Source organism: Electrona antarctica (assembly GCF_951216825.1).
Source record: "Electrona antarctica genome assembly, chromosome: 13".
NCBI lineage: Eukaryota > Metazoa > Chordata > Actinopteri > Myctophiformes > Myctophidae > Electrona > Electrona antarctica.
In genome coordinates this window covers 14,305,185-14,439,460 of record NC_136794.1, presented here as the reverse complement: position 1 = coordinate 14,439,460, position 134,276 = coordinate 14,305,185, and the positions used below count along the sequence as shown (strand labels likewise).

At 43.2% G+C, this 134,276-nt stretch overlaps 7 protein-coding genes across 7 annotated transcripts; all 7 read left to right on the top strand.

Annotated features, from left to right (window-relative positions):
* The first annotated feature begins 25,391 nt into the window (after window positions 1-25,391).
* On the top strand, window positions 25,392-121,613 carry col6a3 (collagen, type VI, alpha 3). The gene is made up of 46 exons (XM_079517510.1): window positions 25,392-25,697; window positions 40,153-40,268; window positions 41,402-42,037; window positions 44,252-44,848; window positions 45,560-46,153; window positions 48,647-49,273; window positions 49,397-49,987; window positions 97,921-98,529; window positions 99,253-99,885; window positions 100,020-100,616; window positions 101,669-102,283; window positions 102,515-102,849; window positions 102,971-103,049; window positions 103,170-103,315; window positions 103,436-103,528; window positions 104,466-104,519; window positions 105,084-105,155; window positions 105,272-105,298; window positions 105,410-105,454; window positions 105,763-105,816; window positions 105,930-105,992; window positions 106,285-106,350; window positions 106,856-106,909; window positions 107,008-107,043; window positions 107,847-107,909; window positions 108,197-108,259; window positions 108,767-108,829; window positions 109,280-109,342; window positions 109,988-110,038; window positions 110,433-110,468; window positions 110,594-110,656; window positions 111,728-111,790; window positions 112,213-112,245; window positions 112,376-112,412; window positions 112,547-112,558; window positions 112,884-113,377; window positions 114,210-114,312; window positions 114,717-115,418; window positions 115,598-115,700; window positions 115,779-115,834; window positions 115,923-116,189; window positions 116,800-116,874; window positions 118,322-118,510; window positions 119,179-119,250; window positions 120,209-120,394; window positions 120,798-121,613. The coding sequence occupies exons 2-46, from the start codon at window positions 40,184-40,186 to the stop codon at window positions 120,833-120,835; spliced, it is 9,540 nt and encodes a 3,179-aa protein (XP_079373636.1). The 5' UTR covers window positions 25,392-25,697; window positions 40,153-40,183; the 3' UTR covers window positions 120,836-121,613.
* LOC306935537 (collagen alpha-3(VI) chain-like) lies at window positions 58,171-62,555 on the top strand (the record flags this gene model as incomplete). The annotated part of the gene is made up of 6 exons (XM_079518640.1): window positions 58,171-58,693; window positions 58,860-59,456; window positions 59,605-60,204; window positions 60,422-61,021; window positions 61,188-61,784; window positions 61,933-62,555. The coding sequence occupies 6 exons, from the start codon at window positions 58,171-58,173 to the stop codon at window positions 62,553-62,555; spliced, it is 3,540 nt and encodes a 1,179-aa protein (XP_079374766.1).
* Window positions 62,827-69,539, top strand: LOC306935536 (collagen alpha-3(VI) chain-like; the record flags this gene model as incomplete). Its single annotated transcript, XM_079518639.1, has 9 exons — window positions 62,827-63,349; window positions 63,516-64,112; window positions 64,261-64,860; window positions 65,078-65,677; window positions 65,844-66,440; window positions 66,589-67,188; window positions 67,406-68,005; window positions 68,172-68,768; window positions 68,917-69,539. The coding sequence occupies 9 exons, from the start codon at window positions 62,827-62,829 to the stop codon at window positions 69,537-69,539; spliced, it is 5,337 nt and encodes a 1,778-aa protein (XP_079374765.1).
* Window positions 69,811-78,849, top strand: LOC306935534 (collagen alpha-3(VI) chain-like; the record flags this gene model as incomplete). Its single annotated transcript, XM_079518637.1, has 12 exons — window positions 69,811-70,333; window positions 70,500-71,096; window positions 71,245-71,844; window positions 72,062-72,661; window positions 72,828-73,424; window positions 73,573-74,172; window positions 74,390-74,989; window positions 75,156-75,752; window positions 75,901-76,500; window positions 76,718-77,317; window positions 77,484-78,080; window positions 78,227-78,849. 12 exons carry the CDS (start codon window positions 69,811-69,813, stop codon window positions 78,847-78,849), a joined length of 7,134 nt encoding a protein of 2,377 aa, XP_079374763.1.
* LOC306935533 (collagen alpha-3(VI) chain-like) lies at window positions 79,119-86,662 on the top strand (the record flags this gene model as incomplete). The annotated part of the gene is made up of 10 exons (XM_079518636.1): window positions 79,119-79,613; window positions 80,341-80,404; window positions 80,553-81,152; window positions 81,370-81,969; window positions 82,137-82,733; window positions 82,882-83,474; window positions 83,794-84,298; window positions 84,466-85,062; window positions 85,214-85,810; window positions 86,028-86,662. The coding sequence occupies 10 exons, from the start codon at window positions 79,119-79,121 to the stop codon at window positions 86,660-86,662; spliced, it is 5,283 nt and encodes a 1,760-aa protein (XP_079374762.1).
* On the top strand, window positions 90,763-92,820 carry LOC306935532 (collagen alpha-3(VI) chain-like; the record flags this gene model as incomplete). The annotated part of the gene is made up of 3 exons (XM_079518635.1): window positions 90,763-91,285; window positions 91,453-92,049; window positions 92,198-92,820. 3 exons carry the CDS (start codon window positions 90,763-90,765, stop codon window positions 92,818-92,820), a joined length of 1,743 nt encoding a protein of 580 aa, XP_079374761.1.
* On the top strand, window positions 93,001-95,459 carry LOC306935530 (collagen alpha-3(VI) chain-like; the record flags this gene model as incomplete). The annotated part of the gene is made up of 3 exons (XM_079518631.1): window positions 93,001-93,616; window positions 93,832-94,391; window positions 95,409-95,459. 3 exons carry the CDS (start codon window positions 93,001-93,003, stop codon window positions 95,457-95,459), a joined length of 1,227 nt encoding a protein of 408 aa, XP_079374757.1.
* Window positions 121,614-134,276: the final 12,663 nt, after the last annotated feature.

The window sequence follows — 134,276 nt, the reverse complement described above, 5'->3', positions numbered from 1 at the left end:
TTCGCCACCGTTCTTCACTTACTTCAACAGAGCAAACAGGGTGAAGATATAAATCTTGTGGGATATATCATGTTCTCTGCTTTAATATGTTCAATTTGTCAAGCAAAATTAATTCAGCTCTCAGCAAATTATTGGTGTCTATATGTAGCAGTAGTGGATCAGAGCCTCTGCCTGATGACCAAATCCTAAAATTGCCCGTGGCCGAGAATTCCGCTTTAGGCTAATGATTAGCCCGCAGCTGTCTAGGTTCAGTACATAAAATTATATAACAAGGCAGTTTGATTTAATTTAGGGGCTGATCAAAGCAGAGTGGAGAAATATGTGGCGCTTTTTCAGTTGATTGAATCATAGCCTCGTCAACGCAGGTAACTTTGCGCTAAATGTCCTGTTTACCTCTTGGAACAGAGATTATTATTCATTCATGGTTATATTTCTAAATATGGAGCTGCTCCATGACGCATGCACTCATTTATATAATCTTGTCACTTCAAGTGTACAGTTTTAGGGTTCACATACAGTACATTAAGGCCTATTTAAATGTGTGAACAGGATAACTCCCATTTTAAGTCAAGATACATACTGTATGCATACAGCAGTTATTTAACCTTACATTGAAAATTAAATGTTCAGTATGATTATTCCTGTAGTATTAAAACAGCGAACATGGAACCCTCAGAGGAAGAGAAAGAGAGGCAGGCCCAAAAACACCTGGTGGAGGGATCTCCAGGCAGACACCAAGAGGCTGGGATGCACCTGGTGGCAGATAGAAAAGAACGCCAGTGACCTAGAACTCTGGAGGTCCCTTGTCGACGGCCTATACCCTGGAAAGGGTGTCAGGCATAAGTAAGTAAGTAATTAAAACAGCATTTAAATTGATACTATGGATCTAATGCCGTAGGATCTTATGGGATTGATCAATACATTATAATACTTAATTACTACACAAGCAAGGAAACAAACAAACAAATATATATAGTTATTTTATCATGTAACATAGTATGCATGCATTCAAAATAATGTCAAGATTTGATTTGATGATTTGACTTTGAAGTGACAAGATTCCTGTCACTTCAAAGTTGTTACCAATCCAATGTATTAGTCAGCTGTTTTGAATAGTGAGCTCTTCAAGTTGACTAACACTGTCCATTTCAGTGTTATAATACAGTTAGCCATCTTTAAAAAGTCTGCACTGTACTTAGCTCTGGTCCATAGCCTTCTACTGCTTCTACGATTCTGCCCTGCAGTATAAGGCTATGGGACTTTCTTTTAAATCTCAAATCGAAATCAGACCAGCCTCTCCTCTTTAGCGTATTTTAAAAGAACGTTTTTGCTACTCACCAAAACAAAGGCGGGTTGTGTCATTAGAAAGCCTACTTTCCTTAGTGGACGCACTCTGAGCCCCCCACCACACGTATAAACGGTACTTTTTGGCCAGAAACCGGAGGAAAAATATTCTCTATGAGGCAGTTCTCTGGGCAATATCGGTAGAGGGCGCATTGGAGTAACTAAAAGTATTTTTTTCCCGGTGGAAACAAAATCCCTTTTTGGCCAAAAAGTACCGTTTATACGTGTGGTGGGGGGCTCAGAGTGCGTCCACTAAGGAAAGTAGGCTTTCTATTGACACAACCCGTCTTTGTATTGGTGAGTAGGTCAAACGTTCGTGAGATTTCCACTAAAGAGGATAGGCTGGTCGGATTTCGATTTGAGATTTAAAACCGAAAGTCCCATAGCCTTATACTGCAGGGCAGAATCGTAGAAGCAGTAGAAGGCTATGGACCAGAGCTACACTGTACTGTATGTTCTGCACTGTAAACGCATTAGTATGCAAATGCATTGCTGGCAGATGTAGCTACTGCAAGGGAATTTGTGGGAAATGAGTTGCTTATAGAAAAGAGGATGTACTAACATCCAATGGAAAAGTCTGGGCATTCAATTAGAAACATGCATCGGTATAATGTTTGACTTCATTTTGACTTGTATAAAAGCTTGAATTCATTACATCTGTATTGTTACAACACTATCTACTCACATCATGTATGCATGGATTGAAACACTCTCATATTGGCTGACATCCAGCACAAACAAACATTCATCCATGAAAAACCTTCAGAGCACATGATGACCGTCCTGAAACTGTGTTGCAGAATTGATGTATTTCATGTGGATCCTATCACTCGCTGTGTTTTGGCCTGGATTCAGAATCAGCTCCTGAACTATGTCTCTTATCTTGTCTTGTTTAGCTCCGCTATCTCTAGTAGTCAGCAAGTCCAACACTTGTAGAGCATACTAGCATAGGCTACATTAGCAGTCACATACTGTACATTGTACATTCTGGCCAGTACTGTTTCATTATGCATTTTGTATGCTAGATCAGCTGTGTCAATAGGTCCACCCTCTATTAACACAGAACTGTAAATATGGAGTGAGTTTAGATGAGACTAGTGCACACACTGGATATATTATCTGCAACCTCAAACCCACATCTCCTAGCTCTGCTCCAACAAAGATGAACAAACAATATACGAGCGCAAGAAACAAATGGAACATAACACAATAGGAAAGATACTCAAGTACTCCCAAATAACTATCAATCTTTTGTTTGGCTGCAGAATATTTTATCACGACAATCATTCCCACTTGTTGAACTTCACTTGTAGGCTACAAATACAGGTACTGCTTCTCAATAGAGAAAACATGTACTGTAGCTCTCATTTGTTTGAATCTCCCCCTACTGGTGTGACTGTGAAGCCCACAGTACACGTCACTCACACTATATGGAACTTTTGAAAGCAGCTTTGGATAGGCGCAGATACAAAGTAAACATTGCAGAGAAACGTTTGGGGTGGTTAGATTAGAAATGACAAGATAATATTCATTCCCACGATGCAACTATTAGACAGTAGGCCTACCCCCAGACCACAACAATAGGCCGATTATGAGACAATGTAATGGGAACAGGCTTGTAAAAGGACCCCACAGTCAACTGATTTGTAGCCAATAGCAAAATAACTACCTGTATGTCGTATGACGGTGTAGCGAGTCAAAATAGCTGATCTACAAGCTCTCAATGCATCATGCATGCAAAGCATTATGTGCTGTATGAGAATCTTCATAGTTAAAGTTTAGGCTATTATTTTAGTTTTCAGTAGGCCTTTTCAGGCTCTGATTGACATGAATGATTAAGCCCTTTGCTAAAGAATAAAAAAATCACACCTGTGTGAAGTGAGGGGCGCTCTTATCATCATACATCATCATACATCATCTCATTCCGGCCAATGAGAATGTGCGTCCTCACCCCAGCTACCACCTGTCGTTTTGGATCTGCTGTTTAGGTACGAGGGATTCGGACTTTTCGGAGTCTCTTTGGTTGGGACTGATGAGCTTGATCTCAGTACCTAAAAATCACACCCGTGTGAAGTGAGGGGCGCTAATATATTAAAGTCTAACTCTGGTCATTAGGTGATGTAATGGTGATATAAAACAAACGGTGCAAACACAAACATTAAACGCCATTAACAATAGAGACAAGTTATGAGGTAAATTACACATTATGACATAAATGTTCCCTTCATTGTCAATGCGTTTACAAAACAAACATTGAACTAAAGACAAACCTGTGTATAGGAGGGGCTAGCACCCCTCAAAAAGCAGATCCAATTAATCGCCAAACCAAAATAAATATATTGCTCATTTTATATTCAATAAATATATATTTCATCCATTCTTGAGTTGTCCTGACTGGAACTGGATTACCAAACTGCTTTTGGAAATCCACCCCTGCAGACCATGCACAGAGCCTCAGAATGATCCTTGATATTATTTTTGCTTTAACAGTATCACAATATTTTTTGAAATATTGCAAAACAGGGATTACAGTTTTTCACAATTGTTAACACACAACATTCGAAAACTTGGCACAATTTGCACAACCTTCACTTCATGTACCTAATCGCTCGACACAATTTGCACTACATCACACTCCCTTATCTGCATTAGACTCTGACTTTCCTTCTTTACACTCTGATGTTAATTACACATTACCTTGTTGTCCAAACACTACACACAATTTGTTCAGTTGTTGCACACACTTCTCACATAAAATCTCAAAGCATCAACCTACAACACACAAATAGTCAAATCTCTAAACATTCAGATGTGGTGAGCAATTGCAATCAGGACTGCAGCATAAAAGGGACTTGAGAGCCTTGAACAATGGAGAACCTTGAAGAGATCGACAACCAGAGAAGGAGAGGGGTAAGAGTGAGAGGAGGACGAGGAGGAGGTAGAGGAGTAGGTGGACAGAGAGGAGGAGGAGGGAGAGGAGGACAAGGAGGAGGGAGAGGAAGAGGAAGAGGAGGAAGAGGAAGTTGAGGAAGATGAAGAGGAGAAGGAAGAAGGAGAACGGTCATATCTAATGAGATTCGGGCAACTGTGGTTGACCATGTGCTCAATCATGGTTTGACCATGAGCCAGAGGGTCCAACCCAATCTTAGCCACTACACAGTTGATGGCATCATTAGAACATTTTTCTGTTCTAATTTTCCACCTTATTCTCCTTTCCTGAATCCTATTGAGGAGTTCTTTTCAGCTTGGAGGTAGAAGGTATATGAACGGAACCCACAGAGCCGGCTTTGAGCAGGCTGGTTTACAGTAAAAAAATAAGAAAATGAAATAAAACATTTTTTCTGCTGCATATTTGTGTGCTGTTTTATGTTTGACTATGAAAAAGTAGGCCTACACGGAGTCATTTTACAAAAGGAGAAATGGCCCATTCTCCACAGTCATTGTCATTCATGTGTGTTCCATTTCTATGATTGTGTTTTCAATTTTGCACTTCATTGTGCTGTAAATGCTTGGTAGTGTGTAGCCAATGCTTAGTTGTGTGTACTCAATGAATGGTATGTGTGTGTCATTTGAAAATATGGCGTGTGTACCAAATGAAAACACAAGTTCCATTTTGGGAACAGTGGAGAGTCAGGGTTTAGCATTTTGTATGTGAGGTTTTCAGTTTTGTGTGTGCAGTTTTGAGAATGCCGTTAGGTTGTGAAAAAACGTGTGTTAACAATCGTGAAAAACTGTAAATTATATCCCTTTGTTAAATTAAGTGTTAAATACCTCTATATCATCTGATTGTATATAGTGTATCCTATGTATATTGTATATATTATCCAATCAGGAGAGAGAACTAATGCAGGATAAACAAGTGAAATTGGAAGTGTTCATTAAAAGTGTTAAATAAAAATAGAAATAGAAAGGTGTGCCCTCCTGGGCCCACAAATTCATAGTCAGTCATAGCACCACTACAGCTAAAACATGAAAATTCTTCATCAGCCATAGAAATGTTGGATAATTAATAATATTTATTTGATGTAATCATGAAACAAACAAGAAGTGGAACAGTTTTCAGTGATGTGGACCGATATTCATGTGGTTTGTGATGCCTATCAATTTCCTGCCACAAACATGCAGCAGGAAATGGACACATTCCTTCATGGGTACTAAAACCCATCCACCACCACCCCCGTGCTGTACCCAGTCCCAGGAATAATGATTTGTAAAGTTTGGATGACAGACAGCACAGACGGTCGGCTGTCGGCCAGTTTGAAAGTGTTGGGAGCTTGTCAGCATGTGAGACTCCTACCGACAATAAGCTTCCGTCGCTTGCCGTCGATATCGCCGCGTCGGGAAGGCCGAGAACGGCTGGCCAACGTTGAAGCCGCCGAGCCTACTGGTCAAAGCTGGAAGTTGCAGGGAGTTGCATTGGTGTGACATGTCCTTAAACTGTTTTGTTGCAAGGAGTTGCAAGGAGTTGCGACTATTTGCATTGATGCTGTTTTTGGCCATAGATCGTTCCAATGAACTGCAGTGGCCAATAAGGTATAGAGGTTTTTTAGCCCCTCCTATATTCAGCTATAGTGTAGTCATATAATTTTATTGTCATATCATTTTATTGTCATGTAATTTTATTGTCATATCATTTTATTGTCATGTCATTTTATTGTCATGTAATTTTATTGTCATATAATTGTATTGCCATGTCATTGTATTGTCATGTAATTGTATTGTCATATAATTTTCGTGCAGCTGGACTTTAACGTTGAGCGCTTGTTTGCACTTCCGCATTTTAATTAAAAAAAATTACCGTTCTTCCGGGTGCTTCAAAACGCCACTGAGCAACTTCCACTGAAATGAATAGTCTCTATCCTTTTAATACTCTATGGTCTTAAGACTTAAACTAGAAGGATGAGTTCCAGCTATGCTCTGAGTGCTGCGTTATGCCCCATAGCTGCACAGAAACCCATCTATTGTGTGATTTGTCATGTCTGGATTGGCTTTTCACACTTCAAATCAACTGATCCGGTTCTCATTATGCAGTATTTCATGGTACATAGAGAATAATTTGGTTGTAATGCCATGGTCACATAGACCATTCACAAACTATTGTCCAGTGAAATATAATTGAGAACTGGCACTTGAATAGAGACGTTCATATTTCAATGCTCTTATTGTTAACCCTGGAACTCTAGAATCCCATAGGGGGGGGAGTCAGGCTTCAAAAGGCCTAACAGCTTACAGGAATTCCCATCTGACGCTTTGTGTATAAGGCTTTCCTCTCTCACATCCAGCTGGGCACCACTGGCAGTCAGCAACACATTTTTTCCTAAAGCAATGACAAAGGCTTATTATAGAAACTGCTTAAACACTGTGACAGACACAGGACTGTTTGTGAGAAAAAGAGCGTGAGAGATGATGGAGAGAAATGGGGGGAGAAATGGGGGGAGAGAGAGAGAGAGAGAGAGAGAGAGAGAGAGAGAGAGAGAGCACTAGGGTTAAGGCAAGACATGCAGACAGACAATACATGGTGACTGAAGACCAAGTTAGTGCAGTTCTGGGAAACGGTTGAATTGGTCTATATCTAAAGTGATATAATATTACATGAATTCTGTAGTGACTAAGGCCGTGTCCGCAGGTCAATGTCGGACCACCCTAAAAATGCATCTTTATAGGAAAATGCATTTTTAAATAAAGGGACTTCTCTCTGCACAGGAGAGCATGGGGGTCGTAAATAGCAAACCGGGAGTCCATCTTCCTGTGGGCTAAGTCATTTTATGACCTGTGGAGATAAGCAGATGCCCAAACTTCAGTGGACCACCTCCCAGGTTCTATCTGGCCGGGAGGTGCCTGAAATGTTTGGGAACCCTTGAAATATCCCTAGCAGTCCAACAGTACCGAGATCAAATGTCTGAATGATATATTATCAGCTGGATGCCTGACCAACGGCCAGGACTGAACTCCACAACTGCTATGTGACAAGAAAGAATGTAAGTGACTGATGGTAAAACGTGCTATTCACATCCTTTGAGGAAGATAAATAGCATATTTTTGCTAAATTATTGAAGTGTGCTCCAGTTCCAGTTATCCATTTTTATTACACGCAGTGAAAGCAGGCACACAAACGGGACAGAAGAAAAAGACAAGTAAAAACAATACAAATAAAATAAATTACTTAAGTTATCATATATCAGCTTGCATTCCATTCTCTTGCATATTGTACCTTGGCAGGGCTTTCTGTAGTCGCGTTTGCAGTCTACTCTCTAGACATATGGTATATGGAATGCACTTCCTATTGCTATCAGGACTGCAGACTCACTCCCAATCTTCCACCTCTTCAGACTCCATCTTAGCCTGTAGTACTTACCGTAGCACTTGCCTTATAGCCTCGACGACCTTACAGCCGTATGCAAATAAGGCTCAACTTATGTAACTTAGATAGCATTTTATGTAGACATAGCACTCTATACGCATAGTTTCATTACATAGATATTCCACTGTCAGGTTCTTAGCGTACGTATGATTCTTGATGACTATTTTTAATGTATTTTATTTGATGTATTACCATGTTTTGTTCTTGCTTACTGTAAACTCTTGATTAAGAGCACCTGCTGCTAAATGCCTAAATTGGAAATTGGCCGTGGGGCTTAGTGTCCCATTTGCCGTATGGGACTAGTCTCCCGGCTTAGAGGCCATCAGGCCAGCCAATCATGAAAATCTCGCCACTACATCGCTACTAGACCATGTGACTATAGAAAGTCTGATCACTGATCAGCTCTGCAAACTGATTAAAAAAAAGAGGTGAGCGAGATGGATTCACTAACATATGTGCAATGGCACACTTATAAGCACACCGATTAGGAGGGTAAATACTCTGTGAAGTGTAGGGCATGTGGTTCAGTCCAATTATCCAAATTGGATAATTGGATTTTGCTTGAAGCCCCCCCCACCCCCATTTCTGTTTGTGTAACACACCATTCAGGACGACAGGCCATTCAACCTTGGACCACATCTGTGTAATATACCACAGAGGCGGCCATGGGGGGCAATATTGGAAAGGAGAGGAAAATAAATCTCACTGTGTGTGTGCGTGCGTGCGCGTGCGTGCGTGCGTGCGTGCGTGCGTGCGTGCGTGCGTTCGTGCATAGCCAGAGGCTATTGCTATTTGGGGGTCTATGTCTGAATGATATATTATCAGCTGGCTGCCTGACCAACGGCCAGGACTGAACTCCACAACTGCTATGTGACAAGAAAGAATTTAAGTGACTGATGATAAAACGTGCTATTCACATCCTTTGAGGAAGATAAATAGCATTTTTGCTAAATTATTGAAGTGTGCTCCAGTTCCAGTTATCCATTTTTTACTATTTGGGGGTCCTTTGTAGGTTTGGGAACCCCTGTGATATACCTTTCAGTCGGAGCTAGGGCACCCGCAGCCTCAGATCATTTCACTCCATCACTCACTGTGAAGGGGAGGGGTGGTTGTTGTACACCCACATTGAAGCGTTTGCCGTGCCTCTGCCATTACGTAACAGTTGCTCCCCTATGTGAACCTGTAAAGTTGAACACTCAAGGTCTTAAACAGATCGCTTCCCCCTGTGAGGAACGTGGCTTCGTACACTCAACTACACCGTACATGTCTTTATGTAGCTGTGTGAAAACTTAACTGTGCTGTGTTCTGCAGGAATTAGGTAGATAGATAGATAGATAGATAGATAGATAGATAGATAGATAGATAGATAGATAGATAGATAGATAGATAGATAGATAGACTCTCTTGCTCTGAGTCGTGTATTACTATGAAAACGGGACCGTACCTATATATGTTCCCCAGATTCTATGTTCCCCACTTACCCCCGCAAAAGAGGTTCTGTGTTCCCCGCTTACAACAATAAACCTAACCCTGAACCGTAAACCCTAACCCTAAAACCTCAACCCTAACCCTATAACCCTAAGGTAAACTGGGGAACATAGAACCTGGGGAACACAGGGATGACGTCATGAAAACTGTCCCATTGTAAATGCTTGTTGATGTGGATTCCATGAATTAGAGCAAAAACCAACGACATACTATAAGATCATGCATTCTGTCCTCTTAACAAAACCACATGTGGGTTGAAAGAGTGGAAATGCAGATTTGTATCCTTCTGTCACACTATCAGGCCAATCCAACAAATGAGCCTCTAATCACATACTCTGCAGTGTGTAACTGTACTTACAGTACTGTACTGTACATGAAGAATGGAGCAGAACACACCACGAGCCTGATGAGCAGCAATGGCTTCCAGATGTCCACCACGAACCGAACTCATTTATCCAAATCATGGAAATTATAACTCTAAAAGGTACCACTCACGAACCAAAGGTCTGGAAAAGGCGACAGTATGGTGAGTCAACCTTGAAACATGCACAACTCTGAAGGGCCTTTTTCAACATCTCTCGTACGAAACAAAGTGTGGTCATGTTTCCACGTCGCGTCCCGCTGAAAATATATTTTTAGTCATGAATATGCATGTAGGTAAGTTATTGTGGAGTAGCCATGGCTACCGGGTGTTAATATATTCCATCTGTCAATTAAAGACACCCATTGAGGCTTCAATGGCGGCCATTGTTGGGTTTGATTGGTGAGTCAGAGGAACACCAGAGGCGGGAGACTGTGCGGCAACATTTGGCAGTGTGAGAAGGAGATATATGTGATACTCCAGAAGCCAGTTACAGCAGCACTTAACTGTTGGAAAGACATCCAGTTCCTGGCGCTGACTCTTGTGAGAACCATGAGAAAAAGCACTAACTTTATGAAGATTGGACTCTTACAGAGGGTCTTTTGAAATATTGTTTATTAAAGACTTAAAGAAAAATATGTTTTTCACACTTTTAGAGCATCCCCTTGGGGGGTGCATACTTAGTTTAGACTAGTCATTGGTTAGACATGGGTTAAGGTTAGGTTTAGGTGTGCTGCCCCGTGGGAGGTTAGGTTTAGGGTGAGGGTTTGAGATAGGTTGTAGTTGTAGGACTAATGACTGGTCTAAGTACTGCACCCATATCCTTGGTCATCATAATGGGCATACCTAAAGATGCCAAAACAATGGGAACACCTCAATTTTTGTGTATTTTTATATCAAAAGTCCATAAAAAAGCCAATTTGAATTACCTGTGAACGAAAACGTGCTGTGTGATGACGTACCGCTACTCTTGAATATAAATTAATCTTGATTGTACCTGTTTGATTCCAATAGCTGCATCTTCCTCCAAACACAGCTGATTTTGATTTCAGAACTACTAGTTTTTGATCTAATTCAAGATGACATCCTCCAGACAATGTATTACTCATTTTAAACTTAATCAGCATGCTAAAATATGTATCTGAAAACATTATAGGTTAGAAATAAGCCACGTAGTTAGTAGCAAACATACTTAATTGCTGGCCGTCTGTCTCTCACATAAACAGACTCCAGGCGTTGCGGATGTAGCGGAGCTACGTCCCATAGTCTGAAGGGATGCAACGCTCTGATCGGTTCAGAAACACACAGGCTTCCGTTTCAGACTGAAACTTCAAAATAAAATTACCGAAAAAGCCATTGCACTACAACTTTAAGCAGTTAAACCCTATATACTTTGTTGACCCGGCCAGGTTCCCCATAGGGCTCTATACTTTCCTTATAATGTTTCTCTCTACACCAAATGTATTGAAATGTTTTTGGAAAAAGGTTTAGGAAATTGTCACAGTAACAACACTACCTGGTAGGTATACAGTAGTTTTGTAGGAGAATGGGTGGATTGGTTAAACTACTGTAGGTGTTGTCAGTTCCTCCATGGATGTCATGCAGGAAGGTGGAGCTACATATTGTGACCATGGGAATGCTTTGGGAGGAATATCCCGGAATCCCTCTCCAAACCCAAAACCATGATGGAAATATGTGTGCATGCTGTGCATGATGTGCAATGCATCCCATGTTTGGCTATGTTAGTGAGCTTTGCAGCTTCAAGTGGTTTCTGTAAAATAACACAGTGGAGCCTTCTGAATATCATCAAAGAGAAATAACTAAATAATGACACTTGGAACGGGCTGATAATCCTTGAAATTTGGCTGTTTAGTTTCTGCTGCATTAGTCACACTTTTACCCAAATAAAAGCCTGGACTGGTCAACACACAGTAGTAGCCTACAAGTACAGCCTTGACTTGACTACTGCCTTGATGGTTGAAAATAGTCTGAAGTTTACATTAAAGGTCAGTTTTTCTGATTTTTAGCTGCGTTTTTCCGTCGGTTTTCCGAAAAAACGCGTCCAGTGTGCAACCAACTTAAAGGACCACTTCACCACTTTTCAACTTATCTTCATATTGGTCCTCACTAATGTCCATGATAAAATACCACAATTATTTTCCTACTCAGTCTGTGTCTCATAGGAGGGCTGTGGACAGTTCAGAAACCCGTCCACCAGTGCTATCCAAGCTAATAGAAACTACAGGCTTTCTAGTCCTGAAAAGTTGCCATGCGAAAATGGAAGCCATCGTTCTCACGATAATAAAAATCTTAACATTTTTGTAAAAAATCTTGTTTAAAAAAAAATCTGCCTAACGATGATGTCACTGGTGGACGGGTTTCTGAACTGCCCACAGCTCTCCTATGAGACACTGACTGAGTAGAAAGAAATTGCGCCATTTTATCATGATTATTAGTGAAGTGGTCCTTTAAGACCTCACATGAAACATCTTGAAATGCTTTACAGTACAACAATTTAGGCTTATTAGGTTTTGGAAGTGACTAGCTTTTAGTATTGGGCACACTTGATGCACACAATGACTGTGGCTCAAGACCAAAAGGTGAATGATGTTGACCTTGGGACAAGGTCAGTCTCTTGCTTATAGGGCCACTTCAACCACGTTCCCTCATGTAAATCATCATAAGAATGTAACATTAGGAGACTCAGTAGGAAACTCTCCGAGTCTCCTCCGCCGGTCATCAAATTATTGGCTTAAATGAAAATAAACAAATAAGTAATAAAATAAAAAATCTCCATGAATTCAAGGCTTCATTGGTTGTGTAAAACTGATAGAAAAAAAGTAATCTTTTAGGTGAACTACTCTTTCAGTTAATATTTTTTCTGTTTCATTCATGACCATGTGAGTGTACAACTGTATGTGTGAGCTGAGCTCATCAAAACAGATTGTAACTCCAAGTTTATGCTTTGAAACTGAGGATGTTTTGTAACAGACATTTGGACCTTTGACCCTGAGTCTGGCGAAGATGTCTTGGAGTTTGAGAGGCGATCAGTGACATAACTTTGTTTGGGTTGGGTATGAGTCACGCTGAAAAGAAAGGCATTCTTCTGCTCTGGGACCAAGCCTTTGATGTCTTCATACTGTATGAAAGGCTGATCCAGGTTAATGTGTGGGTGAGACTGCTTATTTTGTTTTATTCCTTTGATGTTGCAATTTAGAACATCAAGAAAGCTGAAATATTATTATAGCTTTGAACAAGTGTATTTACAAAGTACAATTACATGAAAAATAATTGGGCCAATACGGTCTCAAATGAAAACCAATAAAGTATGGACCTATGAAATTCTTTCTTCCTGTAACTCACAGTGATCTGTCATTGACTCATTGTTGTATTCCATGACGTGTTGAGTGTAGGTTTTCATTTAAATCACACGCTACACCTGCTGATTTCACTAAAATAACCCTTCTCTGTGTGACAGTGTGCTAATTTGTTAAATCAGCTGCATGCACTCAGCATTCTATATGGCTCCCTACTGCATAGACACAGATTACAGCACTCTGAGCCCACCTGTGGCTCACCACTGCACAAAGACATAAGGACAATGATTACTCTATATCCGACCATTGCACTGCATAAAGACATAAGGACAATGATTACTCTATAACCGACCATTGCATAAGGAGTCGACACAGATGACGCATGGGCATGGCCCACAACTGCATAAGGACACAATTACCGGTATGTACCATTGTTTAGCACAATGTATTTTGTGTTTCTCCCTTTCAACCTGTTTTAGGTATTTCTACTTTATTTACAGTAGACAGTAGAATAGGTCAGTTTAAAGAGTCATGATTCCAGAGGGCAAGCAGAGGTGGACATGCAATACAGACTATACCTGTGGGATTTGAACCGGGTGACACTACAATTATGTGGTCGATGCACTAATTGGTCAGCTACGGGTGCGGCCAGCCCGGTGCATTCCCTTAACTGCATATTGGGGATTTGCAGCTTGGATTTCCTTGTCTCCAGATTGAACCATTCAGACACTACAGCAGATAAGGAGTCCAGGTATGAGAATGGAGAGCCACGTCACTCCTCTGTTCACCACGACCAATCATCTGGAAGGCCTGGTGTCCTTCCAGAATATCACTGTTTAATCCCTTTAAGAACGAGGGGAATCAAAGGAAATGGGATCACTGAAAGATGGCTTGCAGCTGAGTTCCCATGTGTGTAACACATTGCCATTTTATACCTCCTCCTAGGCCCAAAGCATGTTTTTTTCTTTGCCTTTTTTCTTCCCCCTTGGCCGGCTGTTGCTGATGTCTGCTTCCCATTTAGCCTTTGTCTGTAAAAATTCCTCCCCTCACTCGAGGGCCCCATGGACGATGCCATCAAAAATAGCAAAAATCGTCAGCGACACCTATGTTAAGCTTTGTTGGCTGACATTTCTATTTTCCAAAAGGTGCATTACTCTCTGTGAAAAAGTGTTGGTTGTGTTTTCATCTGTTTATGCATGATCATGGTGGCCTTTTCATCAAATTTACGGGCGCTGGAATTTGAAGGGTTTGGTTTGGGAGTAGGCTATCTAGATCGTAAATCACCAGTAGCTCCAGATAATGGAGCTCAAGCGTTTGTTATGGCAAAATCTGCCTTTCATTTGAGAGTGCTTTAACAAAATTAAGCAAACTGTACAAGCATAATCACCTGTGTCCCTCAGCATGGTGACCATTGTTTGATGCTCAAACAAAACAAAACGTCTAAACAGACAACATTGTAGGGGGGGCTCCCATGGTGCACATCCCATGGTGGGCTATATAAAAGACTGAGTCATACCCACCTCTTACCTCAGTGAATTTAGTTTATCTGATCGTATGGAACTTTGAAATACTGAACTTTGAAGCTGAAGTTTTGATGACAAAGCGGAAAATGTGGTCCAGTAATTAAATTGTAGACCTCCTCGTTATTGCCAGTACTGAACTTTAGAAAGATTATACAATCTGGATAAATTGCAGATGTATGGTGGGATAAGCATTAACGACTGTCAGAGCTTTGAACAGGAAGAGACAAATTATTCTCTTTTTTACACGCACGCACGCACGCACGCACGCACGCACGCACGCACGCACGCACGCACGCACGCACACACACACACACACACACACACACACACACACACACACACACACACACACACACACACACACACACACACACACACACACACACACACACACACACACACACACACACACACACACACACACACACACACACACACACACACACACACACACACACACACACACACACACACACACACACACAGCTATGTATATTCCAGATATAATTGAAGAGGATACCTGTTGGTTGTAGTAATTGTCCAGGCAGGAATCTCCATGTTGGTCCAGTTTTATATCCAGCGCGTCTGATGGAGAAAACAGCCTCTGCAGCAGTGAAGATGCTCTCATCCAGGATGTTTCACTGCATGGTGCTGAGTGTAACATGGAAACTATTACTATTTTTATTTGTGTCCCCTGAAGACAATAGCATATGTTTAAACTTTGGTTTGATGACTCATTGTAAAAGAGGCAAGTTTTATTTACGTCCGAAAACAAACCTCTGCCATCATGATGAGACTAGGTTGTACAGGACATGATCATCATGTTGAGACTAGGTTATACTGGACATGATCATCATGTTGAGACTAGGTTATACTGGACATGATCATCATGTTGAGACTAGTTTGTACAGGACATGATCATCATGTTGAGACTAGTTTGTACAGGACATGATCATCATGTTGAGACTAGTTTGTACAGGACATGATCATCATGTTGAGACTAGTTTGTACAGGACATGATCATCATGTTGAGACTAGTTTGTACAGGACATGGTCATCATGTTGAGACTAGTTTGTACAGGACATGGTCATCATGTTGAGACTAGTTTGTACAGGACATGATCGAGACTAGGTTATACTGGTCATCTCCAGTAAACGCAATGCAAAAAAGCAAACAAACAACCAAACAAAGGTATTTTGTGTGTGTGTGTGTGTGTGTGTGTTTGTGTGCGTGCGTGCGTGCGTGCGTGCGTGCGTGCGTGCTTTCGTGCGTGCGTGCGTGCGTGCGTGCGTGCGTGCGTGTGATTAGGGGCCATTAATGCGACATGTAAAATAAACAAAAAAAGGTTTAAAGTATATTCCTCATATTAGCTCACAATGCAAGCTTGTAGATCGGCTATTTTGTCACCCCAGGAGATCATCAATAAGAGTGACTCTTTGGTTTTTAACCTTTAGAAGAGATTGATTAATGTTAACTGAGAATATTAGCTGAGATCATCTAGACTAAGACTCTGCAATTAATCCCTCTTTCATGTTAAAGAGAGATAAGGGGAAGGGGAAGCAGTGATTTTTCAACCTGAACCCTAGTGCACTATTGTGAGGACTGAGGATGATGTGAAAATCTAAAATAATAATGTGTTGTGTCCTCGAAGATATTGTAAATCTTCCTACCTGCTTAAAACATATCAAAACATGTTGTTTTGTGTAGGTTGCTGGTAATTTTCCATTCAGGTCAGGGTTTATAACATTGTTTTTGGATCACAAATGAAGTGTTTTCACTGTGGGGTTTTCAACCATGGTCGATTTCAGCTATTCAAGTAAACTCAGAATGATTACTCAGTGCTTTCTTTCTCCAGCGTGAAGCCCCTAAATCTGGTTAGTTCTTCAAGTTATGGCCCAAAGGAATTTATATCCTCTGAAGACGAGTTCAAATTCTGACTCAGGCCTTAGCCTGTGTGTCCAGATGTGAGTGACGACTCTATCCGAGCTCAGGAAATGAACAGGAGCTTAGGTTTTTGGATGTGCCCAGTGCAGTACCTGCTGCAAGCACCAAAGAATAGGATCCCACCTGCTGCCAGCGCCAAAACCTTATCCCGCAGCCTTTCTGACAGAGAACACATTTGGGAGAATGATTTGGCTCAAGGGATAGGCAGTCTCACACACACACACACACACACACACACACACACACACACACACACACACACACACACACACACACACACACACACACACACACACACACACACACACACACACACACACACACACACACACACACACACACACACACACACACACACACACACACACACACACACACACACACACACACACACACACACACACTGATATTTAGTCATCTTAAAACCACACTGTCACAAGCATGTTCCAATCCTTTCAATCAACTGATATTCAACATCATATTTAGAAGGAACATGCATGCACACAGCAGCATTCAAGCAGCAGCTGTGTCATGACTATAATGTATGTACATACTACAGATGCCCTCATAGGCTGCACACAGAAGCCTGTGAACATAGACATTTCGTGTATAGATGTGCCACGCAATGGTAGGCCTGAGGCCTGGTATGGTAGGCCTAGTGCCGGTTCTAGGCGTTTAGTGGCCCTAAGCAACATAATATTATGTGCCCCCCCCCCTGCACTGCAACGTCGGGGGGGGGGGGGGGGGAAATTACAGAAAAATCTGTAAATTTGCCATGAAAATGCTTCAATCTGGTGCACTTTGAGATCAAGATTAAGAGGCTAGATCAGGCCGCCAGTTCATATTAACCTGCGGGCCGCATTAGGTGAAGGTGGGGCCACATGTGGCCCTCAGGCCGCCAGTTGATATTAACCTGCGGGCCGCATTAGGTGAAGGTGGGGGCCACATGTGGCCCTCAGGTCGCCAGTTGATATTAACCTGCGGGCCGCATTAGGTGAAGGTGGGGGCCACATGTGGCCCTCAGGCCACCAGTTGATATTAACCTGCGGGCTGCATTAAGTGAAGGTGGGGGCCACATGTGGCCCTCAGGCCACCAGTAGCCCATGCATGGGATAGGGGATACATAAAAAAATAATACAAAAAATCTTCTCCCTGTGATGTGGCCCCCTCAGTGGTTGTGGCCCTAAGCGACCGCTTATATCGCTTATGCCTAGAACCGGCCCTAGGCCTCAGGCCTCAGGTCTACCATTCTGAAATTTAATTTAATAATATTTGGACTGCTGGACAGCTGACAGTAGGCTCTCTTTACTCTTTAAAAAAAAATATATATATATATATATATATTTAAGAGTAAAGAGAGCCTACTCTCTGACTTTTACAGCGTTGTGAGTGTCATGGCCGCCCCAATGCATTTCCAATGGAGGTCACATGGTCACATCCAATGGAGGTCTGTTGTATGGCTTTCAGCTGTGTTTCGACTGCCCCCTCCCCCTCACACAACACAAATGTTGTGTCAAACCATGTGACCTCCATTGGAAATGCATTGGGGCGGCCATGACACTACACAACATTCATCCAACAAGCATACAGCAATGCAGTAAAGGTCTGAGCTCAGCCTTACACCATATGCGTTTGGGAAACCCAGCCAGTTTTATTATTTCTTGTAATTTTCTTTCATCAAAAACCAAAGACCTTTACTTACATTTACTCAAGTACTGTACTTAAATACAATTTTGAGGTGCTTTTACTTTACTAGAATATTTCCAATTTGCAGTACTTTTATTTCTACTCCACTACATCTCAGAGGCAAATATTGTACTTTTACTCAACTACAATTATTTGAAAACTTTAGTTAATAAGTTACTTTGTAGATTTTGAATTTGAATACAAAACCTACATTATACACTCAACCCTATACTGTACTTTGGCTATTTGAAAATAGCCGATCTACAAGCTAACAACAGCTTTGTGACACGCTGTGAACTTTTTGAAGATTTGAAGATTTTTGATGCATATTGAACTTGTGAATGAGTTCTGCATAACAAGTACTTTTACTTTTGGTACTTATTTGGCCTATATTTTGATGCCAATACTTTTGTGCTTTTACTCAAGTCAATTTTGAATTACAGACTTTTACTTGTAACAGAGTATTTCTACATTGCAGTATTTATACTTTTACTTTTAGTACAACATTTTAGTACTTTTTCCACCACTGCTCGTGAATCTTGAATTGTGATGGTTCAAACCAACTATACAGTAAGTCCTCTCCTCATGTAAAATGGTGAAAAGGAGATATTTTCAATGAAACGTGGGCGGGTCCCACAGGCTCATCTGACTCATAGCAGTTTCATTAGGCCAAAGTGGAAAATACAGCACATGCCTCTCACTCACACTGCATGTGCAGGAACATGAAGACCGCAGAAATCATTTTATGATAATGGCCGTATTATTGCTGTGCGTGGCAGCCGTCCATGTTACTGGTTTCACTGTTGAAAAGCTGTCCTATGGTGGTTAGGTTCAGCAGTATTCCCATCGTTGTTTGTCTTCTTCTCATCAGCTCTGCAGCTCATACTGCCTTTTCCTTGAAGCCTGCTCAGTATTTGTGAGTTTTCATTCACATGATTAATCAGAATCACATCGAGAAGCCTACACAGGCCCTTTGTGTCTCATCAGTGTTGCTAAGCAGTTCCAGGGATCACACATCATACAGTATATGCTGCTGGAACGGTTGATACAACCACTGGAAAATGGAAACAGTTCTGTCATTTGGACATAGAGAAACAAATGACTATTGGGAAGGGGAGTGGGAACTGTGTTGGCAAACCAAATACATGTCTTGAATCTGCATTGTTTTAATTCAGAAAACTAGACGGACTCAAAACAGACAGCCTAGATAATGTAAATGGGGATGGATATTCATGAGATTATCTGCATTGTTTTGAGCAGAGAGAGCTTGTAACATGAGCAGAAAGTTGTGCGTACATATATAGTAGAGAGTAGAGGATCCCCCCTCCACAGAAATATGATACTACATCACAGTACTCAGCCCCCTTGTTTCAGGTTCAGCTTCAATCCTCCAGAGCACCCTAAAGGCTGGTTCTGCATTCATTTGAACCTGACCTAAACTCGACTTTTTTTCAAAGCTTGCTGACTCTGGAACCAACATGATCACATCATGCTGTGTCAAGCTGACGCTAACATCAGGACGTCTAGCTAAAGGTTGTAAAATGTATCCTAACAGATGGCGCTGAGACCAGAACCAAATAAATGGCATTTTTGTTAGGAAAGACAGTTTGCTCCAGCAGAAGGTGAACAGTGAATTCTCACTGCTCGACGCCAACATACGTACATCCGTCTGTCAACAGACCGGTTACATGTGACAATGACCTCATATCCTCATTCTCTGACATGGTGCTAGAATTACCCGTGATGTTCACCCTCTACCAAGCCTTTCCCATCTTCTTGTGTGGCTGGGGAGAGGTTGCCTTTGTAGAGGAATTGTAGCTTTGACAGACCAGAATATGAAAGGATGTGTTTTATAATTGCAGCTATTATAGCTGACGTGAAAAGCTTGCACGACAAAAATCCACAGTCTACATCTGGTAGGAATTTATTTCAGCCAACTTCATCTGAGCAGCTGATTGGTCAATATAATGAAGGAAATAAACCCCACTCACCCGCACGCACGCACGCACAAACGTTTTTCTAGATACTTTTTATGGACTTAATTAGAAGTGACCTGTAATTTAACTGTAGTTTATCCATGTGTTCATTATTACTGCATGCAATGAGTCTCTTTACCTGCATCATGTCTTAAGTGTCTTCACACTAATTAGCTGCTCCAGTGTGACATCTCCAGATGTTGAAACTGCTAGAACTTAATGTTTTCCCCAGAATGCTGCAGGCAAGACATGTTCAGCCTGATGCCAGTGAACAACAGACACCTCCACCCTCTCGTTTGTTTGTGCTCAAATGGAAATGAGTATGTTGGTGGGGCTGACACATTTTTCCCACCTTTCCAGTGAACGGTTTGTTCCTAGAGGTAATGTCGTCACTATAAGGGGAAGGCAAGCAAAGGGACCACGTACTGTACAAACCAGGGTGAATACTCCGATTATGTCCAAGACAGTCTTATGCTTTTGCATGAATAGAAAATAAACGCCCAGTGTGTGTTTGTGGTTTTTTTCACTTGGATTAAGGAGACATTTCCTCTGCTTTTTCATAGTTTCCACTAACTGCAGGAGTGAAGAGCAGTGCATTTCAAACCACACCCAGAGCATCGTGTGGATGTTGGTCACAAGGCCAATCCTGATCCAGTTGTTCCTCATATCAGGGGTTCCAAAATCTTTCCATGCCAAGGACCCCTAAATAGCCATAGCCTCTGTCTGGCTGCTACTGCCAAATACCCGACAATAGCAAAAAAGAGCTGTTCAATAAGCTCACAATGGGTCGTATCACAACAATAACATGCCCAAAATAGGGACACTAAATTGAACGTGATTAAACTGGCACAATAATGTAAAAATGTTATTGTGTGCGTCTACAACGCACGCACGCACGCACGCACGCACGCACGCACGCACGCACGCACGCACGCACGCACGCACGCACGCACGCACGCACGCACGCACGCACGCACGCACGCACACACACACACACACACACACACACACACACACACACACACACACACACACACACACACACACACACACACACACACACACACACACACACACACACACACACACACACACACACACACACACACACACACACACACACATACATGTATACAGCATACTGTACATGTGTGTGCTGTGCCTCAGATAATCTGCACAGCCTGTCTGGCCCTGAGTCTCATCTGTCCTGTGTTGCATACCTAACGGGATTCTGTTCCATGTGAGAGCTGTACCTCATTAATGCAGAGCGAAAGGGTCAGGACAGCTTTGAAACCCCTCTGCAGAATGCAGCTGTACTTTCATCCACCCAGATGAGGTCACATAGGTTGTCTACACATCAAACAATGCCCTTGTAACAGATGTCAGCTCAGCTACATCATTACATCTTGGTCAATATAGCTATGAGCGAGACAACAATATAACCATTGGCCCTTGTCACAAGATCACATAAGACCCACAAAAGGTTTGGATTGTTAACGGTCTGTGTTCGGTTTAGTGTACTCTCACAAGGGAATATACGTAATACATGTTTCTGAGGTGAGGAGAGATATTTGGCAATAGTGAAATCTTTCCTTCCTCTTCCACCTTTACCCTTAACAAGCTTAACACTTACAATATGGCTCAGATCATAGCATGCAAGTAATAGAGAAAATAGCTCAAATGCCTAATAGTCCAAGAGGAATTCCATTACCTCCTAAGAAGTGACTGCAGCAATCTATTGGACTTTTGCCATTTCTCATTAAAGCGGAATTTCCATGCATCTTTCAGTCATTTGGACCAGGCTAACTGCTTAGCATACGTTAACACACAGTCATGTGTCAGAACTTTAAACAGCTTGTAACTCAATGGGATATGACAACATTTCCAGGCTACAGTTGCCAAGCAACACCATAACATTGCAATGCAATGCAGGAAATATCCGGGGAAATGGCCTTCAAACAGGCAACAGAACATGTATGTACAGTAGACGCTTGCATCTGTTGAAGAGTTTTCTGCATCGCATGTTTTTGGTATTTGGTCAAAGTTCTCTTAGTGTTCTGTCTAAATAAGTTACACTTACATAATAGTTATTTGCTCGCAGAGACTTTATTCAAAGGGATGTGAGGGACTAAGGTTCATTTCTCTGCACAGCGTTGAATGGGAGAAGGTCTGTTTTATCTCACTGACAAATACAGAGATTCCGCTGCAGAAATCCTCACTCTGGTTGGTCTGGGCCTCCATAATAAAGTTCAGCTCTACGCTGCCGACTGTACTTGCTGGCTGACATTAAGGGCATCTTGTTTGAAAACTATGAATTATCACTATGCTATGTGGAATTTACAGATTTGGCTGAGAAATGGCTCTGTGGAAGTTATACTACTGGCTGCATTCTCACTGCAACCTAAATGTCATTTTACTGAAATAGCTGTGGAGCAATTGGTTTTATGACCGCATTTTGCATCAGTAGTAAAATTGCAGTTTTTTTTCCACTAGTTTGGGAATTTTGGATTTCTTTTTTTTAAACACTTTCTTTTTCTTGGTGCAGCAATGAATAAACATGTACATTTTGCTGTATCCGACAAATATCTCCCCCTCCCCCCAATCAAGGTCAGAACAAGATAAATAAAACAAACAGTACAAGACAGTACAAGTAATTAGTAAGCTAGTATTGAAAGTACTAATTAAAAAAAAAGGAAAGAAAAGTAAAACAGCATTTTCCATCAGGGTATGGTATCTAGGTTACCGGTACATACATTGTATCAACCATTCAGTTAAATAGTAAATTGCTCTATATCCAACTGTCTACTTACTGAGGGCCTCTAACCAGAGGTCACCCAATCTCAGATTTGGTGTGAGGTAACAGATTTTACAAGGGAATAGGAATTTTGGATTTCTAACTGTAACAGAATCAGTTGCAACACAGTTGCAAATGTCACAGTGAAAACAAATCATTATAGGGAGCCGTGCAGCTGGGGCAGTTCATTATATCTATGGCAGCGTGTTGGCGCTTCTCCCAACAGGCACATGTTGGCTCTGCCAAACCAGAACATCTTGCACATTCCTCAACGATACATCTGCAAGGGTGCTCAGTGCTTTTGGAAATGTTTGTGTCTTAAGGCACACCAAAGGGCAAGTCAAAATCTCAAGGCACACCTGTATCCATATCTGTACAAAATAACACTAGTAATAATAACTAATACACTAGTCTGTGTAACCTGATTTTGCTGCACTTAGTAGGTTTAAGAAATATATATTATCATTTGTAATTTGTAATTTGCCCAATAAGCGTCTGGAAATCAGCACAGTCAGAGTGAAATTTTGGTGTGAAGCTCCACCATGTCATATCACTGAACTAACACTCTATAGGGCAGTATTATGCGTGTCTTAAGTACCAGGTCTTATTACTTAACTTAAGACCTGGAGGCGTGGTCAATGCTGTTTGGCCACTCAGAATAGCCAAATGGCATTGATCACGCCTCCAGGTCTTAAGTTAAGTAATAAGACCTGGTACTTAAGACACGCATAATACTGCCCTTTTAAAGTGTGTGCATGCTTCTGGCAGCCTTTTATAGACAGCTGAGTCAATCAGTGTGGACTCTACCACCATGTTCTACAAACATGCAACAAATCTAAACCCCACATAACCCACCTCACATAACACTACCAGTAAGAGTGACCCCCCCCCCCCCAAGGGCACGCATCCGCCTTGTTGATGGCTGCTGGGCGAGCACTGGCGCGTTGGCATGGGGGTTCAGACCAACATGGAATGAATTCTGTACTGGCCATATAAGGAGCATGTCTTGAGGGTACAGGGTTTGATGAGGTCAGATCAACATATGGAATGTCAGGTCAGCTCCATACAGTATATGGAGATCTAAGGGTGGTAGCGGGGACATTCTCTTGAGTGTACAGGGTTTGATGAGGGCCCAGGTAGGGACAGGCCTACATCTAGTTTTCGCCGGCTGCCGGGTGCGGCTGCACTAATAACTTTGGGGCAGGCCCGTCTAGAGTTTGAATGGACTGTTATAAGTCAAAAGGGAGACATCGAAGAGGAAGGATGGATGGGGAAGGATCAATGAATGTCAGAACAGGTTCTGACATAATATATCCATTCATGGAGTATGCCTAATCAGCCTAAATCCCCTCACCTGTGCAATTTCCAGCCTCTGCCTCAGCCAATTGATTGCCATGGCAACCCCACACCTGACAATTGACAATTGATTAGCTTACTTATAGTCCACACAGTCAGTTTGCCCTCTTCACACACAGGCAGATACAGAGATCTCCATGTGGGACACAGACAGACAGTTAAAACGGGTGCTATGACAAGTTGACAACGGGTATTATTAGGTTCCCAAGTTGCATCGTTCTCAAGTATCATCTTTTATTACCAACTTGTTTTATACATACCTAGTTACTTCACTAGTGCTCTTAAACAACTTTCAACCTGGCGTCCCAAATAATACAGTAATATATAATATTTATATATAATTATATAATATATAATTATATATATATAATTAATAATAATTATTAATAATTATTTAATTATTTATGTATATATATATATATATATATATATATATATATATATATATATATAAAGCTCTGTTGTGATGCAACACGTTTTCACAGTGATATTGTGTTATTTGGGCTATTGGCCATAAGACAAAGTATTGCTAATTAATTAGTGATTAATAACAGAGCTGAGACTTCATTACAGTACTTCTTTCACCAGATGATCCAACATGGGTCCTACAGAGATGGAGGGAGAACATCCTTCACCAAATGATCCAACATGGACTCTACAGAGATGGAGGGAGAACATCCTTCACCAAATTATCCAACATGGGCCCTACAGAGATGGAATGGAGAACATCCTTCACCAAATGATCCAACATGGACTCTACAGAGATGGAGGGAGAACATCCTTCACCAAATGATCCAACATGGACTCTACAGAGATGGAGGGAGAACATCCTTCACCAAATGATCCAACATGGACTCTACAGAGATGGAGGGAGAACATCCTTCACCAGATGATCCAACATGGGCCCTACAGAGATGGAGGGAGAAAAGGCGAGAGAGGGAGTGACGAGGAAGGAGAGAATCCCACTCCAGGTTTGTGACATCATCCTCCCCACTGCTCACATCCAGACCAAACAGGGGTATGAGTCTGGTTCTCGTTTAAGTCGTCTTTTCTTTTACTTTTCTTTTTTTTCTTTCTTTCTTCCCTCCTCTCTCCCTTCTGTTTTTTTTCTTCCTTTTTTCCCTCTGTCTTTTTTGGAAGAAAGTGGGAGGAGGGAAAGAGAGGTGGCAGCGCTCCAGGAGTTTGGAAGTTTGTCCCATCCCAGCCTTGGAGTCCGAGCCACAGCTACTCTGGTGAGTGACCGAGAGGGTGTCTGTCTCCTGTCTCTGTCTGTCTCCAAACGTCCCCCCCCTCCTCCTCACCCGGGATTGTTTTCTCTGCACCTCGCTTTACCAGTGACCCCACCAACGTTATTCTTCTCATCTGCATTCTCTCGGGAGGAGCTGGACCGTCCAGCAAGGGAGAAAGTACCCAGGAGGATAATGACCAACAGGCCAACGTGGTGTCGTCATTTAGCATAGCTGTTCTCTTCCCTTTTGTTTTTTCATTCATTCTTTTTTTTGAACGCTAAACCAAATACTGTGGAATACAACTGCTTCAGCTCTTGGTAAGTGGAAGGAGAAGCTTTGGGTGTTTTATTACTTTCCAAAATAGAAAAAGCTTAAAAAAGAGAGACATTCTGTTCACTGCACACTGACACTGACCTTGATTGAAGGCATGTGTGTGAGAGAATGACCACAGATGGCTTTCTAGTCTTAACTTGTGAGCATATGATGGGTGCTATAATCATGGGTTTCTGAGACTTTTTTTGACATACAGTTGGTAAATATCAGACAGCGTGCGTTTAACATGTGAGTGAAGCCTGTATTTTGGTGTGGAGCAGAGTGGAAGGGCTGGAGGTATAAACCACAGTCAGGGCAAAGGAGGAGCCCTCTGCAATGTGTTTGACTCTGGTGATGTGGGGAGCACTGGAAACCAATGGAGAGGGGTGCGCACGTTTGCGCGCGCGCACGTGTGTGTGTGTGTGTGTGTGTCACCATGTGAGATGCTTCTTCTATGTTGCAACTTTCTATTTACTGATTGTATTTAAAATATTTGTCTTTTGCACCCACACTCTGTGTATATTCCAAATAAAGATCCAAGCCGAGATCTATGAACATATAAGGATTCACATGCCACAATGTGCTGCATTCTCCTTCAAAGGTCTGCCGGCGTGCAGTCTAACAATATTATTCTTTTATTGCAATGAAAAGTTAAATTAACCGTTCACTACTTTTCAACCTCCCTGGGGTACATATGTTTTCTTGTTATTTAAGAGTGACAAAATGTAATACCTCTCAGTTGTCTCTTGTGACACATAGGCCTATAGGATAAGCATGATCGTGTTCAGGGATTGTCAGAGTGGGGCCCAGGGAACCTCAGGGTTGCTTTAGGAGGGGGTTCCAAATGGAACATTGGAACCAAATGGGCCATTCCATTTGGTTCCAATTTGTACACTCAGACGTACAATCTCATGAGGGTCCTTGAAATGACTAAATTGAGATTTGAGAACCGCTGGTCTAGTTAGTTCTAAATAAATAAATCCTCCCTATGAACAGTAAGATAACATTTACTGTATTAAACAGGGAAATGTTCTTACAATCAGTGGTTGAATATACTGTACTGTACTGAGATATCCTCAGTACAGCAGTAGATGATCACCACACCCTCTGAAGTAAATGCACGAGTGGAAAGTGTGAAGAAAGTGTTTTCCACACCACTGGCCAGATGGGCTATGGAAACCAGGGGAGTTTGGTCCCTCGGACCAACGAGCAGGGTGAAAAACCAGGTGCGAGCCATTAATCTTCAAACTCTCCTACAAGGTTGTCCAACATGGAGACAGAGGCATTCAAGTGTACTTTCGTGGAAATGTTTTATTGTGTGCAATTTGTGTATTTTGTTTTCCTCCAATACATTACGTTAATTTAATCTGCCAAATTAATTAAACTGGAACAATGAATGCTGAAAATGGCCTTAAATTATGAGAGTCACATAGTTTTTATAGGTTAATAAGTCAAGACTTGATGATGGCAGCCAAATCACAAATCAGGCTCGGCTCCAGGATGAAATTACTGAGGGGGAAATTGAAAATGCGAGGGAAGGGGGAACATCTCATTTTTATAAGACAATATGTACATAAAACCTAAACTGAGGGGACAGAATTTGCAACTGAGGGGCCTGGACGGATAACGCTTGTTTCATGACTCCTCCTTCAGCATAGACATTTGGGAGTTTATGTTTCATGACTCATCATCCATCCTTTGAAAAGGATGGAAGTAGAACTGATGGTTTCTTTTTTTGGTAATTGCCATATAGACATTAGACATATTGGGCTCCATTTTCGTCACCGCTAAACCCCATATCCCTAAACTTCTTTGCCTTTTTTTTACTATTTTGAAAAACGTTTTTGAATAGTTCAACTAGCCAATTTACATTGCCACGTTGTGAGCTAGTAGACTGGCCATTTTAACTATTCAAAAATGTTTTGCAAAATAGTAAAAAAAGGCAAAGAAGTTTAGGGATAAGGGGTTTAGCAGTGACGAAAATGGAGCCCTTAGTCATCAGTTCTGCTGCAACACGTGCATGGTTAATTTGGGGAATATGGGATTTAGTGCAACACAAATGGCTTTTGCCGATTTATTTATTCACCAAGACTCCTCAGATATGTTTGTTTTCATTAGCCGTATCAAAAGCGTTATTAATGTACTGTAGGAAACAACCTTGCATTTCAATTTCGAGCTTTGTATTATATGAAAACAATAGGTCTATTTATTTAAGTTCTGATACTGCATGCATGAATTTATTTATATCTTCCCCCCAAGTAGAGACATCATGGAAGTGGTTAATTAGTGGTTAATTAACTCAAAAGTATGATAGTATCTGTGGCCATCTTTTAGGAATGCACAGTCTGTTGTTGACAGACAAAATATAATTAAAGACAGAGTTCATGACCTCAAATGTGTGACAAAACGTATTGCTCTGGAACAAAAATTGGCCTTTAGGGTGGCTGTAATTATTTTTAAATGACCAACTCATCTCACTCAGCTGTCAACATGGAACATGCATGTTTTTTCCCCTTTTCTATAATAGATTTAAGGTAAACATCTGCATTCCTAATCAATGTTGCAGAAGTGTCAAGTTCAACGTGAAATTCAGCCATAACCTAAGGCCATAGATTGACCTACAGCTGCCGAGGTGCCAGACAGGCTGACAGAGACCAGCTGTGTCGTTCTGGACCTCTGGCCTCCCTGCTGACTCCCTGAAGCTTGAACTTCAGCATCGATCCACCACCTCTCATCTGCACCACATCTGTCATGTGCTGATAGTCGGACGGCTGGACATACTGTAGAGGCCTGTGCTCCAGTGTGTGAACAATAAACCTGGTTTACAGTCTAAAAATGTGAAACATATTATTAACATTGATACGGACACCCTCATTGTGTGCTTTCTTTGCTTCTGATATGGACGGTTTACGACTTTACGGTCACACCCTTGAACCCTAGCGTCACAATTCTAAATTCAGTAAATTCAGAACATTCAGAACAAACACATTCTGCAAAAATGGCAGTTCTACAAGATTGCTAATTACAATTTAGGCATTAACGACTTACAAAAAGCAAGGTAGTGACATAGTGCCTCAGTAAACTAGGATCACAGGTAAATCAAGAATCTACAGTATAGCAGCATCAGCCTAAACAATGAATATACTATCAAAAATATATTTGTACAAACTTGAAACTATACCAGTAAGACACCCTGAGGGTGAGAAGTGACCTCGCCCTTTAGGGCGAGGTCACTGAAACAACAGAGCTTCTTTATACGGCACAGTTGAGAAGCAGGAGTTAAACTATTAATATGGTGTCAGTGAGGTCAGATGTAGAGTTGCTGGCCGGCTTCATGCAGATCTAGTATGTCAAACCATGTATCATGTAATTTGCATACTTAAATGGTTGGCGTTTGGAGGATTCCCTTGATTCCCCTGGAAAACGCTATGAACTGTGGGTAATTCCTTGGCCAAAGTCAGCATCGATGCTGACTTCCGGAAAAGGTGCATAAAGGGGCGGGGCTGAGCCCTCACTGACTTACCAATTTCAAATAGGACAGCCCTCAAGCCCTCGCAGACTTCACATGAACGTGCACCTAAGTCAGTGAGGGTTCAGTGAGTCAGTAAGGGAACGGATTGGAATTGGGCCTTAATCTCCCGGGGGCAATATGCATGGCAAAGGCAGATGAAGGCTGGCTATGCGAGCCTAGTGGTAGATGGCATCTAAGGGCTTAAGGGTGGGAGGGATCTCTGTCGGTCCTTTGCTCTACATGTAAGTGTCTTGAGACAACTTGTTGTGACTTGACACTTTAATAAAATGTAATTGAATTGAATTAAGGGTGGTAGCAGCAGCATTGTTCTATATATGATGATCATATGACCTATAGTTGACCTATAGTCAAAGGCTTAATTTACTCGGTCATTGCGCAGTGGAAATCGCTGATCTACAAGCTCCAAACACGTTTATACAACAAAGTATAAATCAGGCTGTATAAATCACATTTGTGGCGCCCCCTATGAGCAGCACTTAACATCCGATTCCAACTTGGGATATAGATGGGATGTTGCGTTCATGTGTGGTTAGCTGTTAAGGAGCTCCTCATGTGGAGCTAATGTGAGAACGTGATCTAATGATCCCAGTGCAGAACTTGTGGCTTGTTCATGGATTTGTTGTGTTTGATGCCCGTGGGTGTGGACATGCTGGTGTTTATGTAGCAGAGATAAGTGGAAATATCTAGTTTGAAATGGGTGATAAAGTGATGCCCTTGTGGTGGGCGTCCAATCTAACACAGTGGTTGTTTTTCTTTTCAGCCAACAGGGGGATTGTGTTCTTATCGCAGCACTAGTGACACTTACTGGTTGAGAACTGGGGTAGAGTGCGAACCTCTGCACTGCAGGTGTCATACCGTCTCCTGAGCCAAACCAAACCTCTGCTTACTCGTTCACTCCACACTCAGACCTCCAGCTTAACCCAGAAATAATTTTGGTCGAGGCCGGAGAGCGTGTGAGCTCTCCAAACCGCGTTGCAGTGTCAAACTAGCCTGGAAACCAGACAAATATGCCATTGCAAAAAAAAAAAAAAAAAAAAAAGAATAAGGAAAAAAATAAGCCTTAGCAGATTTGGTTTATCACCAAGAGGCATTCTATTTGATCTGCCCCTTGGAAATGCAGAGATTCCAGACTAATATCTACACAGTGATATTAGTCTGGTCATGCCAGGCTAGCGTCAAACAGACAGTGTACTTCGAGTGTTATGCCAAATTCCAATACTCCAGCCACTCCAGCACGGTAAAATTGGTGACCTGCCGAAATGTGACCACGATCTTGTGGATTTCACATAACTTACATCTAACTTACGGTCTTTAAATACGTGGCCTAAATACCGCTAGGTTGAACTCTGCTAATAAACAAACCACAATGATGTGATGTCTATATACATGATTTAATATGTGCTAATAGCACATATTTCGGCAGGTGACCTATATCACCATAACACCGCCATGCTGGAGTGAGCGAGTGGCTAAGATTTTGCATATTGGAATTCCGCTTTAGGCTTCAGCCTGTTCTTGTCCTGTCACCGGAAGTGTTGACTGCGTAACTGTTCTGTTGGATGGATCGTCTCCTCTGGCTATGGGAGGGAAACAATAACTACATTGTCTGGGAGATGGGGTCTTAAGAAAACATGTTGCAGACTTCAGAGCCATAGAGTAAGACAGAGTTACAACATTGAGGGGGCAGAAAACAGCCCGATCACGTGGTTCATGTACTGTAACTCGTTTGTCACTGTAAAGTCTATAGACTCCAATGCACTCTGTAAACGTCCGGTTCAGGCCTTTGTCACTATTCGCCAATAGAAGTCTATGTAGAAGAGCCGCCATTGGTCTGGCCCCATGAAGTGAACAGAGATGCCGTAACTCTGTCTTTCTGTCTTACTCTAAGGCTCTGGCAGACTTCAAAGGGAAACTTTGTTCTGCGTGCGCTGTGCTCATAGAGTTACAACATTGAGGGGGCAGAAAACAGCACACATGGCGTGCCTGCATGCATGTGTTGAATGCATGGGTTGAGAGTGAAAGTCACACTTAAAGTGCATTTATATCATTCTGAATAACAGTAATCAAAGCAACAAATTAAATTATTTATATGCTGTTTGTCAAACAGCCCTGTCAGTCCAGCCGGATTGATTGCTCCTCCTCACTCGGAGGCGGAAGTCGCGGGACTAAAGTGCAAGTGAAAAACGCAAGTGGAGTGATCGTGGGTGGAAGTTGGGTATTGGAATTTGGCCTCTTGTTAAAACCCTCTTGTCAGGTGACAGGAAGTGGCTGGAAGAAATGTGTGGTTGTCTACACCCTCCACAGACCTCCCCTGCTACTGTGTGTGTGTGTGTGTGTGCGTGCGTGCGTGCGTGCGTGCGTGCGTGCGTGCGTGCGTGCGTGCGTGCGTGCGTGCGTGTGTAGTGATGCGCTGCAGGAGTGGGGATTGAACCCCAGTCTCCCACTCGCCAGACTGACACACAACCTGTCGTGCCAATATAGCTGAGCCCGATTGGCAGGGCTGTTGTGGGCCGGGTCTTGGCTGCACATGCATGCATAGAGTATGTCTGTGACAGCATGCGTACTTGAGTGAATGTTTTTTGTGCGTGAGTGCACGTGGGTGAAGTGTGTGCTGGTGACAGCTTGATTTGTGGATCTTTTACCGTCACACTTGGCAAGGGCACTGAGTGTTAGAAATGTCATTTGCTTTCTATTCTGTATGGCTGCTCATTAATGACAGAGACTGAAATTAAGTTAATTCTGTGGAGTAATGTGTGTGTGTGTGTGTGGTCTTTGCCTGCTTAAACGAAGAACGTGTGAGGTCCATCTGTAAAATGTGGTGACAGCGTTCATGTTCTGTAGAGCTGACTGGCAACCACTGACTGTGAAGAGGTTTTGCTGACACCCGTTCATAAGACTTGTAAAAAAAAAAGAAAAAGAAAAGGGAAAAAAAAAAGACTGCTCATCTTGGGTAGTTACTAATGTGTCTTGCTCAAGGGCAGTTCACCCCTCGCCCAGTGGGAGCCAACAATCAAACCGGAAACATTCCAATTCCCAAGTGGCCACTCTCTACCTCCTGAGCCACTGCTGGCCGGAATACAAACGTATTCTCTATTCACATGAATATGATATTGACCTGGAGTGATTACATAGAAATAGTAGCTCTATAAACCTGGTATGACCCAATACACAAGATATCCTAAGGCTACAGTACTTAGATGCAGAACATTCCCATATGGAACATACAGTATACAGTACAACACTGAACCACATAGATTTACATTATAGCACTTTACATGTGACTGAACGTTGCACGCACGCACACACGCACGCACGCACGCACGCACGCACGCACGCACGCACGCACGCACGCACGCACGCACGCACGCACGCACGCACGCACACACACACAGTGGGAAAAAACATGTGCGTATGGCGTATCGAAATACAAACAATCGTTGCATGTTGAAATTTCCCTCTAATTGCATTAGAACGGTTCAATCTATGTGCGTCATACGTCACGTGTCAGGAATTGATTTCAAATTACATGCCCTCATTTTCAAAGATTGCGAGTGGGAGGATGACGTACACATGCATACATGCATGAATGTGCCTGGCTACGTGCACAATAATAGAATTTTAGGTTAAATGCGAATGCTAGGGAGTAGCAGTTACCATCCCCTGGAACCCCCAAATTACATCCCTGAAGCCACTGTTCTTGAATCAGTAAATAATACAATAAGAAGTTTAGTGTGAAATTTCCACTGATGACGTCATCGGTAGGCATAATTTGGAACCATCAACAGTCCACATCTAAGACACAAGCCAAATTCCATGACTCAGATTTCAACCTCCTCGAATCCTCCGTCTTCTGTCCTCCGTGTTATGGAGACATTGGTGACCTGCCAGTATTATGTGGCCATCTTGTGGACTTCACATATATCAGTGTCACTGTTTGTGTATTGTGACCGTAGGTCGCATTTACTGTGTCTTAGTCACGCCTCCATATATGGTCACACCTCGTGACATCACACCTCCATATATGGTCACGCCTCATGACATCACGCCTCGATACACGTCACACCACCATATATGGCCATCTCCATATACTGTATGAAGATCACAACACTGACCTCATCTAACACTAGATAACCATACATGGAGAAGACTGGATCATCACCTAGATCTGCATATATGGAGCCGGCCAGCAACTCTATCAAACCTCAAACCCTTAGATCTCCATATATGGACCTGACCTGTTATGATATTCCATATGCTGATCCCTCCCCACCCGTCCTTCGTGTTCTGACATTCCATATGTTGATCTGACCTCATCAAACCCTGTACACTCAAGACACTCCACACTCCAGTACAGAATTCATTCCATATGTTGATCTGACCCCCCATGCCAAAGCGCCAGCACTCGCCCAGCAGTCTTCCGCCTGCCGTCACCCAGCCGGATGCGTACACACGCTAGGGAGAGGTCGCTTCTCACCCTCAGGGCGTCTTACTGGTTAAAGGAGCATTCAGTGATTTGGGTGATTTGGAAAACCTCCCGGTGTGCCCCGGTAACAAGATGTGCACATGCACGCACTACAGTGGGGGGACACGTGACAGGCCAACAGCACACACACCAATGCCCGCCCCCGGCTCGAACGTGATTGGCGGAAGGCCCCTCTCTATCCTGATTGGATGAAGGCTGGGCCACCTAGCCAAAAACGAAACCTATTGTTTTTTGACCCCCAGGGGTTAACTGGGGACAGGGAGGAAGGAACTCCTTATATGGTCAGCACACTCTATAGTAGGGAGAATTTTCACAAAAAAACAAAAGAATATGTGATATTTGAATTAAGTGAAATCACTGAATATACCTTTAACTAACTTAAACCTATACTCTGTCAATAAACAAACAGCAGAGTTTACGTTCTGACATTGACTTTAATGTGAAATCCACAAAATGGTCACATATTTCGTCAGGTCACTTATTTCTCCCTAACGCTGCCATGCAGGAGGATGGAGAAGGCAGACACTTCAATATACAAATGATTCCCGAGCGCGGTACGGCTGCGGCTCACCGCTCCAAGAGATAGGTCAAAATGTGGAGAACAAATCTCGCATACAGCAATGAATGTATGTGAGAAATAGCAGGACTAATCTTTAATATTGGAGTTTGGACAGTGTGTAGACAGAAATGGCACCATTCCATATAGTGAGCTTGAGGACGCATATATGGAGATATTGAAAATGTTCCTTCAACTATACTGGAATTTGCATATTTATCCATCTCGCTGTCAACAGAAAGATGCTAAATATAAACCTGTAAATGTAAGAATGTTCACAGATTGCAAAGCCTCCCGGGGAGGGCATCTATTGCTGTTAGCGATCAAGAATAGCATGTTCCTCACACCTTACTTACTCTTGATGAAACTTTTCATAGATGAAAAGAAGCGGCTGGTGAACTCCATATGGAGATGCAGTTGTCTAAACCCTTCCCATATCAAACAGAAGGAGTTGGCACTGACAGGAACTATAGAAATGGCGGGAATTGGCATAACAACTACAATTGGGGAGACATTTTTGCAAGTGCAAGATTGTGATATTTCTCATGCTTATTTCCTGGTGTGTGTTTCCTGAGTGCAGTACAGTACTGCAGTGTGTGTCAGACAGACAGACAGACAGACAGACAGACAGACAGACAGACAGACAGACAGACAGACAGACAGACAGACAGACAGACAGACAGAATACAGACAAAGAGCCACTAAAACAAATGGCACAAAAAAAATCTGAAATAGCAATATAAAATGTACACAGTCTGTATCTGTAAAGTGTAATCCAGTTTCATAGGATGTTTAGACAGAGGGTGCTGGTGGCTACTGGTGACAACACCAGGAAAGACTGTCAGCGTTATCACCTCTTGATACCTGACTGAACTCTTTGGTACTGCAGAGAACAGCCCCTCCTCGGTGGCAGGAGTGTTTATTTTACGGTGGGAGAAAGCACATGTTGTCTGTCACACTTCCTTCAGCTGGAGGTCCTGTCTGGGTTCAGTATCACACTCCAATCTTGAACCAGAACCCCCGACATTCCTGAAGGGTTTGTTTGGGGCATTTATCTTGACATTCAGACGAGTGACTTGCCCCTCTACAAAGTGAGGACTCATGCAGTGTTATTGATGTTACCACAATATGCATTCTCATTCAGAGCGAGGTCTGGATAAACAGTGAGCGAGGTAAAGTATAAACAGACTCCAGCTTCACCCACACTGTTGCATTTTATGCAGCAGTGTTTATGCTTCCTTATTGCCTGGTACATGTGGTTGGCTTTGGTTCAGCTTCCCTAAAGCTTTGAAGGATCTGGTAAGTTCAGAGAGATGCTGGACTTATAGAACTCACAGACGACACTGATTATTTTTCCACAACCAACAAGAGCCAATAGTGATAGCAGACAGTATAGCCTACTATTCCTTGATTGCTTTGTGTCTTCTTCTAAATTTCACCTCATTTACTCCATCAGGTCAGACTTTCCTTCCACTCAGCTTCTTGTTGAAATAGCTGCAATGTTATTCTTAATTAGGAACTGCAAATACTGCTTGAATGCTGCATACTGTTACTGTACTGTCTATGGTGTAATCAATTGTGTTGTATTTGTATTGCAGTATGATGTCACAGCTATAGAGCGTCGCAGTCCCGCTCCCTCGAGAGACCCGGAAAATAAATCCCTGTTCATTTTCCTCATAGACTTTTCAGAAAGTATTTATTTAAAGACGTTTACGCCGCGGACAAAGCCAACTCTTGTCGTGACAAATCATGACAATAAACACAATGTTTTGGGCCAAACAAAGAATTAGAAAGTAGAAAAAAACGGCAGGTTACAACACTTTTTTTGTTGTTTTTCTTCTTTGTTGTCATGATTTGTCACGACTCGAGTTGGCTTCGTACGACGCTTAAAAGGTCTTTAAATAAATACTTTATGAAATGTCTATGGGACTGCGACGCTCTATAGTGCAGGTCTTAGTTCCAACCTGCAGGCAAAACTGAAAGATGACGTAGTCTCAGTGAAGAAAAGAAATATGAGTAGTATTTTCTTTTTAATGTCACTTTCCACTTTTCTGCAGTACTTTCCATACTTAGCCAGTCTCCTCATATTCTGTAATGTATGAGTCATTTCCTCAAACTACCAACTCATAAGTTAATATTTGCTCTTGTGAACCAAAGGTTTCTTCAGAACATCAAATGCACTCAATGTTGTCAGTTAAGCTTACTTAGCCAGTCTCCTCATATTCTGTAATGTATGAGTCATTTCCTCAAACTACCAACTCATAAGTTAATATTTGCTCTTGTGAACCAAAGGTTTCTTCAGAACATCAAATGCACTCAATGTTGTCAGTTAAGCTTAATATGCTGGCCAGCTCTCTCATCACTATCCACTTGATTGTAATGATGAGTACATTACTGATAATATCTCAGTCAACCACAAGAGGGCAGTGGTATGTGTACTGTACAGTGAGTCAGTAGGAGTTCGTAATCATTGTCATCATCACGACATGTATCTTCATAAACTATAAATGAAGAAAACACATCCTCACCACCAACTTCACCACCCTTGCATGCCAAAACACGTCATCCTCACACCACTCCTCTTTACTTCACATCAAAATAGACATAAATATAACATAAAATCCAGTCATCCTAATAGCCATCAACACTTTTCTCACCATAAACGTTGCAAGTGCTGTTCATGCAGTGCCTTGGCACATGAGGCTGCCAGCACACAGACTCTGTGAGGCCATCGCAGCAGTTTAAAAAGGCCTGTTCTTGGCCTCTGCCATGTGGCTCTGGAGAGATTTCACTCTCCATCATTAACTTAACGGTTAATGGCTCCCTGGTTACGGGCCATGTGTGGCAACCCAGGCCATTTTTTGTTTAGTGTCTTACTCTGTTGGGTGCTGCCGTTTATTTTCTTATGTGAAAATGATGAAAATCCATCCCCCTAATTGTTGTGGCTGCCAGGCCCCAACTGTAAATTTAATTGGGTTCATTTGCATTGCATTTATACGGTCATGGAGGACTATGTTTGGGGTGTTTTAATAAAAAGCCAATCTCAGCAGAAAGTTCACCTGTTTTTGTGTGCACAGTTGTCCACAGTTGCTGTGCTGTTAAAAGGTGTGCAGACAGAGGTCCAGCAGCTCACATGGCCTCTATGGACGTTTATATGAACTGGGAGGTCTGTACAGAGGGTTTTATACTGGGGGTCTGTGGGGCACCAGGTGCTCTGCAGGTCTGATGCCCTTACAGTGACCTTCAAGTCAGAAGTTGTGTGTGTGTGTGTGTGTGTGTGTGTGTGTGTGTGTGTGTGTGTGTGTGTGTGTGTGTGTGTAGCCATGTTGCAAGTAGCTTGGTCAATGTTTATAGATAGCACACATGTCTGGATGATTGATAACCAGCTGTGTTTGTGCTTGCAGAGATCCCATTAATTCTTAAGCTTTGACCTTTTAGCCCAAATGATATAGCAGTTAGTTTCATGTACATGTTTAATATGAAATAAAGAAATAATGTGTGGGAAGGACAAATAAATAAATATTAAAAAAATGATATACACACGCACACAAACACACGCACGTACACACGTTCACTTGCATGTATGTTGATATGCAGTTCCTTTGCAAGCTTTAGAGTCAGCATTATGAGAAATGTTTCTTCTACTGTAGCTTCTCCATGGTTACTTAACATTGCAATGGAGTAATAAGTGACGTAACGAAGGTAGAGTAAACTGCTGCCGTTCCACTCCAACACCACTCCTGAAAACACAAGATGTTCTAAAATGGAAAATCGTCCCACTGCCAGCGGCGGGTAATTACTAATGTGGTTTGGCTGCTTGTTTAAACAGGTGGTTCTAATCAGACCACTCCGGTTTTCAGGTTTGCTACCGACCTGCTCGTCGAATATATCGCCCACATTGCTCCACAGCGGGGCCACTGGGGCGCTCCTCCCGGGTGTGTAGCGTTAGTCCGACATCTCGTTAGTCTGACTACGTGGCCGGTTAAGACTCACCCGTGGCTTCCGTGTGTGGTTAGGGTTTGGGGATAGGGTTAGTATGGTTTGAATATTGGATAGTCGGATTTATGGATGTTGGATTATTAGGGACGTCGGACTAACGCTAACGTTCCCCTCGCTCCTCCCAGAGGGAGTGTGAGTGATAGAACAGGTGTGTTCTGAACACTGTGTGAGTGATAGAACAGGTGTGTTCTGAACACTGTGTGAGTGATATAATCAGTGTATCAGTGGTAGAACACTGTGTCAGTGGTATAACATTGTGTCAGTGGTAGAACACTGTGTCAGTGGTAGAACACTGTGTCAGTGGTAGAACATTGTGTCAGTGGTAGAACACTGTGTCAGTGGTAGAACATTGTGAGTTGTGTAGTGGTATATAACATTGTGTGAGTTGTATAGTGGTATATAACATTGTGTGAGTTGTGTAGTGGTATATAACATTGTGTGAGTTGTATAGTGGTATATAACATTGTGTGAGTTGTGTAGTGGTATATAACATTGTGTGAGTTGTGTAGTGGTATATAACATTGTGTGAGTTGTGTAGTGGTATATAACATTGTGTGAGTTGTATAGTGGTATATCACATTGTGTGAGTTGTGTAGTGGTATATAACATTGTGTGAGTTGTGTAGTGGTATATAACATTGTGTGAGTTGTGTAGTGGTATATAACATTGTGTGAGTTGTATAGTGGTATATCACATTGTGTGAGTTGTGTAGTGGTATATAACATTGTGTGAGTTGTGTAGTGGTATATAACATTGTGTGAGTTGTGTAGTGGTATATAACATTGTGTGAGTTGTATAGTGGTACGTAGCTGCATGAGGCTGAAGTAAGTCATAAAACATCTTTCTTTAGACAAATACAGGTGGAGCAGCACACAATCAAAACAAGTGCTGCTGTTATTGCTTTAAACCTTGAACCCCGGGGTATTTGCTTGTGCTTGGCGTTGATGTGGTTAGCGCCGCAAGGCCGTTTACTCATTCCACTTTTGAACAGCTGTGTGGAGGCTGGGCTGGGAGAAGGCTTCATTTTTCTCTCTATGATGGAGTGTTTAAGATTAAATTTAGCTCTGGATGCACTGGTGGCCCATTGAAGAAGGTTACACAATGTTGTGCTGCTGCTGAGAAAGAAGCAGTGACACCAACATAGTCCATGAATACAGACATGCTTCCAATGATAGACCTTTAGGAAAACCTTCTCTATTGAATGGAATGGAAGTTATGTGGGAGAAGAAGATGGTCACGGTGGTGAACTGCTTTTGAAACATATAATTTGCTAGTTACCGACATGGGGAATTCCAACTGTAATGGCAAGACATATAGATAAAGAAATCACACCCGTGTGAATTGAGGGGCGCTCATCTCATTCTGGCCAATCACAATTTGCGTCCTCACTTTTTAATTCAATGTTTGTGTTTACACAAACACTGGTAGAAAAACAATGTTTGTGTTTGCACAAACCCTCAAAGCTGGTCATAGGAGGCGCTAGCGTCCCTCAACAAATACATATCTTTGGGTGTTTTTCCTTGTGTTTTTTTAGAGATGGTTACAGTTTGATATTTTTTATCTGGCAATATGTTTTTGTGCATGGTGGCACTCTAAATGATTAAGACATTATTTTTAAACCAGCATGGTTTAAATATTTAGCCTTCCTCCACCACCTATTAAATCATTTTATCTGTTACATTTTATTTCTTACCTCTTTATTAGCTTTTTAAAATATTTTATATATATGATTCCACATCGTTTTACGTGTTTACCCGTGTGTGAGTGAAACAAGACAGTCATGCATAGCTACATGATATGTGGAAAACACACACTTGGACAATGATTAATTTTGTGATTCCTAAAGCTTGTAGAGATTTAAATTGTAATTGTAATGTTCTTGTTTGACAGATTGTCCTGTGTGGTGCTGCAGTGGTAGAAGATGAGGAAGCATCGGTTATTAGCGCTGTGCGCGCTCCTGTGCGTCCTGTTTGCAGGACACGTCCGCAGGCTTGATGCCCAGGATGGTAAGTTCACTTCAACTTTTTTCTTTCCAGGTGAAGAAAGCATAGTGTCACTGTCGCATGGCAACCTTGTATGTCCAACACCATTACTTTTCAGGAAATGGAACTTGTGTTCCAATGGATCCAATGTTATTATTTAGTCACAAACGCTTTAATACTTTTCATTGATGATTACATTTACTTACCATTTCCAACCTGGCGTCCCTATTTTGGGCATGGCATTACAGGCAATTTTCTTTAAAAATCTTCCAAAATAGCAGATCTGTAAGCTCAAACTGTGTTACATTGCACATTGTAACACTTTGTGAGCTTGCACTATTTTCGTTATTATAGCGTGACACTGTCATACAACAAAGTACAGTATAAAATATGGCATTCATTTATAAAAAATAAAAACAAAAAGATGAAATGTGGAGATACAAGGTTTCTACCGACAGTGTATTTTTATCAGATGACCTGAGACATCAAGACTGTCAAATCATATTTCTTTTCAGTTTTCAACAATGCTCACTCTCTTTACTTCATTGTAAATTGACCCAAACGTTCATTGATCTTATTGCATACAGTATAGCCTACTTGAAGGGCCTCATACTGTTATATGTACTATTCCAAGCAATGCAGAGATCAGTGAGATGAAAAATGAAGTTATTAAAGTGTATTATTATGTAATATTACAATTATTAGATTTTTAAATTAGATATTTAACAGGGCAATAAGAAAAACAAAAACAACAACAGTGTGCCTTTGCTGAGCATTATTGTTGAGCTGGGAACGATGCTCAAATCACTTTTTTCTCCATGAGACAGAATATGTTCAGGTACAAAGTAAAACGGTTTACAGAACAGAAAATCACAAAAGAAATGCATATTTAGTGAAAGATCAACCAGACGTACAGTATCTAGAAGAGTAAAGGAAGCAAGTCCAGTGGGATGCTTTGGATCTTGGCTTCAGTATTGAACAGCAGAGAACAAAATGATGCTACCAGATTCCAATCAGATTACAGTTGCATTCATAAGCAGTGCTGGTATTTGGCAGCAAAACAAAACAAGACTGTAGATTCATTCATATCACTGGACTTGGCTTTTGTAGTTGCTGAGTGAAAAAGTCCTCAAAACTACGGATTTTCTCTTTTGAAGATTGTGCACAAGGGCTGCCTGCCGATATATACTTTCTAGTGGATTCGTCCTGGAGTATTGGACAGGAGAACTTTGAACATGTCAGACAGTTTCTGTACAGCGTGGTCGAAGCCCTGCACGGGGGCGGCGGGGACGGCTTTAAGTTCGCCCTTGTGCAGTACAACAGCTCGCCCCGAACCGAGTTCCAGCTTAATACCTACCCATCAACGCGGGGAGTCCTGGCGCACATCCTCACCATGACCTACCGTGGCGGTGGCACCAGGACAGGCCTCGGCCTGGACTTCCTGATCGGGGCTCACTTAACCATGGCGTCGGGCAGCCGTGCTGCAGAGGGAGTGGCCCAGCTGGTGGTGGTACTGACCGATGGGCGCTCCCAGGATGATGTGACTGAGCCGGCGCAGGTGCTGCACCTGGCGGGTGTGGAGGTGTTCTCAGTGGGCGTCCAAGACGCAGTGGACTGGGAGCTCAGGGACATGGCTAGCACGCCCCATGACACTCACGTGTTCAGCGTAGACACTTTCCCGGCCTTGCGGGACTTAATACAAGATTTAGTGGTCGCGCTTTGTGGTGCAGTGACCCGGGCAGGGGAACCTCCAATGGCTATCGAGGCCAGGCAAGTGGGACAAGGTGGGCCAGGTAACAGAGAGGGGGCCTGTGTCACTACCATACTAATGTACCCACATGTCCAAGAAGAAGCAGCTTCATGTGGCCATAACAAGAGCCGATTATTAACATACTTAAAGGACGACTTCACACATTTTCAACCTATCTTTATATAATTGGTCCTCACTAATTTGTCTATTCACTCTGTGTCTCAGGAGGGCTGTTGCACAGTTCAGAACCCAGCCTACCAGTGACATCTTCGATGGGGAATCCAAGCCAATAGAAACTGCAGGCTTTCTATTCATGGAAAGTTAGCATGCTATAATGGAAGCCATTGTTCTCATCTAAATACAAAATTTGAAATCTGCCTAACGATGATGTCACTGGTAGGCGGGTTTCTGAAGTGTCAGATGAAGTGTCAGCCCTCCTATGAGACACAGAGTATATCATTACATTAGTGAGGACCGATTACATGAAGATATGTTGAAAATGGGTGAAGTTGTCTTTTAAGGGTATTTTAACCACAATAACCCTTCTTCACATCCACCAGCAACATTAACATCACTTGTTTTTGTTTGTCACCAATTTAATACTTCCAATATTTTATTAAATCACAACACGGTTTGCATGTGATTGATACTGCTATTGCATCTCAGATGAGGTTTTAAGAGGTGTGTCTGTGCAAAGCCAGGTCACAGGAACTTCTGGAAGCTTGAGCATGACCTGAGATCATCTAAGTCACGGGAAAAGTCCAATGCTTGTTATTACAATAATTACTGAATTGCTTATTGGCAAAATAAGCAGTATACGTTACAAATATATAACACGATATTTGTACACACATAGACACGCACGTATGCACGGGCGCACGCACGCACGCACACACACACACACACACACACACACCACACACACAATATGTGAGCAAAACTCTCACGGAAATCTAGTGTATATGAACTGACATTTCTAGCAAATCTCACAAGGAGAGAACCAGGTGTCAGTGAGACGAACGCTCCACATTAAGTCAGCGAGCTTTTAACAATAGCTAACCACCCACCACTGCTTGTGTCTTGTGTGTGTCTTCATCAGTTCTCTAAAACTGTGTTAAATATGTGCAATGTTCTATAACTGGAACAGTGATGAAACTGCCTGGATCCATCCTTGGTCTGCAGCGGAGTTGATTTAGGAAATACATTGAACATATGTATAACTTCACATAGGAGTGAGTATAATAAACCACCATACTGATAAAGATTGATAGTAATCAAGAGATTATACTGTTGGTCTAGTGTGCAAACAAATCCAAATTAATACCTCTTCCATTGATCCATTAATTTGCAGCACAATCCTGAGTTTTAACTCTAATTTAGACTCAGGACTTTGCTGTCTTTGCAGAAGGAGTGCGTGCATGTTCTGGTAGCAACATGCACTCGCTGTCCCTCTGTATTTTGACTTGAATACAAAGTAGGAAACTACAAAGCAGCAAGGATGGACCACAGTGCCATGACTGGTCAATGTACCTGAGGTCTGTAACATGAGTCTGCATGGAGTGGCTGAACTCAATGGAGATAAGGCAAGGAACAGTTTATACAGTAGTTATGTGTATAAAATATGAATATGAATAGCAGACCTAATCCATAGCCCATGGTGTGTTACTCAAGACTACACTACATTAGAATACTTCTATTTCCATTTTTAGATACACAATACACATGTAAGATTGTATTTATGACCAGTATTGTTTATTTCACATGGACACATTACACTTTTATGATGGGTGCCACTTATTCAAATTCAAATTCAAATACTACCACGTGTAGAGAGTACTCTTAACCACACAAACCCGAGCATCCTTGTCTGGGACGCTAGGGTTCTGTTATAATAGATGAACATTCAGCGAATATAGGTGAATATTCTGCAAAAATAGCAGATCTACAAACTCACAACGCAAATGCCTTCTGAGGTTGTAGATTGGCCATATCACTATTTGACTCACTTCAAATATATAAGGTGGTTAACTCAGAGAATAACTTCCTCACTCCTTGGTTCAGCCTACATGCAGTATAATGTGCTTTTGTGATGTTTTTATGACAAATTGTGTTCACTATGTATGTTAATTTACACATGCAAAGAAGTGCTAGCACGTTGTCTTGTTTCCTATCTTTCTCACTGTTTTAACGCTTTCACATGTTGCATTTTGTTTTGTTTTGTCTCTCTCTCTCTCTCTCTCTCTCTCTCCCTTTAAAGCACAAGAATCAGCCGACCTAATACTCTTAATCGATGCATCACAGAACGTTGGAGCTGCAAACTTCCCCCGTGTGCGTGATTTGGCTTTGAGACTCGTAGAGGGCCTTGACGTGGGCAGGGACACTATTCGGGTGTCCCTGGTCCTGTACAGCAACGACCCAGAGGTCCAGTTCTATCTAAATAGCTATGACACCAAAGCTGCCGTCATGAGCGCTCTGAAAGGCCTCACTTTCTCGGGAGGTGACGAGTCAAACCTTGGCGCGGCCTTGGAGGAGGTGGCTGAGAGCCTGTTGAGCCAGTCAGCCGGGGGCAGGGCGGAGGAGGGCGTGCCCCAGGCTGTGGTGGTAATCAGTGCTGGGTCATCCACCGATGATACCGGTATGGGCGACAGGGCCATTAAACAAGCCAACGTTCTGACGTTTGGTGTGGGGGTCGGTAGCTCTGCCACCGCTGATCTGGAGACAGTTGCAACAGATAAGAGCTTTGTTCTTTCAGCCCCCGATTTCCGAGCGTTGGCAGGTATGGGTGACCAGCTGCTCCCATACATTAACGGGGTGGCCCAGCGCACCATTGTCGTTCAGAATGAGTTCACAGAAGGTATGTAACTTTTCTGCAAACGGGGTGGGAGTTGGTGGTGGGAATGGTGGTGGAATGGGGCTTCTTGCAAAACACGAGAAAGAGGTTATATATGAATCTTGTAATGTGCCAGGTAAGAACTGTTTATAATTATATTAAGGTCCACACACAGGGAGTGTGATTAATTCATATGAAGTTTGTGAGTAGATCCACACAAAACACAAATATTAAACATGGTCAATTTTACACATCAAATAAAGGCATCAACCTGTATGAATTAGGCATCAAATAGGTAATGTTTGATGTGAACACATTTTCGGATAATTCAATCTGTCACGCTCCTGATGTGTAAAAACCTTACCATCCTTGCTTTCCTTTCTTATTATCATTTTGCTTCATCCTGGAACCCAAATTGTGTGTTATGTTTCACATTTCATACTCATTATTTAATCAAAAACTGTTAAAATTTAAATAAAATTACTAACAATATAAATAATGCATTTTAATATTTACAAAATCTATTTAATGAATTTTGATTGTGATTTAGAGGTGATTTCTCTTCAAACTATATTTTGTTATTATATGTATCAATTATTTTTTAATACATTTAATTATCAATAGAATCTTCTTTCCTATTTTACTATTTTAGAGGACAAACAGATGGAAGGAATTATATTTTATTTTTCTATTGCTTGAATTCCAGCATTGATGCAACTTTATGTTGTCTTTCAGCGTTGGAAGTTGGAAAGCGAGACATCATTTTCCTCGTTGACAGTACGATGGGGGCCACAATCATCAACTCCATGCGAGAGTTCATCAGGAGGTTTGTTGATGCCATGCCAATCGGACCGGATGAGGTGCAAGTGGGTGTTACTGGGTTCAGTAATGCCCCTCGACTGGAGATGGACTTGAACACCTATGGCTCCAAAGAAGAACTTACTGCTGCTTTGGGCAGAATCAAGCCCAGACCCGGCCAGAATGTGAACATCGGTGCTGCCTTGGACTTTGTGAGAACAAACATGCTTCGAGCTGACAAGGGCAGCCGTATTCAGCAGGGTGTGCCCCAGCTCGTGCTGCTGCTGACCAGCAAAAAATCCAGTGACAGTGTTGACCAGCCTGCCGAGGCCCTCCAACGCATGGGGGTTCTGACCCTGGCCGCAGGTTCTAAGTCTGCTGATGAGCAGGAACTGAAACGGATTGCCTTCGATGAGAACTTGGTCTTCATGCTGAAGGACTTCCGCATGCTGCTTCGCAACCCCAAGATGATTATTTCACCACTTTCCACTCTGACGGGTGTAGTGGTGCCAGAAGGACCCACTGAGACAGGTATGCTCCAACCGTCTAAAAATATCCTGTGTGGTTTCTATAGGTCAGTGGTTCCCACATGTTTTGGTCGAGACCCAAAAGAGAACTTTTATGTATTCCCAGGACCTAAACTAACGAAAATAGATGATTTACACAACACGTCGTAATGTGATTTGTTGTGAGCTTGTAGATCTGGTATTTTCACTACTTAGTAAAGTAAAAGAAAAAAACGTTACATAACTTACATGTTAACTTAAGAAAAATGTTTTTGTGATTTTTTTGAAAATCATTTGAAATAATATAGCTGCAAGCAACGATAAAACGGGACCAAGCAATATGCCCTTTTAAGCTGCTCAACATCGCCACTTTAGGCCACCCAGAGGTATTGCAGCTGTCCGTACCCCAACCATACTGACAGACGAGGCATAAGTTATGCTTGCAGCTATATTTTTGTACAAATTTTCATGTACAAACTTCTCTTCAACTGGGACTTCAGATAATGGTCCATAGATTGTGTGTAGAACAATTCACACAAATTGCTCAAAAGTCCTGGCAGAAAATCAGGTTTAAGCGTTTTTCAAACTGCTCAAAATGGCGGAAAATCTCAGGGCGGAGCTTACTGGTCAAAGTGCCAGGTGTGTTACCCATGAGTCAAGGCACATGTGGAAACAAGTGCCATGACTTTTAGCCTAACGAGGCATGAGTTATGCCTGTTAAAAGGTTTAATTTTTAAACAATTGCTATAGCGCCACCCTTTGGCCAATTGGCCAAAGGGTGGCCATAATTGGCCATACTGTAAAGTTTCATAAACATGTGACTCTGGATGTAGGCTATGTATTAGGGGCAGAAGAAGAATCTTCAGAAAAAAAATTAATTGGCTCATAAAACCTTATTTTTTTTCCTTAAAAAAAATGTACTGCTATTTTTTGTCCGTATAGGTCCAAAGTTCACATGTAGAAATTGTCGTGCATTTTGATCAAAGATCCCGGGAGGAGATAGATTTGAACTGTTTTTCATATAATTCAAAATGGTGGGTGATCTAAAGGTCAGAGGTCAAAAGTCAGAACACGAAAGTTGTCCGGCATGAGGAGACGCATATGCACGGTCAAACGGTTCATGAGTTATGCCTGTTCAAAGTTTGCATTTTCAATTGAGTACTATAAACCCACCCTTTGGCCAATGGTCCTCACCGTTTGGCATAGCCTTCTACCATATTACCAAGTTGTGTGAAAACCGACTGCACGGTTAACAGACAAATAAAAGGATCAAGAAGTCCCTTCGGGCTTGGTCCCTTAAAAAAGAATTAAAACAATGTAGGGATATATTTACTCGCAAACCATAACAAATCCGTAAAAAGTCCACAAATGGGTCACGACTCACGACCCACTGTTTGGGAAAGTGCTCTAGACAGTCATGCTGTGTAGCTTAAGGGTTCCAAAAGCTTTCAGACTGCGAACCCGCAACATAATACAATTTTAACTGGGGACCCCCCACACTGACAAGCACGAATTGTAGGCATTACATTTCGTTTGACTCTGTTCCACAGCTAAATATTGTGAAAATAGCCGAATTACAAGCTCACTACTGCGAGGCGTTTGCCTTGTCAGTTTGCTCTTTCTTACGTAATATTTGACAATTTGGCCAATATGGTATTTAAAAGGTCATTAAATATTAACTTTAGAAATGTGCAGATACCCTTTATACAATTATACTGTATGTTAGTTTGTTTACTGTTGAGCGAGAAAACAATTTTTCACATTAAGCTAATCATCTGAGGACCCCCCCCAAACCCAACCCCCAGTTTGGGAACCACTGCTCTTGACAGTCATTCAACTCTGATGAGTGTACACAACTACACATGTACATTTGGTTCCAGTTGTACACTCTTTGGAGTTAAATTAACCTACACAGAGGTTGATTAGTTATCTGTCTAATCTCTTGTAGCAAGATGATTGGAGATCTCCGCCTACTGATATGACTGGTGACATCTAAATTCAATATGGGCTAAAACTGGGGCTAAAACTCTGTTGAAACAATTAAGGGAGAAAATACGTAATTGTATTGTAGAACCAGTGACCACCAACGACTTTGGAGCGTAAATTGGGACAGTATAATTAGGACAAAGCAGTAAGCATATATTTGTTATGGTCTCTGCTGTTGTAGTCCCACCTATATCGAATTTCCCCCAGATGTATCAGCATCAGGCGAATATCTCTGTTCTCTGACTGTCTCGGTACATGAAACTATCCTGCATCTAACATTTCTTAATTAGAGCATGAATAAAAAGAATACTATTTTAATTTGAAAATACTCATTCTCATTGGTGCCAGAGTTTTGTGCTTTTATTATTGTACTGTGAAGTGTGAAGACAGACAGAAATCATGTAAATCCAGGTGATATGTGTTGTAGACAAGACACATTGATGGAAGTTACAGGATATCCCAAAAGAAAATAACTCTAATCCGAGGAGAGTGGTAATTGAACATTTGTTTTGTCCTTTGTCTTTTCCTTCAGTGGTGGAGATTACAACAGTACAGACTCAAAGAGTCGTCCGTGACATTGTGTTCCTTGTTGACGGCTCCAGTTATGTGGGAAGCGGAAACCTGCCATACGTGAAGGAGTTCATGACCAGAGTGGTCAACCAGTTAGAGGTGAATCCTGACCGAGTTCAGATTGGCCTCATGCAATTTGCTGAGCGTCCAAGGATTGAATTCTATCTGAACACCCACGGTACTAAGCAAGAAGTGCTGGATGGTATCAATAATCTCAGGCTGAGTGGAGGCTCAATCGTGAACACGGGAGCTGCCATGGATCACGCCCTGACCAACATGTTCCAGCGTTCTGCTGGGTCACGGAAGAGGCAGGGTGTCCAACAAGTGCTGATTCTGATCACTGGTGGCCCGGCCAGTGATCAAGTAAAAAGTGTTGCAGACAAAGCGGCTTTGGCTGGAGTTCTGACCTTCACAGTCAGTTCTGGACAGGCAGATGCCGACTTACTGAGTGCAGTGGCCTTTGTTCCAAACTTGGCTTACCATGAAAGCAGCTTCTCTAGCTTGCCAGATGTTGCTACCCAAATCTATACACCACTGATAACAGTTGTTGGTGACACAGAAGAGACTGTTGGTGAATATGAAGAAACTGGTGAGTTTTACTTTTATTGTAAGTACAGTGAGTGAATGAGGATTTTGTACTGATCTAAACCTCAGATCACAACGTGCTGAATATGAATAGTTACATTGTCACTATGTGCTTCTTTTCTTTCAGTTGTCACAGGAGCTGAGAGGGACGTTGCCTTCCTGATTGATGGCAGGGACAATGTTCGTGCTGATTTCCCCTACATCCGGGATTTCATCACCAGAGTCATTGAGCCACTTGATATTGGAATTGACAGAGTGCGAATTTCAGTTGTCCAACACAGTGAAAGGCCAACTCCCAATTTCTACCTCAACACCCATCAAACCAAAGATGATGTGCTCAGAGCTGTAAGTGGTTTACAACTGGCTGGGGGGAGAAGCCTAAACACAGGAGCTGCCCTGAACTTCATGAAGGACACCATCTTGTCTGAGCAGTATGGGAGTCGTGCAGGACAAAATGTTCCCCAATTTTTGATTGTTCTGACTGGAGGCAAGTCAAGGGATAGTGTGAAAGAACCTGCTGGCGCCCTGAAGACAGATGGAGTGGTGCCATTTGGTGTTGGTGTGAAGGACGCAGACCCGAAGCAGATTCAGGACATTTCCCACAACCCCGCCTTTGCCTTCAATGTGAAGGATTTCAGTGAGCTTGGCACTGTCCAACAGCAGCTCAATACCTATGTGAGCCTTCCCAAGGATCAGCTACAGACTGTCATAGAACAAGGTAAGCAAAATCTGTGTTGTTCGTCTTAAATGCAATGCTCCATCTGATGCTTCACTCTTGGCGCCGTACCAAGGTCAAGTGTATCACAACAATGCCTGTTGTTTGTTGTGTCTTAGTCCATAGTGAAACAGGTGTAAAAAGAGATGTTGTGTTCCTGCTGGATGGTTCTGATGGCACAAGAGATGGCTTCCCAGCATTACAAGCCTTTGTTAAGAGTATAATTGAGAGGCTGTCTGTGGGTGAGAACAGAGACAGGGTCTCTTTGGTTCAATATGCTGAAAAGCCAGAGGCCAATTTTTATCTGAGCTCTCACAAAACAAAGGATGCCATTATCAATGCCATAAATAATATGAAGCACAAGGGTGGAAGGAGCCTCAACACTGGGGCAGCTCTTCAGTTTGTGAGACACAATGTCTTCACCACCTCCACGGGGAGTAGAAGACTAGATGGTGTGCCTCAGGTGCTGATTCTTCTGAGTAGCAAGCAGTCCAGAGATGGTGTTAAAGGACCAGCTGTGGCTCTTAAGGAACGTGACATTGTCTCCATTGGGGTTGGAGTGGGAAATGCCAGTCTCTCAGAGATGGAAATGATTGGTTTCAACACTGGTTTTGCATATAAAGTCACTGATTTCTCTGAGTTGCCCTCAATCCAGTCACAACTTGTTGCTACACTCAGCATGTCAAAAGACACAGAGGTCCTTGTGCCCTCTGCAGTCCCTGATTTAATAGGTAAGAATTTCAATACATGGCATACGTGGCATACAATATTGTTCTCTTTCAAAGAGCTGTGCTCTGTTCTTTCCCTCCAGAATAGCCGGCATGATTTTGCAGATTAATCAAAGTTTCTTTTGTATTATTTTATTTCCTTCCCATTTTGTTTCTGATTTGTCTGCCTGTCTTTCTTTCTTGTATTGCTATGATGTTTCCATCATTTCCATACATTTCTTTTTCATTTGACCATTGGTGGATGAAATGTGCCTCTCCTGACATCTTTTTTTGATGAAAAGATGGTTCCTTAGTAGTTCTGTTAGAAATTATTCTTTCAGAAGAGTGGCTGGAGCTATACAACCAACCCTCAATTTCCAGCTTGTCACTCATGCTGATATATATGCATGAGCATTGTCAAATACGTTCTTCTTTCTAAAATGTTCTCCAAAATGTATTTAAGTCTTAAACAGCCAGTCCATTTCTATCTATCACATAGTTGATACAGATGGCACCAAAAGGGACATAGTGTTTCTCCTTGATGGTTCAGATGACTCCAGAAATGGACTGCCAGCCATGCGAGAGTTCATCAGAAGAATGGTAGAAGAGCTAGAGATTGATGGGGACAATGTCAGAGTAGCTGTGGTGCATTACAGTGACCGTGCCACAGCTTACTTCAACTTAAATACTCACCAATCAAAAAAGGCTATCGTCTATGCCGTGAGAAGCCTGCGCCACAAAGGAGGAACTCTGCGGAACACGGGAGCTGCTCTTCATTTCGTCAGAGACTATGTGTTTTCCACTTCATCTGGGAGCAGACGCCTAGAGGGCGTTCCTCAGGTTCTGTTTTTGTTGACCGGCGGGGAGTCCAGTGATGACGTCACAGACACTGCATCCAGCCTGAAACATCTCAGGGTTCTTTCTTTTGCCATTGGAATGAAGAACGCCAAAGAGGAAGAGCTTTGGAAAATTGCCTACTCCTCCAGATTTCTTTTCAACCTGCCTGTCTTTGGTGAACTCTTGTCTATACAGCCAGAGATCCTTGCATTTGTCCAGTCAAAAATGGAAATTGAACCCCCCACCATTATAGGTAAGACATGTCATTGATTCAAGATTGAGAATCAAGATGACCTCCTTAGATGCCATGCATTTATACTATAGATAACTGGTCTTAAAGTTTGATGGTTTTAATGAAACTGCATTATCTTTTGGAAGAACATCAGTCGATGAGTTTCATTGTCCTCAAACTGCTTCATGCATGTGAGGACACAAGTTTATTGTGTTCGCATTCCTTTTGGCCATTTCTTATACATTGGAGATCCTCTCTTGAATGCTTGACATCAACGAATGTTCGCACACTTTAATCATACGCTCTTCCTTGAGCCAATGATAATTGTATCATTGACTGAATATTGCCAGTTGCTCTAGGTTCTCTTTCGTCTCATATATCTCCTCTTTGTCCCCCTTTAATTGTGGAGAAGGGGTGTTTTTCTTTATCTCATAGCTAATTTCAAGTGTTTCAAACAAGTCTTTATCTAAAATGTTTTTAAATATTCTGCCATTGTATTGCCATTTTCTTTGCATGAACTGGTATGTTGTATAAGCATGTGGTTTGACGTTAAAACAAGCATAATATTGTGTATCATTGCTGAACAATGAATGCATTTAGTAGTTCAAAGATAACGTATGTTGTCATCTTAATGCTTGAATGGTTCCTAAACAGGTTCTTTCCATTTCTCCCCCTAGTTGAATTAGATGCTACACAAAGAGACATAGTGTTTCTATTGGATGGGTCAGATGACACTAGGAATGGATTCTCAGAGATGCGTGATTTTGTCCAAAAAGTGGTAGAGACCCTAAGTGTTGGAGAGAGCAAGGACCGTGTCTCTGTAGTTCAGTACAGCAGAGAGCCACAGACCCATTTCAATCTCAACACATACATGGAAAAACAAGACCTTCTTAGCTCCATCCAACAGCTACAGCATAAAGGGGGCAGCCTTCGTAACACTGGAGAAGCACTCAACTATGTGAGGAATAATGTTTTTGTTGAGTCCTTGGGGAGTCGGCATCAAGAAGGTGTCCCCCAGATATTGATTCTTTTGAGTGGAGGGAGATCACAGGATGATGTTGCACGTGCTGCTGCAGCTCTTAAACAAGATCACATTGTTCCATTCAGTGTAGGACCAAGGAGTGCAGACTTATTAGAGATGCAAATGATTGCACACACCCCTGCCTATTCATTCTCTGTCCCTCGGTTTGATGAACTTCAGAGCATCCAGCAACAACTTGTGTCATTTGTGAAAAGAGTGCCTCGTCAGCCAAGACTTAAAGCACAAAATGTATTGGGTAAGATATTTTTATTTTTATTCTGTCATTCTAACCTTTAATGTTTGATGTGTGAAGATGTTTCCTGATATTGGCCTCATTCAGTGTTTTGTTGTTGTTTATTAACAATCCATATTTGAAGATTCAATTCTACTCTAACTGAGAGTTCTTGTCTATATATAGTTCTTAAATCCATAGAAAAAGCGGAATCTGTTGGACGGGATATTGTGTTTTTACTGGATGGCTCTGATGAAATGCAGAATGCATTTGAACCAATGGTTGAGTTTGTTCAGAGAGTGGTGGAGAAACTCGATGTGAATGAGAACAAAGATCGTGTCTCTGTGGTTCAGTACAGCAGAGACCCAGCTGTCCAGTTCTATCTGAACACTTACAACACACAACAGGACGTTGTTAACACTATACAGGGTCTGAGACATAAAGGAGGCAGACCCCTCAACACCGGGGCAGCCCTACAGTATGTCAGTGACAACATCTTTACTGCCTCCTCTGGAAGTAGGCATCATGAGGGAGTCCCTCAGATTCTGATTCTGTTGACTGGAGGTCGGTCCAGCGATGATGTCAGAAATGCTGTTAAAAATCTAAAAGGAACTGGTGTGATGGCATTTGTGGTGGGACTAAGGAATGCAGACACACTGGAGATTCAAACTATTTCACATGAGCCCAGTCAAGCTTTCTTTGCCTCAAACATAAATGATCTCGCAGGCCTTCACCAGCAATTATTGTCTGCCATTGAGAAAGCCGAACTGCCTGCAAGTATGCCATCAAATTATGGTAAGACCATAACTATCACATGCAGTGCTTCCCAACCTAGGGTCGGGTCTATTTGGAGATAGTCCAAAATTTGAAACATATTGCATTATGTTACTTACTTTCCAAATCTATCTGTATGTTGTCAGTGTGATATCAGTCTAACTTGTCATACATAATCTATTATCGTGTAACTCCCGCAATGTACCATCATTGTGAAGCACATAAATAAAATTGTTTAACCACATTCAACCTGGCATCCCTATTTTGGGCATGTCATTATATGGTCAGAAAACATGAACATTAAAAAAAAAAAGAAGCAAATATAGCAGATCTATAAGCTCACAATGTGTCACATTGCGTGATGGGCTATTGGGCTATTCTCACTATTTGTCGTACGAGAGGTACATATTGTTGAGCTCAGGAGGTTTATCATGTCTGAAAAACACAAGTGTGTGCATGCATTGGGGGATCTCAGCTGTTGTCAGATATAGGAGGGGGGGGGGGGGGCATACACTGCCTGTATAGAATATACAGCACATTGACATCATGAAGAAAAAAAAACTTCCAACAGTAATAATCCTTTGGTATGACCTTTGGTTTGTATTGCCACAGATAACAACAGACGAGATGTAGTGTTTTTACTTGATGGTTGTGATGATTCCCGGAGAAGATTCCCTGACATTAAAGACTTTGTGCAGAGAATAGTAGAAAACCTGAATGTTGACACAGGCGAAGATCGCGTGTCTGTGGTCCAGTACAGTGACACAGCGGAAATCAATTTCAATTTGAAATCATACTCAACGAAAGATGATGTCCTCAAAGCAATAAGTAATTTAAGTCACAAAGGAGGATATCCTCTCAATATTGGAGTGGCTCTACAGTATGTGAAGGATGGAGTTTTAACCCCTCTGTCCGGAAGCAGACATCTTGAGGGGGTTCCACAGATACTGGTGCTGCTGAGTGGTGGACGATCTGGAGATGACATACTGATCCCTGTCAGAGAGTTGAAAGAGTTTGGTGTCATCTCAATTGGCATTGGTACGGCTGATGCAGACACATTAGAGCTACAGACCATATCTCATGAGCCTAATTATGCCCTCTCTGTCACCGGCTATGAGGACCTTCCATCTGCTCAGCAGGATGTGTTGTCATTGTTAAAGGACAATTCATACCAAACACAACCAACCGCTCCCACACAAACATTTGGTAAGATGTTCTCTGAATCCTGTTCCGTAAAGGATGGCTTTATTATTTAAATCATTGTCATCCCTGCTTTGATTGAATAATATTTTTCTTGCATTTTAATTCAATGTGAACTGTCAGGACTGTAATTAAAGCTGACAGGGACCATTTGTTTACTTCTGCAATTCTTTGTCTTCATTGCAGGTTCTGATAAAAAGGATGTAGTATTTCTTATTGACGGGTCATATGACTCTAGAAATGGCTTTGAGGGCATACGTGCCTTTATTGAGAAAATTGTTGAGAGCTTGACTCTCGAGGCAAACAGGGACCAGGTGGCAGTTGTTCAATACAGCCGAGATGCCAAAGCCAATTTCTATTTGAATTCATATTCCTCCAAGAGCGATGTGCTGAACATCATAAAAACAATGAGGCATAAGTTGGGCAGACCCCTCAACACTGGCAGAGCATTGGGGTTTGTCAGAAACAGTGTCTTTGCTGCTTCTGTTGGTGGCAGACATGGAGATGGTGTGCCTCAGTATTTGTTTGTCTTCAGTGGTGGCAGATCAAGTGATGATGTAAGGAGTCCAGCAAAGTCTCTTAGGGACAATGGTATAAGGACCATTAGCATTGGAACAAAGAATGGTGACACACTGGAATTACAGACTATCTCCTTTACACCAGCTTATTCATTTTCTGTCACCGACTTCAAAAATCTTAACAGCATACATTCATCTTTGGAAACCGTCATGAGTGGTTCTCATGAAACAACAGAATTTACAACTGTTGTAGGTAAGAATGAAAAGGAGATCATTACACTTTGCATATCAGCATGTTTGTATTAAGTAGAATATTTAGTTATACATAAACAGCATCATCCGTGCATATACTATAGTGTCCTTGTAATGTTTGTTTGTATCCATTTCAGACGATTCAGATCTATCAAAAATAGATCTCCAAAATGCGGACATTGTTTTTCTCCTTGATGGATCTGATGAAATGCTAAGAAGTGTAAAACAAATTCAGGACTTTGTCAGACGGTTTGTTAAACAAATAGAAATTGGGCCCAGCAGAGCACAAGTTGCTTTAATTCAGTACAGCGATGAACCCACTGCTGATTTTCTCCTAAATACATATTCATCAGAAATAGATATCTTGAATCATATAAGCCATTTCAGGCTTAAAGGAGGGAGGACCACTAAGACTGGGGGAGCGCTTGAATATGTGAAAAACAATGTGTTCATTGCCTCCTCTGGGAGCAGAGCCCAAGAAGGCATCCCCCAGATATTAATTCTGTTGAGCGGGAGAAAATCGGAAGATGATGTCCTAATTCCATCAGATCATCTGAGAACTGCTGGAGTTGTGCTTTTTGCTGTTGGGGTTAATAAGGCAGATAGGTCAGAGATGAAGAGCCTGGCTCTCAGTCCCGGAGAGGCATACTTTATCAATGACATTTCTGACCTTAGTGTTGTGAGACAGCAGTTGCTTTCAGATGTTGCATCTGTCAAAGTTACAGTCAGCCCTGGTGTAGGTGAGTTAATCACACCATACATTTTTTCATAGTGTATATTGAAATCGTATATGGTTTAATGTAATTGACTGGAGACTGTTTATCTTAGTTTCAGGACCCAGTGGGAAAAGAGATATTGTCTTCCTTCTTGACGGATCTGATGACGTTAGGAATAGATTCACAGCCATACGTGACTTTGTTGCAAAGGTTGTGGGTACCCTACATGTGGACCAGGGAAAAGATCAAGTTGCTGTAGTGCAGTATAGTAACAATGCTGAGGTCAACTTCAACTTGAATACTTATAAGACGAAAGACAATCTTCTGAACCATATAACAACCCTAAGACCAAAAGGTGGAAGGCCACAATATATTGGTACAGCACTACAGTTTGTGAAGGATAGTATCTTTGTTCCAAATGCTGGGAGTCGACGTGATGAAGGTGCTACACAGATACTTATTGTACTGGCTGGAGGTAGATCGAGAGATTTTCCCAGAGGCCCAGCGAATGCACTCAAAAACGAAGGAATTATTACGTTTGCTATTGGCTCAAGAATGGCAAATCCGGTTGAGCTTAAAACCATTTCCTCAGACCAAACATACGCTTATTCAGTTCCTGACTTTGCAAATCTTAGTACCATTCAGCAAAGTTTGCTGACACATCTTAGTCAAGTAACAGCAGAGGAGGAAACAATGCCTGGTAAGCCAAATGTAGAGACTGTTGAAACTAACATAGTAAAACATTTACTTTACCTGTCTACAGACACAATTTGTCTGACATCTTGTCTATCTTGTTTCCTCAGTAGAGGATAATACTGCCAGAAGGGATGTAGTATTCCTTCTGGATGGGTCTGATGGCACAAGGAATGGATTCCCTGCCATGCGTGATTTTGTTCAGAGAGTGGTGGACAGACTGAATGTCGGAGAAAACAAAGACCGTGTCTCAGTGGCCCAGTACAGCAGAGATGCAGAGGTCCACTTCAATCTGAACACATACACCACAAAAAACGATATTGTGGACACGGTCAGAGGCCTGAGGCACAGAGGAGGCACACCCCTCAACACTGGGGCAGCCCTCCAGTATGTCAGGGACAACGTCTTTACTGCCTCCTCTGGAAGCAGGCGTCTGGAAGGTGTTCCACAGATGCTGATACTGCTGAATGGTGGAAGGTCTTTTGACAATGTAGATACACCAGCATCTGCTCTCAAAGAGCAGGGCATTGTTGTGTTTGGAATTGGAAGCAAGAGCTCTGACAGCAGAGAACTGCAGAGGATATCCTATGAGCCTAGTTATGCTATTGCAGTGTCTGAATTCACTGACCTCCCCAACGTCCAAGAGCAGCTGTCCGCTGCCATGAGCACAGTCATAGTGAGGGCTACACCCATCACTCCAACAGTAACTGGTAAGACACTGACCATTGTTTAACAGACAACCAGAGTGTCTTTTCATTTAATAATTTGTCCACATTTAGTTTTCTTTCAGTTTGAACTTAGTCCAAGTAGTTGCACGACTTTAAAAGAAAAAGGTCAGATAATTGATGTGATCAGGTCAAATTACCTCTGTTTCACATGTCACCACACACATGAACCCTATAGTAATGTAAATTTCATGTTCCCTAGTTGAGCGCAGTGCTCCCGGAAGGGATGTTGTGTTCTTACTGGATGGATCCGATGGCACAAGAAATGGATTCCCAGCAATGCGTGACTTTGTCCAGAGAGCGGTAGAGATCCTGAATGTGGGTGAGAACAAAGATCGTGTGTCATTGGTTCAGTACAGCAGAGATGCAGCTGTCCAATTCTATCTGAACACATACACAACAAAGAGCGAGATCCTTGACATTGTCAGAGGCATGAGGCACAAAGGTGGAAGACCCCTCAAAACTGGAGCAGCTCTCCAGTATTTGATAGACAATGTCTTCACCGCTTCCGCTGGAAGCAGGCGCCTGGAAGGTGTGCCACAGTTACTAATTGCGCTGATTGGCGGAAGGTCCTTTGACAATGTTGACACACCAGCCTCTGCTCTCAAAGAGATGGGAGTCTTGACCTTTGCAATTGGAACCAGGGGCTCTGATGCTAGAGAACTGCAAAAGATATCCCAAGAGCCCAGTAATGCTGTGTCTGTGTCTGACTTCACTGACCTCCCCAGTGTCCAGGAGAAACTTCGCTCTTCCATGGAAACAGTGATTGTTGAGGTTACTCCCGAATCACCAACTGTGTTAGGTATGTTAACAGGCATGACCTTTTTCTGGTGGTAGAGGAAAACATATTTGTTTCAGGCAGGTTTAGGGGACACTGAAGAAGTAGTAAAACATCTCCAGCACTGATGATTGTTCTGCTCCATTTCTATCTAGTTTATCTTACATAATGTCTGTCTTTGCTTCCCCAGTTGATGATGACACTGCCAGAAGGGATGTAGTATTCCTTCTGGATGGGTCTGATGGCACAAGGAATGGATTCCCTGCCATGCGTGATTTTGTTCAGAGAGTGGTGGAGAACTTGAACATTGGTGAAAACAAAGACCGTGTTTCTGTGGTTCAATACAGCAGAGATTCAAAGGTGCATTTCAATCTGAACACACACACCACAAAGGAAGACATCGTTGATACAGTCAGAGGGCTGAGGCATAGAGGAGGCAGACCCCTCAACACCGGGGCAGCCCTCCAACATGTCAGGGACAACGTCTTTACTGCCTCCTCTGGAAGTAGACGTCAAGAGGGCTTCCCTCAGATTCTGATTGTGTTGAGCGGAGGGCTTTCTAGTGATAATGTCGATACACCAGCCTCCGCCCTCAAGTCGGACGGTGTTTTGATTTTCGGCATCGGAACTAGAAATTCTAGCAGAGAGGTTCAGAGGATTGCCTCAGATCCTAATTATGCCCAGTCTGTGTCTGACTTTTCTGACCTCCCTAATGTCCCGCAGACATTCATTGCCTCTCTCAACACCATAGGTGTTGAAGAGACCCCCACAACCCCAACAGTCGAAGGTAAGACAACACTTGCTTTGTTAGCTCCTGGCGTGCACCCAATATCTTGCTTAGCATAGGCAACACATGCATAGCAAACTGACAAATAATTTGCAGCTAGTATTAAGGTATGTTGAAATCATTTGTTTTTGATTTCTGATTCTCCTAGTGGATCAAAGAACTGCCAGAAGGGATGTAGTGTTCCTACTGGATGGTTCTGATGGCACAAGGGATGGATTCCCAGCTATGATTGACTTTGTTCAGAGAGTGGTGGACAGACTGAATGTCGGAGAAAACAAAGACCGTGTCTCAGTGGCCCAGTACAGCAGAGATGCAGAGGTCCACTTCAATCTGAACACATACACCACAAAAAACGATATTGTGGACACGGTCAGAGGCCTGAGGCACAGAGGAGGCACACCCCTCAACACTGGGGCAGCCCTCCAGTATGTCAGGGACAACGTCTTTACTGCCTCCTCTGGAAGCAGGCGTCTGGAAGGTGTTCCACAGATGCTGATACTGCTGAATGGTGGAAGGTCTTTTGACAATGTAGATACACCAGCATCTGCTCTCAAAGAGCAGGGCATTGTTGTGTTTGGAATTGGAAGCAAGAGCTCTGACAGCAGAGAACTGCAGAGGATATCCTATGAGCCTAGTTATGCTATTGCAGTGTCTGAATTCACTGACCTCCCCAACGTCCAAGAGCAGCTGTCCGCTGCCATGAGCACAGTCATAGTGAGGGCTACACCCATCACTCCAACAGTAACTGGTAAGACACTGACCATTGTTTAACAGACAACCAGAGTGTCTTTTCATTTAATAATTTGTCCACATTTAGTTTTCTTTCAGTTTGAACTTAGTCCAAGTAGTTGCACGACTTTAAAAGAAAAAGGTCAGATAATTGATGGGATCAGGTCAAATTACCTCTGTTTCACATGTCACCACACACATGAACCCTATAGTAATGTAAATTTCATGTTCCCTAGTTGAGCGCAGTGCTCCCGGAAGGGATGTTGTGTTCTTACTGGATGGATCCGATGGCACAAGAAATGGATTCCCAGCAATGCGTGACTTTGTCCAGAGAGCGGTAGAGATCCTGAATGTGGGTGAGAACAAAGATCGTGTGTCATTGGTTCAGTACAGCAGAGATGCAGCTGTCCAATTCTATCTGAACACATACACAACAAAGAGCGAGATCCTTGACATTGTCAGAGGCATGAGGCACAAAGGTGGAAGACCCCTCAAAACTGGAGCAGCTCTCCAGTATTTGATAGACAATGTCTTCACCGCTTCCGCTGGAAGCAGGCGCCTGGAAGGTGTGCCACAGTTACTAATTGCGCTGATTGGCGGAAGGTCCTTTGACAATGTTGACACACCAGCCTCTGCTCTCAAAGAGATGGGAGTCTTGACCTTTGCAATTGGAACCAGGGGCTCTGATGCTAGAGAACTGCAAAAGATATCCCAAGAGCCCAGTAATGCTGTGTCTGTGTCTGACTTCACTGACCTCCCCAGTGTCCAGGAGAAACTCCGCTCTTCCATGGAAACAGTGATTGTTGAGGTTACTCCCGAATCACCAACTGTGTTAGGTATGTTAACAGGCATGACCTTTTTCTGGTGGTAGAGAAAAACATATTTGTTTCAGGCAGGTTTAGGGGACACTGAAGAAGTAGTAAAACATCTCCAGCACTGATGATTGTTCTGCTCCATTTCTATCTAGTTTATCTTACATAATGTCTGTCTTTGCTTCCCCAGTTGATGATGACACTGCCAGAAGGGATGTAGTATTCCTTCTGGATGGGTCTGATGGCACAAGGAATGGATTCCCTGCCATGCGTGATTTTGTTCAGAGAGTGGTGGAGAACTTGAACATTGGTGAAAACAAAGACCGTGTTTCTGTGGTTCAATACAGCAGAGATTCAAAGGTGCATTTCAATCTGAACACACACACCACAAAGGAAGACATCGTTGATACAGTCAGAGGGCTGAGGCATAGAGGAGGCAGACCCCTCAACACCGGGGCAGCCCTCCAACATGTCAGGGACAACGTCTTTACTGCCTCCTCTGGAAGTAGACGTCAAGAGGGCTTCCCTCAGATTCTGATTGTGTTGAGCGGAGGGCTTTCTAGTGATAATGTCGATACACCAGCCTCCGCCCTCAAGTCGGACGGTGTTTTGATTTTCGGCATCGGAACTAGAAATTCTAGCAGAGAGGTTCAGAGGATTGCCTCAGATCCTAATTATGCCCAGTCTGTGTCTGACTTTTCTGACCTCCCTAATGTCCCGCAGACATTCATTGCCTCTCTCAACACCATAGGTGTTGAAGAGACCCCCACAACCCCAACAGTCGAAGGTAAGACAACACTTGCTTTGTTAGCTCCTGGCGTGCACCCAATATCTTGCTTAGCATAGGCAACACATGCATAGCAAACTGACAAATAATTTGCAGCTAGTATTAAGGTATGTTGAAATCATTTGTTTTTTATTTCTGATTCTCCTAGTGGATCAAAGAACTGCCAGAAGGGATGTAGTGTTCCTACTGGATGGTTCTGATGGCACAAGGGATGGATTCCCAGCTATGATAGACTTTGTTCAGAGAGTGGTGGACAGACTGAATGTCGGAGAAAACAAAGACCGTGTCTCAGTGGCCCAGTACAGCAGAGATGCAGAGGTCCACTTCAATCTGAACACATACACCACAAAAAACGATATTGTGGACACGGTCAGAGGCCTGAGGCACAGAGGAGGCACACCCCTCAACACTGGGGCAGCCCTCCAGTATGTCAGGGACAACGTCTTTACTGCCTCCTCTGGAAGCAGGCGTCTGGAAGGTGTTCCACAGATGCTGATACTGCTGAATGGTGGAAGGTCTTTTGACAATGTAGATACACCAGCATCTGCTCTCAAAGAGCAGGGCATTGTTGTGTTTGGAATTGGAAGCAAGAGCTCTGACAGCAGAGAACTGCAGAGGATATCCTATGAGCCTAGTTATGCTATTGCAGTGTCTGAATTCACTGACCTCCCCAACGTCCAAGAGCAGCTGTCCGCTGCCATGAGCACAGTCATAGTGAGGGCTACACCCATCACTCCAACAGTAACTGGTAAGACACTGACCATTGTTTAACAGACAACCAGAGTGTCTTTTCATTTAATAATTTGTCCACATTTAGTTTTCTTTCAGTTTGAACTTAGTCCAAGTAGTTGCACGACTTTAAAAGAAAAAGGTCAGATAATTGATGTGATCAGGTCAAATTACCTCTGTTTCACATGTCACCACACACATGAACCCTATAGTAATGTAAATTTCATGTTCCCTAGTTGAGCGCAGTGCTCCCGGAAGGGATGTTGTGTTCTTACTGGATGGATCCGATGGCACAAGAAATGTATTCCCAGCAATGCGTGACTTTGTCCAGAGAGCGGTAGAGATCCTGAATGTGGGTGAGAACAAAGATCGTGTGTCATTGGTTCAGTACAGCAGAGATGCAGCTGTCCAATTCTATCTGAACACATACACAACAAAGAGCGAGATCCTTGACATTGTCAGAGGCATGAGGCACAAAGGTGGAAGACCCCTCAAAACTGGAGCAGCTCTCCAGTATTTGATAGACAATGTCTTCACCGCTTCCGCTGGAAGCAGGCGCCTGGAAGGTGTGCCACAGTTACTAATTGCGCTGATTGGCGGAAGGTCCTTTGACAATGTTGACACACCAGCCTCTGCTCTCAAAGAGATGGGAGTCTTGACCTTTGCAATTGGAACCAGGGGCTCTGATGCTAGAGAACTGCAAAAGATATCCCAAGAGCCCAGTAATGCTGTGTCTGTGTCTGACTTCACTGACCTCCCCAGTGTCCAGGAGAAACTCCGCTCTTCCATGGAAACAGTGATTGTTGAGGTTACTCCCGAATCACCAACTGTGTTAGGTATGTTAACAGGCATGACCTTTTTCTGGTGGTAGAGAAAAACATATTTGTTTCAGGCAGGTTTAGGGGACACTGAAGAAGTAGTAAAACATCTCCAGCACTGATGATTGTTCTGCTCCATTTCTATCTAGTTTATCTTACATAATGTCTGTCTTTGCTTCCCCAGTTGATGATGACACTGCCAGAAGGGATGTAGTATTCCTTCTGGATGGGTCTGATGGCACAAGGAATGGATTCCCTGCCATGCGTGATTTTGTTCAGAGAGTGGTGGAGAACTTGAACATTGGTGAAAACAAAGACCGTGTTTCTGTGGTTCAATACAGCAGAGATTCAAAGGTGCATTTCAATCTGAACACACACACCACAAAGGAAGACATCGTTGATACAGTCAGAGGGCTGAGGCATAGAGGAGGCAGACCCCTCAACACCGGGGCAGCCCTCCAACATGTCAGGGACAACGTCTTTACTGCCTCCTCTGGAAGTAGACGTCAAGAGGGCTTCCCTCAGATTCTGATTGTGTTGAGCGGAGGGCTTTCTAGTGATAATGTCGATACACCAGCCTCCGCCCTCAAGACGGACGGTGTTTTGATTTTCGGCATCGGAACTAGAAATTCTAGCAGAGAGGTTCAGAGGATTGCCTCAGATCCTAATTATGCCCAGTCTGTGTCTGACTTTTCTGACCTCCCTAATGTCCCGCAGACATTCATTGCCTCTCTCAACACCATAGGTGTTGAAGAGACCCCCACAACCCCAACAGTCGAAGGTAAGACAACACTTGCTTTGTTAGCTCCTGGCGTGCACCCAATATCTTGCTTAGCATAGGCAACACATGCATAGCAAACTGACAAATAATTTGCAGCTAGTATTAAGGTATGTTGAAATCATTTGTTTTTGATTTCTGATTCTCCTAGTGGATCAAAGAACTGCCAGAAGGGATGTAGTGTTCCTACTGGATGGTTCTGATGGCACAAGGGATGGATTCCCAGCTATGATAGACTTTGTTCAGAGAGTGGTGGACAGACTGAATGTCGGAGAAAACAAAGACCGTGTCTCAGTGGCCCAGTACAGCAGAGATGCAGAGGTCCACTTCAATCTGAACACATACACCACAAAAAACGATATTGTGGACACGGTCAGAGGCCTGAGGCACAGAGGAGGCACACCCCTCAACACTGGGGCAGCCCTCCAGTATGTCAGGGACAACGTCTTTACTGCCTCCTCTGGAAGCAGGCGTCTGGAAGGTGTTCCACAGATGCTGATACTGCTGAATGGTGGAAGGTCTTTTGACAATGTAGATACACCAGCATCTGCTCTCAAAGAGCAGGGCATTGTTGTGTTTGGAATTGGAAGCAAGAGCTCTGACAGCAGAGAACTGCAGAGGATATCCTATGAGCCTAGTTATGCTATTGCAGTGTCTGAATTCACTGACCTCCCCAACGTCCAAGAGCAGCTGTCCGCTGCCATGAGCACAGTCATAGTGAGGGCTACACCCATCACTCCAACAGTAACTGGTAAGACACTGACCATTGTTTAACAGACAACCAGAGTGTCTTTTCATTTAATAATTTGTCCACATTTAGTTTTCTTTCAGTTTGAACTTAGTCCAAGTAGTTGCACGACTTTAAAAGAAAAAGGTCAGATAATTGATGTGATCAGGTCAAATTACCTCTGTTTCACATGTCACCACACACATGAACCCTATAGTAATGTAAATTTCATGTTCCCTAGTTGAGCGCAGTGCTCCCGGAAGGGATGTTGTGTTCTTACTGGATGGATCCGATGGCACAAGAAATGGATTCCCAGCAATGCGTGACTTTGTCCAGAGAGCGGTAGAGATCCTGAATGTGGGTGAGAACAAAGATCGTGTGTCATTGGTTCAGTACAGCAGAGATGCAGCTGTCCAATTCTATCTGAACACATACACAACAAAGAGCGAGATCCTTGACATTGTCAGAGGCATGAGGCACAAAGGTGGAAGACCCCTCAAAACTGGAGCAGCTCTCCAGTATTTGATAGACAATGTCTTCACCGCTTCCGCTGGAAGCAGGCGCCTGGAAGGTGTGCCACAGTTACTAATTGCGCTGATTGGCGGAAGGTCCTTTGACAATGTTGACACACCAGCCTCTGCTCTCAAAGAGATGGGAGTCTTGACCTTTGCAATTGGAACCAGGGGCTCTGATGCTAGAGAACTGCAAAAGATATCCCAAGAGCCCAGTAATGCTGTGTCTGTGTCTGACTTCACTGACCTCCCCAGTGTCCAGGAGAAACTCCGCTCTTCCATGGAAACAGTGATTGTTGAGGTTACTCCCGAATCACCAACTGTGTTAGGTATGTTAACAGGCATGACCTTTTTCTGGTGGTAGAGGAAAACATATTTGTTTCAGGCAGGTTTAGGGGACACTGAAGAAGTAGTAAAACATCTCCAGCACTGATGATTGTTCTGCTCCATTTCTATCTAGTTTATCTTACATAATGTCTGTCTTTGCTTCCCCAGTTGATGATGACACTGCCAGAAGGGATGTAGTATTCCTTCTGGATGGGTCTGATGGCACAAGGAATGGATTCCCTGCCATGCGTGATTTTGTTCAGAGAGTGGTGGAGAACTTGAACATTGGTGAAAACAAAGACCGTGTTTCTGTGGTTCAATACAGCAGAGATTCAGAGGTGCATTTCAATCTGAACACACACACCACAAAGGAAGACATCGTTGATACGGTCAGAGGGCTGAGGCATAGAGGAGGCAGACCCCTCAACACCGGGGCAGCCCTCCAACATGTCAGGGACAACGTCTTTACTGCCTCCTCTGGAAGTAGACGTCAAGAGGGCTTCCCTCAGATTCTGATTGTGTTGAGCGGAGGGCTTTCTAGTGATAATGTCGATACACCAGCCTCCGCCCTCAAGTCGGACGGTGTTTTGATTTTCGGCATCGGAACTAGAAATTCTAGCAGAGAGGTTCAGAGGATTGCCTCAGATCCTAATTATGCCCAGTCTGTGTCTGACTTTTCTGACCTCCCTAATGTCCCGCAGACATTCATTGCCTCTCTCAACACCATAGGTGTTGAAGAGACCCCCACAACCCCAACAGTCGAAGGTAAGACAACACTTGCTTTGTTAGCTCCTGGCGTGCACCCAATATCTTGCTTAGCATAGGCAACACATGCATAGCAAACTGACAAATAATTTGCAGCTAGTATTAAGGTATGTTGAAATCATTTGTTTTTGATTTCTGATTCTCCTAGTGGATCAAAGAACTGCCAGAAGGGATGTAGTGTTCCTACTGGATGGTTCTGATGGCACAAGGGATGGATTCCCAGCTATGATAGACTTTGTTCAGAGAGTGGTGGACAGACTGAATGTCGGAGAAAACAAAGACCGTGTCTCAGTGGCCCAGTACAGCAGAGATGCAGAGGTCCACTTCAATCTGAACACATACACCACAAAAAACGATATTGTGGACACGGTCAGAGGCCTGAGGCACAGAGGAGGCACACCCCTCAACACTGGGGCAGCCCTCCAGTATGTCAGGGACAACGTCTTTACTGCCTCCTCTGGAAGCAGGCGTCTGGAAGGTGTTCCACAGATGCTGATACTGCTGAATGGTGGAAGGTCTTTTGACAATGTAGATACACCAGCATCTGCTCTCAAAGAGCAGGGCATTGTTGTGTTTGGAATTGGAAGCAAGAGCTCTGACAGCAGAGAACTGCAGAGGATATCCTATGAGCCTAGTTATGCTATTGCAGTGTCTGAATTCACTGACCTCCCCAACGTCCAAGAGCAGCTGTCCGCTGCCATGAGCACAGTCATAGTGAGGGCTACACCCATCACTCCAACAGTAACTGGTAAGACACTGACCATTGTTTAACAGACAACCAGAGTGTCTTTTCATTTAATATTTTGTCCACATTTAGTTTTCTTTCAGTTTGAACTTAGTCCAAGTAGTTGCACGACTTTAAAAGAAAAAGGTCAGATAATTGATGTGATCAGGTCAAATTACCTCTGTTTCACATGTCACCACACACATGAACCCTATAGTAATGTAAATTTCATGTTCCCTAGTTGAGCGCAGTGCTCCCGGAAGGGATGTTGTGTTCTTACTGGATGGATCCGATGGCACAAGAAATGGATTCCCAGCAATGCGTGACTTTGTCCAGAGAGCGGTAGAGATCCTGAATGTGGGTGAGAACAAAGATCGTGTGTCATTGGTTCAGTACAGCAGAGATGCAGCTGTCCAATTCTATCTGAACACATACACAACAAAGAGCGAGATCCTTGACATTGTCAGAGGCATGAGGCACAAAGGTGGAAGACCCCTCAAAACTGGAGCAGCTCTCCAGTATTTGATAGACAATGTCTTCACCGCTTCCGCTGGAAGCAGGCGCCTGGAAGGTGTGCCACAGTTACTAATTGCGCTGATTGGCGGAAGGTCCTTTGACAATGTTGACACACCAGCCTCTGCTCTCAAAGAGATGGGAGTCTTGACCTTTGCAATTGGAACCAGGGGCTCTGATGCTAGAGAACTGCAAAAGATATCCCAAGAGCCCAGTAATGCTGTGTCTGTGTCTGACTTCACTGACCTCCCCAGTGTCCAGGAGAAACTCCGCTCTTCCATGGAAACAGTGATTGTTGAGGTTACACCCGAATCACCAACTGTGTTAGGTATGTTAACAGGCATGACCTTTTTCTGGTGGTAGAGGAAAACATATTTGTTTTAGGCAGGTTTAGGGGACACTGAAGAAGTAGTAAAAAATCTCCAGCACTGATGATTGTTCTGCTCCATTTCTATCTAGTTTATCTTACATAATGTCTGTCTTTGCTTCCCCAGTTGATGATGACACTGCCAGAAGGGATGTAGTATTCCTTCTGGATGTGTCTGATGGCACAAGGAATGGATTCCCTGCCATGCGTGATTTTGTTCAGAGAGTGGTGGAGAACTTGAACATTGGTGAAAACAAAGACCGTGTTTCTGTGGTTCAATACAGCAGAGATTCAGAGGTGCATTTCAATCTGAACACACACACCACAAAGGAAGACATCGTTGATACGGTCAGAGGGCTGAGGCATAGAGGAGGCAGACCCCTCAACACCGGGGCAGCCCTCCAACATGTCAGGGACAACGTCTTTACTGCCTCCTCTGGAAGTAGACGTCAAGAGGGCTTCCCTCAGATTCTGATTGTGTTGAGCGGAGGGCTTTCTAGTGATAATGTCGATACACCAGCCTCCGCCCTCAAGTCGGACGGTGTTTTGATTTTCGGCATCGGAACTAGAAATTCTAGCAGAGAGGTTCAGAGGATTGCCTCAGATCCTAATTATGCCCAGTCTGTGTCTGACTTTTCTGACCTCCCTAATGTCCCGCAGACATTCATTGCCTCTCTCAACACCATAGGTGTTGAAGAGACCCCCACAACCCCAACAGTCGAAGGTAAGACAACACTTGCTTTGATAGCTCCTGGCGTGCACCCAATATCTTGCTTAGCATAGGCAACACATGCATAGCAAACTGACAAATAATTTGCAGCTAATATTAAGGTATGTTGAAATCATTTGTTTTTGATTTCTGATTCTCCTAGTGGATCAAAGAACTGCCAGAAGGGATGTAGTGTTCCTACTGGATGGTTCTGATGGCACAAGGGATGGATTCCCAGCTATGATAGACTTTGTTCAGAGAGTGGTGGACAGACTGAATGTCGGAGAAAACAAAGACCGTGTCTCAGTGGCCCAGTACAGCAGAGATGCAGAGGTCCACTTCAATCTGAACACATACACCACAAAAACCGATATTGTGGACACGGTCAGAGGCCTGAGGCACAGAGGAGGCACACCCCTCAACACTGGGGCAGCCCTCCAGTATGTCAGGGACAACGTCTTTACTGCCTCCTCTGGAAGCAGGCGTCTGGAAGGTGTTCCACAGATGCTGATACTGCTGAATGGTGGAAGGTCTTTTGACAATGTAGATACACCAGCATCTGCTCTCAAAGAGCAGGGCATTGTTGTGTTTGGAATTGGAAGCAAGAGCTCTGACAGCAGAGAACTGCAGAGGATATCCTATGAGCCTAGTTATGCTATTGCAGTGTCTGAATTCACTGACCTCCCCAATGTCCAAGAGCAGCTGTCCGCTGCCATGAGCACAGTCATAGTGAGGGCTACACCCATCACTCCAACAGTAACTGGTAAGACACTGACCATTGTTTAACAGACAACCAGAGTGTCTTTTCATTTAATATTTTGTCCACATTTAGTTTTCTTTCAGTTTGAACTTAGTCCAAGTAGTTGCACGACTTTAAAAGAAAAAGGTCAGATAATTGATGTGATCAGGTCAAATTACCTCTGTTTCACATGTCACCACACACATGAACCCTATAGTAATGTAAATTTCATGTTCCCTAGTTGAGCGCAGTGCTCCCGGAAGGGATGTTGTGTTCTTACTGGATGGATCCGATGGCACAAGAAATGGATTCCCAGCAATGCGTGACTTTGTCCAGAGAGCGGTAGAGATCCTGAATGTGGGTGAGAACAAAGATCGTGTGTCATTGGTTCAGTACAGCAGAGATGCAGCTGTCCAATTCTATCTGAACACATACACAACAAAGAGCGAGATCCTTGACATTGTCAGAGGCATGAGGCACAAAGGTGGAAGACCCCTCAAAACTGGAGCAGCTCTCCAGTATTTGATAGACAATGTCTTCACCGCTTCCGCTGGAAGCAGGCGCCTGGAAGGTGTGCCACAGTTACTAATTGCGCTGATTGGCGGAAGGTCCTTTGACAATGTTGACACACCAGCCTCTGCTCTCAAAGAGATGGGAGTCTTGACCTTTGCAATTGGAACCAGGGGCTCTGATGCTAGAGAACTGCAAAAGATATCCCAAGAGCCCAGTAATGCTGTGTCTGTGTCTGACTTCACTGACCTCCCCAGTGTCCAGGAGAAACTCCGCTCTTCCATGGAAACAGTGATTGTTGAGGTTACTCCCGAATCACCAACTGTGTTAGGTATGTTAACAGGCATGACCTTTTTCTGGTGGTAGAGGAAAACATATTTGTTTTAGGCAGGTTTAGGGGACACTGAAGAAGTAGTAAAAAATCTCCAGCACTGATGATTGTTCTGCTCCATTTCTATCTAGTTTATCTTACATAATGTCTGTCTTTGCTTCCCCAGTTGATGATGACACTGCCAGAAGGGATGTAGTATTCCTTCTGGATGGGTCTGATGGCACAAGGAATGGATTCCCTGCCATGCGTGATTTTGTTCAGAGAGTGGTGGAGAACTTGAACATTGGTGAAAACAAAGACCGTGTTTCTGTGGTTCAATACAGCAGAGATTCAGAGGTGCATTTCAATCTGAACACACACACCACAAAGGAAGACATCGTTGATACGGTCAGAGGGCTGAGGCATAGAGGAGGCAGACCCCTCAACACCGGGGCAGCCCTCCAACATGTCAGGGACAACGTCTTTACTGCCTCCTCTGGAAGTAGACGTCAAGAGGGCTTCCCTCAGATTCTGATTGTGTTGAGCGGAGGGCTTTCTAGTGATAATGTCGATACACCAGCCTCCGCCCTCAAGTCGGACGGTGTTTTGATTTTCGGCATCGGAACTAGAAATTCTAGCAGAGAGGTTCAGAGGATTGCCTCAGATCCTAATTATGCCCAGTCTGTGTCTGACTTTTCTGACCTCCCTAATGTCCCGCAGACATTCATTGCCTCTCTCAACACCATAGGTGTTGAAGAGACCCCCACAACCCCAACAGTCGAAGGTAAGACAACACTTGCTTTGATAGCTCCTGGCGTGCACCCAATATCTTGCTTAGCATAGGCAACACATGCATAGCAAACTGACAAATAATTTGCAGCTAATATTAAGGTATGTTGAAATCATTTGTTTTTGATTTCTGATTCTCCTAGTGGATCAAAGAACTGCCAGAAGGGATGTAGTGTTCCTACTGGATGGTTCTGATGGCACAAGGGATGGATTCCCAGCTATGATAGACTTTGTTCAGAGAGTGGTGGACAGACTGAATGTCGGAGAAAACAAAGACCGTGTCTCAGTGGCCCAGTACAGCAGAGATGCAGAGGTCCACTTCAATCTGAACACATACACCACAAAAACCGATATTGTGGACACGGTCAGAGGCCTGAGGCACAGAGGAGGCACACCCCTCAACACTGGGGCAGCCCTCCAGTATGTCAGGGACAACGTCTTTACTGCCTCCTCTGGAAGCAGGCGTCTGGAAGGTGTTCCACAGATGCTGATACTGCTGAATGGTGGAAGGTCTTTTGACAATGTAGATACACCAGCATCTGCTCTCAAAGAGCAGGGCATTGTTGTGTTTGGAATTGGAAGCAAGAGCTCTGACAGCAGAGAACTGCAGAGGATATCCTATGAGCCTAGTTATGCTATTGCAGTGTCTGAATTCACTGACCTCCCCAACGTCCAAGAGCAGCTGTCCGCTGCCATGAGCACAGTCATAGTGAGGGCTACACCCATCACTCCAACAGTAACTGGTAAGACACTGACCATTGTTTAACAGACAACCAGAGTGTCTTTTCATTTAATATTTTGTCCACATTTAGTTTTCTTTCAGTTTGAACTTAGTCCAAGTAGTTGCACGACTTTAAAAGAAAAAGGTCAGATAATTGATGTGATCAGGTCAAATTACCTCTGTTTCACATGTCACCACACACATGAACCCTATAGTAATGTAAATTTCATGTTCCCTAGTTGAGCGCAGTTCTCTCGGAAGGGATGTTGTGTTCTTACTGGATGGATCCGATGGCACAAGAAATGGATTCCCAGCAATGCGTGACTTTGTCCAGAGAGCGGTAGAGATCCTGAATGTGGGTGAGAACAAAGATCGTGTGTCATTGGTTCAGTACAGCAGAGATGCAGCTGTCCAATTCTATCTGAACACATACACAACAAAGAGCGAGATCCTTGACATTGTCAGAGGCATGAGGCACAAAGGTGGAAGACCCCTCAAAACTGGAGCAGCTCTCCAGTATTTGATAGACAATGTCTTCACCGCTTCCGCTGGAAGCAGGCGCCTGGAAGGTGTGCCACAGTTACTAATTGCGCTGATTGGCGGAAGGTCCTTTGACAATGTTGACACACCAGCCTCTGCTCTCAAAGAGATGGGAGTCTTGACCTTTGCAATTGGAACCAGGGGCTCTGATGCTAGAGAACTGCAAAAGATATCCCAAGAGCCCAGTAATGCTGTGTCTGTGTCTGACTTCACTGACCTCCCCAGTGTCCAGGAGAAACTCCGCTCTTCCATGGAAACAGTGATTGTTGAGGTTACTCCCGAATCACCAACTGTGTTAGGTATGTTAACAGGCATGACCTTTTTCTGGTGGTAGAGGAAAACATATTTGTTTTAGGCAGGTTTAGGGGACACTGAAGAAGTAGTAAAACATCTCCAGCACTGATGATTGTTCTGCTCCATTTCTATCTAGTTTATCTTACATAATGTCTGTCTTTGCTTCCCCAGTTGATGATGACACTGCCAGAAGGGATGTAGTATTCCTTCTGGATGGGTCTGATGGCACAAGGAATGGATTCCCTGCCATGCGTGATTTTGTTCAGAGAGTGGTGGAGAACTTGAACATTGGTGAAAACAAAGACCGTGTTTCTGTGGTTCAATACAGCAGAGATTCAGAGGTGCATTTCAATCTGAACACACACACCACAAAGGAAGACATCGTTGATACGGTCAGAGGGCTGAGGCATAGAGGAGGCAGACCCCTCAACACCGGGGCAGCCCTCCAACATGTCAGGGACAACGTCTTTACTGCCTCCTCTGGAAGTAGACGTCAAGAGGGCTTCCCTCAGATTCTGATTGTGTTGAGCGGAGGGCTTTCTAGTGATAATGTCGATACACCAGCCTCCGCCCTCAAGTCGGACGGTGTTTTGATTTTCGGCATCGGAACTAGAAATTCTAGCAGAGAGGTTCAGAGGATTGCCTCAGATCCTAATTATGCCCAGTCTGTGTCTGACTTTTCTGACCTCCCTAATGTCCCGCAGACATTCATTGCCTCTCTCAACACCATAGGTGTTGAAGAGACCCCCACAACCCCAACAGTCGAAGGTAAGACAACACTTGCTTTGATAGCTCCTGGCGTGCACCCAATATCTTGCTTAGCATAGGCAACACATGCATAGCAAACTGACAAATAATTTGCAGCTAGTATTAAGGTATGTTGAAATCATTTGTTTTTGATTTCTGATTCTCCTAGTGGATCAAAGAACTGCCAGCAGGGATGTAGTGTTCCTACTGGATGGTTCTGATGGCACAAGGGATGGATTCCCAGCTATTATAGACTTTGTTCAGAGAGTGGTGGACAGACTGAATGTCGGAGAAAACAAAGACCGTGTCTCAGTGGCCCAGTACAGCAGAGATGCAGAGGTCCACTTCAATCTGAACACATACACCACAAAAACCGATATTGTGGACACGGTCAGAGGCCTGAGGCACAGAGGAGGCACACCCCTCAACACTGGGGCAGCCCTCCAGTATGTCAGGGACAACGTCTTTACTGCCTCCTCTGGAAGCAGGCGTCTGGAAGGTGTTCCACAGATGCTGATACTGCTGAATGGTGGAAGGTCTTTTGACAATGTAGATACACCAGCATCTGCTCTCAAAGAGCAGGGCATTGTTGTGTTTGGAATTGGAAGCAAGAGCTCTGACAGCAGAGAACTGCAGAGGATATCCTATGAGCCTAGTTATGCTATTGCAGTGTCTGAATTCACTGACCTCCCCAACGTCCAAGAGCAGCTGTCCGCTGCCATGAGCACAGTCATAGTGAGGGCTACACCCATCACTCCAACAGTAACTGGTAAGACACTGACCATTGTTTAACAGACAACCAGAGTGTCTTTTCATTTAATAATTTGTCCACATTTAGTTTTCTTTCAGTTTGAACTTAGTCCAAGTAGTTGCATGACTTTAAAAGAAAAAGGTCAGATAATTGATGTGATCAGGTCAAAATACCTCTGTTTCACATGTCACCACACACATGAACCCTATAGTAATGTAAATGTTATGTTCCCTAGTTGAGCGCAGTGCTCCCGGAAGGGATGTTGTGTTCTTACTGGATGGATCCGATGGCACAAGAAATGGATTCCCAGCAATGCGTGACTTTGTCCAGAGAGCGGTAGAGATCCTGAATGTGGGTGAGAACAAAGATCGTGTGTCATTGGTTCAGTACAGCAGAGATGCAGCTGTCCAATTCTATCTGAACACATACACAACAAAGAGCGAGATCCTTGACATTGTCAGAGGCATGAGGCACAAAGGTGGAAGACCCCTCAAAACTGGAGCAGCTCTCCAGTATTTGATAGACAATGTCTTCACCGCTTCCGCTGGAAGCAGGCGCCTGGAAGGTGTGCCACAGTTACTAATTGCGCTGATTGGCGGAAGGTCCTTTGACAATGTTGACACACCAGCCTCTGCTCTCAAAGAGATGGGAGTCTTGACCTTTGCAATTGGAACCAGGGGCTCTGATGCTAGAGAACTGCAAAAGATATCCCAAGAGCCCAGTAATGCTGTGTCTGTGTCTGACTTCACTGACCTCCCCAGTGTCCAGGAGAAACTTCGCTCTTCCATGGAAAAAGTGATTGTTGAGGTTACTCCCGAATCACCAACTGTGTTAGGTATGTTAACAGGCATGACCTTTTTCTGGTGGTAGAGGAAAACATATTTGTTTCAGGCAGGTTTAGGGGACACTGAAGAAGTAGTAAAACATCTCCAGCACTGATGATTGTTCTGCTCCATTTCTATCTAGTTTATCTTACATAATGTCTGTCTTTGCTTCCCCAGTTGATGATGACACTGCCAGAAGGGATGTAGTATTCCTTCTGGATGGGTCTGATGGCACAAGGAATGGATTCCCTGCCATGCGTGATTTTGTTCAGAGAGTGGTGGAGAACTTGAACATTGGTGAAAACAAAGACCGTGTTTCTGTGGTTCAATACAGCAAAGATTCAAAGGTGCATTTCAATCTGAACACACACACCACAAAGGAAGACATCGTTGATACGGTCAGAGGGCTGAGGCATAGAGGAGGCAGACCCCTCAACACCGGGGCAGCCCTCCAACATGTCAGGGACAACGTCTTTACTGCCTCCTCTGGAAGTAGACGTCAAGAGGGCTTCCCTCAGATTCTGATTGTGTTGAGCGGAGGGCTTTCTAGTGATAATGTCGATACACCAGCCTCCGCCCTCAAGTCGGACGGTGTTTTGATTTTCGGCATCGGAACTAGAAATTCTAGCAGAGAGGTTCAGAGGATTGCCTCAGATCCTAATTATGCCCAGTCTGTGTCTGACTTTTCTGACCTCCCTAATGTCCCGCAGACATTCATTGCCTCTCTCAACACCATAGGTGTTGAAGAGACCCCCACAACCCCAACAGTCGAAGGTAAGACAACACTTGCTTTGTTAGCTCCTGGCGTGCACCCAATATCTTGCTTAGCATAGGCAACACATGCATAGCAAACTGACAAATAATTTGCAGCTAGTATTAAGGTATGTTGAAATCATTTGTTTTTGATTTCTGATTCTCCTAGTGGATCAAAGAACTGCCAGCAGGGATGTAGTGTTCCTACTGGATGGTTCTGATGGCACAAGGGATGGATTCCCAGCTATTATAGACTTTGTTCAGAGAGTGGTGGACAGACTGAATGTCGGAGAAAACAAAGACCGTGTCTCAGTGGCCCAGTACAGCAGAGATGCAGAGGTCCACTTCAATCTGAACACATACACCACAAAAACCGATATTGTGGACACGGTCAGAGGCCTGAGGCACAGAGGAGGCACACCCCTCAACACTGGGGCAGCCCTCCAGTATGTCAGGGACAACGTCTTTACTGCCTCCTCTGGAAGCAGGCGTCTGGAAGGTGTTCCACAGATGCTGATACTGCTGAATGGTGGAAGGTCTTTTGACAATGTAGATACACCAGCATCTGCTCTCAAAGAGCAGGGCATTGTTGTGTTTGGAATTGGAAGCAAGAGCTCTGACAGCAGAGAACTGCAGAGGATATCCTATGAGCCTAGTTATGCTATTGCAGTGTCTGAATTCACTGACCTCCCCAACGTCCAAGAGCAGCTGTCCGCTGCCATGAGCACAGTCATAGTGAGGGCTACACCCATCACTCCAACAGTAACTGGTAAGACACTGACCATTGTTTAACAGACAACCAGAGTGTCTTTTCATTTAATAATTTGTCCACATTTAGTTTTCTTTCAGTTTGAACTTAGTCCAAGTAGTTGCATGACTTTAAAAGAAAAAGGTCAGATAATTGATGTGATCAGGTCAAAATACCTCTGTTTCACATGTCACCACACACATGAACCCTATAGTAATGTAAATTTTATGTTCCCTAGTTGAGCGCAGTGCTCCCGGAAGGGATGTTGTGTTCTTACTGGATGGATCCGATGGCACAAGAAATGGATTCCCAGCAATGCGTGACTTTGTCCAGAGAGCGGTAGAGATCCTGAATGTGGGTGAGAACAAAGATCGTGTGTCATTGGTTCAGTACAGCAGAGATGCAGCTGTCCAATTCTATCTGAACACATACACAACAAAGAGCGAGATCCTTGACATTGTCAGAGGCATGAGGCACAAAGGTGGAAGACCCCTCAAAACTGGAGCAGCTCTCCAGTATTTGATAGACAATGTCTTCACCGCTTCCGCTGGAAGCAGGCGCCTGGAAGGTGTGCCACAGTTACTAATTGCGCTGATTGGCGGAAGGTCCTTTGACAATGTTGACACACCAGCCTCTGCTCTCAAAGAGATGGGAGTCTTGACCTTTGCAATTGGAACCAGGGGCTCTGATGCTAGAGAACTGCAAAAGATATCCCAAGAGCCCAGTAATGCTGTGTCTGTGTCTGACTTCACTGACCTCCCCAGTGTCCAGGAGAAACTTCGCTCTTCCATGGAATCAGTGATTGTTGAGGTTACTCCCGAATCACCAACTGTGTTAGGTATGTTAACAGGCATGACCTTTTTCTGGTGGTAGAGGAAAACATATTTGTTTCAGGCAGGTTTAAGGGACACTGAAGAAGTAGTAAAACATCTCCAGCACTGATGATTGTTCTGCTCCATTTCTATCTAGTTTATCTTACATAATGTCTGTCTTTGCTTCCCCAGTTGATGATGACACTGCCAGAAGGGATGTAGTATTCCTTCTGGATGGGTCTGATGGCACAAGGAATGGATTCCCTGCCATGCGTGATTTTGTTCAGAGAGTGGTGGAGAACTTGAACATTGGTGAAAACAAAGACCGTGTTTCTGTGGTTCAATACAGCAGAGATTCAAAGGTGCATTTCAATCTGAACACACACACCACAAAGGAAGACATCGTTGATACGGTCAGAGGGCTGAGGCATAGAGGAGGCAGACCCCTCAACACCGGGGCAGCCCTCCAACATGTCAGGGACAATGTCTTTACTGCCTCCTCTGGAAGTAGACGTCAAGAGGGCTTCCCTCAGATTCTGATTGTGTTGAGTGGAGGGCTATCTAGTGATAATGTCGATACACCAGCCTCCGCCCTCAAGTCGGACGGTGTTTTGATTTTCGGCATCGGAACTAGAAATTCTAGCAGAGAGGTTCAGAGGATTTCCTCAGATCCTAATTATGCCCAGTCTGTGTCTGACTTTTCTGACCTCCCTAATGTCCCGCAGACATTCATTGCCTCTCTCAACACCATAGGTGTTGAAGAGACCCCCACAACCCCAACAGTCGAAGGTAAGAACACTTGCTTTGTTAGCTCCTGGCGTGCACCCAATATCTTGCTTAGCATAGGCAACACATGCATAGCAAACTGACAAATAATTTGCAGCTAGTATTAAGGTATGTTGAAATCATTTGTTTTTGATTTCTGATTCTCCTAGTGGATCAAAGAACTGCCAGAAGGGATGTAGTGTTCCTACTGGATGGTTCTGATGGCACAAGGGATGGATTCCCAGCTATGATAGACTTTGTTCAGAGAGTGGTGGACAGACTGAATGTCGGAGAAAACAAAGACCGTGTCTCAGTGGCCCAGTACAGCAGAGATGCAGAGGTCCACTTCAATCTGAACACATACACTACAAAAACCGATATTGTGGACACGGTCAGAGGCCTGAGGCACAGAGGAGGCACACCCCTCAACACTGGGGCAGCCCTCCAGTATGTCAGGGACAACGTCTTTACTGCCTCCTCTGGAAGCAGGCGTCTGGAAGGTGTTCCACAGATGCTGATACTGCTGAATGGTGGAAGGTCTTTTGACAATGTAGATACACCAGCATCTGCTCTCAAAGAGCAGGGCATTGTTGTGTTTGGAATTGGAAGCAAGAGCTCTGACAGCAGAGAACTGCAGAGGATATCCTATGAGCCTAGTTATGCTATTGCAGTGTCTGAATTCACTGACCTCCCCAACGTCCAAGAGCAGCTGTCCGCTGCCATGAGCACAGTCATAGTGAGGGCTACACCCATCACTCCAACAGTAACTGGTAAGACACTGACCATTGTTTAACAGACAACCAGAGTGTCTTTTCATTTAATAATTTGTCCACATTTAGTTTTCTTTCAGTTTGAACTTAGTCCAAGTAGTTGCATGACTTTAAAAGAAAAAGGTCAGATAATTGATGTGATCAGGTCAAATTACCTGTTTCACATGTCACCACACACATGAACCCTATAGTAATGTAAATTTCATGTTCCCTAGTTGAGCGCAGTGCTCCCGGAAGGGATGTTGTGTTCTTACTGGATGGATCCGATGGCACAAGAAATGGATTCCCAGCAATGTGTGACTTTGTCCAGAGAGCGGTAGAGATCCTGAATGTGGGTGAGAACAAAGATCGTGTGTCATTGGTTCAGTACAGCAGAGATGCAGCTGTCCAATTCTATCTGAACACATACACAACAAAGAGCGAGATCCTTGACATTGTCAGAGGCATGAGGCACAAAGGTGGAAGACCCCTCAAAACTGGAGCAGCTCTCCAGTATTTGATAGACAATGTCTTCACCGCTTCCGCTGGAAGCAGGCGCCTGGAAGGTGTGCCACAGTTACTAATTGCGCTGATTGGCGGAAGGTCCTTTGACAATGTTGACACACCAGCCTCTGCTCTCAAAGAGATGGGAGTCTTGACCTTTGCAATTGGAACCAGGGGCTCTGATGCTAGAGAACTGCAAAAGATATCCCAAGAGCCCAGTAATGCTGTGTCTGTGTCTGACTTCACTGACCTCCCCAGTGTCCAGGAGAAACTTCGCTCTTCCATGGAAAAAGTGATTGTTGAGGTTACTCCCGAATCACCAACTGTGTTAGGTATGTTAACAGGCATGACCTTTTTCTGGTGGTAGAGGAAAACATATTTGTTTCAGGCAGGTTTAGGGGACACTGAAGAAGTAGTAAAACATCTCCAGCACTGATGATTGTTCTGCTCCATTTCTATCTAGTTTATCTTACATAATGTCTGTCTTTGCTTCCCCAGTTGATGATGACACTGCCAGAAGGGATGTAGTATTCCTTCTGGATGGGTCTGATGGCACAAGGAATGGATTCCCTGCCATGCGTGATTTTGTTCAGAGAGTGGTGGAGAACTTGAACATTGGTGAAAACAAAGACCGTGTTTCTGTGGTTCAATACAGCAGAGATTCAAAGGTGCATTTCAATCTGAACACACACACCACAAAGGAAGACATCGTTGATACGGTCAGAGGGCTGAGGCATAGAGGAGGCAGACCCCTCAACACCGGGGCAGCCCTCCAACATGTCAGGGACAATGTCTTTACTGCCTCCTCTGGAAGTAGACGTCAAGAGGGCTTCCCTCAGATTCTGATTGTGTTGAGCGGAGGGCTTTCTAGTGATAATGTCGATACACCAGCCTCCGCCCTCAAGTCGGACGGTGTTTTGATTTTCGGCATCGGAACTAGAAATTCTAGCAGAGAGGTTCAGAGGATTGCCTCAGATCCTAATTATGCCCAGTCTGTGTCTGACTTTTCTGACCTCCCTAATGTCCCGCAGACATTCATTGCCTCTCTCAACACCATAGGTGTTGAAGAGACCCCCACAACCCCAACAGTCGAAGGTAAGACAACACTTGCTTTGTTAGCTCCTGGCGTGCACCCAATATCTTGCTTAGCATAGGCAACACATGCATAGCAAACTGACAAATAATTTGCAGCTAGTATTAAGGTATGTTGAAATCATTTGTTTTTGATTTCTGATTCTCCTAGTGGATCAAAGAACTGCCAGAAGGGATGTAGTGTTCCTACTGGATGGTTCTGATGGCACAAGGGATGGATTCCCAGCTATGATAGACTTTGTTCAGAGAGTGGTGGACAGACTGAATGTCGGAGAAAACAAAGACCGTGTCTCAGTGGCCCAGTACAGCAGAGATGCAGAGGTCCACTTCAATCTGAACACATACACCACAAAAACCGATATTGTGGACACGGTCAGAGGCCTGAGCCACAGAGGAGGCAGACCCCTCAACACTGGGGCAGCCCTCCAGTACGTCAGGGACAACGTCTTTACTGCCTCCTCTGGAAGCAGGCGTCTGGAAGGTGTTCCACAGATGCTGATACTGCTGAATGGTGGAAGGTCTTTTGACAATGTCGATACACCAGCATCTGCTCTCAAAGAGCAGGGAATTGTTGTGTTTGGAATTGGAAGCAAGAGCTCTGACAGCAGAGAACTGCAGAGGATATCCTATGAGCCTAGTTATTCTATTGCAGTGTCTGAATTCACTGACCTCCCCAACGTCCAAGAGCAGCTGTCCGCTGCCATGAGCACAGTCATTGTGAGGGCTATACCCATGACTCCAACAGTAACTGGTAAGACACTGACCATTGTTTAACAGACACCCAGAGAGTCTTTTCATTTAATAATGTGTCTACATTTAGTTTTCTTTCAGTTTGAACTTAGTCCAAGTAGTTGCACCACTTTAAAAGATAAAGGTCAGATAATTGATGTGATCAAGTCAAATGACCTCTGTTTCACATGTCACCACACACATGGACCCTATAGTAATGTAAATTTCATGTTCCCTAGTTGAGCGCAGTGCTCCCGGAAGGGATGTTGTGTTCTTACTGGATGGATCTGATGGCACAAGAAATGGATTCCCAGCAATGCGTGACTTTGTCCAGAGAGCGGTAGAGACCCTGAATGTGGGTGAGAACAAAGATCGTGTGTCATTGGTTCAGTACAGCAGAGATGCAGCTGTCCAATTCTATCTGAACACATACACAACAAAGAGCGAGATCCTTGACATTGTCAGAGGCATGAGGCACAAAGGTGGAAGACCCCTCAACACTGGAGCAGCTCTCCAGTATTTGATAGACAATGTCTTCACCGCTTCCGCTGGAAGCAGGCGCCTGGAAGGTGTGCCACAGTTACTAATTGCGCTGATTGGCGGAAGGTCCTTTGACAATGTTGACACACCAGCCTCTGCTCTCAAAGAGATGGGAGTCTTGACCTTTGCAATTGGAACCAGGGGCTCTGATGCTAGAGAACTGCAAAAGATATCCCAAGAGCCCAGTAATGCTGTGTCTGTGTCTGACTTCACTGACCTCCCCAGTGTCCAGGAGAAACTTCACTCTTCCATGGAAACAGTGATTGTTGAGGTTACTCCCGAATCACCAACTGTGTTAGGTATGTTAACAGGCATGACCTTTTTCTGGTGGTAGAGGATAACATATTTGTTTCAGGCAAGTTTAGGGGACAACTGAAGAAGTAGTAAAACATCTCCAGCACTGATGATTGTTCTGCTCCATTTCTATCTAGTTTATCTGACATAATGTCTGTCTTTGCTTCCCCAGTTGATGATGACACTGCCAGAAGGGATGTAGTATTCCTTCTGGATGGGTCTGATGGCACAAGGAATGGATTCCCTGCCATGCGTGATTTTGTTCAGAGAGTGGTGGAGAACTTGAACATTGGTGAAAACAAAGATCGTGTTTCTGTGGTTCAATACAGCAGAGATTCAGAGGTGCATTTCAATCTGAACACACACACCACAAAGGAAGACATCGTTGATACGGTCAGAGGGCTGAGGCATAGAGGAGGGAGACCCCTCAACACCGGGGCAGCCCTCCAACATGTCAGGGACAACGTCTTTACTGCCTCCTCTGGAAGTAGACGTCAAGAGGGCTTCCCTCAGATTCTGATTGTGTTGAGCGGAGGGCGTTCTAGTGATAATGTTGATACACCAGCCTCCGCCCTCAAGTCGGACGGTGTTTTGATTTTCGGCATCGGAACTAGAAATTCTAGCAGAGAGGTTCAGAGGATTGCCTCAGATCCTAATTATGCCCAGTCTGTTTCTGACTTTTCTGACCTCCCTAATGTCCCGCAGACATTCATTGCCTCTCTCAACACCATAGGTGTTGAAGAGACCCCCACAACCCCAACAGTCGAAGGTAAGACAACACTTGCTTTGTTAGCTCCTGGCGTGCACCCAATATCTTGCTTATCATAGGCAACACATGCATAGCAAACTGACAAATAATTTGCAGCTAGTATTAAGGTATGTTGAAATCATTTGTTTTTGATTTCTGATTCTCCTAGTGGATCAAAGAACTGCCATAAGGGATGTAGTGTTCCTACTGGATGGTTCTGATGGCACAAGGGATGGATTCCCAGCTATGATAGACTTTGTTCAGAGAGTGGTGGACAGACTGAATGTCGGAGAAAACAAAGACCGTGTCTCAGTGGCCCAGTACAGCAGAGATGCAGAGGTCCACTTCAATCTGAACACATACACTACAAAAACCGATATTGTGGACACGGTCAGAGGCCTGAGGCACAGAGGAGGCACACCCCTCAACACTGGGGCAGCCCTCCAGTATGTCAGGGACAACGTCTTTACTGCCTCCTCTGGAAGCAGGCGTCTGGAAGGTGTTCCACAGATGCTGATACTGCTGAATGGTGGAAGGTCTTTTGACAATGTAGATACACCAGCATCTGCTCTCAAAGAGCAGGGCATTGTTGTGTTTGGAATTGGAAGCAAGAGCTCTGACAGCAGAGAACTGCAGAGGATATCCTATGAGCCTAGTTATGCTATTGCAGTGTCTGAATTCACTGACCTCCCCAACGTCCAAGAGCAGCTGTCCGCTGCCATGAGCACAGTCATAGTGAGGGCTACACCCATCACTCCAACAGTAACTGGTAAGACACTGACCATTGTTTAACAGACAACCAGAGTGTCTTTTCATTTAATAATTTGTCCACATTTAGTTTTCTTTCAGTTTGAACTTAGTCCAAGTAGTTGCATGACTTTAAAAGAAAAAGGTCAGATAATTGATGTGATCAGGTCAAATTACCTCTGTTTCACATGTCACCACACACATGAACCCTATAGTAATGTAAATTTCATGTTCCCTAGTTGAGCGCAGTGCTCCCGGAAGGGATGTTGTGTTCTTACTGGATGGATCCGATGGCACAAGAAATGGATTCCCAGCAATGTGTGACTTTGTCCAGAGAGCGGTAGAGATCCTGAATGTGGGTGAGAACAAAGATCGTGTGTCATTGGTTCAGTACAGCAGAGATGCAGCTGTCCAATTCTATCTGAACACATACACAACAAAGAGCGAGATCCTTGACATTGTCAGAGGCATGAGGCACAAAGGTGGAAGACCCCTCAAAACTGGAGCAGCTCTCCAGTATTTGATAGACAATGTCTTCACCGCTTCCGCTGGAAGCAGGCGCCTGGAAGGTGTGCCACAGTTACTAATTGCGCTGATTGGCGGAAGGTCCTTTGACAATGTTGACACACCAGCCTCTGCTCTCAAAGAGATGGGAGTCTTGACCTTTGCAATTGGAACCAGGGACTCTGATGCTAGAGAACTGCAAAAGATATCCCAAGAGCCCAGTAACGCTGTGTCTGTGTCTGACTTCACTGACCTCCCCAGTGTCCAGGAGAAACTTCACTCTTCCATGGAAACAGTGATTGTTGAGGTTACTCCCGAATCACCAACTGTGTTAGGTATGTTAACAGGCATGACCTTTTTCTGGTGGTAGAGGATAACATATTTGTTTCAGGCAAGTTTAGGGGACAACTGAAGAAGTAGTAAAACATCTCCAGCACTGATGATTGTTCTGCTCCATTTCTATCTAGTTTATCTGACATAATGTCTGTCTTTGCTTCCCCAGTTGATGATGACACTGCCAGAAGGGATGTAGTATTCCTTCTGGATGGGTCTGATGGCACAAGGAATGGATTCCCTGCCATGCGTGATTTTGTTCAGAGAGTGGTGGAGAACTTGAACATTGGTGAAAACAAAGATCGTGTTTCTGTGGTTCAATACAGCAGAGATTCAGAGGTGCATTTCAATCTGAACACACACACCACAAAGGAAGACATCGTTGATACGGTCAGAGGGCTGAGGCATAGAGGAGGGAGACCCCTCAACACCGGGGCAGCCCTCCAACATGTCAGGGACAACGTCTTTACTGCCTCCTCTGGAAGTAGACGTCAAGAGGGCTTCCCTCAGATTCTGATTGTGTTGAGCGGAGGGCGTTCTAGTGATAATGTTGATACACCAGCCTCCGCCCTCAAGTCGGACGGTGTTTTGATTTTCGGCATCGGAACTAGAAATTCTAGCAGAGAGGTTCAGAGGATTGCCTCAGATCCTAATTATGCCCAGTCTGTGTCTGACTTTTCTGACCTCCCTAATGTCCCGCAGACATTCATTGCCTCTCTCAACACCATAGGTGTTGAAGAGACCCCCACAACCCCAACAGTCGAAGGTAAGACAACACTTGCTTTGTTAGCTCCCGGCGTGCACCCAATATCCCGCTTAGCATAGGCAACACATGCATAGCAAACTGACAAATAATTTGCAGCTAGTAGAAAGGTATGTTGAAATCAGTTGTTTTTTATTTCTGATTCTCCTAGTAGATCAAAGAACTGCCAGAAGGGATGTAGTGTTCCTACTGGATGGTTCTGATGGCACAAGGGATGGATTCCCAGCTATGATAGACTTTGTTCAGAGAGTGGTGGACAGACTGAATGTCGGAGAAAACAAAGACCGTGTCTCAGTGGCCCAGTACAGCAGAGATGCAGAGGTCCACTTCAATCTGAACACATACACCACAAAAACCGATATTGTGGACACGGTCAGAGGCCTGAGGCACAGAGGAGGCAGACCCCTCAACACTGGGGCAGCCCTCCAGTACGTCAGGGACAACGTCTTTACTGCCTCCTCTGGAAGCAGGCGTCTGGAAGGTGTTCCACAGATGCTGATACTGCTGAATGGTGGAAGGTCTTTTGACAATGTAGATACACCAGCATCTGCTCTCAAAGAGCAGGGCATTGTTGTGTTTGGAATTGGAAGCAAGAGCTCTGACAGCAGAGAACTGCAGAGGATATCCTATGAGCCTAGTTATGCTTTTGCAGTGTCTGAATTCACTGACCTCCCCAACATCCAAGAGCAGCTGTCCGCTGCCATGAGCACAGTCATTGTGAGGGCTATACCCATGACTCCAACAGTAACTGGTAAGACACTGACCATTTTTTAACAGACACCCAGAGAGTCTTTTCATTTAGTAATGTTTCTACATTTAGTTTTCTTTCAGTTTGAACTTAGTCCAAGTAGTTGCACCACTTTAAAAGATAAAGGTCAGATAATTGATGTGATCAAGTCAAATGACCTCTGTTTCACATGTCACCACACACATGAACCCTATAGTAATGTAAATTTCATGTTCCCTAGTTGAGCACAGTGCTCCCGGAAGGGATGTTGTGTTCTTACTGGATGGATCTGATGGCACAAGAAATGGATTCCCAGCAATGCGTGACTTTGTCCAGAGAGCGGTAGAGACCCTGAATGTGGGTGAGAACAAAGATCGTGTGTCATTGGTTCAGTACAGCAGAGATGCAGCTGTCCAATTCTATCTGAACACATACACAACAAAGAGCGAGATCCTTGACATTGTCAGAGGCATGAGGCACAAAGGTGGAAGACCCCTCAACACTGGAGCAGCTCTCCAGTATTTGATAGACAATGTCTTCACCGCTTCTGCTGGAAGCAGGCGCCTGGAAGGTGTGCCACAGTTACTAATTGCGCTGATTGGCGGAAGGTCCTTTGACAATGTTGACACACCAGCCTCTGCTCTCAAAGAGATGGGAGTCTTGACCTTTGCAATTGGAACCAGGGGCTCTGATGCTAGAGAACTGCAAAAGATATCCCAAGAGCCCAGTAATGCTGTGTCTGTGTCTGACTTCACTGACCTCCCCAGTGTCCAGGAGAAACTTCACTCTTCCATGGAAACAGTGATTGTTGAGGTTACTCCCGAATCACCAACTGTGTTAGGTATGTTAACAGGCATGACCTTTTTCTGGTGGTAGAGGATAACATATTTGTTTCAGGCAAGTTTAGGGGACAACTGAAGAAGTAGTAAAACATCTCCAGCACTGATGATTGTTCTGCTCCATTTCTATCTAGTTTATCTGACATAATGTCTGTCTTTGCTTCCCCAGTTGATGATGACACTGCCAGAAGGGATGTAGTATTCCTTCTGGATGGGTCTGATGGCGCAAGGAATGGATTCCCTGCCATGCGTGATTTTGTTCAGAGAGTGGTGGAGAACTTGAACATTGGTGAAAACAAAGATCGTGTTTCTGTGGTTCAATACAGCAGAGATTCAGAGGTGCATTTCAATCTGAACACACACACCACAAAGGAAGACATCGTTGATACGGTCAGAGGGCTGAGGCATAGAGGAGGGAGACCCCTCAACACCGGGGCAGCCCTCCAACATGTCAGGGACAACGTCTTTACTGCCTCCTCTGGAAGTAGACGTCAAGAGGGCTTCCCTCAGATTCTGATTGTGTTGAGCGGAGGGCGTTCTAGTGATAATGTTGATACACCAGCCTCCGCCCTCAAGTCGGACGGTGTTTTGATTTTCGGCATCGGAACTAGAAATTCTAGCAGAGAGGTTCAGAGGATTGCCTCAGATCCTAATTATGCCCAGTCTGTGTCTGACTTTTCTGACCTCCCTAATGTCCCGCAGACATTCATTGCCTCTCTCAACACCATAGGTGTTGAAGAGACCCCCACAACCCCAACAGTCGAAGGTAAGACAACACTTGCTTTGTTAGCTCCCGGCGTGCACCCAATATCCCGCTTAGCATAGGCAACACATGCATAGCAAACTGACAAATAATTTGCAGCTAGTAGAAAGGTATGTTGAAATCAGTTGTTTTTTATTTCTGATTCTCCTAGTAGATCAAAGAACTGCCAGAAGGGATGTAGTGTTCCTACTGGATGGTTCTGATGGCACAAGGGATGGATTCCCAGCTATGATAGACTTTGTTCAGAGAGTGGTGGACAGACTGAATGTCGGCGAAAACAAAGACCGTGTCTCAGTGGCCCAGTACAGCAGAGATGCAGAGGTCCACTTCAATCTGAACACATACACCACAAAAACCGATATTGTGGACACGGTCAGAGGCCTGAGGCACAGAGGAGGCAGACCCCTCAACACTGGGGCAGCCCTCCAGTACGTCAGGGACAACGTCTTTACTGCCTCCTCTGGAAGCAGGCGTCTGGAAGGTGTTCCACAGATGCTGATACTGCTGAATGGTGGAAGGTCTTTTGACAATGTAGATACACCAGCATCTGCTCTCAAAGAGCAGGGCATTGTTGTGTTTGGAATTGGAAGCAAGAGCTCTGACAGCAGAGAACTGCAGAGGATATCCTATGAGCCTAGTTATGCTTTTGCAGTGTCTGAATTCACTGACCTCCCCAACATCCAAGAGCAGCTGTCCGCTGCCATGAGCACAGTCATTGTGAGGGCTATACCCATGACTCCAACAGTAACTGGTAAGACACTGACCATTTTTTAACAGACACCCAGAGAGTCTTTTCATTTAGTAATGTTTCTACATTTAGTTTTCTTTCAGTTTGAACTTAGTCCAAGTAGTTGCACCACTTTAAAAGATAAAGGTCAGATAATTGATGTGATCAAGTCAAATGACCTCTGTTTCACATGTCACCACACACATGAACCCTATAGTAATGTAAATTTCATGTTCCCTAGTTGAGCACAGTGCTCCCGGAAGGGATGTTGTGTTCTTACTGGATGGATCTGATGGCACAAGAAATGGATTCCCAGCAATGCGTGACTTTGTCCAGAGAGCGGTAGAGACCCTGAATGTGGGTGAGAACAAAGATCGTGTGTCATTGGTTCAGTACAGCAGAGATGCAGCTGTCCAATTCTATCTGAACACATACACAACAAAGAGCGAGATCCTTGACATTGTCAGAGGCATGAGGCACAAAGGTGGAAGACCCCTCAACACTGGAGCAGCTCTCCAGTATTTGATAGACAATGTCTTCACCGCTTCTGCTGGAAGCAGGCGCCTGGAAGGTGTGCCACAGTTACTAATTGCGCTGATTGGCGGAAGGTCCTTTGACAATGTTGACACACCAGCCTCTGCTCTCAAAGAGATGGGAGTCTTGACCTTTGCAATTGGAACCAGGGGCTCTGATGCTAGAGAACTGCAAAAGATATCCCAAGAGCCCAGTAATGCTGTGTCTGTGTCTGACTTCACTGACCTCCCCAGTGTCCAGGAGAAACTTCACTCTTCCATGGAAACAGTGATTGTTGAGGTTACTCCCGAATCACCAACTGTGTTAGGTATGTTAACAGGCATGACCTTTTTCTGGTGGTAGAGGATAACATATTTGTTTCAGGCAAGTTTAGGGGACAACTGAAGAAGTAGTAAAACATCTCCAGCACTGATGATTGTTCTGCTCCATTTCTATCTAGTTTATCTGACATAATGTCTGTCTTTGCTTCCCCAGTTGATGATGACACTGCCAGAAGGGATGTAGTATTCCTTCTGGATGGGTCTGATGGCACAAGGAATGGATTCCCTGCCATGCGTGATTTTGTTCAGAGAGTGGTGGAGAACTTGAACATTGGTGAAAACAAAGATCGTGTTTCTGTGGTTCAATACAGCAGAGATTCAGAGGTGCATTTCAATCTGAACACACACACCACAAAGGAAGACATCGTTGATACGGTCAGAGGGCTGAGGCATAGAGGAGGGAGACCCCTCAACACCGGGGCAGCCCTCCAACATGTCAGGGACAACGTCTTTACTGCCTCCTCTGGAAGTAGACGTCAAGAGGGCTTCCCTCAGATTCTGATTGTGTTGAGCGGAGGGCGTTCTAGTGATAATGTTGATACACCAGCCTCCGCCCTCAAGTCGGACGGTGTTTTGATTTTCGGCATCGGAACTAGAAATTCTAGCAGAGAGGTTCAGAGGATTGCCTCAGATCCTAATTATGCCCAGTCTGTGTCTGACTTTTCTGACCTCCCTAATGTCCCGCAGACATTCATTGCCTCTCTCAACACCATAGGTGTTGAAGAGACCCCCACAACCCCAACAGTCGAAGGTAAGACAACACTTGCTTTGTTAGCTCCCGGCGTGCACCCAATATCCCGCTTAGCATAGGCAACACATGCATAGCAAACTGACAAATAATTTGCAGCTAGTAGAAAGGTATGTTGAAATCAGTTGTTTTTTATTTCTGATTCTCCTAGTAAATCAAAGAACTGCCAGAAGGGATGTAGTGTTCCTACTGGATGGTTCTGATGGCACAAGGGATGGATTCCCAGCTATGATAGACTTTGTTCAGAGAGTGGTGGACAGACTGAATGTCGGAGAAAAAAAAGACTGTGTCTCAGTGGCCCAGTACAGCAGAGATGCAGAGGTCCACTTCAATCTGAACACATACACCACAAAAACCGATATTGTGGACACGGTCAGAGGCCTGAGGCACAGAGGAGGCAGACCCCTCAACACTGGGGCAGCCCTCCAGTACGTCAGGGACAACGTCTTTACTGCCTCCTCTGGAAGCAGGCGTCTGGAAGGTGTTCCACAGATGCTGATACTGCTGAATGGTGGAAGGTCTTTTGACAATGTAGATACACCAGCATCTGCTCTCAAAGAGCAGGGCATTGTTGTGTTTGGAATTGGAAGCAAGAGCTCTGACAGCAGAGAACTGCAGAGGATATCCTATGAGCCTAGTTATGCTTTTGCAGTGTCTGAATTCACTGACCTCCCCAACATCCAAGAGCAGCTGTCCGCTGCCATGAGCACAGTCATTGTGAGGGCTATACCCATGACTCCAACAGTAACTGGTAAGACACTGACCATTTTTTAACAGACACCCAGAGAGTCTTTTCATTTAGTAATGTTTCTACATTTAGTTTTCTTTCAGTTTGAACTTAGTCCAAGTAGTTGCACCACTTTAAAAGATAAAGGTCAGATAATTGATGTGATCAAGTCAAATGACCTCTGTTTCACATGTCACCACACACATGAACCCTATAGTAATGTAAATTTCATGTTCCCTAGTTGAGCACAGTGCTCCCGGAAGGGATGTTGTGTTCTTACTGGATGGATCTGATGGCACAAGAAATGGATTCCCAGCAATGCGTGACTTTGTCCAGAGAGCGGTAGAGACCCTGAATGTGGGTGAGAACAAAGATCGTGTGTCATTGGTTCAGTACAGCAGAGATGCAGCTGTCCAATTCTATCTGAACACATACACAACAAAGAGCGAGATCCTTGACATTGTCAGAGGCATGAGGCACAAAGGTGGAAGACCCCTCAACACTGGAGCAGCTCTCCAGTATTTGATAGACAATGTCTTCACCGCTTCTGCTGGAAGCAGGCGCCTGGAAGGTGTGCCACAGTTACTAATTGCGCTGATTGGCGGAAGGTCCTTTGACAATGTTGACACACCAGCCTCTGCTCTCAAAGAGATGGGAGTCTTGACCTTTGCAATTGGAACCAGGGGCTCTGATGCTAGAGAACTGCAAAAGATATCCCAAGAGCCCAGTAATGCTGTGTCTGTGTCTGACTTCACTGACCTCCCCAGTGTCCAGGAGAAACTTCGCTCTTCCATGGAAACAGTGATTGTTGAGGTTACTCCCGAATCACCAACTGTGTTAGGTATGTTAACAGGCATGACCTTTTTCTGGTGGTAGAGGAAAACATATTTGTTTCAGGCAAGTTTAGGGGACAACTGAAGAAGTAGTAAAACATCTCCAGCACTGATGATTGTTCTGCTCCATTTCTATCTAGTTTATCTGACATAATGTCTGTCTTTGCTTCCCAAGTTGATGATGACACTGCCAGAAGGGATGTAGTATTCCTTCTGGATGGGTCTGATGGCACAAGGAATGGATTCCCTGCCATGCGTGATTTTGTTCAGAGAGTGGTGGAGAACTTGAACATTGGTGAAAACAAAGACCGTGTTTCTGTGGTTCAATACAGCAGAGATTCAGAGGTGCATTTCAATCTAAACACACACACCACAAAGGAAGACATCGTTGATACGGTCAGAGGGCTGAGGCATAGAGGAGGCAGACCCCTCAACACCGGGGCAGCCCTCCAACATGTCAGGGACAACATCTTTACTGCCTCCTCTGGAAGTAGACGTCAAGAGAGCTTCCCTCAGATTCTGATTGTGTTGAGCGGAGGGCGTTCTAGTGATAATGTTGATACACCAGCCTCCGCCCTCAAGTCGGACGGTGTTTTGATTTTCGGCATCGGAACTAGAAATTCTAGCAGAGAGGTTCAGAGGATTGCCTCAGATCCTAATTATGCCCAGTCTGTGTCTGACTTTTCTGACCTCCCTAATGTCCCGCAGACATTCATTGCCTCTCTCAACACCATAGGTGTTGAAGAGACCCCCACAACCCCAACAGTCGAAGGTAAGACAACACTTGCTTTGTTAGCTCCCGGCGTGCACCCAATATCCCGCTTAGCATAGGCAACACATGTATAGCAAACTGACAAATAATTTGCAGCTAGTAGAAAGGTATGTTGAAATCATTTGTTTTTGATTTCTGATTCTCCTAGTAGATCAAAGAACTGCCAGAAGAGATGTAGTGTTCCTACTGGATGGTTCTGATGGCACAAGGGATGGATTCCCAGCTATGATAGACTTTGTTCAGAGATTGGTGGACAGACTGAATGTCGGAGAAAACAAAGACCGTGTCTCAGTGGCCCAGTACAGCAGAGATGCAGAGGTCCACTTCAATCTGAACACATACACCACAAAAAACGATATTGTGGACACGGTCAGAGGCCTGAGGCACAGAGGAGGCAGACCCCTCAACACTGGGGCAGCCCTCCAGTACGTCAGGGACAACGTCTTTACTGCCTCCTCTGGAAGCAGGCGTCTGGAAGGTGTTCCACAGATGCTGATACTGCTGAATGGTGGAAGGTCTTTTGACAATGTAGATACACCAGCATCTGCTCTCAAAGAGCAGGGCATTGTTGTGTTTGGAATTGGAAGCAAGAGCTCTGACAGCAGAGAACTGCAGAGGATATCGTATGAGCCTAGTTATGCTATTGCAGTGTCTGAATTCACTGACCTCCCCAACGTCCAAGAGCAGCTGTCCGCTGCCATGAGCACAGTCATTGTGAGGGCTATACCCATGACTCCAACAGTAACTGGTAAGACACTGACCATTGTTTAACAGACACCAGGAGTGTCTTTTAATTTAATAATATGTCTACATTTAGTTTTCTTTCAGTTTGAACTTAGTCCAAGTAGTTGCACCACTTTAAAAGATAAAGGTCAGATAATTGATATGATCAGGTCAAATGACCTCTGTTTCACATGTCACCGCACAGACATGAATCCTATAGTAATGTAAATGTCATGTTCCCTAGTTGAGCGCAGTGCTCCCGGAAGGGATGTTGTGTTCTTACTGGATGGATCTGATGGCACAAGAAATGGATTCCCAGCTATGATAGACTTTGTTCAGAGAGTGGTGGACAGACTGAATGTCGGAGAAAACAAAGACCGTGTCTCAGTGGCCCAGTACAGCAGAGATGCTGAGGTCCACTTCAATCTGAACACATACACCACAAAAAACGATATTGTGGACATGGTCAGAGGCCTGAGGCACAGAGGAGGTAGGTCCCTCAACACTGGGGCAGCCCTCCAGTATGTCAGGGACAACGTCTTTACTGCCTCGTCTGGAAGCAGGCGTCTGGAAGGTGTTCCACAAATGCTGATACTGCTGAATGGTGGAAGGTCTTTTGACAATGTAGATACACCAGCATCTGCTCTCAAAGACCAGGGCATTGTTGTGTTTGGCATTGGAACCAGGAACTCTGATAGCAGAGAACTGCAAGGGATATGCTATGATCCTAGTTATGCTTTTGCAGTGTCTGAATTCACTGACCTCCCCAATGTCCAAGAGCAGCTGTCCTCTGCCATGAGCACAGTCATAGTGAGGGCTACACCCGTGACACCAACATTAACTGGTAAGACACTGACCATTTAACAGAGATCAGAGTGTCTTTTCATTTCAAAATGTGTCCACATTTAGTTTCCTTTCAGTTTGAACTTTGTCCATGTAGTTGCACCACTTTAAAAGAAAAAGGTCAGATCATTGAAGTGATCAGGTCAAATTACCTCTGTTTCACAAAGTCAACACACATATGAACCCTAATTGTAATGTCAATTTCCTGTTCCCTAGTTGAGAACAGTGCTCCCGGAAGGGATGTTGTGTTCTTACTGGATGGATCTGATGGCACAAGAAATGGATTCCCGGCAATGCGTGACTTTGTCCAGAGAGCGGTAGAGACCCTGAATGTGGGTGAGAACAAAGATCGTGTGTCAGTGGTTCAGTACAGCAGAGATGCAGCTGTCCAATTCTATCTGAACACATACACAACAAAGAGTGATATCCTTGACATTGTCAGAGGCATGAGGCACAAAGGTGGAAGACCCCTCAACACTGGAGCAGCTCTCCAGTATTTGATAGACAATGTCTTCACCGCTTCCGCTGGAAGCAGGCGCCTGGAAGGTGTGCCACAGTTACTAATTGCGCTGATTGGCGGAAGGTCCTTTGACAATGTTGACACACCAGCCTCTGCTCTCAAAGAGATGGGAGTCTTGACCTTTGCAATTGGAACAAGGGGCTCTGATGCTAGAGAACTGCAAAAGATATCCCAAGAGCCCAGTAATGCTGTGTCTGTGTCTGACTTCACTGACCTCCCCAGTGTCCAGGAGAAACTTCGCTCTTCCATGGAAACAGTGATTGTTGAGGTTACTTCCGAATCACCAACTGTGTTAGGTATGTTAACAGGCATGACCTTTTTCTGGTGGTAGAGGAAAACATTTGTTTCGGGCAAGTGTAGGGGTCACTGAAGAAGTAGTAAAACATTTCCAGCACTGATGATTGTTCTGCTCCATTTCTATCTAGTTTATCTGACATAATGTCTGTCTTTGCTTCCCCAGTTGATGATGACACTGCCAGAAGGGATATAGTATTCCTTCTGGATGGGTCTGATGGCACAAGGAATGGATTCCCTGCCATGCGTGATTTTGTTCAGAGAGTGGTGGAGAACTTGAACATTGGTGAAAACAAAGACCGTGTTTCTGTGGTCCAATACAGCAGAGATTCAGAGGTCCACTTCAATCTGAACACATACACAACAAAAGGAGATATTGTTGATACGCTCAGAGGGCTGAGGCACAGGGGAGGCAGACCCCTCAACATAGGGGCTGCCCTCCAATATGTCAGGGACAACGTCTTTACTGTCTCCTCTGGAAGTAGGCGCCAAGAGGGCATCCCTCAGATTCTCGTATTGTTTAGCACAGGGCGGTCCAGTGATTTCCTTAACCGGCCTGCACACAATTTGAAAAATCTTGGAGTCCAGATTATGGGCATTGTTATTAGCCAGGATGACACTAGAGAAATGCAAACAATCACAACAAATCCCCAGCTAATTTTCAAGGCAAGAGAGTTTTCAGACCTGCCAAGACTACAGCCCGAACTTCTATCAGCTCTTTCTCAAGTCTCACATGTGGGACTGACAGGTAAATCATTGTAATCTTCTGATGTATGTTTACTCTTTTACATTTTCCATGTTGCCAAAATATTTATCATTATTAATTATTATTTTGATAACAATTCATTATTGTTTTGATTTACCGTAATTGTTAAAGCACCACTTCACCCACATTTTCATATAATTGGTCCTCACTAATGTTCTTGATAATCATAATGATAATATCACAATTTCTTTCTACCCTGTCTGTGTCTCATAGGAGGGCTGTGTGCAGTCCAGAAACTCGTCCACCACCAGTGACATCATGTAGACAGATTTTCTATTAAACAAAAAACATTTAGATTTGTATTATCGTGAGAACGATGGCTTCCATTTTCGCATTGCAACTTTTCAGGAATAGAAACCCTGCAGTTTCTATTAGCTTGGATTCCCCATCGATGATGTCTCTGGTGGACGGGTTTCTGAACTGCCCACAGCCGTCCACAGACTGAGTAGGAAATAAATTGTGCTTATTTTATCATGATCAATATTAAGGACCAATTATATAAAGATTTAACTTCATTTTTAAACAACCGTCATACATTGGATCATTAGTTGAAAATAATGAAAGTCATACACTTGTATTACACCCCCCCCCCCCACCCATTCTCTCCAAGTCCTCTTTAATTACCTTTATTTAAAATATCCATGTTAGTTAGACATTTGTGCTCCCCCAGGATTTCATCCAAATGAAGCTTCTCTCCTACTTTCTCTTCTTAAACCTCTCACTGTCCGTTTAATCAGAATACCCCCTTTTCTATCTCTAAACATATTATCTTATTGCAGAGACAATAAGATGAAATATTCTTCAAATCTTCTGAGCCATTTTAAACTGAAAGTTTCTGAAACCCTGCATCATTCTTTGTTCTCTTTGGATTTCAGGATGTTCAAGAAATAGTTTGGAACAGAGTGGCATTCCCACACACTGCCACTCCGACTATATTTGGCTTCCACGTGCGGTTAGGGTTAGGGACAGGGTTAGTAATAGTATTGAGCGCATCGAATAGCGTGCTTCCGAATGCCGGTGTGTAACCGAAATAGTTTGCTAGTGGTAACGAATTCCAATTAAGTGATGTAATGGCATTAGTTAGAAGGAAATAAGGAAGCATCCACTCCTTATTAATAGTCAACTGTTCATGACAAAATATTGAGTTGACTTAAATTGAGGTCTTGATCACATTTCTATAATGATACCCAACGATAGCCTTTACAAACCAAAACCAAGCTGCTCCCTGGCTCCATGTGTTAACTGTCAACTGTGCAAGTGCAAATATTTCAGATAAAAATGAGTTTTAATATCTTCTTGCAGAGATTAAATATTCTACAAATCTTCTAAACCAAGTTTCTCTTTGAATTGCAGGATGTTACATAAGCTTGGCTGACATTGTTCTCTGATAGAAGAACAATGGGTTGTTTTTACTTGATATCTTTCTTTGATATCTCCAGTTGTGTCAAAATGTGTTTTCTTTGACATTGTTGCATTGTAAAGAAATTGCCATTGTCCACCTGAAGAGGACATTGAGCTAAGTAGTCTTGCGTCTTTTCTGCTAGCATGATGACCTCCTGCAGTTTCATGGACCTGTCAACTTTAAAGCAGTATTTTGAAATAAAATGCTGGATTCGTCTTCTCTGCCTGTCAACACTTTTTTCATCATTCCATACTTTGAATGATGTTGGCATTCTTTAAAATTGTTTTACTTCACCTGCTTGTGCTATATTCAACGGTTATAGCATGTTTCCAGCTTTTCCCATGAAGTTTGATTTGTCAACGATTTCATCCACATGACATACTCTCCTCTGCAGAGTTGCACACTCGGGGAAGAGATGTTGTTTTCCTCATCGATGGTTCTGACAAAAGCCGAAGAGGGTTTCCAGCCATGCGTGACTTCATCCGACGAGTGGTTGAAAACCTTGACGTGGATAAATACAGGGATAGAGTTGCAGTAGCCCAGTACAGTAGAGACACTAAAGTGCATTTCTTCTTGAGATCACATTCAACAAAAGACACCATCATCCGCATCATACGAACATTGAGGCACAAGGGAGGAAGTCAGCGGAACACAGGGGCAGCTTTACAGCATCTTTTGGACAAGGTCTTCATAACCATAGCTGGTAGTCGGCATGTTGAGGGCATTAAACAGTTGTTAATTATTCTCTCAGGAGGACCCTCCAGTGATAGTCTTAGGCAACAGGCAGAATCCCTACACAACCGTCACATTCTCAGCTTCATCATCGGTGTGGAACCTGTTGATCCCTTAACAGCTATTCTGAATAACACGTTAGTGTTCCCAGTCAGTGACTTTGGAGAGCTCCCTGACACTTTATCAGATGTACTCTTTCATTTAAAGCAGATTTCTGTGACAGGTAAGTTGCAATACCATATAAATGGTATTTCCGTGCCATTTATATGTTGGGAACTTGTGAATGATGTAAATTGTATGAAGTACTCATGAATACCACTGTCAAAATGCTGTTTTCCTTTCGTTTGTAATTAATCACATATTTAATAACTTGAATTCCTATTCCGGGGGGAACATAGATCTCTAAAAATAGGAGATCTACAAGCTCACAACGCATTGCGTTTTGGTGAAGAGATTTTGTGAAGAGGGGAAGAAAAAGAGGACCAAGTACAGAGCAGATCCTGGTCAAGGTGTCTATTTATAGAGTCTAAGTGGTAAAACATTTCCCATTGCAGAGGCTGATTTTATCTTTTTATTCTCCTCTTCATTCAGCCGAGTCCCAGGTTGCCAGGAAGGACGTGGTTTTCCTTGTTGATGGGTCGGACGGCGTTGGACGGGAATTCCCCATCATCAAGGAGTTCATGCGCAGGATTGTGGACAACCTGGATGTGGGCGACAACAAGGCCCGGATCTCTGTGGTCCAGTACGGTGATGTTCCAAGTGCTGAGATGTATCTGAACACACACACAACCAAAGAGGGTGTTGTGAATGCCATCACGGGATTAACGCAAAGGGGAGGAACGCAGCGCAACCTGGGCCAGGCCGTGGAGTTTGTCAGCCGAGATGTTCTGACTGCAGCACGTGGTGGCAGAAAGCAAGAGGGTGTACCACAGTTTGTAATTGTTGTATCCAGCGGACCTTCAACAGATGACCTCAGACAGTCAGCATCATCCATCAAACAGTCTGGCGTTCTGTCACTCAGTGTTGGGACCAGAGACGTTAATCCCACAGAGCTCCAGGTGGTCTCATATGTTCCTAACTTTGCTTACACCGTGGAGGACCTCCCTGGGCTGTACACAGTACAGGACCAGATCACTGCCACTCTGACATTGTCAGCAGACGACATTGCCCGTATAAGCCCAGTTTTCCCAACCTACGATGGTAATATTACTCATTCTGATTATTTCTAATACCTTTATTTCTAATATGGTACAAAATAATTGTTTTAATTTATTTATTTTGCTTAACCCATTTAGACCTGCGTCTGATTCTAAAAACGCCTTCTAAAGTTTTCTGAATAAAAGAAAACCAAGATTTCTTTTTTTGCTATATAGGCCTACTGTACATAGCAACAACAACCTCTCTTTATTGTTAATGGCATTTAATGTTTGTGTTCAGGACAAGATGACGTAAATTTTCCCTTCATTGTCAATGGCGTTTGTAAAACAAACATTGAACTAAAAACAAACATTAAACCTGTATATAGGAGGGGCTAGCGCCCCTCAAAAAGGAAAAGTATAATTTTGTGTCTCAGAAGAGGGGTGAACAGTTCAGAAACCCGCCTACCAGTGACATCATCGGTAGGCAAGTTTGGTCATTAACCAGGAATAGAAAGTCTGCAATTTCTATTTAATGATTCCCCAACGATGATGTTTCTGAATTGTCCATAGCCTTCCTCTGAGACACATGAAGATAAGGTTCAAAATAGTGAAGTGGTCCATTAGTGTGCTGCTCACAAACTTCCAAAATAGCTTTATCAATTAATTCTCACACTGCATTTACATATATCGTAGAAACTAAGGCTAATTATGGCTTGTCATGTATGATGAAGTAAAAACTGTAGCTAACCAACATTGGTATAATTGTCTTTATGGTCTTTTACAGTGGTAACCAGTGTTCAAGTACCCGCCTCAGGAGACAAGAGGGATGTGGTTTTCCTCATTGATGGCTCAACAGCGGTGCGCAGTGAGTTCCCCTCTGTCCGTGACATGATAAGGCGGGTTGTGGACAAGCTGGATGTGGGACTGGATAATGTTCGTACCGCAGTTGTGCAGTACAGTGACGACGCCAAGGTAGAGTTCCTCCTGAACCAATTTTCTACCAAAGATGAAGTCCGCCAGGCCATCTCAAGGCTTCGGAGTCGAGGTGGGAACAGCCTTAACACAGGACGTGCTCTCGAGTGGGTTGCCAAAAACATCTACCAGAGATCAGCGGGAAGCCGTATTGAGGAGGGTGTCCCGCAATTCCTAATCCTTGTCACAGGGGGCAAGTCGACAGATGATGTATCAGGTCCAGCTCACCATCTCAAGTCTAGCCGTGTGGCGCCTCTCGCCATTGGCTCAAGGAACGCAGACGCAGATGAACTGAGACAGATCTCGTTGAAGCCTGAGCTTGTATATACAGTCAACAGCTTCCAGCAGCTTCCAAATGTGGAGCAGCAGCTCATTGCTTCAGTCAACACCATGAGTTCCGATGATATCGCCAACGCATATGTTCCTCCCACTGTGGTGGCAACACGTAAGAACAACTACACAACAAAATCATATATATTACATACATATATATTCATTATTATACATGTAATGCAAGTTTCAGATTCTACTACTCATCTGAACATGGTGATGACACCCTGATCCTCTTCTTCTCTGTAGGCAACCTGCACCTTGGGAGAAAAGACATAATTTTCCTCATTGATGGATCAGACACCACCGGTTCTGATGGCATCGCCCACATCCGAGACTTCATCATCAACACTGTCCAACAGCTTGATGTAAATCCTGACCAGGTGCGCGTTGGTGTCGTCCAGTATTCTGACCAAGCCAAGACGGAGTTCTCTCTGAACTCACACAACAACAAGCCGGCTGTTCTGTCAGCCATCAAGAGGCTACGTCAAATGGGCGGCCGATCGTCTGACCTCGCTGAGGCCATTGAGTATGTCATCAGGAAGGAGATGGTATCCTCAGCAGGCGTGCGTGCAGAAGCTTCCCAACACCTTGTGGTTCTCACTGGCGACCGTTCCCCTAGTGATCTGTCATTCTACGGATCATTGCTCAAGGGCTCCAGAGTCAACTGCATTGGTATCGGAGCTGGTGCAGCTGACACAAGGCAGCTCACTCAGATTGCCACCAGCTCAGAGGATGTTCTCAAGGTCGCAACGTTCCCGAGTCTGCCTGGCATTCATGACAGATTTATCGCCAGGCTGAATGGGTCTATGCCTGAGGAAGTCCCCACCATTTATGAAGATCCTAGTAAGTTATGGAAAACGAAATTGTATACATAATAATGCTGAAACTAATATGTCATTTACTCATTGCTATGATATGTATCTGGATATGTTATTTGGATATCGAAAAATGCATCTTAATGCAAGGTGTAAAAACACAGAACACATTGAAGTCAGAGGGCAGTATTATGCGTGTCTTAAGTACTAGGTCTTATGACTTAACTTAAGACCTGGAGGCGTGGTCAATGCTGTTTGGCCATGCAGAATAGCCAAATAGCATTGATCAGTTCTCCAGGTCTTAAGTTAAGTAATAAGACCTGGTACTTAAGACACGCATAAAACTGCCCTCTGAGAGTGTGATTAGTTCTGTCAGACCACCTCTGGAGGTAGTCTGGTTCAATGTGAATGTATGCGATCTCAGTCACCAAGTTGCAAAATGTAAACACAGCGGTGATATTGGATTGTTCCGATAACATGTCATACAGATTGAATTTTAACCACATGAACCCTATCCCTATTCCTGGCATGTCATAATATGCTAACATTTGACAAAATAGCACATCTACAAGCTCACGGTGTTGTTGCTATGCGTTTGTGAGCTTGTAGATTGGCTACTTCCGGCAAAGAGATGTTGTGTAGAGAGGACAAAAGAGGGAGTAGTAGTCCGCACACAGCCTTTATCACCTGATGAAGGCCGTTCACGGCCAAAACGTCGTGTCCTTAACACTGTTGGAGCAAAGACTGTGTGCGGACTACTCCTTCTCTGTATGTATCTACCTTTTGTCCAGCACCAGCAAAGAACTGGATGTGCGCTAGCCACCTGCTTTTTAAACTAGGACAAAAGAGGGAGCCACGTACAGACCCCTGGGAGACCCCAGCCAACAAAGTATATAGGGAGTGCTTAATCCAACATACAGTAAATGAGGTCTAGCTGTTATGCAAACCTTGAGTTTATAAAATAAAATATAATACATCTTTAGATTAACAACAATGATTTTTTTTCCATTGAGTCAATTACTTTCCATCTCCTGTCTTCACTTCTCCTTCCCTGTTATATCTCCACTTCCCAAATCACAGCATCAGGCCTCCCCTTGCCTAAGAAAGCTGATATTGTGTTTTTGGTGGACGGCTCCATTAACTTGGGGAAGGACAACTTCAAAGAGACAATGGAGTTCATCCTGAACCTCATTGACCTGTTCTTCACCGAGAGAGACCACCTGCAGATCGGCCTGGCACACTACACCACCGACGTCAATGACGTCTTTTACCTGAACACCTATAAGAACAAGGACGACATCATCGCCGCCATCGGCAAAACCGAGTACAAAGGCGGACGGCGGATCAACACCGGTGCTGCCATTCAACACGTTCAGAACAACCACTTTGTCAAACAACGGGGCAGCAGGAAGGACGAGGGCGTCCCGCAGATCCTGATGGTCGTCACGGGCGGACGCTCGTCTGATGACAGCAAGACGGCAGCCCTGGCCCTGAAGAGCACCGGGGTGAGAATCTACGCTGTGGGAGTGGGTGACATCGAGGATGAGCTGGAAAATCTGGCGAGCGAGCCATCCACGGTGGCTCGAGCCGGCACGTTCCAGGAGCTGTCAGAGCTCAACGAGCAGATCCTGGAGACCCTGGATGATGAGGTGAAGGGTGTGAAGCTGTGCACTGGTGTGACAGACGCCGTCAAAAGTGAGTATACTATATATATATATATATATATATATATATATATATATATATATATATATATATATATAAATAAATAAATATCTTTCTTTTTTTTTCATGAATACAATCGAATATATACCGTCATATAACCATGACTAATGGAGCATAAGTCATGCTTCTGACATAATAGAAATTATTCTGGTTAGAAGATCAAGCCATTATGCTAAAACAACCTTGCTCTGTCACACACAGCCTGCAATGTGGAGGTGTTGGTGGGCTTTGACGTTTCGTCCCAGAATATCTTCGCTGCTCAGACCAACCTCCAGAGCAAGATGGGTGCTATTCTTCAGAGGATCTCCAAGATGGCAAGCATTAGCTGCTCATCAGGCCAGGTTCCCTCTGTGCAGGTGGGCATGCTGGCTCTGGACTCTGCCAACGAGCCGGCTCAGCTGGACTTCACAGACAACGCTGATGAGCTATTTGAGGCCTTCAAGGGCCTGCGTAGCCGCGGGCCTTTCCTCCTCAACGGCAGGACCATCACAGCTTACACCAACAGGTTCAAGAGCAGACAGGACAATGTTGTCAAGGTGAATTATAATGCACGCACGCACGCACGCACGCACACACGCACACACACACACACACCAAACTCAGCTTATCAGTGTTGAAATTAAATGTGAAAGTAAATTCTGTTTTAACCGCCTTAAGGTTGTCATTCATCTGACTGACGGTCTTGATGCACCATACTCTGAAATGAGGGGACGCGTTGAGGAGCTTCGACTATCAGGTATCAAACATAAAATGAACTGTTCTGTTTGGAACAACACTGTCTGACACTACATGACTTCCATGTTACATAACATGGGTTATGTAAATGATTTGTTTAACTCTGCTATGTACCTGACAGGTGTGAACAGTTTCATCCTCGTGGGTCTGGAGCGTGTGCCCAAATTTGATGAGGCTGTGATGCTGGAATTTGGCAGAGGGTTCAGATACACCAGACCCCTGCGTGTCAACATTATGGACCTGGACTATGAGCTGCTGGAAGAGCTGGTGAGGAGCCATAACTCCATAACATAATATAAGTTAGAGATACAGTGAGATACACTTATAACCTTTTTTTCAACTTTGAATTTAGTTTCTAAATGCTGGTGTTTCACTCTGTTTTTGTAGGACAACATCGCTGAGAGGGAATGCTGTGCTGTACCATGCAAGTGTACTGGTACCAGAGGGGACCGTGGTGCTGTGGGCCTTCCAGGACCCAAGGTGACCAGAACAACATCTTGATATTTATTTTTGAGTGGTGTAAACCACTCCTACAACTGGCTTTGTTAGTCTGTCTGTCTGTCTGTCTGTCTGTCTGTCTGTGCTCAAAAAATGAGCATGGTTGCTATGTTCACCCAGTTCACCCGGGTGTGATTTCATTACGTCAGACATGATTTCATTACGTCAGACAGGCTATATAAGACCTTACACCACTCAGTTCACACGGGTGTGATTTTTTTAAGATATTATGTTGTCTCTGTCAGGTGGAAACCTTTGTATACCCAAAACTAGGGATGTACCGATATATATCGGCTGTATATCATTGCCTTGTTGACTGCTATCTGCATATTAAGTTTGTATTAACCAGTGGCAGTAGCCGATATTTATCTGTTGTAATGCACGTCTGGTTTTGTTGGTGTGATGGCTACCTGTAGCCTCATAGTCAACTGGAACTGAAGTCATTTCTTTTTTTATAATGAGGATTTATTTGTTTCCCTTGGCATACAAGGTGGGGAATGAATAAGAAAAAAAATAATTGAACAAATATCGGTATCGGCTATGGGCCAAATATGTATTTTAATTTTATACATCAGTATCGGATGGCGCATCCCTTTCCAAAACCATTGCTTTTCAGTGTTGGTCAAAAGGAAGCCATGTTCCAATGGATCTAATCACAAGCTCTTGTTAATACTTTTCAATCCTTAAACATTTGTTAAACCCACAAGATATGTCTTAACATTACTAGAAAATAACACATCATACAACTTATAATATAAAATGGTGTTTAAGAACCTAAATAATGGGCATGCTTATATTGTATTCATAGAAATAGGGCCGTAAAGGTTATAACTATATAATAGTATATAATAATTGTTGTCATACAGACACAAGCTAATTTTGTCTGTTTGTTGTTTTTGTCTTTTGCCTTGTCTTCCAGGGAGGTCCAGGAGGTCTGGGCAGCCCAGGACATCCTGGAGACGAGGGTGGTCCTGTAAGTTCAAATTCCTGTTCAAGCTGGACTGATATGATGTGATACTGATGTGGTGGACTCAGGCTGTTCTTGTCATAAGACATTTCTGATGTCCTACTGTTAAAAAAAAGAAAAATCCATCACAACTTTTCATGTAAATAATAAATGGGGAGCAGGTCATTATTGAGTAATACATCTTGACAGGGTGTTTAGTCCGCAACACAATTCACCCTGAAGGGGTGTATTCTCCCCATTATCCTGCTTATTACATGGCTACTTAATAAAGAAATTAATAAATTGACCCAAAAGTTTTTTTAAAAACTAAGGCTTACGGTAATGAAAGTATTCCATAAATTCATGCCAGGGGCTTCCAGTGCAATGAACATAGCTGCCATGATGGATACGGCACAAAATACACAATTGATATGAGCAGGTGCTCTGAGCCTTTGATTAGACAGTGGTCTGTTAATGATGTCAGCTGAATTCAGTGATTGACCAATCAGAATTAATCTGCATTTAGTATGTAATATTCTAATATATTTCAACATGTGTACTTTGAATAACATATTTGATCTTGAATGACAGGGAGATAGAGGTCATCCCGGTGTGAATGGAACTCAAGGTTTCCAGGGTTGTCCTGGACAGAGGGGCGTCAAGGTAAAATATCCACCTTAAACTGTTGGTGTTAATATTGAGTGCAAATAGTAAAAACATAATTATTCACGTTTGCCTATTGGAAAACAATGTAACACTGCTTTCCCCTCCATTTTCAGGGTGGTCGTGGGTACTCTGGAGAAAAGGTGAGTTTGTTTCCGACTGTCTGTCACTCTGTCATTGTCAGATGCAAATTAAGAATCTGCCAAATTTGACTTTTGCTATGATTATTTGTAACCATGTCCATCGTTCTACAGGGCGAATATGGAGAAATTGGCCTGGATGGCATTAATGGAGAAGAGGTACGTCTGTTGTGAATGTTTGATTTGAATTATTGTGTGGAATCCAAGCCCAAATGGAAGCTCATAGTGTACTGTAAACATAAGAATACCTTGGCTTGATGTTACCACTCTGGCAATGGACATTCTTGTTTCGCTCCCACAGTCTGGACAGACTTGTATACTGTATCTATATAGTATCTCACTTGAGACTTCTCAGCAATCATCAATCAAATGATAGTCTATATTGCTTGTGGTAAAGACATGCAAAGCTAATTTGGGGTTTATGCATGGACTGTGTTCTTTAATTGACATCTGCTGCTTTCTGGCAGGGCAAAGCTGGAGTGGCTGGACCCTCGGGAGAGAGAGGAAACCCTGGCAGAAGAGTGAGTGTCTTGAATTATCATTAAAACTCCACTTTGTTGCCTCTTCAGACAGTATATTCAATCAAGTTTGCATTTGCTAATAGTTTGCTAATTGCTTTTCTCATTGTTTATAGGGGCCTAAAGGAACTAAAGGTGGAGCAGGGGACAGAGGAGACTTGGGTATCCATGGGGACCCTGTGAGTGCAGTTCTTTGTTTGTTTTTTATGTAGGCTACTGTATATGGCTGAAGTAATATAATATATAATATTTATTGAAGTATGCATGCAAAATTGGTAGGTAATGAGGTATACGTCTGAAGATGAATGAAATGGGTTTAAGTACCTGAGAGTCCCAAGAGCCTGAGAGCCGTGCAACGACTCTCAGGCTTTTCCGAAAGCTGCATCAACAACGGCATATGAAACGATAATACTGGCAGAACAAAATTGCCCCACAACTGATTTTGAGATGACTGGTTTTTGTGTCCCTTAGGGCTCACCAGGAGGAGATAACACACAGGCCGGAGCCAAAGGCGATCACGGCGATGTTGGACCAGTGGTAATGTCCTCCATCCAGCATCCATCTTACTTTTGCAATCATCAACTTGCCTGTCGTTTTACACCAATGACCCACTGGTTAATGGCTATGCACAGTATGTAGGCCACTTTGCTTGTTTCTAACCATGTACTGCTGGTAACAATTAGCCTGGCTAATAAGCCAGACTAATATCACACAACACTGTCGCGGTATATTAGTCTGGGCTGGCTCCACTTGGATTTCATTTCCCGGGGGGGCGGGTTCAAACATTTTCTCTTCGACGCAATTGGTCAGAGCTACTGTCAGTCAAATGTCTCAAGCATTGAACGTCACTGTACCAAAGCCCGCCCATATTGCATACCGTGTCCCGATTGGCCCGACCTGTTCTCGGTTGTAGGAAAGAGGCGTGCTACTGAGCCTCGCCAGACCCTAATCCGCTGGCAGGCAAAATTTTTTTTGCCAACGGCTGATTCGGTCTGGTTTATTAACCAGGCTAGGTAACAATGCCATTGTGTTGCAATGACAGGGAGAACCTGGAGGGGACGGGAAGAAGGGAGGCCCTGGCGAACCTGGAAGGAGGGTATGACGTCACTATCTTTACTGTGTTCACTACCTCTCCAATGTCTCTAAATGCTCACTTGTGTGTTTTAAAACGCATTTTTATGCCCTGTTTTTTAGGGATCCGATGGCAGAAGAGGTCCACCTGGACAGGCTGTGAGTATTGTTATCTCCAGTCACTATCTGTATGACAGTACGAGCATAAGCCTGTATAAGATTCACAGTTTACAGAGGGTCTCGATGCATTAATCATTATTCACGGCTGGATTTGCTGGGGGAGGGCGATCCACAATATTTCCGTTATTTTGGAAAGTAATTAAATATTATTTGACTAATGTCATTATTTGACAAGTTGGCCAATGTTTGACCAGTATTTATAGTATAGTTTGTTGATTGACCCAACAGTATTCAAGATTAAAAAGCTTTATTGTCAGGACATATGAGTACATGCACTGTGAAATATAGGTTGGGGTGCTCCATAATATACAATAAAAAAACAATAGCTGGTGGGGGATATATTTTATCCCTGCTTCTGGTCATTAAATTAAATATGCATTTTATTTTTGGACGTGTAGACATCTGATATTTATATTTGATAATGTTACAATTCAACAATTTAGTTTGTTTAGTTAAGGACATTAACCCTGGCGTCCGTATTTGGGCATCTTTCAAATATTTAAAGAAAATATTTTAAATATCATAAACAGCCGTTCTACAAGTTCACAATGTGTCACAATGCTGAGCTTGTACATCAGCTATATGAAGCTAGTTGTTTTGTTTTACAATGAAGTATAGACTGAGCTTAAGTGGTCAATAAAATGCCCCTCATTTGTAAAACAAAGGGAGGGGGTCATGTTTTTGTTTTACAAATGGCATCTTGCCCATAATGCTTATCAGCGTGTTTATTGCCGTGTTAAACTCCATTAAGACTGAAGCTTTGGCATTCTACCTTGTTGTAGGGAGCTCTGGGAAAACCTGGAGTTGACGGTGTGCAGGGAGAGCCTGGTATTGGAGGATCCAGGGTGAGTGCATCTTTTATCATCATCCATCTTTTATACAGTGTTTGACAGATGTCTCATTGCAGAGCATGTCCTCCATTGCCAAATACAAATCACAGTCCTCTGTCATAGGCTTCTTTTGTAATTGCTTATATTGGCTGCTTTAGTTGCATGACTAAATGTTTTGACTGGACCTTGATGACTGAATTACGCAGAATATATATTTTGGCATACTTTTTGGTAGTATATTTTTAGCCTTCCTCTATTTGACAAGATTTGTTGAGTCAAGATGTCTGGTTCTAATTCTTCAGGGCCCTCCTGGACCAATTGGTACACCTGGAACCAGAGGAGAGGACGGGAACCCTGGACCAAGAGTAAGTGCACCTGTCAGGAGTCAGGACCATTTATTCTGTGACTCCCTTCCGCCCACTGGTCATAAGATAATAAAACGAATGTATACTGCTTTGAAAGCTTGGGAAGTTCTGTAATGCCATGTTGGCCCATCCCTTTTGTGCTATGCCAACGTTCTACAGAGGTTGGCCTTGAGAATATTGGCCTCGTGACTAAGAACATTCCTCTGTATCATAGAGTATATCTCAGTTTGAATTCACTTAATTCAACCGTCATGTTTTTATTGCGATGTGTCCACACGAACATCATATAGTCAGAAGAAAACAGCAATATGTCTGGAAGGAATTAAGGTGTGATTATCTATTGTTGTGGTTTGTACTAGCTGCTAAAATGCAGTCAAAAATATCTTCTGTTGGTGGCAAATATATGGAAGACACGTATCTCTAAGGTTTCACAACATTTCGTCCTGACTATTTTTACATCACAAACCATCAATAAGACATTTTCTAAAATCAGATTGTGTTTTCCAGGGTCCTGGAGGACTCCAAGGTTCTAATGGAGATAAGGGCAGAAGAGGGAGTCTCGGTCGCAAGGTACAGTATCATAATACAGAAAATGTGATTGACATGGTTGTAAAAAAAAAAATTTAAAAGAGAGAGAGAGAAAAGGAGGGGAAAAATACTTTGTTTCAGTTAGAAACACAATCGGCTCATATGCCTTGAACTCTCACATTACTGGACACACACCCACAGTGTGAGCAAACATGAAAGAACCCTTAAAAAAACAACCATGCTGCTTCTCACAGCCACTTCAAATTAAGGCATGTGAGCTCAATTAAGCCTGTAGAAATTCACTCAATATCCTGTAGAAATATATACTGTATATAAATGTATTACTTTACCAAAACCTCTCTGTGAATCACGTTTAACCCTGACTGCTCTCTTTGTAATCTTTGTCTGTGTATTTCTGTCTTTTATGGGCACTGTCTGTCTTGGTCTTATGCTGTCTGCTTAAGTCTAAACGATTCCCCCTTATCTTTGCAGGGAGAGCCTGGTGACCCAGGTGTTGTGGGTGTTGTGGGACCCCTCGGCCCCCGTGGGGAGTCGGTAAGAACACATTCTCATCCCACTCTGTACACCACGAAAGTAAAATCGCAGCCTTTTCCTTCTCCCCGCATAAATAAGTTGCATAAGGACATATGCAAATAATCATGTTGTCTTTGAAACAGCCGTTCATTCCTGCTCCATACTATTAAATAGATGAATTTATAGGGTCATTGTAGTCATTTTGGGCATTGTAAAAGAGAATGCTCTTGGCAGTAGAACTTAGGATCAACTCCAGACGCTAGCCTGTGCGTCACGGATGGTTTTAAGTAGGATTTATGTCTCTGTGTCTTCTGGCCCCAAGAACGTATCTATGGTGTGTTTTTAATCAGGGAGATGGTATTTTCCCTGTGGATTTCCCTCCATCAAACTTACTGCCTTTAAGCGGTTGCTTCTGTTGCACTGCAGAGTACCAAAATACACGTGACATTTGACTGTATTTACGGTTAGTTGATCTTTTATGTACATTATGTCATCTACATGGTTGACAGCTGATACTAGGATCAGGATCACCATAATATGGTGAACCGTAAATAGTTTATACGGTTAAACAAAATGTAGTTCTTGCTAGATAAATACATATTGTCATGTAGAGTAATACAAATTTAGAATATATATTTATTAATGTGTTGGACTGTTTTCTTGTAGGGTGAAGACGGCAGAGATGGGTTTGGCACAGCTGGACCTAACGGCAGGAGGGTCAGTGAAATATGACCTTGTCACATCCATACAAACCCCAAATCAAGTTAAAAGAGTATTGTTGTTTATATAGTTTAATGTTCCACACACGTAACAGATTAAGTGAGAGATCAGACAGGAAGTCACAGAACTGCTCTTCTCCACTCTGCATGCCCTTCACCTCCAGTGATTTAATTTCACAATTTAACATGTGTTGCATCATGACTCTCTGGGGGCTTATAGATCACCTATTTTGTCTATTTTATTTTTAAATTGTTGAAAGTATAAAATAGGTGGTTAACCTCTGCTACAGAGTCAAGTACAGTATTTCAAGGAATTTCCTTTGGCAACTGGCAACTCCACTCAATCATGGATAAACTAATGACGATACACTAATTATTTGTTTGTGTCACAGGGTGATGAAGGCTTCCCAGGGTTCCCAGGACCTAAGGTAACATTGTCAGAACTGTTGAGCCATGCATACAATGGTTTCACAATACAGAGAACTCAGGTTTCAATGTAATGTTCACACCACTTCATTCTCCTATTCTGTGCTCTGTCTTTGTCACTGATCAGGGAGCAGCTGGTGACTCCGGTACGGGTGGCGGCCCTGGACCCAGAGGAAACCGCGGACAGAGGGTGAGCGAGCGTTGAACCCCTGCTCAGATCAGCGGGTCTCTCCTATTTGCACTGTTGGATGATCAGGTTCAAATGCAAATGTGCACACAGAAAACATGCAGTAGAACCTGTGGTGAATCTCGCAGACCACAGACAGGACCAATCAGCACCAATGTGAACAATTTGTGAACACTGCCAGTAGGCCACAGTAGTGCCTCCACTATTTCTTTTCACGTGTTTTATACTTTTTTAAACTACCGGTATTTAAAGATGGAGTGCCATAGTTTTGTACTTTTTCTGTTTTGTATGTGTCTATGGAGTTAACATTACTCTAATAGACCCCCGGGTGTGGTTATAATATTCAAATATGTCTTCCCTGTGTATTTTTGGTTTCTTCCTGAAAGCTGAAAGCCTTTGAGTCAAAAGGCCCAATCGAAATACACCACTTTAGTGAAGAAGAGAGTTGTGACACGCTTTGATCTCACCGCAAAGCGGGATGCTATGGGCTATAGTTCCAAACATTGGAACTATCCCATTGAGATAGAATGAGCACTTCCACATTCCATTGTTACAATGGGAGTCAACACTAGTGTCGTCACTCTCATACTAGATCACGCTGGTGACACATTAAAATCCTCCCCTCTCTTAACCCCTCCCCTATTATCATACAACAACAGGTAGGTGGTGCTAAAGTATAATTAATGAACTGGTGGGTGTGGACACATAAAAATATAATTTTTACAATTTCTGTACACTTGATAAATAAAATAAAAAAGTATAAGCTAGTATAATCATGTTTCCCATGTTTTAGGGAGGACATGTGGACATGATTCTCTTTTGTAGATAAATCCTGGCTAAGTTTACTGGATAGAAAACGGCGATATTGCTCGAGAGCATTACTGAGTGCACAGTACCTGATACGTGTTACTAGGCAGTGTAGAAATCTAAACGATTGTGTGCACTCACAGACATAAGATCGTATTTCCCTGTCACTTTTAAAGGGAAATGAGTGATCCTTTGAAGTGAATAAACCAAAATAAACAATCATAAACCATAATCACATAACTTAATTATCTGGTTTATTCCTTCCAGGGCATTTCAGGGCTTATCGGAAGATTCGGTCAGAAGGGAGAGGTCGGATATGCTGGACCCTATGTGAGTAATTAAACATTCTTCCATTTGTTTACAAGCTGTGGAAAATCCATATAAATTAAACAAAAGCCTCCATAACAGTTAATGGAGTGGGGGTTGTACAACTTCGCAACTGCAGGGCGCTGCACACTAAACTTTTCAGTTAATACAACTCTCAGAGTATATACAAACGGAACCAAATTAACTGAATGGGTCCATTTGGTTCGGTTTGTGCTCTCAGAGTTAAATTAGTACTATTAGTACTATTAGTACTATTAATTTGACCCTGTGATTTGGACTCAGGCTATGGCTGCCAGATGTATTGTGTATTACAGTAAGTTCCATGGTTGTTTAAACAATTTCACACAAATAAAGTTGTCACATAGGAAGCAAAGGAAGTTTGTGTTCCGCCCAGCTGTTAATAAAACTGTTCTGTGTTCTCACAGGGGGAGAAGGGGCCTCGAGGACCTGGTGTTGTGGTATGTATACACTATATGTATTATACTGTATGTATGTATGCTGTGCTGTAAAATCACCAAAACCGATATATATATATACTGTAGCATCGACTTGGTTCAAATATCTTTTCCGTTGCCTCTTTTTCCCCAGCAATGTGACCTGGTCAAGAAAATCAGAGATAACTGCCGTGAGTATAATGACAAAATGTGATAATACTTGTATATACTATATAATAATATAATAAGACTGATGTACATTGTCCAGTGTGATAACTTGTATAACAGACTCCTCTAAATAATTTTCCCCTCTTTTCTTCTCCAGCATGCTGCTATGGTGAGTAACGATGGGATCGTAAGCATATAGTGTTGTAGGACCACACATTTCTTAGTGTAAAAATCATATAGGCCTACCATACTGTATATACTGTGGTGTATAAACTCCACAGTTCCACAATTAGTAAATGATAAGTACTGACCTGTCAACCATGTGTCAAACATTACAATTAATTTACACCAGCTGCTCTAATAGTCTAAACACCTATAAAATCATTAAAACTACCGATCATGAATGAGGATCCAGTAAAACATAGAGAATCATGTGTGCCATTACTCCATAATACAGCAATGTTTAATAACCAAGTGTTTCTTTGTGTGGTCAGGCCAACAGGAGTGTCCTCTGTACCCGACGGAGCTAGCCTTTGCCCTGGACGCATCTGACGGCGTGGGTCGCCCAGCGTTCAACGCCATGCGCGACACAGTGCTGCGTCTGGTTGGGAACATAACCATCTCTGAGAGTAACTGTCCAAGAGGAGCGCGAGTGGCTCTTACCCTCTACAACAACGAGGTGACCACAGAGATCCGCTTTGCCGACGCGTTGAAGAGACGTGCCCTGGTACAGCGCATCGAGGGCCTGCAGACTCTGCAGACCCGCAAGCAGCGCAGCCTGGAAACCGCTATGAACTTTGTGGCTCAGAACACTTTCAAGAGGGTCCGTAGTGGTTTCCTCATGAGGAAGGTGGCCATCTTTTTTGTCAACGGACCAATTAAAGACGCACAGCCTGTGAGTGCTGCAGCACTCCGCCTCTACGACTCTGGAATAGCATCTGTGTTCCTGGTCAAGACAGAAGACAGAGCCCTGACCAGAGCACTGCAGGTGAACACACACTCATAGTGGTGGCGTAGCGGTACCTGTCAAAGACACCGCCAGAGTCTAGGGGTTCGAAGCCACCGGGGTACATCAAGTTAGGCAGAGTGCCTATTGTTCGGGGGAAGGCTAGCAACTCCTACGGGCCTGGATGGCACCTGTCAGTGTGTGTGTGTGTGTGTGTGGGGGGGAGGGGATGGGAGGAGTAGGATAGAGGCCCTACATCCTCACAGTGGGGGCTCCTCACTGGCAGGTGAGAGTACTGTACAAGAAGTGGCAACAGGGAAGGGACGGGTTAACTGGGCTGGCATACCAACTGATACCAACTGGGAGAAAAAGGAATATAAGAAAAGGAAAAGAGAAAAAACAACATGCATTTAAAGGAATGTCATGTTCTTTTTATCAGCAAAAGAACCACAGATTGTCTGTGTGGTGACATAGTCTACAGACATTCTCTGGACTCTTAATAGATAGGATGGGTTAAAATGCAGAGGGCAATTTTCACATATTATGTGCTAAGTGTACTGTGGAAAAATTCCCCTTGTCCCTATCCTCTGCCAATTGGGGCATCCCAGTACAGATTGAGAACAAAGCCCTCTGGGTGAATTCTGGGTATTGTAGGATATCAGACAGTAAAGCACCATTCAGAATGGACCCCAATTTTGCTTCTCAGCTGGAATTGCATGCAAACCTATTTAATCCATTGACACAGTAAAACATATGGCTCCAGTTACACAGGGTGGGAGTTACCGGTATGCGAATATTGTATATTTCATAATGTTGTTGACAAGTTGCATGCCCTGCGTTTTCAACACGTTGTTTCTTGTTCTCTTTGCATCAGATTAACAACACAGCCCTGGCTCAGGTGATTGTCCTGCCGCCTGCCTCAAGTGCTCAATACAACTCAGTCATCCAGAAGATTATGAACTGCCATGTGTGCCTTGGTAATACTATAGTATTATACACACTATATATGTACTAACAGGTAATACTACAGTAGGCCTATACATATTATATATGTACTAATAATGACACTGTATACTACAGTATATGTAAGTAATTCTACAGTATACATATTCTATATGTACTTATAATAGCCTCATAGTAATGCTGCCAAACCAAAGGATGTTGTTTGACATCTCAAGAGTATAACACACACTGCATCAGATGTCTATGACCCATGTTGCATGGAGCATACTGTCTGATGTCAATACTCCCATTGTTGCCTAATTGGAAGCACATTGCCTCCTTACAACAGTGAAAGTCGCACTTAACTCTCCAAACAAATCCATTCAGTCAATAGAAACCCGAACAAGACAAAACCTCTGAGCCAACTTCTCTTCCTCAGACACCTGCTCTCCTGACCAAGTGTGCGACTACATTCCGCCACTTTCCAGCCGAGACAGGAGGTCCTCCACCACCGATGTGGACATCGACATGGCCTTCGTCATGGACAGTTCGGAGTCCACTTACCCCACCGTCTTCACCGAGATGAAGCGATACGTGTCGCACATCGTGGAGCAGCTGGAGGTGGCCTCGGACCCCACGTTGTCCGTTCACCACGCCAGAGTGGCAGTGGTCCAGCAGGCACCCTACGAGTTCCTCCTGAACAACAGCGGCTCTCCCATCCAGGTGGACATCGGCCTGACGGATCATCGCTCCTCCCAGGACATCATCAACTTCCTGCTGGAGAAGACGCCGCAGCTGGAGGGCGGCCGGGCGCTGGCGGCAGCCATCGAGCAGACGGTGGAGCATGTTTTCGAGAAGGCGCCATTGCAAAGAGACCGTAAGGTCCTGATGTTGTTCGTGACTGGCGGCGTGGCCGATGACGAGGAGCAGCTGGTACGCGTGGCCACCGAGGTCAAGTGCAAGGGCTACTTCCTAGTCATCATGGGTGTGGGTGAGAAGCTGACCGCCAGGGACACTCGCGTGTTGTCACGCATGGCCAGCGAACCATCCGACGTCTTCTTCAAGAGACTGGAGAGCATCTCGTACTTCTACGACAAACACATCCAGAACTTTGGTCGACTACTGCCAAAGTATATTAGCAGTGAGTGCAAGATATTAATAATAATAATAGCAACAACAACAATGCATTTTATTTACCAATTACAACATAATCAATTCCATGCTGGACAAATTATCCTGTCTACCCTGGAGCATAATGCCATTACAGCTGCAGGTCTCTGTCAGTAAGAACTGTTGTCCTGTCCTACTTGTGTTTTTCAGTTGAGAATGCATTCTACATGTCCCCTGAAGTCTCCAAAAACTGCAAGTGGTTCCAGAATGATCAGCCATTGAAAAACCCCTTTAAATCCTCACCCCCTGAGGCGTAAGTGCTTTGAACATCTTAATTTAATCAGTCCTGCTCACTATGTTTTTATTCACTAACTCTTGGAAATCTTCATAGGAAAGATCACAAACACCATGAAGACCACCAGACAGTCCACCAAAGAAAGCACAAAGGTAAAGTTGGCAATATACTTATCAGACTGAATGCTGCTGTTCTATAGAAACTGTGTATTAAATACCGATTTATTTTTGCCCCATTCAGAGTCCCAATCGGACGAGCTCCACGTCACTAATGTCACCTCTAGCGGCCTGAAGCTGCGCTGGTCTAGTCCAGATCCTAAGATCATGGCTTACTTTGAGGTGATAGTGACACGGCTGCGTGACCACGCCCTGGTTCTGAGGACCAACTTAACAGGGACAGAGCTGTCGTTGGACAACTTGGAGAGCAGCCAGACGTACCATGCCGTGGTCTCTGCGTACACCGTCCAGGGTCACGTTGTCTCCACGCACAAGGGTGTCATCACCACTAGTAAGACTCTCAACATGATTACTCGGATAAACACTAAAGGAGTGCTTCCAGGCAAAGACTGAAACTTCTCAAATCCCAACTGGAGGGCTGTGTTTTATGTCACACATGTCAGCCCTTAATGCCAGTAGTGGAAGAAGTAAAAGTATCAATTCCATAGTAAAAGACCTGTATAAAAAAGGTCCTACTTGAAAATCTTTCGCGGCCCACCCATTAAGTGGTCAGATGGATTGGCCGTGCATTTTCAGAGCATGTTATTTCAATGAATCAATTTTGTTCTGGGCTGGCTTGGATCAATATGAAAACTCATTTTTCAAGGTTTTAAAGAAAACATACATACCTGTATATGTATGTACATGTGCACACATAAATTGGGCCTACTTTAAATATCCTCACGGCCCACCAGTGGGCCCCGGCCCACAGGTTGAGAACCAGTAGTTTAGTGTTCTTGAGGTCGGGTAGCACCATACTGTGTCAAGAGACATTAAACTAGGAGAGTGTGCTTCCAGCGATGGCCGATTTGCTGTGCTTGACCTGAATGTGACTGTAAAGAATTTAAATGCATAGGTTTGGACTTTGGACTAATAACTCCATGCTTGCTTCACTCTGACAGAAGCAGCAAATCACAGCCCCCCCACCCAAGTTACACATGTGGCATCCACACCCCTCGTAGACAACCCGCAAACTGGTAAGTAACCGTGTGTGTGTGTGTGCGTGTGCGTGTGCGTGTGCGTGTGAGCACGCTCGCGCGTGGGAGAGAGAGCCAACAGACACTCACAATTCATCTTAAGTTCTGACCCAGCCCTTTGAAGATTTCTGCAAGGAAAATGACCTCTGACCAATTAGAGGAATCCTGACCCTGACAACAAAGAATGAAAAATGAAAAATGTTAAGAGGGACAGAAGATACAAGATATATATACTTTTTCACATCTGGCGTTGTCCTGTTCTGTTAATGATCTCCATAATATTGTGTTGTGCTAGTTTTCATTGGCAGCGTTTGCTACCCAATAAGAAATGACACATATATGGCTCAACGGCGCAGAAAAAAACAAATCACAGTATTTTAACTTTACTACAGCAAAAATGTGTTCTTAATCAACTCATTACGGCTCACCAACAATATACTATTGTCTTTTAATGTAGATAAAAAATCCTCTCAGCCCTGTTTTTTTTGCTTGAGGTATTTTGAAGAAGTTGGAACTGTCTCTTAGTGTTGTGTCAAGCCACTAACCTTACTGGCTGGAGTCATTTTGGATTAAATATATCTCTGCTGCAGTGGAAAATATATCCACCGATGCAGATTTATAGTTGACGTGTCGGCCCCTCCTGCATGGCAGAAACACAAGGTGCAGCATTACTGAGGCATGACATCACCACAGAGAGGTTTGAAACAGGACCTGTCATTCAGTTGTAGTTTATAAGACAAGCCCTATAAGAAAAGTACATCAGTGCCATGCATAAATACTTTTCATACCAACGCTAGAAGGTTCACGGGTATTGAAGGACCAATGTGTGTGCCTGTGGTTTTGCTCCTGTAAGGCCTGCTGGCCAGCACAGTATTCACAGACTTGCTTAGAGTCAGTTGTGAGGTCTTTCTGAGGTTGTCTGGACTGGACTGATTGATTGATACAGAATGAGTGACCACACAACCTTGACGGATCTGAGATCTCTAAAATAAACTAACGTTCATTAACTGTAGTGATACTGTAACTAATGTTTTATTAACAGACATTACAGGTCCTAGATCATTTAGTTAACTAACACACATTAACTGTAGTGAGAACTAATTTATATTCACTGATATTAATCTCTACTCTTTCTTCCCACTGGCACTGACCACCTCAGTCATTTTAATACACCTCACAATGCTAATAAAAATAGATTAAACCCTCTGTAGAATGTCATTGTGACATATTGAATGCTATTTAATTTCCTATAGCAGTGAACTGTATAGCTGCTAGCACCTGTAATCTTCTAATATAATTAAACCACTGCAGGCGACTGCTCACAGTAACAACTCTTAATTTCTTCACAAACATAATCTTCACTCTGTCTCTGTCTGTTGTCCATCACTGTCGTCCATCTTGTTTTTGTGTTTGTTCGTGTCATTTTTGTTGTTGTTGCATGTTATAGTTAACGAGCTTGCAGACTCATCATGCTCACTTGACTATGACCCTGGAATGCCGTGCAAAGACTATCAGGCTAGGTGGTTCTTTGACAAAAAGAACGGAATCTGTACCCAGTTCTGGTACGGGGGGTGTGGAGGGAATGACAATAGGTTCGAGACCGAGGCGGTGTGCCTGAGACACTGCATGAGGACAGGTAAGGCTGGCTGTCTAAGGAACTGCCTGGTGTGAGATAGAAAATGATGGTAAATGCTCATCACAATGTAAAACATTAGTATTTGATGACTAAATGTTTGTCAATCCAATGCATTTTCAACATGGCTTACCTATTTTGAGCATGATCAATTCAAAGCTGAATACAAATCACATTGCTCAGAGTAATTATTATTGATAGGAAAGTTAACAAATATCTGATGATCATTTACAAATTCTGCTACTTACATAGGGCATTCATTCATTCATTCATTCAATCATTGGGGAGGGTCATCTCTGGAAATGATGATTGTATATCTTTGTGCCAACATTAAACATTTAAATGAGTTACAGGCCGTGGAAATAGACCACACATTAGACTGTAGGCTACTGAGGTACAGGTGCAGGTGACTCTTCTGGGTTTATGCATCTGTGCCACATTCCTTTGTTATTCTCTTGAAAATGTAACCGACTATATATTATGTCACCACCTCTGTGTCGAGTAGACACCTGTGTCTGCAAAAATGTGAGCTTCTGCCACAGAGAAATGTGGGTGTAGAATTCTCTCAAATGTAATAATAGATAGTAGATACTGTACTGTGATTCCTAACCACCTCTGAAGGGGTATTTCTTTAGAGTTGAACACAAATGAGTGTTTTAATGTTTCCACAGTAACTGTGGTGCCTCTGATGCCTCAGCAGAAATCCCAGCAGATGGAACAGGTTGAGATCCTTCCAGCACCTGGTGAGTCCTGACTCCTGCTCCACCCAACACGCGCCTCTGGGTCTTTTGTGGTCCCATAAGCCTGATTCTGCTACGTTTCCTTCCGCTCCAACTACCTCTGCTGAACATATGACCCGCTTTGATCTGCACGCATGCATGCATGCATGCATATGTAATGCAAATGTCTAGCCAACATTAAGGAGAAAGCATTTCCTCTCCCAGTCTCCTTTTCCAACAAGCGACTCAATGTGATATGAATCGTACCCTCCTGCCGAGATCTATGGAATTTCTTTCCACTACACTGGGCATACTAGTGTTTGTTGACTAATTCAATTTTACTCAAATTCTTTCCATTCACAATTAAAATAAATAAATAAACAAGACTGGTTATGTTTGATGGTGGCCATGCTATGCTATGCAACTGTTCCACAACGATCCAAGGAACAAATGAAACTCTAGCCATGGAAAAAAAACCTCTAACTTCTACTTTAGTAATTCTGATGAGCTGGCCAAGTCACAACCATAGAGGACATGAATGGAAGCCTTGTTTCACTGCTTCTTTGGTTTTCTGGCAGCACATTGTTTTTCTTCGTGAGAACTGCAAGCTCTATTCTTCTGTGGATTGTCAATCTCACAGTAAATTAGCAGTCAGAGGTTTAAACAATGTGCAAGTTAAACTAAAACTTGCTGTCAGTGTCGGCCAATAGGCGAATCTGTGGTCATCAAAACCATCCAGTGTGACCTCTCTGTTAACTAGCCATCATGCTAAGTACATCTACTATTACACTATCCAATGCTGCTAATATTCAAACTTTGGTTCCATTTTTGGAAGACATAAACATGAAATTCAACACAAAATGAAGATATGGGCCAATTGTGAATGATAGAAAGGGAAGGAGGGGAGGGGGGTTGTTTACAGTTTACAGTATGTCAAATGACTGCCATTAATTGTGCTCTTATATTGTTCTGTGTCTTCCAGCAGACTCTACAGTAGTGGACCTCTGCAAGCTTCCTAAAGACGAGGGCGAGTGTGCCAAGTTCGTGCTCAAGTGGCATTACGATGCCCTCGGCAAGAGTTGCACGCGCTTCTGGTATGGAGGCTGTGGAGGAAACCTGAACCGCTTCAGCACATTTGACGAGTGTGAGAAGGCCTGTGGAAAACCAGGTATGAGCCCAGTTTGGTTTATCAAGTATAAGAGATGAGACTTGATAACGCTCATAACGGAGCATAACGTTTTTTAAGGTCAACCACACCAATGCAACTCATTGCAATTCAATGAGTTGCCCTTTGATGTGGTTTGGACTTAACATACAACACAAAGGTTATAAAACTTTCTCATCTGTAATCAACTGTACAACAGTTAAAAGTTATTCAAGTCACAAAAGGAGGGATCAAAGTGCTAACCAAATTTTAAATACTAAATATTGAATATTGAACTAAAATTAAATAGTACTAATATATTGAATTTAATCAACACCCCAAACCAGTTAAAACTATGAAAATAATTCAGACATCATGTGAATACTAGCTAAAAAACTAATGCTGTTTTAATTTGCCTTCCATACAGCACCTGTCGGAGGAGTTATCGCTGCAATAAGAACATAGGAGGACATTAACAAGGTGGCCGACGTATTCCTCTATTCAGGGGATTGTGAAGAAGATCAACAGGCCATAGAGATTCAATGCCAAAACAAAAGTGGATGCACTGGATTCCACCAAACTTCTTGAAGTAGTCTTTTTTTCCTCACAAACAGAAAGAAAAGCAACACAATTTGCTGCATGATTTGTTTAAACCTACTGGTGCTACATAGTTTTTGTTGTTTTGCTCAGATGGAGGTGTGGAGTACATACAGTTTTGTAAAGTAAACAATGATTTTTCGAACGACTACAGCCTCATCTTTGTTAAATGCAGTTTTATTTTAAATTCAAGAAACACGTAGGCTATATATGAATATCTTGGACAGAGATTATCGATAAATCGTTATTTGCAGGAATGTCAATATGAAACGCAGTAACCTTTTTACAATCCACACTCACACGACAGCGACCCTTGATTTGATACTGATTCCAAATCAGTTTGTTCACCATGGAATCTCCCCCTCGCAATGTTAAAGACTCCTAAAGTCACCAAGTCAACGGCCACGTTTAATGTGTGTTTTAAAGACAGTGACCAATTGCTTCAGAGGCGGAAAGAGAATTCATATAACACAAATGCACTTCTGGAACCGCTGCCTCAAACACATGCACATGTTCCAGTTATTGAGAAAGGGAATGTACTTGTCAAGCTGTTTTTTGTTATTTTTTTTGTTTAGTTTTTGTTTTACTTAAAGTTGTGTTTCATCTGGGAAGGGGGGAAATAAAATGAATTAGACTTTCTAATAAACTCGAGCAATGGATTATTTTTTCCATGGTTCTTTGAATCACAGAATGGCGTCCCTTTGAAGATGGAACATACAGTATGGACGACGAAATAAAAATAAAAATGATTTGCAGAGGGACGACCGGAAATGATCCCTCCCAGCAGGTTCTGGAGAATATCTGATAGACTGACTAAATGTACAGCACAACTGTGTGTGTGTGTGTGTGTGTGTGTGTGTGTGTGTGTGTGTGTGTGTGTGTGTGTGTGTGTGTGTGTGTGTGTGTGTGTGTGTGTGCGTGCGTGCGTGCGTGCGTGCGTGCGTGTGCATACTATTACTGTATGTAACGATACTGTGGGTAATGTTTGCACATGGGTAGAGGGTATGACGGTCCTGTTATCTGACTCAGCATCGTGTGCGACTTGACTATCATGCTGCACAGCACCCATGCATTGTGTAACAATTTGACAGCTCGTTTTAGTACACACTACACAGCATTAAACACAATATGACAACAATAGAGCAAAAGCTTGAATTACATTTGTACACACAGCATACAACACAAGCTGCAGCTCAAGAAAGGAAAAAAATGTTTCCTATCCAGAGAGAAAGAGAGAGAGAGAGAGAGGAATAGGTCTACATACAGTAGACAGGTTTCGCCACCAAGCCAGTGGGCATAGACAGGCGGAACATCTCCCGGCTGAGAATGGGGACTTTATTGGTTCACCAACCTATGTGCCCACCTCCCCGCCCCCGACTCCACACAGCGCAGAACACTGACGTCACCACATTTGGAGTGACGCCCCTCTGCACTCTTATTGGTTAGTGAAAATACAAGGTTCACTCTGCTCGTACGCCAGTTCTCATGCATGTCTCGCCCAGGCGTTTTTCTCCTTTGAAACAAACCTGTGGTCTCCAAGGCTAGTCATATACAGTCACAACACACAAGCTTCAACATCAGCCACGACACATCTGTAGATCTACATCAGCATTCAATTCCAGGGCCGGAAACAGTCACTGAACTCGTTTCATTGCAACCCAGTCATTGTGGTCCCAATACGACAACAATAGTACAACAGCTTCATGTAAGTACATAGACAGCATACAACACAAGCAGCAGCAGCAAAGACAAAAAAACAAGGTTCCAACTTCCTACCTTGAGCCGTCTTCTACCTTAGCCGTCTCCAGACATTTCTCGATCCTAAATACATCTGGTTACCTCAGTAGGCTACAATTCCTCCACTGCTGGGAGCTCCCTGTGTCAATGGCACCAACCAACCTCATTCTCCCGCCGGCTGCCATCTTCTCACTCACCCTTGGCAGCCCCCCATACAGATGCTTGTTATTGGTAACATGTTCACCCTGGATGATCTTAAGTACTGCACACAGAATTCTCGATGAGAAGAAAAACTGAGCTTCAAATTTCAGGGCATTGCCTCCTGTTCTGTCCGGCAAGGTGGCGAAGCTTTCCCTCTACAATGCCGCTGCCAAGATGTTAAACTCCTCGCTGTTGCTGTCTGGGGTCATCAGCAAGACTCTTGTACCTGTGTGCAAGAAAGAAAGAAAGAAAGAAAGAAAGATTGAAGTGACAAGCCAAATATTGCACCCTGTCATGACTCCCTACCTTCAACAAGAGCCACAACACAACATAGGCCTACATGGGTCTGTATGTATTGGGGGATGCCTGGTCTATTTCATTTTTTATTTTTCCAGACCAGTGCTGGTGCATGCCATGGTCTAGCACCGTGTTGTTGTGTATTGGCTGCATACATGCAGTATAACTGCAGTTGCTCTTAGTCTCAACTCGATCAAGGTGTCAGACAGTCAGACTAATACATAACAATGTGAGTCATGTATCTTTATTACTGTCAATTATGTCATAATTACCGCCATGGCAGACCGTAGAACTGCATGAAGAAAATGATAATGCCTGATTCAGAACTGAACTTGTTAGACATATTATGTACGTTACAGTACGTATGGTATAGGTATGACTGTAATGGTCAACTCAAGTGACAAGTGTGTACATCATGCTTCTTACAACTGATAGACATTGCTAAGTCTGTCTTTTCATCATTTGCAGACTTGAAAAGGTTATCATGCTTTCATTCAAGTGTATATGACCGATGTATGCACAAATAAGCTTGAAGCACAAGCTTATTTAGCCGTTCATTTCAATATAATAGGCCTACGTACATATCTGGTCTTTTTACTTCATGACCTGATGAAGATGTTACGTCAAAATGTCGTTTTTACCTGCACCCTGTTGAATAAAAGGCTTTAACTGTCCGAGTTTGCTCCAGTGCCTTCCTTCCTCCTGGCAGGGACAAATTAGCCATCGGGCCAGTGGGGCCGTGGCCCAGTGGCCCTTGGCTCTCAGGGGCGAACACACGCTATGGGGACCCTGCAAAAATTTGCGGCCCTGGGGCCCTCGTGGGGATTAATCCGTCCCTGCCTCCTGGTCTTTTTACATATTTTTAATTTTTAAAAGCCCATAACCTATAGAATAGGGCATAGCAGCAAAATCTGCCATTACTGTACGTTTTCCAATAGAGATTTACAAAAATATTTATATCAATTACTTTAAACCTAGAATCAAGCCATCCAGGATCCTGGTGAATCATGACCATAACACCTTTGATATTATGAAATAATAAAAATCACACACCTGTGTGAAGTGAGCGGTGGAACTATACTGTAATTGTTACTGTATACTGTACTGAACTCCTGTACTACTCGTACTGTACTACTTGTACTGTAGGTCTACTGTAGTATTGACCAGATAGTCTACTGGAAATTCCATGAACCCAGAAATGGTGATTAATGTAAACTTTTATGATACAGTAGATATAAGGCCTATGGATGAAATTCAGCGTGGTTACTAAAAGTTTCAAAGAATGAAACACAGTGAGGCAATGCTCTAGCGATATTACGCCTTAAGACGAGCCTGCTCGTCATGCGTAACCAGCGCATGGCGCAACTCAGGGCGAGTATACCTGTCCTACGGTCCTAACGTGTTAACAAATATATATGGCAAAAAATATATATATTCAAAAATTTCATCATTCTTTAAGTAGCATGTGACGTGTGAAACGAGTTGTTTTTCATGATTCTGAATCCATTCCAAGCATACATTTTGCACAAAAAAAACATTGGGCTAAAAACTGCCATAACTATTGCCCAAACATGCTGACGGCTATGGCAATTTTTAGCCCAAGGAGTGCTTTTGAAATGGACTCTGAATCATGAAACCCCCCTAGTTTGTTTCACATGCTACTTAAAGAATTATTATTATTAATATTATTATTACCCTTATAGCTATAGGTTGTTAATGGTATGGTCACATATTATGCTAATTAGCCTACTGAAATTGCTCAATGTGCAACTTTTAGCAACCAAGCTTAATCTCATCTGCTAAGCCTATATGACATTTGAATCATAAAAGTTTACATTAAACAACATTTCTGAGTCTAACATGGGACCTATGGGGGCATCCTAGACTAAGTCAAACATAGCCCCAGCCAAGGGAGATATGATGTTCCATGGAGCTACGTCAAACACAGCTCAATACAACATATTACAATTCACAGCACACAAACATGCTTTATTGATTTACCGAGCAAAATTATAAAAGTGAAATATTTGCACTCATTTCAGCTCCATTTCATCAAAATGTTCAATCAGGCTAAAGCATGAAAAAGCTGTTAACTGTAGCTACTAGCTATTAGCTAACTCACCTGCATGGATAATCCACTCAACTGGAAAGAAAATGCAGATTGTATTGGAAACATCTCTTCTCTTTCAACGTCTTCTTTTAGCAGTATTCTATTCAACACCCGACAACAACACTGACAACTTGTTACTCCAGTTACTCCACTCAACTTCCATCATGTCATGTGGTAAACTAAACTTATATTAGCCTATATGTTCTTGTGTTTTAGCCTACTTCCAAACATAACCGGAGCTTGTGTCAATTAAACTGCTGTCTCCCGCACGTGTGTGGGGAGGAATTGGAGCCGACTTGAAAGTTGAAGCCTGCTTACAATAGGCTATAAGACAGCATCACACTATTGTCAATGGAACTGTAGTTCTGCTATTTATATTATGATAGCTGTAACAGTTTCAACAGGTCTATAGCCTACTCTGTGTTAGCGGCAGCGGCAGCGGTGGCCGAACGGATAGCTGCGCGGTCTAGATACCGGAAGGTTCCCAGTTCGAATCAGCCGTCCGACACGTTAAAATTACCACCGCTGAAATGCCCTTGAACAAGGCATCAACCACTACGATGAAATGTGTTCTATGAGCAGGGCCTGGCTGGAAACAAGTTCGAGCTTAGCCCAGATACCCTGGGTAAATATAGATTTCATTTCATTTCATTTCACAAAATAATAAAAATATATTTTAGCCTATTAATCGATTTATTTATTAATTAGCCATCTTATTTTTTTTTAATCACACTATTGTCAATGGAACTGTAGTTCTGCTATTTATATTATGTTAGATAGCTGTAACAGTTTGAACAGGTCTATAGCCTACTCTGTTACAAAATAATAATACAAATATATTTTAGCCTATTAATCGATTTATTTATTAATTAGCCATCTTATTTTTTTTTATCACACTATTGTCAATGGAACTGTAGTTCTGCTATTTATATTATGTTAGATAGCTGTAACAGTTTGAACAGGTCTATAGCCTACTCTGTGTTACAAAATAATAATAAAAATATATTTTAGCCTATTAATCGATTTATTTTTACTGTCAGTAAAAAAAGAAAATATAATTAATAAATTATATTTTTAATAAAAAAAAGACAGTGAAACCTTACACCCATTCAGCATGTTGCCAATAAATCCTTTAATTTATGAACCAATAAGATAAGCAACTCCGGGCCATCACTTCTCTAGGCCTATAGTCTACAGGTAATTGGTCATTTCTTTAGCTTGCATTGTATTTCAAGTTCAGCATAAACACGCTGATTAAATAACCTTTAGCTTGTGTGCTTATTCTGCTTACCTTGACTTGTCTTAGTTCTAATGGATAACATGAATGAATGAAAATTAATTAACCGATCAATCAATTGTGAATGAACACATCCACAAGGAATTTGGGCTACAGGGACTGAGGAGCAGTTTGTTTTAGATTCTAAAACGTAGAATGACTGGACCACCCTGCATGGTGTGGAGACAGGACTTTTCAGTTTGCAGCACACAAATCTGTCATCCATACAAACCATGCAGGTCTGATGGAGCTGTATCTCTGCCTTTGAACTCTCTGTGCAATTAAACAATGGAACCCTCTGAACTGGCTCAGCATCATGTCTACATGTAAAAACAACTGTTATGTGCGTGTAACACTATTTATTTGTATTGGAATGCTATGGGCCAGGTGGGACTGCTGAGCCTTCAGGAAATGACTTCACGTGTGTGTGTGTGTGTGGGATGAGAGTAGATGAAACCTCCTGGGTTAAGTCCCACGTACATCAACACAGGAACTGTAATTAAATTGCTGCTCATTAGTGGTGCACGCAATTGTCTGTGTGACCTTATAAGGACAACTTGTTTTTTTTCAACCAAGGTTTATGTTAAAATGAAAGAAAGCAGCAAATTAAAAAAAAACTAAAGATGTCCTTTAACCATTAACCCCCCCCCCCCCCCCCCCCACACACACACACACACACAGGGAGGGGGCAGAGCCGGAATTTGTACTTGGACAGAATAGGCTGCACAGCATTCAGCTACAGTAATGTTCCACACAGATGTGTAAAGGATCCTGACAGCTGTATATACGACACGCCAATGAATGGAATTGCTTGCATTTGTGCTGCATGCAGACGCACACAAACGCCACATACAGTACTTACTCTTGCATGCATGTGGCGTCCAAAGTTCAAACGTCACAGGTTGCAGTTGAACACGTACACGTTACCTCCTGGCAGGCCGCTCTGTGTGTTTGTAAATCGGTCCCAGATCAGCCATTCCCGTCCTCATTTACAACCCATTCCACTGCAATGCAGTCTGTCTAAACTGATTTACTGTGTGTTTAGCACACATACTGCAAATAACCAACACATGTTGACTGTGTCATTGTCAGCTCTAGAAACACATTGCCTGAACATGGTACGATATTATATTGTATTATATTGTATTATATTATATTTACATTATAGTTGTAGTGCATGCTTTGATAGTATATCACATTCGACGGACGGACGGATTATTATTATTTTATTTATTTACCACAGACAGTGCACATCATCTGTTGTCCCTTTCATCTGTTGTCCCTGGGCAGGTTATTAAAATAATTGGCCTACTCTACTGTTATCAGTAATTTCAACAAGCACCAGAGTACAGTACAACACAACACAACACACAATTAACAAGAGTTTACCATTTTGCCCGCTTTTACACAGTCAGCAATGTGGGCTATCTCATTTTCAGTTGAATTTGTACATTGATTCTTCACCCTCTATTGAATTGGTTACAGGTTGCTGCTCTAGTCCTTGGCTCATCATACTGCAGAGAGCTCCAATTATATTAAAGCAATTTATTTTGCAAGCCAATTAATTACACAGCACTGGATAAATTATCTCAATTTAAATATGGAGGAAGGTTGAGAAACATCTTGAATGGAATGTAAATGTAATGAATGGCATTTTGATAACCCTGTCTGTATATTATCATTTTAATTTACAGTCAGGGATTAGCAACGGTTTGCATAGTTTGAAGATTTGAAAGACATTAATGATTGATAATGATGATAACCATTTATTTTGATGATAACCATTTATTTTCCTTCGACAGGCTTCAGCTGTCCCTTAATGAATCTGTTGGTCATGTTTTAACTTAAACCATATACTTTGACCAGAGTATAGCCCTGGGCTCTATTAGACTACTTTAGTTCTGCTAGTATTCCCCTCTACACCAAAACATGTTGAAAACAGGACACAATGGAGAACATAATAGAGAATTATGAATGTCACACAATCATCTCAGACCTTAACTGACCAAGTAATGACATTTTTAATTTGCACACAAACTATTAACACCAACATTTGAAAACAACAACAACAATGAAAATAACAGCATCTCCTATGATCTGTGGCCCTGTGGTCAAATCTGGTATAGAAGTTGCAAAGCATCTATTCCAACATACATTATCCACAATAACATGTTCTTCCCAAACACCAAGTTGACGTAAATTGCCCTCAGAGGTTTCTTTGGTAACTTGGTAAGCAGGTAGAATTATCACTAAAATAATATTATCAGTATAGGAATAGACAGCCAGCCCCCATTCTTTCCATTCCGACATTTAAGTAGCTTAATACCACTGGATTTGTTTTAGGAATGGAAGGTATCTTAACCACATTAACCCTAGTATCCCTATCCTGTGGTGATATTCGGTGAAAATAGAAGATCTACAAGCTTATAATGTGCTGCGTAGCGATGCATTGTGAGATTGTAAGGGCTTGTAAGTGTGAGCTTGCAAGGGTTTAACCCTACAAGCTACTTTCTACTGTGAGCATCACCGTATTATTTATGGGGTGGGTGGGACTAGTCACTGAGAGGTTGGGATAAGGAAAACTTGTACATAGCTAGCTACTGTATATGTGCATTGGCCATCTGTTCATCTGTACACATAATAAAAGTGAATGAATAGAAATATTGCACTCAGTATAGAGTGCATACCTCCATCAACATAATACAATTATGCAACTACAATACCATATGCCTTAGATCTGATATGAATGATTGATTATGTAGTTTTTATCCTGCACTTGATTGTGACCTCTCTGACCTTTTTGACCCAAAAGTTATTTTGGTATGTTCGAAGCACATATGGGCCATAAAGTCGCAAGACACGGAAGTACAATATTCATTCATTCATTCATTGAAGCTTGCGGCAGTTAATTTCACCCACTCAAAGGAGTGGGTAAAAACTGATGTGAAAACAACACTGAAGTTCATCAAACTTGAGTTAATTTAAGTTAAGAATTGACTGATGAATTTACAGTATAGTATACAGAATGCAGAATGTGTACATTTCAAACGAAAGCACAACTCAATACAAAAACTGTTACTGTGGACGACACCATGATTAAGCATAATAAACACTTATCGTACCAGTGGCATTCCCCTCGATGGCTTGATACTATAGGTTCCAGTCTTCCCAGCTCCAATCTTTGGTTAGTCTTCTTGTTCCTTCTTCTTTCCTCTCCAGTGTTCACCACTGCTGCTTTTTCTTTTCAACATTTCCTGTTTTCCTTCCCAATCAGTGATTGCCACCAGCTTCTGACTTCTGATCAGAAGCACCAATGATTGACACCAATTAGCTAGGCCAATTAGGGGTTTTGACAGCACAGCGACAATAAAACAGCTTTTCCTTTTACTGGCAGGAAGTGACAACAGTGCGGGTTCTATTCTCTTAGGATATGTGAAGCAGGAGCACTCTGGTGAACGAGAACGAGAACACAGCCACTTGCACGACATTGTTAACTTATAACGGAAATATTCCAGTCTGTCTGAACAATGTAACCCTGAGAGATAATGGGATCTCATTCTGGGCATTTGCCACGCTGTATGATGAAAGGAGACACCAGGATACCAAGTCCAAGATCTGTCTCACCACCTTATGTTGCAGGTACAGTAAGCACTGGGTTCTTCATTATCTTCAATTTCCTGTCCAGTCATGAGGGATGATCACCAGACCAGATGAAACATACTGGGTTCATTCTCACATGGACAGGAACTTTCTTTCGTTCTTGCACACACACACACGCACGCACGCACGCACGCGCACGCACACACACACACACACACACACACACACACACACACACACACACACACACACACACACACACACACACACACGACACAGGTATATTACAGCTCATCATTCATCATTCACATGCAAATCCTGGATGGTCCTAACATCTTTCATTTCAGTTATTTATATTTTCTGTTTTATCTCTCTAGCTGTCTGTAGGCCTACATCAATAAAAGTCTGTCTGTCTGTATGTCTGTCTGTCTGTCTGTCTGTAGTAGTGCCTTTATTAAGTCGAAGCATTGGCTAATGTTTGATAGTTACAGTGATGATGTTTGCTGGAAATGGAAATGTTGTATTTGTGCTATTTGTCCAAATAAATGTTGGAGAATCAGGCGTGAGCTGTGAGCCATTTTTATTTATCAGGCTGCTGCTGACTCATTTGTTAGCAGCAGAAAAAGTGATGTGCGTCAACGAAACTGCTACCACTGTGAGACATTAAGTAAACATCCTTCATGAAATGTCAGTAGGTTATTATAGTTAGTAAGTACATTTATAAATATACAGGCAACATCTGATTCAGAAGAACATCTTTTAACTATATTAGAGAGCATTTTCTTTCTCATATATATAATGCTTGGTGTCGATGGCCCTTCAGGCTTTCGAAAGCTATTGAAAAGCTTCCATGTACAACAGAAACGCGAGGCAAGCAGGCTGGCACCAGCGTGACTCAAAGTTTCCGCTGGGTTCAGTGACTAAGTGCTGTTCATTGCAAAGACATTCAGTTGATGCCAAAGCAAATGGACCTCTCCTCACTACCACGCAACCACTGCAGTCACAGAAATGAATTAAGTCCTCTTAAACAAATAACCTCCACCGTGCAAATCATCTTGGTTTTCCGTTTGATGATAAACATGGTATGGTTCATAAAGGAGGAATACCGTATGTCTGAAATTGTGGTATTTAAGTCCTTGCCTATCCTCTCTCCCTCTGTCCGCTGCTATGGTCCACTACACCTGATCTGGGTCCTGTCATGTTTGAATGTTTTTATATTTTCCATCTGGCTCTTAGGTCTGTACTCAGTACTTTAGCTCTCTAAGAAGACGCTAAAATATTTGGGTTCTGTTGTATCTGACACACTTCATTGGTCTTTTCAATCCTACAAATGAAGTGTGGTTAGTGAGGATTGATGGGTTCAACAGCATGGATAAATACAGAATTCAGCTAAAGAGCAAAGGCACAGCGTGAAGCTTAATCTTCAATTGCTTTATGAGAAAACAGCTTCATGCTATTTGTATCTGTAAGGGGTTCATAGAGTACAGAGCTTAGGCATCACACAAAATTAAACATTATATAAATATACACATATTTTAGTCCATGCTCTTATGTAGGACACCTATATTTACAGTAGAACAATGTTAAAGTAGCCTACAACACTGACAAATGTAATACGTGACTACAGGTGGAGTGCTAGAACATATCTTTAAGTTATAACTGCGCATAATTGTTGCATCTACTTGAAGCAGGTCAACTGTAGCCTACTTCTGACACCCCGTATTAATTTGGAACCACAGAGTGGGGAAGCAAGGGAGTCTGCTGACTTCCCATTACACCAAAAGGAGAACTTTGACTCTACCACGGTCTACCCAATTCCCCTCCATCAGCCTGATGAGTCATACAGTATGCTACCCAGAAGGCATTAGTCCATGGGACTGCCAATATAAACTCTTTAATAGGACTGGTGCCAGTATCTTACAGTCTTCAGAGATGTAGCTGGACATGAATTGTGATTTCTTTTTTCTTTCCTTCTTAAATTGGGGAGAAACTGTTTGGCAGTGCAAAGGGAAACGGTTTCATGCGCGTGATGTTTCTGTGATGACCGGTGAACCGATTGCTAGGATTAAAACGGTGTGCACCCCCTTGGAAACGAGCCGCGAGGCCATTCGTTAACTGCAAAACAAGCTTATCTAAACAACCATGTGCTTGTATTTCTTTTCGTCAGGCTGTGTTCTACAGTTGATGAATTACGTCTGTGTTAAAATAAGTGTGTGGGGTTGCTGTTCTGTTACACAGAAGATGTAGGGGGGGAGCTGGGTTCACATCATGTTAGATGTTCCATTTATCTCACAGTCGCTGGACCATGGCTGCGTTTCTGCTCTGTTCCCAATAAAACAGGCACTGAAATGCAAATCTGATACGTTGCATCTCAAATGTTTCAAGGCAGGTGCACCACCAGCAGTCCATTTCCTAAAGGTTTCTGCTGGACAATGACAATATCGTGTTATCATGTTTTCATGGGTGGCTTTTTGAACACCATCACAAATCTGTAGAATAACATGTTATTCTGCGTTACATTAAATAATAAAAGACTAAAGTACAGTAGTTTACTAATGGATACATACATTCACTGTTTATACACCAATACTGTACAAGCACTACAGCAGTGAGTCACTGGGCTGGCCCTCGATCTTTCCACAGGAGCCACAAACTCAGGGGTCTGTAATGACTTTCACATTGAGCTGAAAAACGCACTCCCATCTCTCTGCACTATGAGTCAGCCTCCTGTCCGCTCAGAAGAAAGATCCTGCTGAAACAAATGGTAAATGTCTCAAAATTGTATGTGTTTTTATTAACTTATAGTGTGATACTGTAGCTTTATGCCAGGGCAAATGTGGCTGAAATATGGTAGTCATTAGTAGTCTCCCCTTGTTGTTTTACAGAGTAGAACCAAATGTTTTAAAACACATACAGTACCTGCCTCTTTAAACCAACTATTTACCAGACCATGCCTTGGTTGAAAACAAAGTTTTATTTTTATATATGAAAAAATATCCCTGTGAATGAAGGAGAATGAGTTCAGAAAATGTGCCTTAAAGACTGAACATCTAATATTAATACAGCTGTATTCCCATGGAAACATTCTTCCTCCCCCTCCCAGCATCTCCCCTTGGCTGCCACGCTCACCAACAGGCATTTCTTGTCACCATGAACCTGCCTGTCATCCACTGTTGATTCACAGACTGCCTTTATGCTGAGCATGCAGTCCACCACACATTCTTCTGCGCGCCAAGTTCAACATCCGACGTAGGAGCTGGACGAGAAGATCAGAGGGAATTAGAGGGTGCAGGGGTCAGTTTACTCACCAGCGTTTTTATCTAGAAGAATGTGCTAAAATCTTTTATGAGTTGCGTGAGGACAGCATGAAGAACCATATGGTCCTTCATGGTTCAGTGAGAAAGGAAAGAGCTAGGGACTCTCTCTATCTCTCTCTGTCATTTAGAACTCATGTGAATTAGAGAAGAGTTGAAAATGAGAGGTTCTGTGTTTTACCGCCATGTGAGTCGAGACTCACTCCAGTTCTTACCGACGCCATGTGTAATACCATGTGTAATTGTACCAATCCTCTGAATCAGTCAGAGGTCAGAGTCAACCGTCAGTCGAGACCAAAACTTAAAATAACTATTGGTGAAATGTTCACTTTTAAACAAACTGCAATGATTTATGTTTTTGTTTTTTTAACTGAATTGGCTCATAATCGTTCACTAAGTTGTTTACTGGAATATGTTTGTGCTGTTAATTCATTTGTTTATGTAAATGTAAGAGCTGGTTTTAGTGTGCTTTGGAAAACAGCAAAAACATTAGTTTGCCTGAAGCTGATCTCCTTGTGTGCAGAAGTCACAAGATAATTGGTCTTGATCGGTCCAGCGCTTTGTGAGATTAGCTTCGTTCAGACAGACAGACAGACAGACAGACAGACAGACAGACAGACAGACCCTAAGACTCTCATCTAGAGGGCTTGCCTCTGAGGAGCCACATCGATAACAAGTGCAAACAGATAACCTGATGAATCAGAAAACTGGAAAGCAGAGATGAAGTAAAACAACCTGGAGTGCCAATCCTCATCATTTAGACAGGAAGGAGTT

What these genes read in the sequence shown, in the direction of transcription:
- col6a3 (XM_079517510.1), top strand. Translation starts at nt 40,184, where the DNA reads ATGAGGAAGCATCGGTTATTAGCGCTGTGCGCGCTCCTGTGCGTCCTG. An exon ending in ATGGCATTAATGGAGAAGAG is followed by an intron (nt 105,455 to 105,762) that starts GTACGTCTGTTG and finishes GCTTTCTGGCAG; the next exon opens with GGCAAAGCTGGAGTGGCTGG. An exon ending in ACGGCGATGTTGGACCAGTG is followed by an intron (nt 106,351 to 106,855) that starts GTAATGTCCTCC and finishes TTGCAATGACAG; the next exon opens with GGAGAACCTGGAGGGGACGG.